Raw genomic sequence first — 142,195 nt, 5'->3', positions numbered from 1 at the left:
ATATTAGATATTTTGAGCATGGACAGAGACCCATGGAGTACAATAGATTCCTTCTGCTGGGGCTGGAAACCTCCACTGTAGACTCGGGCTCTGTCACTTGTTGATTGTGTTCAGAAGACACTGTATTTATTTTAGAGGTCAATTCTTATTCTAAAGCACTAACACTGATAAACATGAATTTGGGATCAGTCACTTTTAAAAATCACTCGTGATAAATTTTAATGTATCTTCTTGAGCAGCTTCCACCACTTTTGCTGATGAGAATTCCTTCCAGTTAGTACCCTGAGGCACTTGACACTAAGGTAGAGTTAATATTATTTTGGAAGCAAGGTGATTTGCTTGGATGGGTTAATGAACACTTAGCTGTTACAAATTTGCAATTAACTCTGTATATCTCTGGAAAAAAGGTGAATGTATCAATGAAGAAAATACTATGTAGTTCAGGAGGGAAAAATCTGTTGTCCGTTATATTATAATGTCATTTTGTGATATTGTCATGGTTTAAAGAATTATCTTGGCTAAGTATACATTGTTTAAAGACGTAAATGTTCATATGATTAGCATACTGCAGGTACCTTTAAAGCATAAATAATTTTAGACCACTCATCATACACAGTATCCAGATAGGGTTTAGAGTGGTTTATGAAGCAACTGGAGGCAGGAGGTGGCACAAGAGAGTATTGGGGGAAGATTTGGTTATATAAATAAAGAGACAAATTTTGAGAGACAAATTACATTATAGTTATAGATTTACATATTTATTGTTAGAGAGATACTACATGAATAAAGTATTTTGTGAGTTAGCCTGGATTTCTCTTTTTCAGACCTACACACCATATAATGAAGTGCTGAAATTCATTTGTCATAGGTTTTTGCTTTTTTCTCTAAAGTGGCTATTTCGTGGTATGCTATTGTTTTCACATTATCTTATTGGATCACCAAAACTACCAATCGATAGTTTTGTCCAAGAACTGCAATATTTGGACATCTGTGAACCTTTCCTTTGTGCTTTTTGTTGTTATTGTTATATTTATGCTCAATTTTGAAGGATTGTTTATGTGCAAAGGACTTTGAACAATTAGCAGTTATGGTCCCAGTTATTGTATAACACACGGTGATACTTATTGTACAACAAAGCCTGAGTTTTCACTGATTGTAATATCGGTTGTTCTTTGTCTCCCCCAGGCCCATGACTATACTATGACCTTTTGTCTTCACACTTACAGATTCATAAGGTTATTTCTCACTAACTGACCTTTATGATCTCACTTGGTTACAGTATGAGAAGGTGAGGGTTGGTAAATGGAGGGAATTTCCTACTAAAAATAAAGAAAGAACAGGAGAGCAGAACTAAAAGAAACAGCTATTCCAGTTTTTACCACCGTAAAGGCCTCACGACTCCTTGAGTGTTTTCTGTTTTGGTTCTTTGAATCCAAACTAAAAATGCTAAAAATCTGAAGGTGTGTAGGTACTGCTATACATACATAACAGTTCCTGGGGACCCAAGTAAGGTAAAGACCAAAAGGAAGGAAAAAAAAATTGAAGATAAAACAGGGAATTTGATTTATTTTTTTTATGACCCACATAGCATCACCTTTCCTAACCTTCCTGAAGTCTAGAATGTTTGATGTGCCTATGAACTAACAGCAATATGCCACGAAACCACATTCTCAATTCTGTGGATAGAAATTGGGAGTTAGAATGCCACATGAAAACAGATTGCAATTGGCAGAAGTATTCTCTGCATAGGAATAGCAGATTAAGATAAGCGTCCCTGGATGTAGGATTTGTGTGAGCCATGTTTTGTTTAAAGGGCTCTGTGTGGTCAAACAGTTTCTGTTGAGGTTTTGTCCACTTTGTAAGACTTTATTGTCATTGGATGAGCTTATGTAACAGACAAAAGGCCCAGCTACATAATCTAGTTCATTACCTACAGCTCTATGAGTCCTTGAGGACCTATATCCATATTGTAAATAAATACAAATACAAATTTTTAAATATCTATGGGATGTTGCCATTTTATAGTCTTAACTCCTCAGTGTAATTCGTAAACTGAGTGTGCTACATACATTGTTTCGTGAATCATGGATTTATGTCCCCTCAATTATCCCTTATTTCTGTTAACTTTTGAAAGACTGTGGAAAACTCTGTGGATATTGTCAAAGTTTGGGTTTGTTCTTCTCTGTGTATTTAATAAATTTGTGGTATTACATGTATATTTGTGTGTGTATGTGTGTGTGTCTTTCATTTTGGAATCTAGCTCTTGTGTTTGTATGCGTTGGGGATTTTCAATCTGAATACTCACCTCACCAAAACATTTTCGCATATTTTTTGTACACTTGCTATATTCAGAGCACTGTGCCGAAAATTATAGTGATACATAGATCCCAAGGGCATATGTGGGCCCTCCTGGGCCTGCAGACTGGCAGATGGAATTTTATGGCAGAGCAGAATATGAGAGATGCCAGGTGGATAGAAGTCCTGCCCTTTAGCAAATAGGGAAGACTACATGAAGGAATTTAAATTTTATCTGTATGTTTAAGTACAGAATTGCAAAACAGGTCATGGGTTAGTAGGCAAGATTTCCTAAGTAAAATAACAAACTAAAAAAGAATAATTGTTTCAACCCTAACTGAAGCAATGGATCTAAGTAATGATCATCAATGTTTGCTAAAACAATTAAGTGAAAGGTTGAAGAGGGAATTTATAATGGGTGACTTAATGCTGATATGACCTGAACCCACTGATCATTCTCAATGTCATTGAAAGTGTGACAATCAAACAAACATTATGTGTCTCTCAATATGCTATACTATGAAGTATTCTTACCAAAAAGAAATATTTTTTGAACTTGAATCTCATCAATCCTCTCTACCTAAACTACCAGTTGTAAGAAATAAAGTGGATAGAAGAAAATGTTAAAAGGCTTCCAGGGAGTACACTCAACCAATTCCAAAATACAGAAAATTCTATAGGACCTAACTTCTTTAACAAAAACTGGTATCTAAAAGACTGACAGAGAGGGCCAGTGGTGGAGCAGCTGCTTAGCAAGTGCAAGGCCCTGGGTTTGATTCCCAGTACCACTAAAAAAATAAACAAAAATCTTAAAAAGCCAGAAGAAGGAAATTTTCATAGATTTTTTTTTTTAAAAAGCTACAATTAGATAGCAGAACAATCAGTAGAGTAGAGGGAATGGAGCAGGGAAGGAAGCAGGAGGAGAAAGGAGGGAAAGTACTGGGGACAGAATTAGAACAAATTATATTCCATGCATTTATTATTATGTCAAAATAAATTCTATTGTCATGTATAACTAAAAAGAATCAATAACTTTTTTTTAAAAAAAGATTTAAAACCCTGTGTTGATGGTGCATGCCTGTAATCCCAACAACTTGGGAGAACTAAGGTGAGAGAATTGTGAGTTTGAGGCCAACCTAGACAACATAAAAATACCCTCTCTCAAGACAGGGAGTCAAGAAGGGAAGACATGCCCAACAAAAGAATTTTAATTTTTATTTGAATAAATCAATCGTAAAAATGCATTTTTTTGAGTGTGTAATAGATCTAGCCAAACATGACCTAGGTATTAGAAGATATTAAGAAATTATTAATATTGGGTATGATAGTATTACAAATATTTTTTAAAAGTCCTCATCCATGAGAGAGATACACTGAAGTATGTATGTATGAATTTGCATGATAGATTGTCCAATTTTACTTTAAAATGTTCTGGTAAGAAGAAAGGAAGGTATTGATAAATATTGAAGTTGAGTCGTGAATTTAAAGGAGTTTATTATACTCTTTACTTTTGTATATATTTGAAATTTTCCAGTTTTTAGAAATTTTGTATATTATAACATTCTATACAGATGCAATTTTCAATTCTAAGCTAGGAATCAAAGTGACAGAATTAACATAATCATTTTCCAGTGACCAGCCACCACTTAGACTATGTGCTGCATCTAAGTGTTATGAGAAACTTTAAAATGTCCCTCATGTGTCTCTACCCTTAAGAAGTTTACAGAAAGAGTTGGTGCACACCCATAATCCCAGCCACTCAGGAGGTGAAGCAGGAGAAATGCAAGTTCAAGGCCAGCAGGGACAACTTTGTGAGATCCTGTCTCAAAAAGGGCTAGGGATGTAACTCAATGATAAAGAGCCCCTGGGTTCCATACCCTAGTATGCAAAAAAAGAAAAGAAGAAATAGTTTACTTCTAGAAAAAGGCCTACATAGAAATTTAATAAAAACTAGAATGGTGGGCCGGGGTTGTTTCTCAGTGGTTCAGCTCTTGCCTAGCATACGTGAGACACTGGGTTTGATCCCGGGAACCACATTAAAATAAATAAATAAAATAAAGGTCTAAACCACAACAACAACAACAACAAAAACTAGAATGACATACATACTGCCAAGTGAAAAGCTTATTACAGATTTGCAGTTATCTATTTTCCTAAAGTAAAATAATTTGTTTTGCTACAACAATAAGAATGTTCGTTAGGAGTCTCTGAAAGTTTTTTTTTTTTTTAATATTTTGTAGTTGTAGATAAATACAATATTTTATTTTATTTATTTATTTTTATGTGGTGCTGAGAATTGAGCCCGGTTCCTCACAGGTCTGAGACAAGTGCCCTACCACTGAGCTACAACCCCAGCTATCCCTGAAAGTTTTTATTGGAAGAGTAACATAATCAGTTTTGCTATGAAAGGCTCTGGAGAAGAATCCCTCATATGGAACTTCAGGTTACCTGTTACCATTTAATTATGTGTCTTTGTGGGAAACCATTGGTTGTTGTTCTAAACCATCATGCTATATAGCAAAGTCTCTGAGAAGGGGCAGCAGTGCAAAGAAAGTCTGCATATATGCCACAGGGAAAGAATGTGCCTTCAGATGCCTAGTTCTAGGGTACTAAATCAGAATCTAGGTCTATTTCCTTCTTTAAGACTTTCCTGAAGTGGGGATGTAGCTCAGTGTTAGAGTGCTTGCCTAGCATGCATAAGGCCCTGGATTCAATCCCCAGCACCAAAACCAAAACACAAAAACCTGTTTCCTGAAAGACTTTCCCAGGTGCCCATATAGCAATTTCCATTTAGGTCTTTATGGTCAAAGTTGCCTCATGGTCATCCCTGGCAACAAGGGAAGCTGAGAAATGTAATTTAGATGGGCACACTGACAACTCTGATAAAATCAGAGTCTGTTAATAGGGATGAAGGTAAGAAATGAAGTTTGAGTAGGCAACTGATGTAACTTTACTAATTGAGGTTCCACCATTACAGTGAGCCATTATTTTGGAAAGAAATACATATAGTTGTTCAATATTGAAAAGGAAAAGTGATCAAACACATCCTTTAGGGCTGGCACTGTGCCTGGCATTAGCAAATGATCAATCATTATTTTTGAATGAAAAAAATGTGTATACGCACATGCATATAATTGACATGTTATATGTAATATATGTAACATAATTTATTATATATTTAATATACTTTATATCCAATTATCTTTATTTCTAATTATATAATCATAACTATAGTTTTTAAAATTAATGATATATTCAGCACATAATTTTCCATTCAGTTAGTATACTATTTGTGTAGCCTTTATCTTTCTATAACTAGTATTGTTTTGTTTATTAAGCTATCGTAGTTTATCTATGCTTACCTAACAAATCATTCCAAAATTTAGTGATTTAAAGTTGTCAACAACTTTGGAGAGATGAATACTCCTTTTGGCTGTGATACCTTCACAGACTGTTTGGTTTTTGTTTTGTTTTCTTGCAGTGCTGGTGATTGAACCCAGGGACTCACACATGCTAGGCCAGATTCTTTGTTTTTGATGACCCCGAGAGTTATGAGGAAGACTCATCAGGTATTTTATAAAATGTCTCTGAACTGAAATTAGTCTGATGTTTTCCTCATGGTTAGATTGGAGTTATCAGGCTTTAGGAGGAAGACAGTAGAGGTAAAATGTCATTCTTTTCCTTCCACATCATACCAATGGTACATGTATACAGTCAATATGACTTTTCACTGGTGATTTTGACTTGGATATCCTGGCTGAGTCAATATCTCACTTTTTCCTCTGTTTTTTATTATACTCTCTGGAAAGAAGGCACTCTTGCTCATTAAACTTAAGGATATCTTTTAAGGTCACAAGTATCTACATAAATTATTTGGAATTCTTCTGCATGAGGGAATTGCCTGTTCTCTCCCATTTATTTATTTGTTTATTTATTCATCCACCCATTCATTTACTCATCCAATATTTTCGTTGTATTTGTATGGACTCATGAAAATCTGTTTTGTACTTTGGATTATAATCCAATACTACTTTATTCTGTTGCTCAAATTCTTCCAGCTTTAGCCATTAGGAACTTTTTATGATGGCTTGTATGTTACTTTGACATACCCACACTTCCTTACTTTTTAACACACAAGATGTTTTGGGCATATCTTTATATATTATATCCTAGCCTTAAAATCAGTTAATTCTTCAGGGAGTCTTGGTTCCTTTATTGGAGAAAGGTATTAGAAAGCAATTCCTGGTAGTAGATGTGTTCATTGCCATGGTAGTGTCTGCTTCTAGGCCCTCTCAGCTGACGGAACAAGTAAATATATGTCGGTGCAGTAACCAGTATATATACATTTATCCATAAATATTTCTATGTGTGACCATCTCTATCTGTATTAATATAAACATGAGTTTATCTTGATGTCTTCAACTCTAATTCATTACCACACTGACCCCCTTAGCCTTTGCTTTGTTCCTGTCTGTAACTCCAGCACCGAGAAATCTAGTTCCCAAAATCTGCCTTCTTGTCACTTAATTGTTCAGATAGTAGTTCAGAATTGTTGATCCATACCTCACTTTATCAACTAGAATTAATATTGTTTTCCATCTTGAGGCTCAATGCTTTCAGAGATAAGCACCTTCCTCCCATCCTCCTCAATGCTGTTATTGCATATATTTGTAATCGTTCAATTCTTTGATCATATTTTGCATTCTATTCTCTCCCCTCTTATATTAAAAAATTGCATATATTAATGTTGACTGTGTTTAAAAGCTCTTTGAGTTTGGACAAATGTTTGGTATCATAAATCCAATATTATAGTATCATACCAAATAGCTTCACTGCCCTGAAGAGCCTGTACTTCACTGGTTCAACCCTTCCTCACCCCGAAGCTCTGGCATCCACTGACCTGATTATATGATCTTGTAGTTTTACCTTTTCCAAAATTTCATATAAATGGAATCATACCATATGTAGCCATTTCAGATTAGGTACTTTAACTTAGAATTATACATTTAAGATTCATCCGTGTCTTTGTTTGGCTTGATAGCACATTCTTTTTTTATTGCTCAGTAGGGTTCCATTGTATGACTGAAACACACTTGTTTATCCACTCTCATATTAAAGGATACCTTGTTTTTTTCAGTTTGGGAGGAATTATGAATAAAGCTAATATAAATATTTACATGCTTGATTTTGTATGGCTATAGTTTTAAAATCAGTTTCTAGGAACACAGTTATAAAATTGTAGGACTGTTATATTTGTAAGAAACTGCCAAAATATCTTCCAAAGTGCTTCTGCAATTATACATTGCCATTGTCAACATATGAGGGTTCCTGGTGCTCCTGTTCTTGCCAAAATTTGATACAGTATGCTCCTCCACCCCATCCACAGTTTTGATTTCCTTGGTTTCAATTACTCTGGGCCAACACCAGTGGTTAGAAAATATTACATCGAAAATTCCATACAAAAACAATTCATATCATATTTCACTGCATAATTGTTGCAGACTTTATGCCAAATTTTGTTAAAGTAGCGTGTGACTCTTACCACTCTTATGCAACATATTCCTTGTAACTCTTGCCAGAGCAACCAGATACAAGAAGGAAATGAAAAGGATACAAATAGGAAAAAGAAGAAGTCAAATTATCTGTTTGCTGATAATATGATCCTATATTTAGAATATTCAAAACACTTTACCAGAAGACTTCTAGATCTGCTAAACAAATTTAGCAAAGTAGCAGGATCAATATAGGTAAATCAATTGCTTTCCTACACTCCAATAATGAGTCTGTTGAAAAAGTATTAGGAAAACTATCTTCTTCACAGTAGCTTCAAAAAATACTTAGGAATAAATCTAACCAAGGAGATGAAAGATCTCCATAGTGAAAACACTGAAGAAACTGAAGAAGACCTTCAAAGATGGAAAGACTCCCATGTTCTTGGACAGGGAGAATTAATTAATATTATCAAAATGACATACTAACAAAAGTGTTATACAAATTCTATGTGACCGCCCCCCTTCAAAATACCAATGAATCCAGGCATGGTGGTGCTTGTTGAGAGCCTGAGGCAGGAGGATGTCAGGTTCAAGGCCAGCCTCAGCAAATTAGCAAGACCCTGTTTCAAAAAATAAAAAGGACTGGGGGTGTGGGTCAGTGATTAAGTACCCTTGGGTTCAATACCTCTTACTAAAAACAAACCAAAAAAAATAAGTTCTTCTGGAGAATAAGAGACCCAGAATATACAAAGCAATCCTGAGTAAGAATTGATGCTAGAATATCACAATACCAGACCTCAAATTATACTACAGAGGTATAGTAACAAAAATAGCATGGTGTTGGCACCAAATCTGACATGAAGACCATTGGAATGGAGTAGAAGATGGAGACAAATGCACATAGATACAGTTATCTAATACTTGACCCCCCAAAAAAGTGCCAAAAACTTACATTGGAGAAAATATCGCCTTTTTAAACAAATGGTTCTGGGAAAACTAGATAGCTATATGTAGATTAAAGAAAATTGATGCCTATCTCTCACCCTACCCAAAAGTCAACTCAAAGTCAAAGACCTAGAAATAAGACCAGAAACTCTGCAACTACTAGAAAACATAGGCTCAGCACCCCAACATATTGTCACAGACACTGACTGCCTTAACAAGATGCCTAATGTGTAAGAAATAAAACCAGAATCAATATGTGGCATGGCTTCACATTAAAAAGCTTCTACGCAGCAAAGGTAATGAGCTTGAAGAGAGAGCCTACAGAATGGGAGATAATCTTTTCTACCTGCTTTTCAGGTAGGGATTCATATCTAGAATATATTTTAAAAAAACTCAAAAAACTTAGCATCAAAAAAAAAGCCCAAACCAAACAAAATACCAAAATACAAATAACCCAGTTAATAAATGGGCAAAAGAACTAAAGAGATTCTTCTTGAAAGAAGAAATGCAATCAATCAATCAATCAATAAAAAAGAAGAAACATAAATGGCCAATAAATATATGAAAAAATGTTCCGTATGTCTAATAATTAGGGAAAAGCAAATCAAAACTACACTGAGATTTCACCTCACTCCAGTCAGAATAGCAATTGTCAAGAATATAAATAATAATAAATGTTGGCAAGGATGTATGTGGGGGAAAGTACACTCATACACTTTTGGAGGGACTGAAAATTGGTATAACTGCTCTGGAGCAGTATAGAGATTCCTCAAAAAACTAGGAATGGAATCACATGATCCAACTATCCCATTCCTTGGGTTAATATACAAAAGATGTAAAGTCAGCATACTATGGGGATGCAGTCACATCAATATTTATAACTGCACAGTTCACACTAGCTGAAATAAGGATCCAGCCTAGGTGCCCATAAACAGATGAATAGATAAAGAAAATGTGGCATATATACACAATGGAATATTTCTCAACCATAAAGATGAATGACATTATGGCATTTGCTGCTAAATGGATAGAACTGGAGACTATCATGCCAAGTGAAATTAGCCAGATCCAGAAAGTCAAGGATCAAGTGTTTTCTCTCTTATGTGGAAATGAGACCAACATTAGGAAAATAAAGAAAGGAAGGAAGGAAGAAAGATGTGTGGGGATATTTTCATGAAAATAGAAGAGAGATGGGTGGATTAGAGGAAGGAGATTGAGGGGGAGGGAAGAGGGATGGGAAAAGGGAGAAACAGTAAAATGAATCTCACCTAAGTTTCTGATGCACATATATGAATATACCATAGTGAATTTCATCTTTATGTATATCCATAATGCACTAAAAAACCTATGAACAAATAGGAAAAAATTCAGTAGACTAGAGAAAGGAGAATGAGTGGAGGCAGGAGAGGGGAGGGAATGAGGAAGTACTAGGGACTGAATTGAGGCAAATTATATTCCATGCTTGTACAGTTTTGTAAAAATGAACCCCAATATTATGTATAACTGTAATGAATTAGTAAAGAGGTGTAGTACAACCATTATTTGAATTTTTTAAAAATTGTGCTAATATTACTTAAAATAATTTATTACTGAACTATCTTTGGTGCAAAGACAGATGATTAGGATACACAGAATACTTGTGGATTTACATTAATGTGGTAGTGCTGATTATGCCATGAAATATGGCGAGTTTTCAATTGCATGCCATATTTTTTAGCATGCAGAATTCTCATGCCATCCTGCTTGGGATGTGAATCATCCTTTTGACCAGCATATCCACACTGCATATGCTAACCACCTGTCAGTCACATAGGAACCTTCGGTTACAACATTGACTCACAATACTAAAGTGCTGCTGTGTTCAAATGACCCTTATTTCACTTAATGTCTCCAAAGCACAAGAATGGTGATGCAAATGAAATACCAGGCATAAAACATGGAAGGACAGATTCACTCTGGGACTCGACTAACAGTGGTGAATAAAGGAAATAACAGTGTATGTAGGGTTTGATAGCATTTGCAGTTTCAGGCATCTACTAGGGATGGAACGTGCCATCCCTATATAAGAGAGAGGACTACTGTATCTTCGGATTTTTCAATTTTGATTTTCTAGTGGGTAAATAGTGTTATCTCATTATTTAAGTTTTCACCTTTTTATGACAAATGATGTTGAGTGTAATCAAGTTTTTATTCCTCATACAGGATGCCTCTTTTCTTCATTTTTTTTATCATTGCAGATTTCACACATTCTCTAGTCATTGTTTCAGGCTTTCTCTTCTGTAAAATCTTTTCAGACCTTCTTAGCAGCACCTTTTTTTGTTTGTTTCTATTGTAGTGTAGTGGGGTTATATCATATCTATGTCTAACTTACTCAGTTTCAATTACTGATCCACAATCTCTTCCTGTGCTTATGAAATCCAAAAAACCCTGAAACCAAAAGTTTATAAGACTGCAGCAAGTTTATTTGTTGGTCAAACCTGACTTGGGCATTGCAAGGCAATTTATCTCTTTATTCATTCATGTAGGGTGAATATTCATATATTTCACTGCAGAAATATGTTTGATTATGCAGAATGTGTTTGATTATGGTGTGCTTCCCAAACCACTACTGTGAACTTAAATGTTACATATATGATAGATAGTTACATATATGATTGATATATAACTTATTCCCCTCAGAAACATCCTACCTCATATTTAGTAATTCTCAAGGCAATGAAAGTATTTAAATTCCTAGAGGCAAGTGGGGAGTGACATCTAAAGATATCGAGAGATACCTGTGGCTCCTGAGAACAGAGGAATCCTACACCTGCCCTCTGATATTATCCCTGGGAAGAAGACATTACTCTCTAGTCAGTTGGGGAAAAAAGAGCTTGATTGATAAGGAAGCTTCACATTACTATAACAAAAAATCTGAGGAAATTAACTTATATAGAGAAAAGGGTTGTTTTAACTCATAGTTCTCAAGGTTCCAGACCAAGATTGGGTGGCCCCTGCTTTGGGGCACTGGCAAGAAGGGCACATCATGGCAGGAATATGTGGCAGAGTTACCCTTAAACCTTGAGCCAGGAAGTATATCCCCAATGACTTAAGAAACTAAAACCTCCTAAAAGATCCAGAGAACCTCTCAATACCACCACCCCAGGGACGAAATTTTAATACATGGACCTTTGGAAATACTCACCAAACCATAGCACCTGGTAAAGACTTTTAGGCCTTGAAGTTGGTTTCAACGTAGGAAGGAAACCAGGAGAAACAGCACTAGATCCCTGGGTGGTGAGTGGGTGGTTGTAGTCATTGGATGTCTCAAGGGTATTTCCAAAGTTAAATTACAAAAGGCCTGCCCTCCCTCCCTTCCCATGCCTTGTTTTAAGGAATGATGTGTTACTTCATTCTAAACTAGAAAATAAATCCAATGAAGACCTTTAAATTGTTGCGATCTTGTCCTTTGATAGATCCATACCTGTTGTATACATGTAAAATTACATTTAATCCTCTCAGGGAGGTTGTTCTGACTCTCTCACTTTACTAAACTAAACTGCTCAGAATTCCACATCTTGGAGGTCTTTGGGTCAGGATTCAAGCAGAAAGTGATTGAGTCAGAGCCTGATACAGTTTGAGTTGTCACTCCTGTGCTATTAGTGGATTGATTGCTTGCCCTATGGTACTTACCCATATATCGTCCCCACTGTGTGCTGTATCACGCTCGTTCTTTCTTCTTTACACCATTTGAAAGGTGAATCAAGATAAATGCTTTCCATAACTCCCCTACCTGTTATAAGAGTAATAACAGCTACCAAGAAAGAAGCTTTAAGACTGATTTGGGAATGTGAATCATTTCATAGCTATGGAAATGTTAGCCTCACATGGCAATTCCTCACCTAAAGCGCATTCCCTTGTCATTATTTACTTCTTTCACTGGAGAGCACTTTTGCATAAAACTGAACATATTTTGTCTGAGAACATTTTGTCCATTCAAAAAAGTATTAAGTTAAAGGTGCAGCAATCAATTTCTTGTGTTTGGTCAGAGGAGAGAAGGTCAGTGGGGCTACACTCAGGATCAGTGATGGTGGTAGTGATGCTGGTGATGGCAATGGTTGTTGTGGTGGTGGTGATGGCAGCATTGATAGTGGTGATAGTGATGTTGTTGATGGTGATGGTAGTGGTGGTGATGGTGATGGTGGTAATGGTAGTAGTTATAGTGATGGTGGTGATGATGGTGGTAGTGGTGAAGGTGATGGCCACATTGATGGTGGTGATAGTGATGGTAATGGTGGTGGTGATCATGGTGGTGGTTATGGTGATGGTGGTGGTGGTGATGGTGATGGCTACGTTGTTGTTGGTGGTGATGGTGACAGTGGTGGTACCACTGTGTATTTGTTTTGTACTTCCAGTGGCCTCCTTACCCCCATCAATAACTGTGCCCACCTCTTCCTTCTGGGCTACTAGTGGCTAGAGGGATTTGATTATGCAGGCTCTTCTTGATCTTCTATCCTACTGGAGAGCACAAAAAATCTCCAAACTGAATCTCAATACTTTTAGAATATATTGTCATCTGTGATGCACAATAACATTGACAGTTTTGCATAGAAATCTTTGTTGTTATTTCCTACTAGGCTCTCACACTTCATTGTTGGGAAACCTGCACTTTGATTAACTCTATCTTGGCCTTTTTTGTTGTTGGATGCTTGTATGATTTTTGTTTTCTCATTTTAAAATGAAAAAAATAATAAAGGTAATATATTGTTAGTAAAATACAGCATTTCGCCCCTTTTAACAGTCTGTACCTCAAGAAACAAGGATTGTCAAATTGCAAGAATAATCTTCACTGTTAAGCATTTTGTTGTCTAAACAATTGGTATGTTTAATTCATACTGCAAAGTTCTAATTCTTTAATCTATATTTTAAAATTTTTTTTGTTTAACATCATGTAGTAGTAATCTACCTTTGTGATTTTTTCCTCCTTCCTTTGTCAAGGCAAAATAAACAAACTACATCTATATTTCCTCAATCAAAAAGAAAAGGAAACATTAGATATTACGTAACAAAATAAATAATGTAAATATATTTAAGTACTCCTAGACACTATGGTCTAAGTTTTTAATAGTCATGTGTAACACACAAGAGGATTGTAAGATTGAAAAATAAAAGCTGCCAATCTGGGAGCTGGGTTTGCGGCTCAGTGGTAGAGCATTTGCCTTGCATGTGTGAGGCACTGGGTTTGGTTCTCAGCACCAAATATAAATAAATCAATAAAATAAAGGTCCATAAACAACTAAAAAAATTTTTTTTAAAAAGCTGCCAATCTGAAACTGAGTAGCAGATTACTCAGAATGTTCTTTGATAACATTAATTTTATCCCATGTCTTGTTGACAATATATTTCTTTATGGCCGTACAGACCTAGGTGGCAAATATGGACACTTTTTTTTATAATCAAGGACAATATGAGCTAATATGGAAAAAGACGTAGACTGTATAGATAAATAATTTTGATATATGAAGTAAGACAACAGAACAGCTCTCTTACCTTTCTAATTTCCCCCATCTGAGGATACAATGTTCCTTCCTGTACCCAACTCAGGTCATGCAACAGAAGCCATTGTAGAAGTAGAGAGCAGCCCTCACCAGACACTGAAATGTCTAGTGCTTTGATCTGGGACTTCCTGACCTCCAGAACTGTAAGAAATGAATTTATGTTCTTTATGAATTACCCAGCCTATGGTATTTTGTTACAGCAGCACAAATTGACTAAGATAATTCCTTTATGTGTTCAAAATTTTATACAATAATAAGTTAAATTTTGATCCAGAATGCTTTTACTATAAAAATTTCTTTAATACCTGTCCTCTAATAACTGTATTAAATGCTGTATTATTTTCATGTTATGATTATTAATTTGGTAGCAAATATTGTGCATATTCAAAGCAATTTTATGGTTGGTTTGTTCAAAGGCCATCTACCACCCTAATGTAATTACTACAGAGATTCATCAGCAGTATAACTAGCCACTTCATTTTTATGTTAAATCCCATAAGCATTTCTCTTGCGAGGACTGTAACAGGGCTGTCTACCTTGGGCCCTGTCCTGTACCACCTATCCCAAAAGTCCACAGAGAGGAAATATATCATTACACTCTCTTCTAAAGTGAGGTTAAGGGAGCTCATAGCCACTAGTAATAACCTTCTCTTCCCCAATGGGGAATCCTATAGAACATCCTCCATGATCATCAAACATTAATATGAAACCCCATGACAAAGAACACTTCTACTGGTGGGACACTAAGTCATAAGATCAGGATAATTTGTTTCTACAGCTCTATCTGAATTTTCATGTAAGAATAGCTCTATTGACAAAATGAGAACAACATTCCTAGAAATGTTTAACAGCTACGTGAATATTCCAAGTTCGTTGACTTTTAAGCCCCTATAATGCTATTCATCTTACCAGTAAAGGCAATCAATATTCTTAACCAGTGGTTAAAGTCAATTTCTCTATAGTGCTAGTCATTTAACAATTTTGTTCTGCGTAAACTTTGTGGCATTCAAAAACAACACTTTTGCTGGGCATGGTGGTACATGCCTGTAGACCCAGCTACTTGAGAGGCTGAGACAGGAGAATATTTTGAGCCCCAGAAGTTTGAGACCAGCCTGGGTAAAATAGTGAGACCTTGTCTTAAACAAACCAAATACTTTCATCATGCTCTCAGATTCTGTAGATCAGGAATTCTGACAGGACTCAGCATGTACATTCATCTCTATGATGTCTGGGGCCTCAGTTGGGAAGACTCAAAAGGTTGAGATGTCTTGAAGGCTGTGTGCTGGAATCATATGCAGGCTTTTTTATTTTTTGTGCCTGGAATCTGGCCTGAGAGGATTTTAAGGCTGGGCTCAGTGGGGACACAACAGTGAATTGAGACTTGTCCTTTTCATAGCCTGTCTTTTTACAGCATAATGTCTGTGTTCCAGCGGGACAGCGTGAGTATGCTCTGTAGGGTAAGCCATACAAGAAAATTAGCAGAAGATGTGTGGTCTTGTAAAATATAGTTCTTTGAAACCACACAGGATCACATCTTCTGTATTCCATTGGCCACTTCATAAGCCCACCTAAGTTTACAGGAGAAGACAGATCACACAAACCCACCTCAATGGGAGGTGTTTTACAGTGTTCTAGAGGGATGCTTTCTTCTTTCTTTCTCTCTCTTTCTTGTGTGTGTGTGTGTGTGTGTGAGAGAGAGAGAGAGAGAGAGAGAGAGAGAGAGAGAGAGAAAGAGAGAATATGAGAGATACTGGGGATTGAACCCAGGGGCATTTTATCACTGAGCTATACCCCCAACTTCCCCTTATCACCTGTATCTGGCTTTAATTTTTTAGTCAGAGTTTTGCTAAGTTGCTTAGGGTGGCCTAGAACTTGCAATCCTCCTATCTCAGTCTCCCAAGTCACTGGGATTATAGGGATGCAACAACATGCCCAGCTGGGGCCATGTTTTCAAACCGCTACAGTTTTAGGGGGAGCTGCTACATCTTCAGGGCTTCCTGGTTGAGTTGTTGAGCTACTAGTCCAATAATCAACATTTACACAAGTAACTTGTATCTGGCATTGCAGTCTGAAAAGAATGCTTTAATATTCTTGCTTTTTCTTCAAAATGGCCCCAGCACTCTCTCTGAAACAAAATGTTTTTAGAGCTTTTAACCCATATTGTTAGAGCTTCTTAAGAATTTAGTTTTTTCTCATAACTTCCATGGAGCACTATATCATTGGTTTTGTTCTTAGGGAAGGAAATGTTTTATCTGGCTATCCAGGCTTCATTTTCTTGTGTTATACCATTAACCATTAGGATCCTTGCAGAGTAGAGGAGAACCCTACTGTAGAAGAACATGAGGATTTTATTATTATGACCACCTCAGAAGGAGGAGGAGAGCTAGCCAGCTGCCATCCCTGTCTTCCCAGCCCATGTATATGTCTTTTTCATCCCTTGCAACCTTCCTGTGCCTGTCCTTTGCTCATTTTTCTATTAAAATTTTATTAAGTTTGTGCATTTATATACTAACCCTTTGCATTTGCATTTTAAAATGTAACATACAAAATGTTCAAAACCATTTTTGGTTTTACTTTCTTCATTTTTAAGTATGTCTGATTTCTAAACACACACACACAAAAAAACATATTTCTAGTTAAAAAATTAATACATGCCCATTAAGAAAGCTAGTACTGGGGTTGGGGTTGTGGCTTATTGATAGAGCACTTGCCTAGCATGTGTGAGGCTCTGGATTCTATTCTCAGCACCACATATAAAAAAAAATTAAATAAAGGTCTATTGACAACTAAAAAATATTTTTAAAAAAGAAAAGAAAAAGAATCGTTAAAAAAGCTACCACTTAAAAAAAAAGAAAAGAAAATGACAAAGAGTTGGGAAGGATATAAAAATTGGAACCCATGTACACTGTTGGGGTTGTAAAATGGTGTGGCCACTTGGAAAACAGTATGTTGGCCCACCAAAAAATTAAAAGTTGAACTACCTTAGGGCTTAGCCTTTCTCTTTTGAATATATGCTCCAAAGAATTGAAATCAGGGTCTTAATAAGATATGTGTAGGGCTGGGGATGTGGCTCAAGTTGTAACGCGCTCGCCTGGCATGCGTGAGGCACTGGGTTCAATTCTCAGCACCACATAAAAATAAAATAAAGATATTGTGTCCACCTAAAACTAAAAAATAAATATATTTTTTAAAAAAGATATGTGTATATGATATTCATAGTAGCATTATCTACAATAGCTAAAAGGTGGAAGCAGTTTTTAAATCCCATTAATTGATAAATGAACAAATATACAAAGTAGAGTATATGCATATAAGGGACTCCTGTTCAGCCTTCAAAAGGAACAAAATTCTGACATAGGCTGCTACATAAATGAACTGAGGTCTTGCTAAGGACACTATGCCAAATGAAATAAGACAGTCACAGAAAAGCAAACTGTGTGATTCTGCTTCTAAGGTGTCTAGAGTCGTCAAATTCATAGAGAAAATAGAATGTGACTGTCAGGGGCTAGTGAGGGTGGAGCAGGGTGTTATTGTTCAACGGTGTTGTACTCGGCCCCAACAGACCAGGCTAAAAATCAAAATGGGACTTCTTGTGCTAAAGTTCCTCCTCACCAACCTAAAACTGACCTGTTTATCTGACCTGAGAAATCAGGATTAGAGTGATTAACAGCCAAACTTCTCAAACAGGCCAGTTTCAACTGCCAAGATAATGAAGTTCCTCTGCCTTAATCTTTTCATTAAAAAAAGGTGACCTGAAATAATCTGGTGTTAGCCAACCAGTTATTTTTCTATTGTTCTTTCTCCCTGTACCCACCTTACAAAGAAAGTAACTTTGAAACTACCAATTTGCTATTTGTTCTTTTGTTTCTGCTTTCTTCAGACTTCTCTGTCTATAAAACTAACCTCCTCTGCTTGGCTCATTGGAACACTAGTTCTGTTTTATGGAATGATGTGTTATTTGATTCTAGACTAGAAAATAAAGCCAAATAAGATCTCCAAGATATAGTATATATGAGGCCATGGATTTAGTTCCCTGCACCAAAATAAATAAAAATAAACATTAAAAAACTTTAAAAAGAAATTGTAATCTTATCCTTTGAGTATGTGTACCAACAAGATGGAAAAAGAGTTCCAAAGAACTTCTTACATCATGAAGAGTTAAGATGCAAGATCTGGAGACTGATTGCACAACATCAGTGCACGTGACACTATTGAACTGTACACTTAAATCTGATCAAGGTGGTTATTTTGATGTTACCATTTTCCCTTTGTATTTACTAGGTCTATCAGATTTGAGGTCGGTTATGATAGGATTGTAAAAAGAGTTGGAAAGCATTTGAGTTTTTAAAATCTTTTTGGATGCTTTCATGCTGCTGAAGAATTGTTTGCATTTTTGTTCGTTTGTTTTTCTGAGATGCATTCTCACTGTGTTACCCATGATGATGTTGAACTTCTGAGTTCAAGTGATCCTCTTGCCTCAACCTCCTGTGTAACTGGAACTTCAGGCCTGCAGCTTTGTGTATACTGGCAAAGAAACAGTCAGGTTATTCTCTGGACTCCCTACCAGCTGTCATTGCCAAAATTCTTTCATCACAGCTCATCTGTATGACCTCACTACAGCCCACACTCTTTCCTGCTATATCCTAACCATTACCACTGCCCCCATGTTAAACCCTTTCCAATGTTGGGACAAACCAACTTGTGTATCACATCTTGTGGTGGCAAAGGAGCAAGTTCTTTGCTTAGGAAGAGTGAGGGTGAGCCCTGGGCTCAGACACCTCCCTCTCCTCCCCTCAAACCTCCCCTCTCCTTCTCCCTTTCAAAGATTCAAATAAATTTCCATCTCCTACACTTTCTTTCCCTTTACCCAGAGATCTCTACCCTACTTTTGAAGGCATTTGAAGATGTATGTTTACTGGTTTTGTGTTCCTAAACTCTCGTTGTCAACTCCAGTCTCACTAGTGTATTTCTCTCTGAGGTTATAAAAGGAAAAAAGGGGCAACCCAGAGAGTGGGGGCTGGGAAGGAGAGCTTAGGAAAGAGTTTATTAATTAGATTCCCATTATCTTTAGAAATCTTTAGAGGGCCACAAAATGGGTGTGTGCTTGTTCAGTGACAGGAAGTGACAGTGACATTTTGCAGCCACCAACCTAGAATGTGCTACTTGCCAGCTCTCTGCACTACTACAGACAGCATTGCAGCTGAAATGCTAGGTAGCAGGCACCCTTGCCCCTGCCAATCTCTTCTCTGTTAGCCAATATTCATTTTTAAATACAGATCTAATTATGTCTCTCTTCTGCTTAAGCCCTTAAATGACTTCTCATTGCACTGAGAAATGAGACTGAAATACTTCCCCTTGTCCTCCAGGGCCTATGGAGTCAGCATCTGCCCTGTCCTCAGTCACAGTTTGCTGTTCAATTTAGTCATTTGGCTTCTCAAGTGTACAGGTCCCTTTTTTTTTTTTTTCTGGCCTCTGTAGGGCTCCTACTCACTAGACTCCCCACTCCCACCCCACCCCTCAGGCTATCCCCAGCATATACAAAGACCCCTTCCCTTGGCCTGAGAAGGATAGGACCCATTTTTCAGATATTAGATATGAGTTCCTATTTTTAGGGACCCCTCTTCCCATCTACCCAGAGAGATTTCCTGTGGTATGCCTAGAACTCAGTGTGCCTGCTTTTTGGAGCACTGACACATTCAGTGAAATCTTTATGTGATCACCTGATTGATATGCCTTCCCCATTAAGAAGGTAAGCATCATGAAGGCAGGATTGTGTGTACATTCCTTAAAGTTCTATGCCCCAAGCTTAACATCATCTTTAACAGAGAAAAAAATTCAAAAAAGTATTTATTGAATCAGTATAAGGAAAGCGTAAATCTGTTAGGTAGTCATAATGAGCAGTGAAATGTGAACCAACAAAGTAGTGGGATCATCACCTTTAATAAACAATCAAGTAACTTGTGGAACAACAACAGGTGTACTAACAGTAAGAACAAAAACATGGAAACGAAGGGAGACAATTAAGAAATGCATCAAGATGGAAAGATCAATGGGTCTGACAGGGTCTACTGAAGTCATAGTAAAGATTTATGGCCACAGATTTCTCAGTGTGTTTCACAAAGGAGATTACAGTAATGATGCAGGTACCCTGAGATGAAGTCTATCCAGTCACTGACCCCAGCACCCACGAATGGTGGATTTGACTTGTAGACAAAGCACCTTCAGTATAGGTTGGTTATCATGGCAGTTCTGGAGAGGACCAACCAGGGTCAAGGATTCCTCTGCCTGACAGGAAGGAGTTAAACATCTAATTGGTAAAGACTGCAGAAGGTGGAATCCAGTTTTCCTGATGAACACCAAACAGCAATAAATTTGGAAGCAGCATTGCTTTCTTTGTCCTTCTGTGCTTGAAGACAGCCCACTCTCTCTTGTGAGTGTTCTTTGCTTGAGCCTTACTTTAGTTTCACTCACAATAAATTTCTCCTCTTTGGATTTTTGTGTATGACTTTAAATTTCCTTTCACTGAACTACAAGAACTGAGGTTTAGAGCTTCAACTCTCCACCCACCTGTGACAAATCTATTCCTTATCACAGTAGGTCAGGCGTCAGTCGAGGTGTAGGCAGATCAATAACAAAACACCTTATTTTTCCCCTGACGACTCTGTAAGGAACTTAGAGGATAATGCAGGAGCAAGGCAGATAGAAACTTCATTAAGACTACTTCAGAAAAATTCTATGAGAAAAGAGCCATTTCCTGTTAAAAAAAAAATGGGGTACCTTAGGATATTGTTTGATTCCTGGCCTTAAGCCGGCAATATACAAGATGCGCTTGAAACATCTCACTATAGCAGGAATAAAAACTACTCAAAGACTAATGGGGATATAGCAAAGGGATGTAAGAGTCAGTTTCAAAAAGAAAAATAATATGACGGATTATAATTCATTAATGAACAAAGAATTCATGAGTATATAGTGATATTAAAAAAATGCAGTGGAAGGGAGGGGAAGAAAGCTTTTCATACCCAAAGAATGTCTGCTAAACATGTAGAAAGAATGGTGGAATTGGAAAGTCAGTATTTGCAATCACTAATTGATATTTGTAAGGTATTTTAGTCAGCTTTTTCGCTTCTGTGACTAAAGGATCTGACCAGAACAACTATAGAGTAGGAAGAGTTTATTTGAGGGTTAACGGTTTTAGTCCATGGAAGGCCAGCTCCATTCCACAGAGCTTGAGATGAAGCTGAACATCATGGCAAAGAGTGTGGCAGAGGGAAGCAGCTCACATGGTGATCAAGAGGCAAAGAGAGAGATTCCACTGGACAGATACAAATATATACCCAAAGCCACACCCCAATTCCCACCTCCTCCAGTCACACCCTACTACTTCAGTTACCACTAAATTAATCCTTACCAGACGATTAAATCACTGATCGGATTAAGATTTTTACAACCCAATCATTTCTCCTCGGGACTTTCTTGCATTGTGTCTCACATGTGAGCTTTTGAGGGACACTTCACATACAAACCATAACATAAAGATTATTAAAAAACACTGGGTGAAAGTTTATGGAGAACAGGATGTTCTTGTGATTTCACAGCATTACTCCATAGACTGCTTATTCAGTACAGTATAAAGCGGGGAAAAAGTGTCTTTACCAGGGAGAGATCTGGTGGGCACCACTCTAACCAAGCGAGCAAACTTAGCATCAGAGATAAAGAGACAAACTGACTTTACGTTCTCCTAATTTAATGCAGTTGGAAGTACATTTAATCATCAACATAACATTCTTGCTAAATATTTTTCATGAATCCAATCATAAGGAGCAGTCATAATGGAACATTCCATACAGATAGCTTAGAGTTTTAAAATTGGTCAATGTTTAGTAAAAATAAGATTATTTTCTAAACTAGAGAAGGTAAAGAAAACCGCCACATGTAATAATATGTTCCTAAAAATAGCTATAAGGGAAAATTTGAGGTAAATTGGAAAAATTTAAATATGGATCACATATTAGATAACGTTATTGTTTTTTAAAAAATTGTTGTTGTTCCTAGTGCTGAGCCTTGAACCCAGGACCTGGAACATCCCAGGCAAGTGCTCTATCACTAAGCTACACCCCAGCCCCAGGTAATATAATTGTATCAATGTTAAACTATACATGTAAAAATGGTTTGTGATTAAGTAGAAAGATGTTCTTGTTCTTAGGAGAAACCTGTTGAGACATATAGCTTCAACCAAAACAAAAACTAGAAGAGAGAAGTATGAAGGTGGGGGATGGAGGATAGGGATAGGGAAAGAAAGAGAATGGAGCAAAAGTGTTAACAATTGATAAATGTAAGTGGAGAATATATAGGTCTCCTTGGATTATACTTTGAAGTCTCCTGGAGGTTCAAAATTTTTCCAAATAAAAAATGCAGTAAGTAGTTAAGAGAAGATGGCTTTAGGCCTGCGACTAGTGGGCTCCCTGCTATTTCCTTTTACCTAAATTAGACAGTTAACTTTGTCATAATCAGTCCTAGACAACAGTGGACTTCTCCCACTTCCTGCTTCCTCTGCACAGGCTTGTTTTTATAAAATTTATGGCTTGGAGCTGTAGAACAGAATAGCAGACTTTGCAGGCAGGCAGATCCTACAGAAAATCCAGAGAATCTGAAACCTGCTAATTTAGTTTTACCTCCTAAACTCCACATTAGGAGAGTTACAAGGTCAGAAATATTTCTCTAGGGTACCAATTCTCAAACTAAATTGTATATTAGAATCATTTGGAAATCCTATGTCTAGGTCACATCCCAGAATAATTAAAATCACAATCTGTGAAGGTGGAAGGCAGGATCAGTAGGTTTGAAGCTTCCCCAGGTAATTCTAGTATGCTAACTTGAGAACCACTGCTTTAATGAAGTCTCCACATATGGAAACATGAATAAGAGAGGAATACCCTTCTTTCCCAACATAGGCTAGGAGGAAAAGAATCCCATCTGGGTATCCCAAGTTCAGAGGGAAAAATGCCTTTGGGGGCTCATACAATATAAAGCCCTTGTCCCTCCAGCCACACAGCCCCTACCTTGCTGGAGTCTCTGTTCTTGGCCACAGGGCTAGCCCTCAGTCTGATACAATGAGGAGAATTTTTTCTCCCATTTTCTAGCAAGTGGGAGAAAAGAGATACAGAATTCTCTAACTAGCTGTAGGCCTGAGAGAATGCATAACACAGTCCACATGGTGGAGAAATTCAATGGTAACTCCAGCAGAACCATAAATTTGGATATTTTAGCTCAATAGAATTTTGATGGGGGTGTTGGGACTCTTTCCATAATGTCTAATATTCCAGTTTATAAGGAAATCATTTATTTGAGTTTCAAAATTTATTTACAAATGCATGTTGGGAATGTGATTCATTGATATTTGGACTTTCTTCTGTTCTGTGGCTCTGTTTGTCTATGTTTACACCAATATAGCACTCTCTTGTTTTGTAATAAACCTTGAGATCAGATAGTGTGAGTCCTCCAACATTTTCCTAGTTGTTTTGATATTCTAGGTTTTGCAAATTTCCTTATGAATTTTAGTATTAGCTTGTCATTTTCTACAAAAGGTTTGATGGAATTTTTGCACAAAATCTTCAGATCAATTTTTGAAGAAATGACATTTTTGTTAGATGAGTCTTTTGACCTATGAACTTTATGTATCTCCACACTTATTTGTACCTTTAATTTTTCTCAGCAGTGTTTTATATTTTCAGTGTATAGGTCTTATACATCCCTCATAAGGTTTATCCCTAGCTCTTTTGGTGTCTTGATGTTATTTCAAATGGCATTTTGAAGATATAGTTTCTGATTGTTCATTGACAGTATTCAGAAGTACAACTGATTTCCTTCTTTTCTTTTTAAACAAAAAATGCATCCATATTTCTTTATTGAGGTGGGAGGGTAGAAAAGGAAGCAGCTCCTGTAATGCACCCTATTTAGCAGTAGCTTCTTTTTTCATAGGATTAAGGAAGATGTTGAGGAAATAAAAGTTTGGAAAAATCCAGATGGAAGTTACTCTGCATGTTGAAGGGATGAAGTAGGTGTGAAGGCTCCTCACTCCTCCGTCTTACCTCAGACTAAGACACCAATTTTGTTCCTGTTTCTTGGGATTGTTGTTGGCCACTTAGTGATAGACAAGGATAAGCAAGAAGAGGGGCTTACTCAGAGTGTTGGAGAAAGTCTGACCATGCTGACAAGCTCCACTAGCTCCAGTCCAATGCTGCCTGTGCACCAGCTGGAGGCAGGAACAGTGTAGTTGATTTCTGTTTCTTGATCTTATATTCTGCAGTTTTGCAAAATGTTCTTATTAGGTCTAGTAGCTGTTATATAGACATCATAGGACTTTTGAAACAGACAATCATGTAAGATTTTCTACATAGAAAATTGTGTTGTCTACAAAAAAAGACAGTTTTATTTCTGATCTGGAAAACTTTTCTTTCTTGCCTCATTGTACTGTCTAGATCTTCTACTAAAATGCTGAATAAAATTGGTGAGAGCAGATATCCTTGCCTTATTGCTGATCCTAAGAAGAAAGCATTCCATCTTTTGCTATTAATTATGTTAACTATAGGATTCTAATTATTAGGTTTAGGAGCTTCCTGTCTCTTCCCCAGTTTGTTGAGAGTTTTTGTTTGCTTTTTGTTCAAGTCAAAATGAATGTTGAGCCGGGTACAGTGGTACACGCCTGTAATCCCAGTGGCTTGGGAGGATGAGGCAGGAAGATCACAAGTTCAAAGCCAGCCTCAACAATTTAGCAAGGCCTAAGCAACTTGGTGAGAACCTATCTCAAAATAAAAAAATAAAAAAGGGCTGGGAATGTGGTTCATTGATTCAATCCCTGGTACCAAAAAAAAAAAAAAAAAAATGTTGAGCTTTGTCAAATGCTTTGTCTGGTTTTTCTATAGCTTTATTTTAAAAAATTTAAATAGAAGCTTCAAACATAAAAAAATTAGGCAGAATAGTAGTAATAATTCCTCATGTGTCCATCATCGAGCTTCAACTGCTATCAATTCACCAATGATCTTGTTTTATCTCTGTCCTGATCCACATCCATATCTCTATATACTTTTAAATATATCTTAGACATTATGTCGTTTTATTGTATGTATTCTCAAAATATATACATCTTTGAATGTATTGTATGTATTCTCAAAATATGTATATATGGTGGCTCACACCTATAATCCAGTTACTCAGGAGGCTGAGCAGGAAGATTGCAAGTTTGAACCCATCCTATCAGGGCAATCTAGTGACATCCTGTCTGAAAATAAAAAGAGCTGGATGTAGCTTGGTGGTAGAGTGCCTCTAGGGTTCAATCCCCAGTACAATAACAACAACAACAATAAGAGTAATTTAAAATAAAGAACATATAAAAATGGACGTGTGTGTGTGTGTTTGTGTGTGTGTGCGTGCACGTGCGTATATATGTATACACATGCAGTCCCCAGAATTTTAGCATCACAGTCATCCAGAAACTTGTTGAAAACAGGAATTCTCAGGTCCTAACTAAGTCCTTCTGAGTCAGAAACTCTGGGAGTTGGGCCCAATAAACCATGTTCTAACAAGTCTTCTACGTGATTCAGATGCATGCCAAAGATCTAGAACCATTGCCCTAAAAGACTGAGTCTTTAAAAAGATAATTATAATACAATTAACCTATGTATAAATGAAACTATAACTTTTGATTATTCTCAATATATATTCAGTAGTCCAACTTCTAATGGCCTCATAAACACTTTTAATTTTTTAAAGTTTTTAAAAATTATTTTTATGATTCATTGAATCCTGATCTAAATAATTTCTACACACAAGACTAGTTGATTCATCTCTTTAAGTATTCTCCCTCCATCATCCACGCTTCCTCATCTCCTACATTTCAGATTTTTCTGGGTACAACATCTCTCCTCTCCTCTCTAACTTCTGCATTTTCCTTAAATTGATAGTTGTATCGCAATGAGATATGGCCAGGTTGAGGCTCTTTTTTTTTTTTTTTTTGCAAGAATTCTTAGTAGATGGAGTTGTAATTCTTGTCTCTTTAAAACTGGGTTCTGGCACTTGTACTGCACTGTATAGTTGCTCCAGATTCTGCCTGAAACCTCCTCTCTCCTGGCACCTCCTCTGTTTCTAGCTCCATGGCTCTGTACTGTTCTGGGCCTAGTGTGAATCCTTATGGCCTTCACCTAACATTCCTTTATGATGCAGCCTCTGGTACCTTCAGCTTAGCACATTAGAACAGATGAGAGCTCTTCTCTTCTAGGGTCCTGCCCAGGTTCCCAGGACTTTCTGGCAGAGTCTGTAGAACCCCACTTCTAGCAGTTACCTTGCCTGTGGGCATATCACTTTGGCATGGGACATTAATAATGGGGAAGGCTGTGCATGTGTGGGAACAGGTGGTATGAAAAATCTCTGCACCTTCCTCTCAATTTTGCTATGAACCTAAAACTTCTCTAAAAAATAGTCTTTTAAAAAAATGTGTATTGTTTCTACCACAGAGAATTTATCACTTCAGAGAGTTCATATGATTAATAAAAAATTAACAAAAAGACGGGAAGGAAGAGTAAGAGAGGGAAAGAGAACAGAAGGAAGGAAGGAAGGAAATCTGTTAGCAACAAACAAAAGGAAAAAATATCATCAGCAGCAAGTACAAAAGCTCTTAATGATTTTTTTTTAATATCCAAGCAAGTTTCAGTTACTTGGTAACTGAAAGGAAATAAGAGCAGCAGTGTTCTGGCTGGACACAATGACCACTGGGGCCTTTGTTAGCCTTTCCTGAGAGCCCAGCACACACAGACACCCTACCCCAGCCCCAGCTCACAGACCTTCCTTGTTTCTCAGCTGCATTTGCCTCACAATCTCAATTTCATCCTGTTTCTGGCTTGGTGATGCTGACCACTATTCTGCTTCTGACTCTGGGCTCCTGTATATGTCCATGGCTCCTAGAATGCTCTGTTGCTGCTTCAGGAGTAAGAAATTCCCTGTTAAATATCTTGCCCTGCAGTAAGCTACCCCTGACCTGTCCTTACTACTTATAAGCAATAGCTGGGTGACCCTACGTTTGTATTTTCCAAAGGTTTCTGTGTTTTTCCCACTTCTCTAACCAGACTTTTTTGGTTATCAATTGAATTTTTCCAGCTACAGCAAGTATATTTGCTATTTCAAGGACCATTTTTTCCCATTTTAAATAGTTTATTGAAATACCAAATAGATACAGAAATGTATGCAATTCATAAAAGAATTTTCATGAAGTTCAATGAATTTTCAAAAAATGAATACATCTATGTAAATAGCACTCACATCAGGAAACAGAATATTACCAATAACCTAGCAGCTTCCTCATGCTCCTTCCCAATTGTAATACTCCCTCAGACCTCTCATACCTCACAAAGAACAGCTCCCATTCTGGCCTCTAGTACTATGAATGAATTGCCAGAACACTTGGTTTGGGTCATCATTTCTTCTGGTCAATCATGTAGCAACATCAGAATATCCTAATGATAAATCCAGAGTCAGCAAACTATGGAGCATGGGCTGTGTGCAGCCTGCTTCCTGGTTTTTTTTCCCCCCCACTGAATAAAAAATTTGCATTTTATTAAGATTCTAGTGATTTCTACATACAATGAAATGTAAAACATCATTGCATTAGAACTTTAAATAAATTAAAAATTTGTTTTTCAGGTTTTTACATTATTGTGATGAGAATACTGAGATGAGATCAATCCTAACAAATTAATGGGGAATATATTATTGTTGACTATACATACAGTGTTATATAGTAGATCCCTGGAGCTATTTATCTTGAAAAATTTTTTTTAAAAATATATGTATTATCAGAAGCACTTATTATTTATTAGTAACTCTCCAAAAAATTGATTATTCCTCTTTAGCAGCTATACTTTGCTTCTTTATAAAATAGACAGTAATACAGCATATTTACATTAGGGATTAGTGAGGAGGTCAGACAAATTATATAGATATAGTTATAAGAGAACACAATGTCTTTATTTTACTATATGTGGTGCTGAGGATCCAACCTAGTACCTCACGCATGCTAGGCGAGCACTTTACCTCTGAGCCACAACCCCAGCCTGAGAAAAATTATTGTCATTAAACAGTAATCATTTTTATTGAGTGCTTGCATTAAGTACTATACTACCCTAAAGTCAAAGTGCCTGGGTTCATTCTGGCACTGCCAGTTATCACCTATGTGACCATGGGAAAGATACTTAGGCTTTTCTATGCCTCAGTTTCTTCCCCTGTAAAATGGAGATAAGAGTCGCTCCCCACTGTAGGGTTGTTTCAGGGACCATTTTTGATGAATCTTTTAAAATCGCAGATATTAACCAACTTTAAAAATTTGTTTAAAACTGGGCCTGATCTACTATATTAGACTTTATTGTTTGACTATTTGTCAACAACCCAAAATTTCAATAATATGTAATCATTTGTAATTTGCTGAGGATAAACAGAGGAGAAAGTTTTGATAGCTGTCTGAAACTTAAGCCTCTAGGGATGGACCCCAAAATGGAACAGTTCCCTAACAGAACCATCACACACCCAGGGCAACCTTAGGGACTGTAGTAAGTGGAGAGCAGGGGTGGGCAGGCAAGTCTAGACACAGTGCTGAAGCAGCAGGACTGAGGGCCAGAAACAGGTCAGTCTGGATAGTAAATGAAAGGGTCTGAAATGGGACACTGACAAGTTCCTCTGTTTTCTGTTTTCCCTTCCTCAAAGACCTCATTTATCTGTAGGGCTTCAACTTCCCCAGGCATGCATATCCTGATCTCTTAACCTAATATTTTCAACCATGAGTTGTTTCTATTTGAATGTTTCACTGTCCATCAAATGCTTATGTCAAAATCCAATTTATTTTAGCCTTTGGCAATTATGAGGGAGAGATGTCATGCCTTTGGTTAACTTTTAAATACCAGCATAGCATAGTATTGTCCCTATAAAATGTACCAGTATTGCCAGGCGCAGTTGCCCACACCTGTAGTCCCACTGGCTCAGGAGGCTGAAGCGGGAGGATCATGAGTTCAAAGTCAGCCTCATAAAATTAGCAAAGTCCTAAATAACTCTGTGGGACCCTGTCTCTAAATAGGGCAGGGGATGTGGCTCAGTGGTTGAGTGTCCCTGAGTTCAATCCCCAGCCCTTCCATATATATATACTTTTAATTAAAAAAAATATATATTTTTTTTATTAAAAGTAGAGAACACCAAAGTCATATTGTACTGGGGATCCTATGTGGAGGCCTTAAATCACTTACAAGTTAGATAATATCCTCTTACACATCAGCTGCCAAGGTGGGAGTTTCATGTTTTTGTTTCTTCAAGATTAGAAATCCCTATTTGTCATGGATCTTTGAAACTGCTAACAAATAGTCAAAACCACAAGTCAGCTATCTAGATACCTGTGTGTGCGGAATTCATGAAACTGAATTTTAAACAAGATACCTTAGTGATTTCTGCGCAGAGTAAAGTCTGAGACCCCCTTCTTCATTTTCCTTCTTGCTTTATGCAGATATCCCTGTTTCATTGAGGTTTATGCTACAATCTTTCAGCCAGTCTCCCAGATGGTATTTGGAGCCAGCTCTGATTTTTTCCTCCCCCTCATACCCTATAGCAAATCACTTATTAAATATTGACATTCCTTTTATTCGTGGTATTGCCTTGCAGTAGTCATAACAAACATTTAAGAGTTTTGTATAAAAGATGTGAATCATGGGCTGGGGTTGTGACTCAGCGGTAGAGCGCTTGCCTAGCACGTGCCGGGCCCTGGGTTCTATCCTCAGCACCTCATAAAAAAATAAAATAAAGATATTGTGTCCATCTACAACTAAAAAATAAAATATTTTTAAAAATTAAAGAAAAGTAAAGATGTGAATCAGATTTTTATTGTTCCATAAGAAATCAGCATGAGCTATGTAAATTTTAAACAACATTCGTTAATAGCTCATAGTTCATTTGGTCAGAAATCTGGTGTGGGGTGGCTGCCTCTCTGCTCAGTGTCAGCTATCAGAAGGCTAAAGTCAGTGCATCACCCAGGCTGGGGGAGAGTGGAAATCTTCCAAGTTCATTCAGGTCAGTATAATTCAGTTCTGCTTCAAGATTCTGGCTTCTCCTCTGTACCCAGCTACAGAGAACTCTCTCAAAAAAAAAAAAGGTTCATAGGATTGATTAGGTCAGGCCCACCTGGATATTTGTCCGCCTTAAGACAAGTGATTTAGAACTTTAACTACATGTGCAGAATGCCTTCACAGCAGTACCTAGATTAGTGTTTGGATGAATTACTAGAAGAAGGTATGTGTACATTCAGGGGCAGAGAATCTTGGGAATTTAATGGTTAATTTTATGTGGCAACTTCATTGGGCCACAGAATACTCAGATATTTGGTCAAACATTTTTCTGTAAGGGTATTTATTTTTGTTTTTAAAATTCTTATGTTTTAATTGAAGTAACATTTGTACTTACTTATAGGGTATAATTTAATTCAATACATATATATAAAATGTGTATTGATCAAATCAAGATAATTAGCATTTCCATCTATTCAAATATTATCATTTCTATGTATCTCAAACCTTTGAACTCTTCTCTAGTTATTTTCAAATATAGAATTAATTGTTGTAGGCTGTTGTTACAGTTTGGAAATGAAGGGCCCCTCAATGACTCATGTGTTAAAGGCTTGTCCCCAGTGCAGCATGTTCAGAGATGGGACTTTGGGGAAGTGATTGGATCAAGAGGGCCCTGACCTCACTACTAGGTAATCCATTGATAGCTGAATAGACCACTGGAAGGTAGAATCTAGTTGGAGGACGTAGGTCACTTGGGGCATGCCCTGGAAGGTATTTCTTGTCCACAACCCCTTTCTCTCTGTGTGTCTCAGTTGCCATGAGATGAGTACTTTTCCTCTGCCACACCTTTCAATTGATGATGTTCTACCTGGTGAGGCCAGGCAGAGGCCTGAGGGCCCAATGTAATGGAGCCAGCTGACCATGGACTGAAACCGTGAGCCAAAATAAATCTTTCTCCTCTAAGTTTGATTTTCTCAGGTATTTGTCACAGCAACAAAAAGCAGGCTAACACAACTATAGGTAGTCTACTGTGCAATAGAACTTTAGAACTACCTTTCTCACCTTGAACTGTATTTTTATACCCATTGTACATCCTCTATCATCTCACCCTGCCACCTAGCCTCTAATGACCTATAGTCTGCTCTTTATTTTTGTGTGATCAACTTTTTAAGCATTCAAAAATGAGTGAAAAATGTGGCATTTGTCTTTCTGTGCTTGATTATTTCACTTAATATCCTTTAGTTCCATCCATGTTGCTGCAAATGACAGGATTTCATTTTTGTGGCAGAATAATAGGCTGTTGTCAACGTACACCATATTTCCTGTTTCTTTCCTTCTTGTTCTTTTTGTGCCGGGGATTGAACTCAGGACTTCATGCAGGCTAAGCCCACTGAGCTATGTTTTTAGTCTAAACCACATTTTCTTAATCCATTAATCACTGATGGAAACTTAGATTGATTCCATATCTTGTCTATTGTGCATAGTGCTGCAATAAGCACGAGAGACCAGATATCTCTTTGATATCTTGCTTTCAATTTCTTTCAGTATGTACTCAGGAGTGAGACTGCAGGATCATATGACTATTTCTAGTTTTTTTAGGAGCCTCTATACTGTTTTCCATGATGGCTCTATCTTTCTACCACCAGTATAGGAGAGTTTCTTTTTCTCTGCATTCTTGTCAGCAGTTGGGTTTTGTGTGTGTGTGTGTGGGGGGGGGTAGTCTTTTTTTGTGATTGCCATTTTAACTAGAGTGCAATGATCTCTCATTGTAATTTTCATTTGCCTTTCCCCGATGATAGTGATTTTTAAAATTTTTTTTAGCTGTAGTTAGACACAATACCTTTATTTTATTTGTTTATTTTTATGTGCTGTTAGGATCGAACCCAGTGTCTCACACGTGCTAGACGAGCACTCTACCACTGAGCCACAACTCCAGCAGCCTCTGATGATAGTAATTTTGAGCATTTTTTCATATGCTTGTTGGCTATTTGTATATTTTCTTTTTGAGAAATGTCTGTTAGGCTAGTTTGCTCATTTTTAATTGCTTTCTTTTTGCTGTTAAGTTTCTTATATATTCTGTTTGTTAACCCTTTGTCACAGCAACAAAACGAATAGTTTGCAAATATATTTCCTATTCTGTAGGGTATCTCTTAACTCTGTTGATTGTTTCTTGCAAGAGTGGTGGTTAACAATAGTTATAATATAAATTTATTGTATATAATTTAAATATTTATATATTATAAAGCATAAAATATATAATTTATGTTATAAATATATAACTAATATATAATAATATATAAATATAAATGTATTTATGTCCAATTACATTATTTTTCTTTCCACCTGCAAGGGTGTTTTTTGATAACTATAACATTTAAATTGATATACAGAATAAAGCATACTGGCATCTGGAACATAGGTTGGCTTTATTCAATCAATCACTTGAAGTCTTGAATTAAAAACAAAGCTGACTATCCCTAAATAAAAAGGAAAGCCTCTTGCCTGACTGCTGGAACATTTTTTTTCTTCTGTCTGTGAATTCAAACTGAAACATTGGCTATTCCTGGAAGAGCCTTCAGATTTCAGACTGGAACCATACCACCAGCCCTGGTTCTCAGGCCTTTAGATTTGGACTGTAGCTTAGGTGAGCCAACTACAGATCTTGGGATTTGTCTGCTTCCATAATCATGTGAACCAGTTCTTTATAATAAATTTCTCTGTCTCAATTGATTCTCTTTCCCTGGAGAACCCTGACTGATATAGAGGGCATCTTAGAATTATTTTCTACCATACAAGAGACAGAATTCTAAGAGCTTTGTATGTATTTACTTAAGTTAGTCTATCAACAACCCTATGAAGGCAGTCATAATTATTTTCATTTTATTGATAAGGAAAATGATACTCAGAGAAGTTGAGTCTTCCCAAATTTACATAGCTATTTTCACATGACACTTTATTGCTCTAGGAATTTCATACTTATATTCCTCCAACTACCTCCTAAATGGCTTGACCAAAACCAATGGTAGTTAGATTTCTTTTTCTTTCTCATCTTTTTGAATCCATGGGCATTTTAACTCTGAACTTCAGCTCCTGTTCTTTTTTTTTTTTTTTTTACTTTGAGACATGGTCTCACTAAGTTGCTTAGGGTCTCCTATGCAACTTACCATCCTCCTGCCTCAACCTCCTGAGCTTTTGGGATTATAGGTGTGCACCATTTTACTCAGATTTTTTTTCATCATGTCACTTTCTTAGGTCTAGAAAAAATATTTTTCACTATAATATGCTATGTGACATGGCTATGGTGTGCCAGAAATTGAGCTTGTATCCAAATATGAAAATCCATTTAGGTATATTCCTTAGCAAAGTTTTAATTATGATAACTTTCACCTGCAATGATGTTGAGTGTGAGGCAGCTAGTAGTGGAGGAGGGGCAACAATGAAACAAGACATAGGGTGTGTGTGGATTGTATTTTTTTCAAATGAAAAGGGAAAATAAAGTACAGAGAACTTGAATGATAAAAATTAACAGAGGAATAGCTTCAGAAACAAAAAGTATTTGATTAAAATGAAAATATAAAAGCTATTTTGTAGAGTACATTCATGTAAGAAATGGCAGTTAGAGAGAGAATGAATCAAAGTATTATTTTGAAGCTTAGTTTCATCCACTAATCCTTCCTTCAAAAAGTATTTGTTGACTGCAACTATGTGCCAAGCACCGTTCGAAGCAAATTGATTTCCTACAGGAGTATTGCAATAGCTTCCTAACTAGTGTACCTAGCAGCCAGACTGATGCTTAAGGCAACCTTTTTTAGATTTGAACACTCTGTTTCTAATATATTTTCAACTCATTAATTAATTAAACCAGGATCCTATGGACTTAAAGTTCCTTTCTACTCTGGGTACAACCATGCCTGCTCCACGCCCCTTTCATTCACTCCAGCCAGCACCAGCTTCCTCTTCATGTTCCCTAGACATGGCAGGCAAGTGTCCATCTCAGGCTTTGACATGAGCTGCTGAATCGCTCAGCCCCAAAGGCTGTTCCCTAGACACCTACCCCTGACTTCATTCAGGTCATCTACTCAAAATGTCCCTTCATCAGCAGTGGGTTTCCTCATCACTTGAATCAAAATAGTGTCTCCTCTCCATCACCCTCTCCCTCACTTTTCCACTTTTCTTCAGGTACTCCATCATAGTATACACAAAAATATATACCTTGTATATATTGTTATATACTAGTTGGCTTATTGTCCCTTCTACTTAGTATGTCAGCTCCTAGAAAGGGGCCTTTGCATCTACTGCATTATTCCAGTGCTTGCCACAGCAGCTGGCACACATTGGGTACTCACACACACTTGCTGAATCAGCAGGTGAACAAACATGAATCCCCTATTTCTTTGTGGTATTACTTTTTTAAAATGCTGAAATAAAATATTATTTAACAGTTTCAACAGTTGTTATGAAGTTATATGGTTTTATATTTTCCATACATCTTTATCTTTTTATCTTCACTCAGAACTCCAAAGAAGGTGATGTTCCTGTTGGTGAATAATATTAATACAAGTTCTGAGGGAACATTTCCCAATGGGGTGGTAAACGTACAGACCAGTAACAATGGAAATCAAGTCGCTTCGCCATTTTAAAAACTTTGAAGAACCTCAGCAAATGGATCTTCTCAATGTCTTCAATAATAATAGACACAAATGAATGACATTGCAATACAATCTGAAGAGCTAAAGTGTAATGTAAGCAGTGAGTAACGTGGGTTTCAGCAGAGGAGTTCTTTCAAAATGACCCATCGAACCAGCTGGGAGGCCTCGGGTGCAGCAGGCCTGAGTGTGGTACTTGGGAACCCTCTGGGGAGTGAAGGCACAGCTCTCAGCCACTCCCTGCTCAGTGTGATTGAGAAACACAACTCCTAACACAACAGTGTACTTGAGGTCAATTGCTTTGCTCCGCAACTTGAAATTTCCTAATGTCAGTGACAAGTGAGCTGTGATGGTGAAACAGCCAGTTCTCATCCTGTGAAGATCTTTGGAGACTGAGTCAAAGTTTCTGTAGCATTTTGATGACCTCCAGCTGAAATACTCCAGAGAAGAGTATGCACAGCAATAAATTGCTGTACTCAGAGTGGAGAAGGGAATTCCATGATCTATTTGAGACATAACTGGGAGTTAAACTTTTTTGGGGGCAATAATCAGTTAAACATATATTTCATATGCAACTGATCCCAAATAGTGCAAAAATAATAACAATATCAAATCAAACCATCAGGGGGCTGAAAAATAACTCAAATGTATGATTGTTATAAATTTCATTCTTAGGAATAGAGATAGCAAGCACTTGGATAGAATTAAGACAGTTTTCCAAATTCTTCTTTCTCCCTCCTGAAATGTCTTTGCATAAGTATGTTTGAAATTGTATTTTATATTTGAATATTATCAATTTTGATTCTCAAAGGTATTAGTATCAAAACAACCAAGCCAAGCAAACAAATCAACTGTTTTTGGTGACAGAAGTTCTAGATTCAGGTCCAAATTCTATTAATTATTGGTTGTGGGACCCTAAGCAAGTTGTTCAACCTCTCTGAAGGTTAGCTTCCTTAACAGTGAAGTTACTCATATTTATGCATTCAATCAATTGTGACTCCCAAATGTGCTACTTTAAAAAAAACTTTGGAAGCTGCTTTATAAATGTAAGATTATTCATTTCTCATAAGAAGTAGATGCTTTTATTTATTTATTTAAATAAATGCTTTTATTTATTTATTTAAATAAATGCTTTTATTTAGATAAATTAAAAAGCTTTTATTTATTTAATTAAATAACAAATGCCTTTATTTATTTAAACAAATGCTTTTCCTTATATAAATTAATAAATGCTCTTGTTTATTTATTTAAATAAATAATAAATGCTTTTATTATTTATTTAAATAAATAAATAAAGAAGTAGATGCCTCTGAGGCAGCTTATAATATATTTACATAGTACCATAGAATAAAGAAGAAAATAGAGAAAATAAAGGTAGAAAAACAAAATAACTTACCATAATATTTTTTATATTTTTAAGGAATAGGACACAATTTTGGTCAATTCTAAGTTCCTAGAGATAAATCATACAGATAGATGTTCAGTGAAACATGAATCTATCAAACAAACAAACAAACAAGCTTGTTTTTGTGCTTCTTCAACTAGGGTACCTTTGGAGAGGGAGAGAAAAGATTGTGTATTCTGGAAAGCCACAGGACAAACTAGACTCTTCCTCCCACTTACATTTTACTCAGAGCAAATTAGAACATTTTAACATTAAAATAAATATGTATCATTTATTAGAAAATATATTTTTTATTAGAAAATATTTACAGACTATCTTTTGTCCATCAGATCTTGTTCTAGAAACGAGGTATGTGGGAAGCAAGAGGTCCTTGTAGGAGTTTGTTTTCTGGGTTGGTGCTATAGCTCTGCCATCTGAATCAGAACTGAAATAAAATTTGCTGATAAACAGACTACACCTAATTAATTCTTTTATACAAGGAGAAAAGAAAAATCATTTATAATAAAGCAACATTCATTTCAAAACATAAATAAATGTCTAAGCAATATTATGCCACAAAGATACCATGAAATAGACAAGTATTTTGCATCAACATATAAAAATCAACTGAAGGGGCTGGGGTTGTGGCTCAGTGGTGGAGGGCTGGCCTAGCATGTGTGAGGCACTGGGTTTGATTCTCAGCACCACATAAAAATAAAATAAAGGTATTGTGTCCATCTACACTAAAGAAAAATTAACAACAAAAAAATAAACTGAACATTGTTGTCCTTTTTAAATCTATATCTAATATTTTCAAACAAGAGCTAAATAAGTACATTGTATCTATATGCACTTTTCACAGAATTCTACAGCTATAGAAAGAGGCTGAAAAAAAAAAAAAAGAAACAGGCTGCCGTTTGCACATGTTTCAAACACCACAGAGTGCATTGCCATTCTCATATAGTAACTTTTGGTATGGTCTTGAACAAAACAGAATAATATTCTTGTACACTTAAGTGTGTACTAAAACTGCCCCAAATATATTTTTATTTCTCATTTTTTATTATTTTTCTAGTTAGTTATACATTACAGTAGAATACATTTTGACACATCATACATAAATGGAATAACTTCTCATTTTTCTAGTTGTACGTGATTTAAATTACACCGGCTGTGTAATCATATATGCACATAGGGTAATATGTCTGATTCATTCTACTATCCTTCACACCGCACACTCCTCCCCTCCTTACACTCCCCTCCACCTAATCCAAAGTACCTCTATTCTTCCCTAGCCCCCTCGCCCTTCTTGTGAATTAGCATCCAAACATCAGAGAAAACATTCAGCCTTTGGTTCTTTGGGATTGACTTATTTTGCTTAGCATAATATTCTCTACCTCCAACCATTTACCAGCAAATGCCATAATTTCATTCTTGTTTAAGGTTGAATAATATTACACTGTGTATATATACCACAATTTCTTTATCCATTCATCTGTTGAAGGGCACCTACGTTGATTGCATAGTTTAGCTATTGTGAATTGAGCTATTATAAACATTGATCTGGCTGCATCATGTAGTATGCTGATTTTTAAGTCCTTTGGATATAAACCAAGGAGGGGGATAACTAGGTCAAAGAGTGGTTCCATCCCAAGTTTTCTGAGGAATCTCCATACTGTTTTCCATAGTGGTTGAATCCATTTTCAGTCCTACCATTAATGTATGAGTGTACCTTTTCCCCGACATTCTCGCCAACATTTATTGTTACTCGTCTTCTTGATAATTGCCATTCTGACTAGAGTAAGATGGAATCTCAGTGTAGTTTTAATTTGCATTTCTGTAATTGCTAGAGATGTTGAACTTTTTTCATATATTTGCTGATTGATTGTATTTCTTTTGTGAAACGTCTGTTCATTTTCTTAGCTTATTTATTGGGTTATTTATTTTTTTGAGTTCTTTATATATCTTATAGTTCTATTTAAGGTGCATGTGGTAAAGATTTTCTCCCATTCTATAGGATCTCTCTTCACATTATTGTTTCCTTTGCTGTGAAGAAACTTTTTAGTTTGAGTCCATTCCATTTATTGATTCTTGATTTTTGTTCTTGTGCTTTAGGAGTCTTGTTAAGGAAGTCAGTTCCCAAGCCAATATGGTGGAGATTTGGGCCTACTTTTTCTTCTGATAGGTGTAGGGTCTCTGTTCTAAGTCTTTGATCCACTTTGAGTTTTGTGCAGGGTGAAAGGGGTTTAATTTCATTGCCCCAAATATCTTTTATTTACATGCAAAATGAAGTAAGGTTCTAGGCTCAGCTAATTATGAACAGATTTTTCACTTACCTGAACATCCAGTGGGTCATCAAAAAGTTATGTAGAACAAGGATTGCTGGTTGTATGGCCTGAGTTAGGTATCAAAGAACATCTAGCTCTTCTGGCCTCTGTCCAGTGGGGGCCCTCTCATAGTATGAAAACCAGAAAACATCTCTACAAATGTCCAATATGCTACTGGGAATTGGAACCCCTTTATTAGATAACCATTATTATAGAGATAGAAGATAAAAATTAATGTTAGGTACAGCTAAATGCTATGAAGCAAAGAAAACAGTATAAGTGTGGGGTGGGGTGTGAGACCTCTACACAGCAAGGTTAAGGCAAGACTTGCAGGTAGGTTGTAGGTTAGAACTGAGACTTGAATGGTGAGATGGAGAAGACTGTGCCAAGAACTGGGGCAAGAACATCCATCCCTGGTAGGGAAATAGTACAAGGTTGTGAGGTAGGAACATGTTTAAGGACAGAAAGAGGGCTACTGTGTTTGGAGCACAGGTTGATAAGGTAGAAAGCATTGACTTTTGGGGGCAAAGAGAAAATAAGAGTTTCTGAATTGTTTTTATGTGATGCTGATATGTGATATGTCTCCACTGATAGGTAGATTCTTGGAAGATATGCTTTTCTGTTATCAAGAATTAGCTTATTCACGGCTCATAATGGATTCTTGGGAAAATGCTTAAGAAGCTGACATGATTTTTTAAATTTTCAATTTTTCCTTTCCTTCTCTAACCTACCTCCCCATCCTCCTCCTTCTTCTGTACTAGGATTGAACACAGGCTGCTTTACCACTAGCTTCATCTCAAGCCCTTTTTATTTTTTGAGACAGGGTTTTACTAAATTGCCAAGACTGGCCTTGAAGTTGCTGATATTGGCCTCAAATCTGTGATCCTCCTGCCTCAGCCTGAGTCGCTGGGATTACAGGAGTGCATTACCATTCTGAGCTTGGCATGATTTTTGTTTTTAAAGATATTTCTATTACTGCTACTATACACTGGGCACTATATTTAGCACTTTAATGCATCATCTCAAGTCCTTACAACAACTCTGCCAGGTAATCATCAATATTTCTATTTTAGCAGGGAATTAAATAATTAGCTTGAAGTTACTTAACTAGTAAGTAATAGCAATAATTATTGAAACCCAGACCTATCAAACTTCCATATCTGTGATTTCCACAGAAGTGGAAAGCTACATAATTTCATGGTAGGCATGTTTTGTTACCATATTGCAGTTCTACCACCATGGTAGGTGGTGGCAGGTTCCAGATGTACAAGACTCTAAAATTTCTACATCTTTCTCTTGTGCTAAGGACAGAGTGTCCCTTGGTAGCCTTTGCCAAGTACAACTATATCTCTTTCATGGAGTTGGAGGTTTTAAAAAAAAGTTGTGATAGCATTCACTTACTGGAAGTAATAAAAAGAAAACCCTATCTTTATTTCCTTTTCTGGTTACAAAAGTAATATATATGCATCTCATGACTTTTTTTTTGCCTTTTAAAATGTGGTTAAATACATATTTAAAGCACAAATAGGAGGAGAGGGATTATGAGGGTGCCATTAAGATGGGAGTCCCACCCTTTACAGCTCTTATGGGTGCTCACTGAGGTGATTAGACTTGAACTCTGAACTGGAGTCACAGATATCTAGAGTCAGGGCCTCTGTTGTGCCTTTGAATAGTTGCAAATAGGACCAACAATTCTTGGGGTGGGGGCAAAGAGTGGGTAAGTTAACTCTGAGCAGCAAAAAAGTACTCAGACCTATAACAAAGTACTAAAAGTTTCAATTCGATGTAACAGAAAACTCAAGGGGGCAGGCAAGGTGGGGGTGGATGGGGCAGACTATCCTCTATCAAGACAGCACAACTGGAGCTATCTGGGATCTTTTCCAATTATTTTTGCTAGTACACTCTAGCTACATTCCTCGTGGCTCTCTGCCTTTATCTAGTTTTTAAATGCCCCTCAACTTGTACAGGCTGTCAAGTCGCTTTATTTCATCGCCCACTTCTCCCAATCTTAACAACACCTGCAGGTTCACGGTGCACTCGGTGTGGCTAACTGGGATTTATCTATGCACAGGGTTTCACACCTCCATAAGCCTTTTTTCCAGAGAGCGTGTGGAGTGGGCTGGCCACAGGAGCGTCCGAGAAGGGTGCCAGGCAGCTCCGCCCAGCGCGGACGGAGACACCCTAGCACAGTCAGTCACACCGAAGGTTGGCCCTCTCTTCACGCTAGGCGGCTAGGTGATTGCAGCTGCCTGTGTAGCAGGAGGTCTCCGTGGAGACGCTGGGCTCCGCCCACCTGGCCCAATTCCGGCCACGTGCCGCCACGTGCCGACCAATCAGGACCCGGAGCCCGCAGGCTTGAGATTCAAACTGCTGCGCGGCCGGCTCGGGATCGGCGCGGTCTCTGCCGCAGCCTTAGCTGCGTGCGGGCCATGGAGCACCGCATCGTGGGGCCCGGGCCTTACCGGGCCACCAAGCTGGTGAGTGAGGGTGCGGGGGCCTGAGCGGAGCTGCGAGCGCCGCCGTTCCGTGGCTCGTGCTGGGACAGCCAGCGAATAATCAGCTGTAGCTTCTTCCGGGCAGGCTGGACAGATTTGTGAAGACTTTCCTCTGGGTCTGCGATTTCTTCCTGAACGAACCTTTAAAAAGGGGCTAAGGGGTCGGCAACTCAGCCGTGGGGAGTGGGTACAGCATCGTTCCTGAGATGTTGCCTGGGTTCTCCGCAATATACTGGGCCTCCAGATTGAAAGCGCTGCGAAAACCAGGCTGATCCCCTTCTGCCTTTGTCCCCTAGCTCCTAACGCCTGCAGCTGGGAGGAGAAAGACCCAACCTGAAACCCTAGGGCCACCCCACCCACTGTAAATCTCATCCTTTGCGGCAATTTAGGCAAGGCGTGTCTTCTTCCTGTGTGTTGACACTCCCCGAAGTATCCTTTCTAACGGTGCTCAGAACAGAGGTGGATCGCTCTAGCACGTTTCTGGCCCGTGGCGTTTCCATCAGCATTGACCTGAGGGATGGACCTTGGTGGATAATCAGCCTTTGCAGACTCTACTGAACCAGGGTGCTGCCTTTTCATTTGGAAGGCAAGTTTAGTGTTAAGAAGTGTACCTGATTTATTTTATGACCTTGAGCATATACTTTGTGATTTCTGCCTCAGAAGATTACCATAATGGAATAAAGGGTGACACCTTGGTAATGTTCATGGCAAGTTTTTAGAGGACTTTCTATGGAAACTGATGGTAAATTGGGAGGAAGGAAACTGACTCCTTGGTCTGTCAACCATTGCTGTCCACATCTGACTTGGAATTGAGTCTCATTGCCCTTTGTGCCCTTAAGGAATATCCAGGAAAATGTGCTGGAGTGGCAAAGTTACACAGCCAGTATGTGGCAAGTACAACTGGATCTGGAATTTTGTTTTCTCTAAACTCCCAGGCCAGTTGTCTTTATAGTACTGCTTTTATATTTTTATACTAAACAGGAAGGGGGTGGAATAAATATCCTGGAGAAAAGAACAGGAAGCATATTTCAATACTAGGAGTTGAATCTTATAGTTTGGCTTGTGATGTTATAAACAGTTATGTTGTGTGATTTCTTTAGACTAAGAGTCTGAAATAAGAGACAAAAATATTTTTAAATCACAAAACAAATCTGTTTTGTTTTTCCTTATTCTTCCATTTGTCTCTTTAAATATAGCATGCTATGGGAAAAGTCACATTCTCAAGTTCTCTCATATTCTTTGTTGACATAGGATATTTTCTTTCTACTGTGTTGGGGACTGAACACAAGTGTCTACACTGATATACACCTTCAGCCAGAATATTTTCTTTCTAAAGGTGACTGAGAATAGTGTATTGCTGGATTGCTTAAAGATGACTTAATTCAGAGCCAGGTGTGGTGGTGCAAGTCATAGTTCCAGCTATTCTTGTGGCTGAGGCAGGAGACTTGAGAGTTGGAGGACTGCTTGGGCAACATAGCGACATCCCATCTCAAAACAACAAAAATCTAATTATTTATTTTTTCTGAGCACAGTAGCCAAATAATCACCTAATTATATTAGAAATAAGTGAGAGTAGTGTTTGTAAGCAGTAGCAATAGCTTTTTATTTTATTTTTTTTTTGTAGCATTGAAGCTTGGACCCAGTGGTGTCCTACTGCTGAGCTACTTAACCAGCCCTTTTTGTTTTATTTTGAGATGGGGACTTGCTAAATTGCCCAGATTGGCTTTGAACTTGTGATCATCCTGCCTCAGCCTCCTGAGTTGCTATTGTGCCTGGATGATCTGGACTTTTTGGTGCAAAAATTCTAATGAGATATGAAAGCTAGGTATCAGCAGAGCATTAAAAAATCATATATAGGCTGAGGCAGGAGAGTTGCAAGTATGAGGCCAGCTTCACCAACTTAATGAGCAAAACCCTGGGGAAAAGCAAAAAAAAAAACCCCAACAAAAACCACAAACAAAAATCCAAGAACAGGGTATAGCACTACCAGATTCAATCCCTTATACCAAAAACAAAAACAAAACAAAAAAACTAAAAAATCAATGATTAAAAATATGTGAAAATTGTTTAAAGGTGTGGCTGTGGTTTGAATATATACCCCAAAAGTTCATAATGGGAAATGTAATCCCAAAGGCATTTTTGAAGTAAGGCCTTTGAGAGATTATAAGAATTTGAGAAGATATGAGGGTAAGGTCTCCATAGTAGCATTAGTGGCATTGTAAGAAGAGACACCTTAAGTATACTTATTCTGTCTTGCCATGTGATGCTCTCTGCCATGTTATGTTGCAACAAGAAGGCCCCCTCACCAGATATTGGAGCTATGTTCTAGACTTCTCAGCTTTCAGAGCTATAGGCCAATAAACAAACTTTCTCTCTCTTTTAATTCTTTTTAGTCATGCATGACAGTAGAGTACATTTTGACATAGTTATACAAACATGGAGTACATCTTATTCTTATTAGGATCACAGTCTTGTGGTTCTACATGATGTGGAGATTCACTGTGGTGTTTTCATATAAATACATAGGAAAGTTAAGTCAGATTCATTCATTCTTTATAAATTATCCAGTCTCAGATATTTTGTTGTAGCAACAGGAAATGGTATGTGGAAAGGCCTTGATGTTCATGGGTGCTTGATATAGGAAGTTGATCACCGTAAAACTGGATTCCAGATCTTATTATCAGATTAAGTACCTGAAAGATATTTGCCAAGTTGTATATCCTGCTAGGGTTTTTGCTTTGACCCTAGAGATTCTTTCTGACTATAGCATAGATTGAACCCCAAAATTTGTTTTGGGAGATTATCCTGAAATTGTACATATTTTCCATATATTTAAGAAACACTCTATCATTTGCAAAGGAATTTCATAGCCATAATCTCATTTAACCTGACAACAAACTAGCAAGGTAGGTGAGTAGATAGATAAATTAGTTGATGGACTCTTTATGGGCAGGGATTTTCTTCTATTTGTATACATTCCTTTCTTTATCTACTTGGCTCTTTGGGATTTAACTCAATCACAGGATAAGAAGTACCTGTATGAATTGGTTGTCCTCATTAGCTGTGTAGTTTGGAGTAAATTCTTCACATTCTGAAAGATGGTTATTTTGAAGATTATGAAAGTAGAAGATAATGGGGAGAAAAGTTTGAAACCTATTTCTAGTTTACAGGGACAAATAGGAAAGTTATTTACTCACACTTATGTTTTAGAAGCAAAGACTAGGCAAGAGTTTAATGATGGGTGGAATAATTCTGAGGGATGCCAAGAACATTGCTGGTGGTGCCATTGGAGTCTTCTGGCATAGGGCTGTGGAAGGGCTATGGCTATTTTTATATAGAGCGCACTTGGGCACTTGGACACCTCCAATGTCCACTCTGCCAGCTGACTAGTGGGATGCTGACTGAGTTTTTGAGTTTATATTTATTATGGATATTGGTCTATGGTTTTCTTTTTTTTGTTGTGTCCTTGAGTTTAGAAGGGTTCCTTCCCTTCCAACTCTAGGGAATATGTTTGAGGAGCATTGGTGTTAGTTCTTTAAAAGTTTGGTAAAATTTGGCAGTGAAACCATTCTGAACTTATTTATTGCTGGGAGACATTTTATTACTAATTCAGTCTCGTTACCTTTTTCTTTTTAATTTATTGAGGCTTTAAAACATATATTCAGTTTTTTTGGGGGGGTGGGTGGGTGGGTACTGAGGATTGAACACAGTAGAACTTTTCTGCTGAGCTACATTCCCAGTCCTTTTTATATTTTATTTTGAGAAAGGGTATTGCTAAGTTGTGAAACTTACTAAATTGCTAAGACTGGGCTCAAACATGCAATTCTCCTCCTGAGTTTCTGGGATTAAAAGTAAGGGCAACTATGACTATTGGTTCAATTTTGATAGGTCATATGTGTCCAGAAATTTATCTATTTCTTCTATTTTTTCCAATTTATTAACATATAGTTTTTCAAAATAATCTCTAAAGGTCCTTTTAATTTCTCTGGTATCAGTTGTAATGTTTCCTTTTTCACCTCTAATTTTATTTATTTGGGACTTCCTTTTTTTTCCCTGATTTATCTAAGCCAAACATTTGTTAATTTTGTCTTTTCAAAGAACCAACTCTTTGTTTCTTTGATCCTTTGTATTTCTTTTAATCTCTATTGTAAATTTATATGCACCAAGTCAGAGCATTCGATTTTATGAAACAGCCACTACTGGACCTAAAGAGAGAAATAGACCTCAGTACAATAATCATGTGGGACTCTAATACCTCACTTACTCTCACCAACAGATAAACCAAGACCAAAAACTCAACCAAAAAAAAATCAAAATTGCTATACTAGATATCAAATAAACTTAACAGGCATTTATACAATATCCCAACTTCATGAAGCTTCATGAAGAAGGGTGAGGCCAGAACACAGCTTCCCTCTCTATGGCACTCACATCCAGTCTTCACTGCAATGCATGATCTGACAGGGTTCAGGTATGGCCAATTTAAAGGACCTGCATATGTGTGGTATCTGCTGCTGTTGTGGGGATGTCTGTGCAGGAGTGGGACCTCAGATTCCTCCTAGCTCTGTCTGCTTGGGGACAGACAGGTTGACAGCTGGGCACTTATTCCCCCCCCCCTCTTCTTTAAGTAGAGGTGTTTACCAGGGTTCAAATGGGACTGGGTTATGGCTGGAGCTGGGTGTAGTTCCTCTCAACTGAGCTTTGGGTGTAGTTTCTCTCAATGAGCTTTGAGTAGCTCATTGGTAGAGTACCTGCCCATTGTAAAAAGGTCCTGTGCCTGATCTCTCGCACTGGGAAGAAAAACAACACAAAACAAAACCATTAAAAAAAAAAAAAAATGGAGGGGAGCACAAAAAAAAAATAAAAAAAGAGAAAAAAAATCAAATAAACAAAAGAAAAAACAACAGAAAAATATTCCGCCTAGCCAATGTGCTTGGAAGAGTAAGCAAGGGTAGATGATGTGGCCTATGCCTTACAAAACTTCCCTCTGGGACCTTTTAGGCTGTGAATCCCAGGGGCAATGTGTTGCCCAGGGCTCTATTCTTTCAGTTGTAGTACCTGCCAGGTATTGAGTAAGGAGTTCAGTCTTGGCTGAACCTAGTTAAAATCCCTCTCAGCTGAGTTGATTGCCTGCAAGCTTGTGCAGAAGGCAGGCAGTGCCAGGTATAGGCTCTCTCTGAAGCTTCAGGTGGAGGTGGGGGACAGGCAGAGCAAAATCAAGTGTTGCCTTGATGACTCAGAGGGGAGGGGAGCAATGGAATCCCATAGTTCAGTGCTGGGGGTGGGTGGCAGGAACCATGTGATCTGCTGCTGCTCTTGATCCTGGTATCCTTGGTCCTTGCAATTGTTTAGAACCACAGTGACTGTCCTGTCCCTGGTCTCAGAGGATAGATTCCCCATTCCTCAAATTCTACCATTCCCCCCACCCCATCATACAACTCCAAGTAGATTTATTTTAATTGCTCTCCTGAACCAAGACCCTCTCATGAGGCATCTCCCTGCTAAAGTAGTATAATGGGATGACTGCAGGGTCCCAGAGATGGGAATATGTAGGCCTGTCTGACCTTCAGAACATTACAAACTCAGACAATAGGCCCTTTCTCAAGATGGTTCCTGGCTACAGCTCCTTGGGAGTTCACTGTGGGGTGCAGTGAACTTCTCTAAAGCTAGCCTGCTGTGAAGACCTGTTTATGCTCTATGTTTACAAGGTGCTGGCTTCTGTGCCAATAGCACTTGCTAGGACTCTTTCACTTTTACTGTGTCAGAGGGGAGACTTCCCCTCTCCTGGCCATGGTGCTGGGCCGCAGGCATTGGAGCACTCTTCTTGCTATTGCTTTTGTTCCGGATCTCCAGACCTCACCAGGTCTCCATCTTTCTGCAATTGAATTGCAGTTCTCTTTCATGGCCACTCACTTCAACACACCACCACACACTTTGGTTCTATCCAGAGGGAGAACAGATGAGTGTGCTGGGTGCCTCATTGGTCATTCCTTCCTCAATATATATTTTTTTGGTGGGGTGAATGGATGGTGAATTACCCTTGAAAAGTTGCTTTTTTTTTTTTTTTATGGTTCTGGGGATTGAACCCAGGGCTTTGTGCATGCTAGGCAAGAGCTTTACCATTGTGTGGTATCCTCAGCCCTTAACCATTTTTAAGTGTATACTTCAGTAACATTAAGTACATTCACACTGTTTTGCAGCTTTTACCACCATCCATTCTAGAACATTCTTCATAGAAGGCTGTAAATAAAAATCTTTCAAGTTGCCATCTGTTATCTAAACAGTTTTTTAAATGAAAAATCACATCAATTGATTTAAGTATTTAGAATATAATAACTTAAAAAAAATCAGTTAATGACTAAATGTCTTTCTCTTCTTTTACCCTAGTGGAATGAAACAGTGGAGCTTTTTCGTGCCAGGATGCCATTACGGAAACATCGTTGTCGTTTTAAGAGTTATGAACATTGCTTCACAGCCACAGAAGCTGTGGATTGGCTGCATGAGTTGCTTAGGTGCAGTCAAAACTTTGGTCCTGAAGTGACTCGCAAACAAACAGTCCAGCTGCTAAAAAAGTTCCTGAAGAATCACGTTATTGAAGACATTAAGGGAAAATGGGGTCAGGAAGATTTTGAAGACAATCGTCACTTATACAGGTAATAGCGACATATAAACCCTGAAGGAAGAATACAGAGTGGATCTGGTTCAGTCTGTTGAAACTTCTTGACTGGAGAGAATTTATCTTGTTCATTAAAGCAATTATATGTGGTGTAACAAGTGGATTAAATGTATCCCTGCAATAAAACTTATTTCATTTTTTCTTGGCCCCTGTGGGCACCCTGGAACAATCTTTTGTCATAATGAGTTTTCAGTAAGCAAAATTTTTTCTTGCTTTCTGTTCACCCAGTTGCAATAATTTAGTACTTCTAGAGAATTTGAAAGGGTGAAAATAGCTCTGGGTTCAATGAAGCTTTGCTGAGCCTTGGGGATTCCTGTATTCTAGTTGGCAGAATGTTTCTGATCCTTACACATCTCAGCCATATGAAGAATTATGCTAGAATTCTTAAATTAAATCTGGCCATGCAAAACTGCTATTATCCAAACATTTTTTGTTCACATTTTAGTGCTATTTTATTTACCACCAGGTAATCCAAGAGAAAATGTAGGTCTCTTTCCTTGTACTTCTTTCTTTTATTTTCTTTTTTAAAAAATTTTTATTTATTTTAAAATTTTGATTTATTATTTATGACAACAGAATGCATTACAATTCATATTACATATACAACACAATTTTTCACATCTCTGGTTGTACACAAAGTAGGGTCACTTCCTTCATGTCTTCTTACAAATACTTAGGTTAATGAAGACGATCACATTCCACCATCTTTCCTACCCCTATGTCCCCTCCCTTCCCCTCCCTCTCCTTTTCCCCTTTGTCCTATCTAGAGTTCATTTAATCCTCCTCCCCACCCACCCCCAGCATATTATGGAGCAGCATTCTTAAATCGGAGAAATCATTTGGCATTTGGTTTTGGGATTGGCTAATTTCACTTAGCATTATATTTTCCAGCTTTATCCATTTACCTGCAAATGCCATGATTTTATTTTCTTTTAATGCTGAATAATATTCCATTGTGTATATATACCATGTTTTCTTTATCCATTCATCAACTGAAGGGCATCTAGATTGGTTTAGCTATTGTGAATTGTGCTGCTATAAACATTTATGTGGCTGTGTCCCTGTAGTATGCTGTTTTTAAGTCCTTTGAGTATAGACCGAGGAGTGGGATAGCTGGGTCAAATGGTGGTTTCATTCCCACCAGCAATGTATGAGTGTGCCTTTTTCCCCACATCCTTGTTTATATTGTTAACAGCTGCCATTCTGACTGGAGTGAGATGAAATCTTAGAGTAGTTTTGATTTGCATTTCTCTAATTGCTAGAGATGTTGAACATTTTTTCATATATTTGTTGATTGATTGTATATCCTCTTCTGAGAAGTATCTGTTTAGTTCCTTGGCCCACTTAATGACTGGGTTATTTGTTTTTTTGGTGTTAAGATTTTTGAGTTCTTTATATACCCTAGAGATTAGTGCTGTATTTGACACATATGTGGTAAGAATTTGTTCCCAATTAGTAGGCTCTCTATTCACCTCACAGATTGTTTCTTTTGCTGAGAGAAGCTTTTCAGTTTGAATCCATCCCATTTATTGATTCTTAATATTAATTCTTGTGCCAAAGGAGTATTACTAAGGAAGTTGGGGCCTAATCCCACATGATGGAGATTTGGGCCTACTTTTTCTTCTAATGGACACAGTGTCTCTGGTTTAATTCCTAGGTCATTGATCCACTTTGAGTTTTGTGCATTGTGGGAGAAAGGAGTGTAATTTCATTTTGTTGCATATGGATTTCTAATTTTCCCAGCATCATTTGTTGAAGAGGCTATCTTTTCTCCAATGTATGTTTTTGGTGTGTTTGTCAAATATAAGATAACTGTAATTTTGTGGGTTTGTATCTGTGTCCTCTATTCTGTACCATTGTTCTACAAGTCTATTTTGCTGCCAATACCATGATGGTTTTGTTACTATTGCTCTGTAGTATAGTTTAAGGTCTGGTATAGTGATGCCACCTGCTTCACTCTTCTTGCTAAGGATTGCTGTAGCTATTCTGGGTCTCTTATTTTTTCAGATGAATTTCATGATTGCCTTTTATATTTCTGTGTGGAGTTTCATTGGGATTTTGATCAGAATTGCATTAAATCTGTATAGTGCTTTTGGTAGTATGGTCATTTTGACAATATTAATTCTGCCTATCTAAGAACAAGGTAGATATTTCCATCTTCTAAGATCTTCTTTAATTTCTTTCTTTAGTGTTCTGTAGTTTTCATTGTAGAGGTCTTTCACCTCTTTCGTTGATTCCTGAGTATTTTATTTTTTTGAGGCTATTGTAAATGGAGTTTTCCTCATTTTCCTTTCAGAGGATTTGTCACTGATATACAGAAATGCCTTTGATTTATGGGTATTGATATTGTATCCTGGTACTTTGCTGAATTAATTTACTAGTTCTAGAAGTTTTCTGGTGGAATTTTTTTGGGTCTTCTAGATATAGAATCATATCGTCGGCAAATAGTGCTAATTTGAGTTCTTCTTTACCTATCCATATCCCTTTAATTTCTTTTATCTGTCTAATTGCTCTGGCCGGTGTTTCAAGAACTCGGTTAAATAGAAGTAGTGAAAGAGGGCATCCCTGTTTTGTTCCAGCTTTTAGAGGGAATGCTTTCAATTTTTCGCCAATTAGAATGATGTTGGCTTGGGGCTTAGCATAGATAGCTTTTACAATGTTGAGATATGTTCCTATTATCCCTAGTTTTTCTAGTGTTTTGAACATGAAGTGGTGCTGTATTTTGTCAAATGCTTTTTCTGCATCTATTAAGATGATCATATAGTTCTTTAAGTCTATTGATGTGATGAATTACATTTATTGATTTCCGTATATTGAACCAACCTTGCATCCCTGGAATGAACCCCACTTAATTGTGGTATACTATCTTTTTGATATGTTTTTGTATTCGATTTGCCATAATTTTATTGAGAAGTTTTGCATCTATGTTCATTAGAGATATTGGTCCAATTTTTTATTTATTTTTTTATTTTGATGTGTCTTTGCCTGGTTTAGGAATCAGGATGATATTGGCCTCATAGAATGAGTTTATAAGTGCTCCCTATTTTTCTATTTCCTGAAATAATTTGAAGAGTATTGGTATTAGTTCTTCTTTAAAGGTCTTGTAGAACTCGCCTGTGCATCCATCTGGTCCTGGGCTTTTCTTGGTTGGTAGATTTCTGATGGCATCTTCTATTTCGTCGCTTGAAATAGATCTGTTTAAATTGTGTATATCGGGCTGGAGATGTGGCTCAGCGGTAGCGCGCTCGCCTGGCATGCGTGCGGCCCGGGTTCGATCCTCAGCACCACATACCAACAAAGATGTTGTGTCTGCCGAGAACTAAAAAATAAATATTAAAAAAAAAATTCTCTCTCATTCTCTCTCTCTCTCTCTCCTTTCTCACTCTCTCTTTAAAAAAAAAAAAAAAAAAAAAAAAAAAACAATAAATTGTGTATATCATCCTGATTCATTGTGGGCAAATCATATGACTCTAGAAATTTTTCAATGCCTTTGATATTTTCTATTTTATTGGAGTACAAGTTTTCAAAATAATTTCTAGTTCTCTTCTGTATTTCCATAATGTCTGCTGTGATATTTCCTTTTTCATCATGTATGTTAGTAATTTGAGATTTCTTTTTCCTTGTCTTTGTTAGCATGGCTAAGGGTCTGTCAATTTTATTTTTTCAAAGAACCAACTTATTGTTCTGTCAGTTTTTTCAATTGCTTCTTTTGTTTCAATTTCATTGATGTCAGCTCTGATTTTAATCATTTTCTGGTTTTTACTGCTTTTGGTATAGATTTGTTCTTCTTTTTCTAGGGCTTTGAGATGTAATGTTAAGTCATTTATTTGTTGAGTTTTTCTTCTTTTAAGGAATGAACTCCATGCATTGAACTTTCCTCTTAGAACTGCTTTCATAGTGTCCCAGAGATTTCAATATGTTGTATCTGTGTTCTCATTTACCTCTAATAAATTTTAATCTCCTCTTTGATGTCTTCTGCAACCCATTGATCATTCAGTAGCATATTATTTAGTCTCCAGATGTTGGAGTAGCTTTTATTTCTTGTTTTATCATTGATTTCTTATTTCATTCCATTATGATCTGATAGAATGCAGGGTAGTATCTCTACTTTTTTATATTTGCTAAGAGTTTGTTTGTGGCATAGTATATGGTCTATTTTAGAGAAGGATCCATGTGCTGCTGAGAAGAAAAGTATTCTCTTGTTGAAGGATGATATCTATGTCAGTTAAGTCTAAGTTATTGATTGTATTATTGAGTTCTATAGTTTCTTTGTTCGGCTTTTGTTTGAAAGATCTATCCAGTGGTGAAAGAGGTTTGTTAAAGTCACCCAAAATTATTGTGTTGTAGTCTATTCGACTCTTGAACTTGAGCAGTGTTTGTTTGATGAATGTAGATGCTCTGTTGCTTGAGGCATATATATTTATAATTGTTATATCTTGTTGGTGTATATTTCCCTTGAGTTGTATGTAGTGTCCTTCTTTATCCCTTTTGATTAACTTTAGCTTGAAATCTACTTTATTTGATATGAAGATGGAGACTCCTGCTTGCTTCCACAGTCCATGAGAGTGATATGTTTTTTCCCAACCCTTCACCTTCAGTCTGTGGATGTCTTTTCCTATTGTTCTTTTTTTTAATCCAATCTGCTAGTCTGTGTCTTTTGATTGATGAGTTTAGGCCATTAACATGCAGGGTTATTATTGAGACATGATTTGATACAATTTGATACAAATTAACATGACTTGGTTTCTCCTTTGATTATCTTTCCTTTAGTGTAATCCCCCCTCTGCTGTTTTTCATCATTGTTTTTCATTTCCTCTTCATGGAATATTTTGCCAAGCATGTTCTGTAGTGCAGGCTTTCTAGTTGTAAATTCTTTTGTTTATCATGGAAGGTTTTTATTTCATCATTAAATCTAAAGCATAATTTTGCTAGATATAAGATTCTTGGTTGGCATCCATTTTCTTTCAGAGCTTGGTATGTGTTGTTCCACGATCTCCTGACTTTGAGGGTCTGGGTTGAAAAATCTGCTGAGATACAAATTGGTCTCCCCCCATATGTGATCTGATTGCTCTCTCTTGCAGCTTTTAAGATTCTATCCTTATTCTGTATGCTAGACATTTTCATTATAATGTGCCTTTGTGTAGATCTGTTGTAATTTTGTACATTTGGTGTCCTGTAAGCCTCCTGTATTTGGTTTTCCAATTTGTTCTTCATGCTTGGAAAATTTTCTGATATTATCTCATTGAAGAGATTGTGCATTCCTTTGGTTTGAATTTCTATGTCTTCCTCTATCCCAGTAACTCTTAGATTTGGTCTTTTGATGCTGTCCCATAATTTTTGGATGTTCTATTCATGGTATCTTAGTGTTTTCACTCTGTGGCCAACCTTATTTTCCAGATTGTATACTTTGTCTTCATTATCCGATGTTCTTTTTTCCAAGTGATCTAGTCTGTTGGTTATGCTTTCTATTGAGTTTTTATTTGGTTTATTGTTTCCTTCATTTCAAGGATTTCTGGGTTTTTTTCAGAGTTTCTACCTCTTTCTTGAAGTAATCTTTTGCTACCTGTATTTGCTCTCTTATCTTCTTGTTGGAATGATCAATTTTTGCCTGTAATTTGCTCATTTATGTCATTCTTTAACTCACAGTTCATTTTAATTATGAACCTTCCGAACACCTTCTCTGACATTTCTTCAACTTCACTATCCATGGGTTCTATTATTATAGTTTTCTGGTTTGTTTGGGGTACTTTCCTACCCCCCTTTTTAAAAAAATATTTAGGGGTTGTAGAGGGACACAATACCTTCATCTTATTTATTTATTTTTATATAGTGCTGAGGATCAAACCCAGTGCCTCTCATGTGCTAGGCTCTACCACTGAGCCACAACCCCAGCCCCCTCCACCCGCCCCGCTTTAATATTTATTTTCTTTAGTTGTAGTTGAACACAGTATCTTTATTCTATTTATTTATTCATATGTGGTGCTGAGGATCAAACCCAGGGCCTTGTATGTGCTAGCAAGCACTCTACCTCTGAGCCACAACCCCAGCCCGCTCCTCCCTTGTTTTTTTTTGTGTTGTCTATGTGTCTTCCTTTCTTGCAGTATGGATCTGAGATATTACAGTTTCTACCCTATATTTTGTAGAACCTGTGCAGATTGTCTGTACCTCACCTTGATGTTGGGCTTCCAGTCCCTGCTGGTGTCCCTCATTGTATGCTACTGTAACTAAAGGTAATGGCAGTTATAGCCAAGGTAGCTTGAGATAATAGTGGAGGTGACCCTCTGCAATGTCTTACAGAGATGGGGTTGAAAGAGTGGGCCTTATACTGTCTTTGGGATGCCTACTCTGAGATGTAGTTGCTTCTAGGCCCTGTCTGTTGTTGGGGAAGGCTGTGGTGATGTCTACAGTGTCCCAAGATGGAAGTGAGTTAGGTTTGGGCTCCCAGGTTTGGGAGTGGTGGCGAATTTGGACCTACCCTGGGCCTGGGTCCCTTGTATGTCGGTGTAGGTGGATCTGGATCTGGCCCAGGCCTAAGCTCTTGTGGTGGTCTGTTGGCCTGAACAGGCAGAGCTGTGCCTGAGCTCCGGCGATGATGGGATGGACCAGGGCCTAGTGTGAGCCTGGGTCCCACTCAGGTTGGTGTGGGAGGATCTGGGCTGGGCCTGGGCTCCTGCAGTGGTCTGCTGGTTTGAAGAGGCGGTCCTGTGCTGGAGCTGGAGCTCTGGTGGGTGTCTGCTGGTGGTGGGACCGGGGCCTCCTTATACTTCTTTCTGACTAACACACTAGACTGTTATATTATTGAAAGGGTAGACTTCCATTATGAGAGAAGACTAATGGGGAATGAAGTCACACAAGACCAGAAGAGAACTGTTGAATTATCTGCAGAGAAGCTTGCCAAAGGACTAAGAACTTTAGAGGAAATGAAAGGATGAAATGGAGGGGGCAGACTCTTATTTGCTTTCTTTTATTCCAACAGAGAAAAGGGATGTCATTACAACACATGTAATGAGCATGTTTCACTGGGCCATGTAGCTTTCAGCTGAAAAAAACTTGGCTTTTTTTTTTTTTTTTTTTTTTAAATACCTGAACCATTTCTTTTTCTCCCTCTTGGGTTAGCCTCTGAACAAGGCAGAGAAGGATGAGGGTGGGCCAAGAACAGACATTGCTATACATTTTGAGTCAAACTTTATTTTAAAGTTTCATCACGTACCAGGGTTGTCCTTTGGGTATTTATTTGTCTTTCCATTTGGTGGCTATTTCATTTCTGGTTTTGCTGATCCAACTTTTAATTAGAATTCTGAATGATAATAGCTTATTCTGGAATCTTAGTGCTTATTAGCATCAGGCAGTGGAAATTCTTGCCCTGGTTCCATATGGTATACTTCATTGGGGATTCTTAAGTAATTATTCTCTTGAGAAACTCTTAATTGCTTATACCCCATCAAGATTTAGCTAGAACACTTCTAAAAGATTCTCTGGATAAGTGACTCCCAATTTGTCCCATTGTGACCTTAAATTGGATATCTCCTATTGAGACTTGTGAATCCTCAGGAGAGAGTAAAGTAGGAATATTAGGAACTGACCACCAACACTGACTGCCAGAATGTTTCATTTTAGTATGGACACTTAATCAGGTACCTCCTTTTAAATAAATAGAGTACCCCAAACAGATTACTTTCCTTCATTAAATACAGTCCTCTCTATGTATCCCTGGGGCATTGGTTCCAGGCCTCTCTGCAGATCCCTAAAAATCTATGGATACAAATGTAATTCTCTTGCCTCAGCCTCCTGAGTTGCTGGGATTAAAGGTTTGCACTACAGTGCCTGGCTTCTTACATATTTTGATGCATGGTTTATTGAATCTGAGGATGCAGAACCAATGGATGCTCAGAGCCAACTGTAATGAATTTTCCCCCAGTTTCTCTAATAGAATACTTGTGAGTCATAAAAGGATCAGTATTTTCTTTCATTATTTGCCACCTGAAGTTCATTGTGGCTTTTTATTTTCCCAAGTGAACATTCTATAACTTAGCTACTACTTTTCCCAGTTTTTTAGGTTAATCTAGAATGAAGTCTATTTAGATGTGGAAATCATTTATGAAGGTGCCTGCCTTGAATAGATAGTGAGCCAACGAGTGTGCAGTCAGCTGTCGCACGCATGCAGGCTCCCTGACTGGGGCACAGGACCATTTCAGTTGTGTACCAGTGTTCCAGGAAGAGCTGTGTTGTATTGCCTTACCTTCTGTGTGTCTGTCTACTTTCCATAGGTGAAGAGTATTGGTGCCAATTTATCATGAAAGCAGAGCAGGAGATTATAAGCTAGAGGCCCGTTAGATTTGATGATAGATGGAGAGTCAATGAGGTGGCCAAATTCAGGAACATACTTCTAAAGGTCAAGTTCTGTGGAAGAGGAGCCCAGTATTGGGAATGCTGGGCAGGACAGTGGAGAGGAATTCTTGCTGGGAAGAAAGAAACTAGCATTCCAGAGGATCTCTGTTCTAGACTTGTTGCATAATTTGTCAGTTACCTCAACACCTATATGTAGGTGATAACTTCCTAATTTTAAAGGAAATTAATAAGGTCAAAGTTATTAACTTGACTAAAGTCATCTAGTTGATAGTGGAAGAGTCACAATTTACATTGGAGTTAATCTGTGAAGTCTGTGTTTTTGTCTTATTCAGGCTATCTCCACTTCCACAAGTTGAGGTTGGCTCAATTAATTAATTAGTTCATGATGAGTCAACACAAAGGATAACAAATGAGATAGTTGGCATAGCCAGCATGTGTTTATATTCAGAGTTTCTGTAATACATTGAGTACTGTGTAATACATATTAAATGTTGAGCTGTCTTCTTCAAGAAGTTCTTATTAAATAAAGAAGGTAAGGGAAATATAATCAACCCAAATACATATATGAATAAAGCAAGGGCAAGGAGGTATTCTGTGTCTGTGGACTCCGAAAATGCTACATGAAATTTTAATGCTCTGATTGCAACCCCCTGCCCTGCACCCTCCACCCAGTGCTAGGGAACTCCAGAACCTTTTCAGTGCTAGGCAAGTACTCTATCACTAAGCTCTACTCCTAACCCTTGATTATTGTATCTTTAAAGAGAGAAATTACATATATATGTGTTGGATAATTTTATAAAAAACTTGATGAGTAAAACCTTTATTTTGGGCTGAGTCAAAAATTATTTATAGGGTTGGGGATGTGGCTCAAGCGGTAGCGCGCTCGCCTGGCATGCGTGCGACCCGGGTTCGATCCTCAGCACCACATACAAACAAAGATGTTGTGTCTGCCAATAACTAAAAAATAAATATTAAAAAAATTAAAAAAAAAATTATTTATAGACTTAAAATGTGTGTCATCTTTGTCTTGTGAGTGCATTTAAGTTTGTTATTCATGATTTTTTTTTTTTTTTGGTCAAAGAGTTATGTAAAAATAGAAGGGAAGAATGAATTTTGAAAGAAAGGAAAGGAAGCTCCTGCTATCCGACTGTCCATAATAAGAGATGTTGCAGAGAGGTGCCCAGCACTGTTTACTCACTTCTCTCCTCCTACCAACACCAATGACTAGAAAGAGTTCTGGTTTTGTTGCTGGTAAGACTACTTTAGATTTCACTAACAGGAGCTCAGAAGTGAGTGAGACGGCTGTCGTCTGTCTTTACAAAGCTTTAAGACCCTTGACTTCTGATGGAAGAGAACCAGTCATATTATCTTGTACTTTTATAAGACATTTCATAGGTCTGGGGACGTAGCTCAGTGGTTGAGTGCTTGTCCAGTGTTTTGGTCAGTTTATTCTGCTGCTGTGAATAAAGGACCTGATCAGCACAATTATAGAGGAGGAAAAGTTTATTTGAGGGCTCACGTTTTTTTGTTTTTTTTTTGTCTTAGTCTACCGAAGGCTGGCCCCATTCCTTGGAGCTGAACATCATGGCGGTAGGGGGTGGAGGAGGAATGCAGCTCATATCATGGTGACCTAACCAGGAGGCAGAAAGTCCACTCTCCAGATACAAAAGATATACACCAAAGCCACACTTCAATTCCCAACTCTTCCAGCTGTACCCTACCACTTCAGTTAATCTCATCAGGATTAAGTCACTTATTAGGCTGAGGCTGTAACTCAATCATTTCTCCAAACCTTCCTGTATTGTCTCACACGTGAGCTGATGGGGATACCACATTTACACCATAACATCTAGCATGCATGAAGCCCTGTGTTTGATTCCAAACATGTGGGTACTACTTTACGAGGCAGTTTCATCTCCATGGTCTCACTTGATCTTCATGACAATCCTAGAAGGTAGACAGGGTGGGTATTTTATCCTTAGAGAATCACTTTTCCCTTTAAAATGTTTAAATAAAATAGCAGGAATGTTCTGGTAAAAGAAGCTTCACACTTAATCAATGTGTCTGTCTATCTGTGTATGTGAATAAATAATTGCATGGTGTTATTTAAACATAATTTTATGGGTTCTAGAATTAACAAAAGTGCACTATGATAATTGTTTTGGACTATTTAATGAAAAAGTAAACAGTTGTGGATTTTTTTTTTTTTTTTTGCCCTAGGGATTGAACCCAGGGCCTTATGCATGCAAGGAAAGCACTCTAAAAGCACAACTTTTGCAGGATGGTTTTGGTTGTCAGGACCCTGTGCCAGCCCCTGACTTGCTCTCAGAACTGATCCCAGTCAGTGGTGGATAGCTGTGACTGAGAAGGTGTCCTACTGTTAGACACGAATTTACTGACTTGGTTGTGATGTTTGAGGTCTATTGTGCAGGACCGTTTTTCTTTTATTCTGCTGCCTCTGTATCTGAGTCCTATCCCATCCCCCCTTTTTTTGTTCCTTCTGTTCTTTATGGATTTTATTTTCACTTTCCTATTTCTTTTTCTTTTACTTTAGTTTTCCCTCTTTTTCTCTATTACCTTTTCCTTAGGTGTCCTTTTTTGGTGGACTATTTTTAAAATATTAATTTAAATTTTGAACTAAAGTTTGCTATTGTCAGGTTTTTGGAATAATGTTATAGTCACAGGTCTTAATTTCAAAAGCAGAGGAATCATATTATCTAGTTAAAGAAGTAAGGACTATATAGTATGTTAGTATGTATTGATTATCCCTAATCTGAAAATCTAAAATCCAAAGTGCTTGCTCCCAAATCCCCAATTTTTTTGAGCATCACATTGAAAAATTTTGAGCACTGATATGATGATCAAAAACTTTCATAACTCCAGTGCAGTGGTACATGCCTGTAGTCACAACTATTTGGGAGGCTGAGGAAGGAGGATTGGTTGAGCCCAGATTTTGGAGGCCCAACTGGGCAACATAGAAAGACCCTGTCTCAAAAAAGAAAAGTTTTAGATTAATGGGGCAGATTAGAGAGTCTGAAAATAGACATATACAAATATGACTTTTTTTAAAAAAATATTCTTGTTGCTGAGGATTGAATCAGGGCCTTGCAAGTGTTCTGCCACTGAGCTAAATCCCCATTCCAAGATCAGTTGATGTTTGACAGGTGAAAAGCAATGTAATGGAAAAATCTTACTTTTTTCAGCAAGTTATTTTGGAACAGTTGTATGTTCATTCATCTATATGCAAAAAAATTAATTATGAATCAGAACTTCATAATTCAGAGGGGACCATATATGTAAATGTAAAACTAACACTTATAGAAAAACAGAAGAAAATCTTTATGTCCTGAAGTTAGACAAAGGATTCTTAAGACATAACACCAAAAACACCAATCAGAAAAGAAAAGATAAATTGGGCTTCATCAAAATGAAAAACTTTTGCTGTGAGACACTATTAAGAGGTTGAGAAGACAAACTGCAGCCAGGAAAGAACATTTGCAAACCACACATATGACTGGTACTGAGAACATATAGAGAATGCATAAATTTAGCAGTAGTAAAGCAACCACCCAATTAAAAAATGAGCAAAAGCCAGGTGTGGTGTGCACATGCCTGTAATCCTAGGGGTTAGGGAGGTTGAGGCAGGAGAATCTAGAGTTCAAAGCCAGCTTCAGCAAGGGTGAGGCCCTAAGTTACTCAGAGATCCTGTTTCTAAATAAAATATAAAATAGGGTTGGATATGTGGCTCAGTGGCCAGGGTACCCCTGAGTTCAATCCTGGTACCAAAAAGAAAGAGAGAGAGAGAGAGAGAGAGAGAGAGAGAGAGAGAGAGAGAGAGAGCGCGCGCGCACGCGAGTGCACAAGCAAAAGGCTTGAATAGACACTTGAAAGTATTCAGATAGCAGATAAGCACTCAAAAAGATGTTTAATATAGTAAACCTTTGGGAAGTGCAAATTAAATCCATGATGAGATACCATTACATATACATTTAGAATAGCTAAAATGAAAGTACTACAATGTTGAGTGCAAATCCCATACATTGCTGGGGAGAACTCTAGATTGGGTCACTTTGGAAAACAGTTTGAGAGGTTCTTATTAAAGTTAATAAATACATAGATTATATGACTCAGTACTCCTACTCCTGGATATTTACCTTAGATCAATGAAAACTTACTGTCCACAGGGAAACTTGTAAGTGAATATTTTATGGCAGTTTTATTAATAATTGCCAACAATTGGAAACAACCTAAATGTCCTTCAGTGGTTGAATGGATAATTATTGTACTTCTATAAAATGGAGTACTAGGGGTGGGGAAGGATGTGATGCTGTAAAGTGAGAGCAGGGAGGAGTAGTGGAGCCATTCTGTTTCCTGATTGTGGTGGTGGTTACACAAATGTGTAAATGTGTTAAATTATCATGAGGACTCCCACACCCCCCCAAAAAGGGCAAAAGACCAATTTCTGTAGGATAAGTTAAAGATTTGAGGTCTCTGTACCTATAGTGAAAGAAACCTGAATACAAGTAGTTTGAGGTATGTGACCCCTCAGTCATTTTTCTGTGGCCCTGGGGAAATTCTTTCATCACTGTGCTGTAGGTCTTAGTGGACCACTTACTCCCTCTAGTGGACATCTTTTTTAAGTAGGAAAGTATAAAATGTATGTGTGATTTATATTTTATTTGCTCTTTCTCATTCCATTAAGTCCTGAATTCTTGTTTTTCAACATGTAACATTGTTTTAATACATACAAAGGCACCATAGGCACATTTTACTGAAAAACGTGTTGACACCAAGTCATCTTGGTTCAGTTGATATTATAGTTGGCTCTAAAGTAATACCAAACACACCTTGGCTATATGATCAGTTCTTCAGGAAACAGATTTCAATGTCTGAAATTCTAAGACAAAATACGGGAAGGCAGGGCAGGTAGAGACACAGTGAGTTATTTTCATGTCTTAAGAGAGCAGGAAGGAAAATTTTTCAATCTTGAGTTGGTCAGTTGAATTTGGTGGTGGTTGGGGAGAGGAGGGGACATGGAGTTGTGGTTGGTGGGTTCTGTCTTTTTCTTCAGAAAATGGTAAAAACTGACACCAGTTGATTTTTTGCTAGATATTTCTTTACTTTAACATCTGGTTTGTTTCTAGTTTTAGAAATATTCATTTTATAGAGAGCACAAATAAACTTGCCCAAAACAATTTTGTGTCTATGCTATCCTTTTTTTTTTTTTTTTTTTGAGAGAGAGGGAGAGAGAGAGGGAGGGAGGGAGGGAGGGAGGGAGAGAGAGAGAGAGAGAGAGAGAGAGAATTTTTTTCAATATTTATTTTTCAGTTTTCGGCGGACACAACATTTTTGTTTGTGTGTGGTGCTGAGGATTGAACCCGGGCCGCACGCATGCCAGGCGAGTGTGCTACCGCTTGAGCCACATCCCCAGTCCATATCCTTTTTTTAAAAAAATTAAGTATATTTTTGTTTGTTTTATTTTGCTTTTGGAGTGCTGGAGATTGAATCCAGGGATGCTAAGCAAGACTCTACCACTGGGACACATCCCCAGCCCTTTTTAGTTATATTTTTATTTTAAATGGGCACAGAATAATTGTACTCATCCATTGGGTACAGTGTGACATTTCAACACATCCATAAATGTATCATGATCAGATCAGAATGACTGGCACATTTGTAATCTCAGATATATATCATTTCTTTCTCTTGGGAACATTTAAAATCCTTCCAGCTAGCTATTTTGAAATATTGTTATCACCCATTATTATCTTACTGTGCTATAGAACATCCTATTCAATTATACCTGGACACCCTTTATCTGTCCTTCTCCATCCTGTTGTTAGCTGGACAAGTTCTTACCTTCCTGGGCATCAGTTTGCCCAAATATAAAATGACAGAGATGACAGAGTTGAGCTAGATCTTTCCTTCCTTCCTTCCTTCCTTCCTTCCTTCCTTCCTTCCTTCCTTCCTTCCTTCCTTCCTTCCTTCCCCCCTCCCTCCTTCCCTCCCTCCCTCCCTCCTCCTTCCTTTCAGTGCTGGGGATTGAGCTTGGAGCCTGATGTGATCATTTCTACAATGAGCTATATCCCCAGCTGATGTCCTAGATCTTTAAGACACACATTAGTTCTAAAGTTTTTTTTTTTTTTTTTTTTTTTGGTAACAGAGATTAGACCCAGAGGTGCTTAACCACTGAGCCTTTTTAAAATTACTTTTGTTATTAACCCTCTTTAAAATTATTATTAAAATTTGAGACTGGGTCTTGCTAAGTTACTCAGGGGCTCTCTAAATTGCTGAGGCTGGCTTTGTGATCCTCCTGGCTCAGCTTCCCTAACCACTGGGATTTCATGCATGTCTCATGGGGCTCGGCTTAGTGTTAAATGTTTGTGATGGCAAATATTAAGTACCTTTTGTGTGTTTCTGACCCAAGGCAGTGAAGGAACTACAAAGGAAATACAGAATGATTTGTTCTTTCTCTAACTTTGTAATCTCTACTGAGAGAAGATAAATAGAAGAATCAAGGCAGTATTTAATTAATTACCTAAAAGAATCCTTAACAAACAATAAATTAGATTTGCTGTCCTGGCAACCCATGGATTGACACATCTGTTTTGTTTGGCCAGCATAGTATTTCCAGTCATTAACTTTTTCTATCTCATTCTTAGTTTTAAGTTTTGTATCTTTTGTAAGGGTACTATTTTCTCGTGGTTCAAAATTTACAAAGTACAAAAGAATATATACAATGAAAAGGCTTCTTCCCCTCTCTCTCCCCCAGCCACCCAGTTCCTTTCCCTACAGGTACCCAATATTATTAGTGTCTAACATAGTTTCCTAAAAAATCATGACACTGACTGCCAGGTATGGTGGCATACCTGTAGTCCCAGCTGCTTCAGAGGCCACAGCAGGAAGATCACTTGAACCCATGAGTTTGACATTAGCTTGGGCAACACAACAATACCCTGTCTCAAAACAAAACCCCCCAGAGAATTAGGAGCCTGAAAAGTTCTGGAAGGGGCATATTCCCCACCAATTCCCTATAATATTAGACCGCCTGGCCAGTTCAGGAACTGCGCCTGGTGATCCAGTGTGGATGGAGTGTTTGGGGGAGGAAGAAACGTCAGTCTGGCCTGTAGAGTGGGGTAGGATCTGGATAATAACAAGGGATTGGAAGGGAAAGAATGTTTGAGGTGACAAGGATGTCAAGGCCAAGGCTCTCAGTTAGAAACACATCAGAAATCTTTGCTGGGAGAAGAGGGTGGAGATGGACCTGCTTAGAACAGAAATCTCAAGTCAGGAAGGCATAGGGATAAATTTTGTTCAGTTTCTTAAATTTTGGCTATGGAGTAAATTTTGATTTTAAAAGAAAGCAGCTAAGGCTAGTGTTTTGAGCAGGGATGTAGTCTGTGTCATAGAATAGTAATAGTTCCTCTCGTAAGGTAGAGAGGGACTGGTGAGGTTTCAGCGTGACTGGTGAGGGTGGTGTGGGCGGACAAGAATGCCTGTGCAGAAGGAAGGACCCGCATCTTCTAGCCGGATTGCAGACTAGACTGTAACTGCTCTGTGTGTAGTCTTTGACCTTTGTTTGACTTTTTAAAAACAATTTTTAATGTGGTGTTCATTAACATGGAATTGCTATGTTCGTTTAGAATCGTTATTAATGTTTAGGATTTCTTTACTGAGCCTGACATGTCTCTCTAGTCTTTTTTCAAGCTAACTAATGACCCATAATAACTTTCAGTTCTTCAAACACATCTCTAGTGTTTAGTGGGTGTTCTTGTAAAAACTTTGCTCCTGTTCAGTGTCTCTGGAGCTGCTCTGTACCTACACTTCCTTCAAGGATCAAACATTAGTGCCCAGTTTGCACCTGTGGAATGCTGAGGAAAAACAATATATAGGGATCATTTAACACTTAACATTTTTTTTTCTTGTATGGAATATCAATTCCTTTTCTATTTTGTGGGAATCCCTATGTGTGTGGGCTTTGTGGGGAGGCAGGTCCCCCATGCCCCACAGTGGGTCCCAGGTGACTGAACACTCCCTCTTCCTACCCTTAGCAATGAGGGTGCAAGCACATGCCCTGCCCTTGGCTATGTGTATGCTCCTATCTAGGACTTGGATTCTTGAATGAGGTACAACAGAGAAGGCACAGTTTAGAATTTTTTTGTGGCAGAAGTGATACCTGCAGAGGCAAAGACAGAAATGGACAGAGGCAGAGGTCTCCAAAGTCCATGGTGCCAACACTGGCTTTAGGAGGGACCAGAACTCACTTGTGGCTTCTGCTTGGTGGCCTCCTCATCCCCCATTTTCTCAGCTGTTTTTTTCTTCTCTCATCTAGGGTTCTCCAGCTCTCCTATTGATTTCAGGCCTACTTGATGTCTTCAAATTCCTTCCTCGTTAAATTAGCCAGTACTGGTTTCTGTTGCTTACAACTGCAACTAAGAATTCAGATTGATATAAGTGATGCCTGTAGAATGAGCAAAACTGGGGCAACTTTTTGGGTCTAGGAAGTAGCGCAGCCATTATGATATGTATGTGGACTATCTGAAAGCAAAGCAATGAATCAGACTGGCCTGTTTCAGTCAGAGAAACAGAGAATCCTTGTAGGCCCAGAGGCTCAGGGGCCAAGAATGGGTAGGCCATTTATACTTGGACCCTGTACTGAAAGTTATTTATTAAGCTGTTAAACTGACTCCACTGCCATCAGATGCAAAAGATGCCAGTGTGTAAGTAGGTGTGTCTACAGGATATTGAAACGTACTGTCTTGAATCAAAAAAAGTAACCCCCGATTATTAGAATACTTTTGTAGTGTCCATTTTAAGGTGTTTTAGCAATTAGCTCATGCTAATTTAACCCCTCATTTGTTGTTCTATCTTGGCCCTTCATTTGTGGTTATAGATCCTGCATTGCATGTTCTCTCTCAGGTTTCTTTATCCCTTTCCTTCCTATTTATTTGTTTTATCCATTTGGTCATCCAACTTGCCCCTGAAAGTCTCTTTTTTCTTTGATCCTTACCCAGTTTTCTTTTTCAGGAATTCATCATACTTTATTATTATCTATGAGCTTCAGTAAAATAGAGAATGAAGCTGGAATCTAGAAATATCAAAGGAGCATGGTTCACAGAATGCTCTCGTTTAAACAGCAGAGAAAGCTCTTTTGGCTGGAGAAGGTAGAATGAATAAGAGTAATTCTGAGATATTTTTGCCTTAGAAACAAATTAATAAAGACACAAAAGTATTAATCAGTTTTTCTCAGCTAATTAAAAAGAATATTTTTTAGTTGTAATTGGACACAATACCTCTATTTTATTTATTTATTTTTATGTGGTGCTGAGGATGGAACCCAGGGCCTCACACATGCTAGGCAAGCACTCTACCATCAAGGCACAGCCCCAGCCCCTCTCAGTTAATTTTAATCTAACACTTGCTGAAAAGTGTGGGAACTTAAGTTACAGGTTGTAAGACAAGGTTTATAAAAGTTGCTTAAAAGTGAGGCATGTCATTCTCTCTGAATATGTGGAGTTGACAAGCTAAGAGACTGGGAATGGGAGAGGCCAATGTTCATGTGGGCCTCTGGAAGCACCCTCTTTAGCATTTTATGGGGTTAATGTCTGGTCAGCATTTCACCAATTGCTAGATTAGCACTTAATGTTCTGAGCTATTTTGTTAGAGGTATTTTGTGGTTTTGGGTTTCTGTTAATATCCTCACATGTGCTGCATTTCCCCCATCCTCTGCTTCCTTCTCTTCCATTCTCAAGCATTATGGAGTACACACTCTAGGCCAGACAGTGCTAAACACTTCAGATTTATGATCCCATCTTCTGTTTTGTCTGAAAAATCGATAAATTATCATCCAAACCCTGTACTAGGATGTGTGTCAGGCTGACTCAGACCCTGAAAACAGATTCTGGATCCTGGCAGATGGAAGATGCAAGGGACAAGTTGGGATAGTCGACATGCTTTATTTGGAGGTGGCAGCCAACACCTGGCCCCCTAATTCCTTTCATAGGCCTTTTTTATGTGCAGGCCAGACAAAGAAGGCACATTGCCAAAAGTTACATAAGTGAGCGCATGCTCACAGGAAAATGTTTATGACTTGGAGTACACATGCTGAATCAGGTTGTTCATGACCTTGGCTAATACTAACAAAATGCCTGCCAGAATCCTTGGCGAGGGAGCCTAGTGTCACCATCTTGGGCCTGTCCTTTAGAATTATTCACCGTACAATCTATGTGTTTTGAGGTCTTCTTCAATGATTCCTTAGTGGGGAAGGCAGAGTCCTGCATCCACAGGCCATAATACCCATAGAAGCTGCAACAACATACAAGCAGAAAATAAGCTTTACCATATAGGATTACTAAAAGTCATTTCTAGGTGGTGCCTAGACTAGCCCACCATTCCTGAAAAGGATTACCAGTTGACTTTTGTATGGCTGCAACTTCAGAAGTAATGTGCTAAAGCCATACTAATATTCTTTTGGTGGTCTGGAATATATATATATATATATATATAACTTTCAGTACCAAGCATGGCATATGCCATTCCCTGAGCTGCTGTTAACAAACCAAGTGCCATGTGATTCTGCAATACAACCGTACATATCTGACATACTTCTTCAGTTATTAGGGATAGAGCCTACTTTGTGTGATTTGGTGCTTGGCTATATGCTCAGATGAGGTAACTATCTATATCTCAGTCACCAAGGATGCCCCCTGTGAGAAAAACAAAGCCAAAGGATAATACCACCAGGGTGTCTGGAGATGGCAGCAGCTTAAGTCCTTGCTTAAGTACGCCTTTATATCTTTATCATGTTTGCTTGATAGTAGGTTTGTCCAGTGTCCTAATTAGCAGCCTCTGGGACAAGTTTTGATATACAGTTGCCAAAAAGTATGGGCAATCCCAGGTGTAACATCCTGTCCAATTCCATGGGAGGTATGGTCACCTGGGAGTACCAGGGGGCACTGGAAAAACAATCATACTTATTCTACTGATATCCAGTTGGATGTTCTGACAAGTGAATCTGGGGATCCAACCCACAGGTCTCTACCTTCCATTTTCTCCAAACCCTGGGGGCACTGGACCTCCTAGGTCTATAGATTCAGCTAGGAGTCAGGCCATTCTGTCTCTTGCAACCATGAGCAAGAGATATTGAGTTGTGCCCAGCTTCCCTCACAATGGCTGCCTTAGTTTCATCCCATGTTGAAGTAGTAGCAAAAGTTTTTTCCAGCCATGTCTAATTGTCCAAGGATGTGGTCTGAACTTTTCAGGGCTGTCCAGAAGCAGAACTCAGAGGCTCTAAAGTGCATATCCAGCAGGCAGATGTATGTGCTACTCTGGCATAGGTGTGCATTCAGTCCACAATGGTGTTGGCAAGGACACACGTTTGGATGAAAGGACAAAGCAGTTATAGTCATTAACACAGGTAAATCATGTCCATCTGAGAGAATGCATGCCAGCTTTGAGTCCCAGGAAAACACAGTGGCTGCCTGTGGCTGTTTCTCTGGGCTGTGATACCACACTTAGTCCTGGACATCAGCAGACTCTATGTGCACCCGCACCAGGAAACTCATAATTGGCCAAAGGAAAAGAACAAAAGTGCCCTTTAAAATCTGTGTCCTATCTGCAGGATCTGGCCAAGTAACATATACTGTGGGGACCACTCACTAGTTACCCATGTTGTCACAAGGAGATCACACTCCAGATATTTCCCCCAAGGGGCTAGCAGGACTACACAATGGAGGTAGGGGGCCTTTATTCTCCAAGACTATGTCCAATCCACAGTTTGTCTCTGATTCGATCTAGTGGGAACAGGCAAAAGGACATTCCCTTGTTGCCCAAACCCAGGCTTAAGTACAACTTCCTTTGTTGTTACCTGAGGCTGCTGTGTAGTTTAGCAAAGCCTCTATAGAGTTGGTCCCCCTCATAGGGGACATTCATTCAGAATCTGCACAATTACCCACAGATGCTGTGCCCACTCCTTCATGGAAGGTGGGTTGCTTAAGTAGGCCTTTATATCTCTCTATCATGTTTGCAGCCTGTGGGTGGTATTGGATGTGTAGCTTCCATTAAATCTGTAACTGAGTTGCCCATGGCTGCACATCCTGACCTGTGAAATGGGTGCCTGATCACTCTCTATGAGCTGATCGTACAAGGCCATTAACACTGTGAGGGTATGAATTGTAATATGCTGATTAGCTTGGCCACTAGGCCAGGCAAACCAGCCTGTGGCTGGATCATCTGCTATGGAGGCAAGCCTGGCCTGCTCCTACTTCTGTATAGGGCCAATGTAGTCAACCTGCCATCCTGTCTAGGCCACATGTCCGTGCATTACCTGAGCATCCATGGTTCCAAGGCATTGAGGGTGTGGATACTCCTGAGTACTTACCACACATACCTGGCAGGCATCCACCAAAGCATTCCGGGTTAAAGGCAGACTCCATTGTTTGACTACATTCCAAATGTTTTTCACATCTGCATGCTGTAGGCAGCTGTGCAACTAAGCTACCAGGTCCCTATTCTAACCACCGCACCCTAGCCAAAGCATCTGCTTCATTATTCCCTGAGCTAGTCAGCAGGGAATGGCCAGTAACATGCCATATAGTCACCTGTTCCTGGTGGCCTAGCTCCCAGAGCTCTTCCATAGAACTTGCCCTTGACACACAGCATAGCTAGCTGTAAGTATCGCTTTGGGGAATATTTCATTTACTATCATCATCCAGACAATGTGTACCTCAGCTCATTGGCTATTTTGTCCTGTACTAGTATCAAACAAAACAGTGCCTCTCTGGCTTATCAGCCACCACCATCCATACAGGCAGTAGTCTGTGGCTAGATCCATCAGTATACCAAACATTGGACCATGTAGTTGCTTTTTTTCCAAGGTATGGGCTTGTTACATAAGTAGTAGGCTCTAGCATCTCCTGAAGTCTCTTGTCCCTGCTGGCTCCTGGCACACCTGGTCTCTTTTGGTTCCTTTAAATGTCTCCATGGCAGTGACTGTTTTATCACCTCTGCTGTAAGGAGGGGTGCTAACCTCTCCATTTTTAGGGCACTACACATAATATCATCTACTCCTAAATCTCATGGGCAGAAGAGCAGAGTGGCCATGGCTTCCCCGGCTTCTGTCTAAATTATTTACCCAAGTCCACTAACTTGGCTGGGTAGGTGGGACTTGGTGAACTTTGTTACCAGGGCTGGCACGGCTGCCCACTGGACGATTGACTGCTGTGGTTTCAGTTTCTGCGTTACCACTAGCTGGGCTACTAATCCCCTTCCTCCTCAACTTCTGATTCCCTTAGCACCACAGGGAAGCTGAGGGGTAATTTTGTTCCACATTTTAAAAATCGATACATTGATACATAATGAAGGGATTTGTTGTCTATGTCCACAATATAACAATAAAATTTGGCCAATATCACTCCCCAGGTGATATGGAGATCCTCCTACAGGGACTGTAGTTGGGTTTCCAAGGCCTCTTTCTTATCTTGCAACTCCCTCATCTTGGCAGTTTCTTGTAAAAGCTGCATCAGTTTCTACTCTTAGAACTGTAAGCAGCACCCATCCCATGGCCCCAGAAGCCACATATGTGTCTCCTCAGGCCTTTTCTCTTTCTTGTCAGTACTACCACTGCCTTTCTCCTTAGCTATGGGCCTGTGCCTGGCTCCACCACTCCATTCATAGTCCTCCCTGCTGGATCCTTGTTCACCACAGGGCAATCAGAAAAATACAGCCCACTTCCCATTGTCTTCTGAGTGGCATTATCTCATAGGTGGAGCTAACTACTTAATAAGGACTTCTGAATACTCCCAGGGAACCCATCTACCATATTCCAACTCTCCGCAGCTGTCCATGTTATAGGACCATGGCAACTGAGTACTCCATGCTGCTCGGTGATCATAGGTACCCCCAGCTGCCAGGGTTGAGGCATCTCACACTTGTGTAGAATCCTGCTGACCATCTCACTTGTCAGGCTGAGGCTCAGACTCTGGGAAACAGATGCAGGATCCTGGCAGGTGGAAGAAGATGTGAGGCACAGTTGGGATAGTAGACGTGCCTTATTTGGAGGTGGCAGCATCCTCCAGCCATTATGTCCCCAGAATCTTTCTATATGCCTTTTTTTATGTGTAGGCCAGATAAGAACACATGCTCACCAGCAAATATTTATGACCTGGATGGAGTACATATACTGAATCAGTATATACACTGAAACTTTAGTACATAACCGAAACTTCAGTGAGGGATCCTAAATACAGCCATCATGGTCCTGCCCTACATGTGACTTCAGTGCTGTGGAAGGGTGAGAGATGAGCTCTGCCATCAGTCAGACAGTAGTTTGATGCCTGAGTTATGGGTGTTGATCACCTGTTTGCCTGGTGAGGAAGGGAGCAAGTGGAACCACTAATCACTGTGTTCACAGTGGAAGGAATCTAATAAGTTGGAAGTCATTACATGGGGAGTGTTGAGATAAAGCTATGGAAGAATTTGCTTTTTATTTCTGTCCAATACTCACCACAATGCCTGTTATTCATTGAGAAGGAAGTTAAAGGTTAATCAGTGAGACTCTTTCCCTTTCTTAACTTATGTAAGAAGTAAACAGTAATCACCCCATCTCCATTCTTCAGTTTAGGTAGCTCATTCCTTCTTACATCACATGAGCTGTAGTTCAGTATGTGAGCTCAGTAATGGAAGTACTGTAACCAACAGTGTTTGGAATGAGGCAGACCTGGGTTCTAATTCCAGTTTTCAGCTATCTACTACTACCCAAGTGATCTTAAGCAAATTTCTTACACTCTCAGAACCCTGTGACCTCATCTACAAAGAAGAATGCTGAAACATCTGTATTTAGACGATACTGAATGAGACATAGATATTTACAAATCCTTTTGCAAGGGAAAATTGTAAAGTTCAAATTGAACATGACAGTTGTTGGAGATACAGTGAGAATAAACTAGATGTGCTCCTTGCCTGGTGGAGCCTGTACAGCATGCAAGTAAGTATTGTCATATGTCCTTCCACTAGACCAGGGTCAGTGAAAAGAGTGCGGATGGTATCCATGGGACACACATCCTGTATTGGAACTACCTACCTGTACAGTTGTACCGTGAGAGCAGTCATGGGCAATATGTAATGAATGGGCATGGCTGTGTTCTAGTAAACTTTATTTAATAAAGCAGGCGATGGGATTTGGCCTGTAGGCTATAGCTGCTGTACTTTAAGTTCTTGAGGGAAAAGACTGTTATTAATTTTGATCTCTCTGTTACCTAGTGGTGTCTGATACATAGGAGGCACTTACATTACTTGCATTGATCTGAAGTCATTGCACATGGATGAGTGAAAATTAATAGACAATTCTGATATTTTAAGTCTTATGAGTAGAGAAGGAGATGCCAAGATGGGACTAGATGTGCAAGGGGTTTAATGCCAGGTGTATGGGAGCACTTGGAAGGATACATGAAAAAGGAACAATCCGATGGAATGAGACTTTGGACTGTGATTCAAATCTGACCTCAGTGAAAGCAGAGGGAGGAAAGACAAATTGGGTAGGAGGAACCCAGGACCACAGTGTGCAGTTCTAAGAAACGGTTGACCAGGATGATCTGGAGTCCCCAAGCACAGGTTCCTGCTGGAGGAGTCCTGTGTCTTCTGGTAGGAATGGCCTAACTCCATTAGTTCTCCTTCAAGGGCTGGAAGCAATCTGGGGGAATGGAAGAGGGACAACAGTTGGGAGCTTTTGACCTCTTAAGGGAAAGATGAGTCTTCAGCTCTGTGGCCAGCACAGCCTGTTTTTTGTGCTGCACACACTTCTCCATATGTTTGTGGGTCTTTCTAAGGGAAAATTGCTAGGAAGATGACTATAGTCCCTGTCACTGAGCTGGTCTCCTGGCTGCAGCTGGTGTTCATCCCCTCCCTCCTCTCTCCTTTGGGAGTTCCTGAAGTCTCAACCATAACCTTAATGGGTTTGGGTTCTTTTCATGGTACAGTGACCCAGAAGTACATTGCTAGGGTCTGGACCCTTGATAACCATGGACCTCTCAGACTAATATTGCTGCACTGGCCTACTTGCAGTTACAGTGGGACAAAGAAGTGCCAAGAGAAGCCCTGTAGACATCCTTGCCCCCATTATGTAATCTCAGCCCTCAGTTGTGCTGATCAGTTATCCCTGCCATGATGGTTAATACTCTTCTTACTTGCAGTTTCCTTGCCATAAGGATTCCAGAGTGTCCTCACCATATACCCCTTTAGGGGACAGGAAAACTAACAGCAGAGCAACTCTGATTGTGTAGAGGGGATGCTCCAGTCCCCTAGGGAGTCATTGGGAGGAAAGGTAAATAGGGCCAGTTCTGCTTTTACCCTTTGGTTTTCAGGACATTGTATTCTTCCTAGGGGAACACAGCACCACAGATAGTCCCCTGCCTTAATCATGTACTATTCCATTGTTCTCTATCTCTAGCTTGTCTTCCATACAATGCTGTCTTGATTTTTATAGGACTATGATGTTTCTTGAAATCAGGTAGTGTGAGTTTTCCAACTTTGCTCTTCTTCAAAAGTATTTTGGTTATTCTCATTCTTTTGATTTTTCATATTAACTTTTGAATTAACATATTTATGTCTATAAAAATTCCCACTGGAATTTTGAATAAAATTTGCTAGGATCATTTTTTGGGGAAATTTAATTTCTTAACATCTTTCATTTGTTTTAGCATTAACATCTTTGACATTTTTGTTGGGCAGATTTAACATCTTTATAATTCAAGTCTTCCAAATCATGAACATGATATATCTTTCTATTTATTGAGATGCTTAATCTCTCAGCAGTATTTTGTAGTTTTAAGTATATAGATCCTGAACATGTTTTATTAGATTTAGGTGTAAGTAATTTGTTTTTTGTTACTATTGATATAACTATGAATGGTTATAGTTTTCCCTGTAAATTGTCTGCATTTTTGAAGTTCTAGATGTTTTATATATTTTTCTTCTGTTGCAAGTAGAATTTATTTTCTAAATATTATTTAAAATGTATAGTAAGAGTGTTTCAGATCAGCTCACATCTCCTTGTCTTTAAAATCCTCATTTGATCTTTATTCATCGTGGAATTGTTATTCAGGGTAGATTTCTGAGTTTGGTGCTCAAAGTCTTCCTTACTTTGGCAATTGTTTTTCTAACTTCACGTCCCATTTTCCTTTCCTCCAATACTTTATCTTCCTAATACACCTTCAAGCAGTATTGTGAAATGTAGCCATTTCCCAGTATTTAGGTGATATGATCCTGTATATCACACTGGGTTTGAAAAGTATGTTAAGTGGGTTTATACAGCACAGGGAAGCCCATCACACTGTTGTTGATGCCTAACGCCTGGGTTTCCAGAAAATTACAGCCCAGAGGCAAAGAGACAGGTTGGCAAAAGCTGTTGATGCTTTAAATTTCTGCTGATAGCAAAGGAATAGTTTTAGCATATATCATAGATTTTAAGTCATTATGAGATCTGTCATTTATTAGTCAAGTTCATTAATGTTTATAAACTGTTTTTTTGTTGTTGTTGTTGCTTAGATGCTCTAGAGTATTTTTATTGATTGGTTAAGTAATAAATTCTATTTTTTCAAGTAAATTCAACAAAGGGTAGTAGTTGGTTTGGATTATTTTTTAATTTCTTTTCTTTTCTTTCTTTTTTTTTTTTAGTACTGAGGATTGAACCCAGGAGTGCTTTACCACTGAGCTACATCTCTAGCCCTTTTAATTTTATTTTGATCCAGGCAGGATCTAAGTTGCTGAGGCTGGCCTTGAACTGGGAATGCTCTCCCTCAGCTCCTGAGTCACTGGGATTATAGGAGTTTACTACCTTACCCAGCTGTTAGTTGCTTTTCTTCACAATATTTGGCAAAGGAGGTGGTGCTAGGAGACCAGAGTTGCTTTGTTGGATGATTAGCTGCAGCTGATTACTTTTGTGATCTTAATTTCCTAAGTGTACAAATGTGGAGTTACATATGAATTCTAAAGGACTTTATGATTCTGAAATCCATGATCCTAAATTTATGGTTAAATTTATAATATTTTTAAGCCAAAAAAAAGGTTGCCCAGTAGAGGGAGCTCTGCTCTTTTTCATGTTCTCAATTTATTGAAAAATAGCTTTCATAAGGAATGTATAATTTGTCTGAATAGTATATGTATTAAAGATAAGGCAGATGCCTGTTTACCCACAGTTTGCATCATCTTTTGAGAAGTCATCAGTGTCCCAGCTTCAGTGTTCATTATTCCATTCTTTCGACTGATTATAACTCATTCTTGCATCCTTAAACAATTTATTGTTCTTGTTCTTAAGTATTTTCTGTTTTGAACTTTTATGTAAAATATATCAGAGCATGCATTCTTCTGATTTGTCCTTTTGTTTCTCATGTTTTTTGAGATTTATCCATGTTGATGTGTGTGGTTATAGTTCATTGAATTTGCACACTTATGCTATATTCCATTCTATCAATATACCACAGTCTATTTATTTGTTCTCCTGTTGGAGATTTAAGTTGCTTTAGGTTTTTCTGTTATAAACAATGCACAATGAACATTTATGGACACGTTTGCTTTTGAACATTCAAGTGTTGCTTAAGTATATCCGGAGTTACCTAGGAGTGGTAACTCTTTAGAGGAGATATATATATATATTAAACTTTACTAGATAAAGACAAACCATTTTCCACAGTGGATATACTAAATTTTATTCTAGTAGTAGAAATATTTGATATTGACTGACTTAAATTTTTGCCAGCCTCCAGATCTGGAAATGTGTGGTTCAGATTTTTGCCTCTCTCTCTCTCTCTCTCTCTCTCTCTCTCTCTCTCTCTCTCTCTCTCTCTCTCTCTCTCTCTCTCTCTTTCTCTGGTATTGGGGATTGAACCCAGGACCTTGTGTATGCTAGGCAAACACTCTACCACTGCCCCACACTGCCAGCCCTCATTTCTTTCTTTATGGCATTTTGATGAACAGAGAATTTATTAATTTGTTTTAATAACAAATTATTAACCGAATGGATCATTTTTTAAAAAAAATTCTGCATGGTTTTAGTATTTTTAAAAGTCTCTTCATTATCCAAGGTCGATCAGAGAGATATTTCCATATGTTGTACCCTAAATTTAATGGTTTTATGCATTATTTTTTTTGAGAAACTAATAAGAATTTTTATTGTCAGAACAAGTGGTCATAATGGGAGACACAGGTAAATCATGATTTTTATATGTGGTATGAATTAGGGATTGCTCTTGTTTTCTATTGCTGAGAAACAGTATACCCCAAACTTTAGTGACTTAAAGTAGCCATTTTATTTTGCACATAGTTTTTGTGTCAAGAAGTTAGAAAGAGCTCAACAATTGGGGCTGGGGATGTGGCTCAAGCGGTAGCACGCTCGCCTGGCATGCGTGCGGCCCGGGTTCGATCCTCAGTACCACATACAAACAAAGATGTTGTGTCCACCAATAACTAAAAATAAATTATAAAATTCTCTCTCTCTCTCTCTCTCTCTCTCTCTCTCTCTCTCTCTCTCTTAAAAAAAAAAAGAGAGCTCAACAAGCATTTTCTCTCATACACAAAATGCTGGAGCTGAGGTAGAAAATTTACTTGTAAAATGGCTTTTTCTAATAGATTTGGTGCCTTTGTGCTGCTGGCCTCTTTCTACATGTGGTTTCATTCTGTAGGGTATCTCCCTATGTGTTATGCTTCTTGCTGCATGACAATCTTTGGGTAGTCTATGCTCACATGGTGGCTGGCTTCCTAGAGGTTGTGTCTCAAGCACGAGTATCTTAAGAGCAAGTATTTCCAACAGGTGAGAAGAGAAAACTGCCATGCAGTTAAGGTCTATGCCTGGAATCTGCACAGCATCACTTCCGTTGTATTCTATCGGTCAGAGCAATCGCAGGGCCCACTCACATGGGTGGTGGGGATGGTATACAGAAATAATCCCTTTCTGTTGATGGGGAGTATTGCATATTGATGGGGAATATGGTTGTGGCCATCCTTGGAAAATAAAATCTTGTTGTTGCCTCTGCCCACAGCATTCCTTTCATTTCCAAACTACATTCATCCCCTCTGACAAGACTCCTAAGTTTCATACCATTGTGATATCACCTATAGTGATCACTGGCCCATAGCACTTCTGAAATGCAGCTGGATACATGTCTGCTCTTCCTTGATTAGGGCAAAATTCTATTCCCTGGGACTCTGTAGCATTCCTGGCTCTATCTTCTGGACTTTTAGAATTGTTTTCTCAGATACTTTCCGCTTATAGAAGTTTAAGTGTTTTGGCTACTCATTTCATTTTGAAATATCCAAGTGGCTGTGATTTTCAGTTTCTGTTTGAACATTGGAAGTGGATAGTGATTCTGCTAGGCTTAAGAATGTTGAAATATTGGGACTGTGGCTGTAGTTCAGTGGTAGAGCTCTTGCCTAGCATGTGTGAGGCACTGGGTTTGATCCTCAGCACCACATAAAAATAAATAAATAAAATAAAGTGTACATCTACAAACTAAAAATATTTTTAAAAAAAGAATGTTGAAATGTTGAGCACAGGGGATGTAGTTCTGTGGTAGAGTTGTTGCTGAGCAGGCACAAGGCTCAGGGTTCAATTCCCAGCAAGCACACACATGCAAAAAGATTTTGTGTGTGTGTGTGTGTGTGTGTGTTTTGGCACCAGGGATTGAACTCAGGGGCATTGGACCACTGAGCCACATCCCCAGCCTATTTTGTATTTTATTTAGAGACAGGGTCTCACTGAGTTGCTTAGCACCTCACTTTTGCTGAGGCTGGGGCTTTGAAATTGAGATCCTGTTGCCTCAGCCTCCCAAGCTGCTGGGATTACAGGTGTATACCACCACGCCTGGCCCCCAAAAGATTTTTATAAAGAAAGAATTTTGTCCTAAACCAGACAAAGACACTTCAAAGAAAGAAAACTACAGACCAATATCTCTAATGAACAAAGGTGCAAAAATCCTCAATAAAATTCTGGCAAATCGGATCAAAAATATATCAAAAAGATTGTGCACCATGATCAAGTAGGATTCATCCCTGGGATGCAAGGCTGGTTCAATATACGGAAATCAATAAATGTTGTTCACCACATCAGTAGACTTAAAGATAAGAACCATATGATCATCTCGATAGATGCAGAAAGAGCATTCGACAAAGTACAGCATCCCTTTAAGTTCAAAACACTAGAAAAACTAGGGATAACAGGAACATACCTCAACATTGTAAAAGTTATCTATGATAAACCTCAGATTAGCATCATTCTGAACAGAGAAAAATTGAAGGCATTCCCTCTAAAATCTGGAACAAGACAGGGATGCCCTCTCTCACCGCTTCTGTTCAACATAGTTCTCGAAACACTGGCCAGAGCAATTAGACAGACGAAAGAAATTAAAGGCATAAAGATAGGAAAAGAAGAACTTAAATTATCACTATTTGCAGCTGACATGATCCTATACCTAGAAGACCCAAAAGGTTCTACCAAGAAACTTCTAGAGCTAGTAAATGAATTCAGCAAAGTGGCAGGATATAAAATCAACACACATAAATCAAAGGCATTCCTGTATATCAGTGACAAATCCTCTGAAATGGTAATGAGAACAACCACCCCATTCACAATATCCTCAAAAAAAAAAAATACTAGGGAATCAACCTAACAAAAGAGGTGAAAGAACTATACAATGAAAACTACAGAACCCTAAAGAGAGAAATAGAAGAAGACCTTAGAAGGTGGAAAGATATACCTTGTTCATGGATAGGCAGAACTAATATCATTAAAATGGCCATATTACCAAAAGCACTCTATAGGTTTAATGCAATGCAAATCAAAATCCCAACGGCACTCCTTGCAGAAGTAGAAAAAGCAATCATGAAATTCATCTGGAAAAATAAAAGACCCAGAATAGCAAAAGCAATTCTAAACAGGAAGAGTGAAAATGGTGGTATAGCGATACCAGATTTTAAACTATACTACAGAGCAATAGTAACAAAAACAGCATGGTACTGGTACCAAAACAGGCAGGTAGACCAATGGTACAGAATAGAGGACACAGAGACCAATCCACAAAATTTCAACTACCTTATATTAGACAAAGGTGCCAAAAGCATGCAATGGAGAAATGATAGCATCTTCAACAAATGGTGCTGGGAGAACTGGAAATCCATATGCAACAAAATGAAATTGAATCCCTTTCTCTCACCTTGCACCAAAGTTAACTCAAAATGGATCAAGGAGCTAGGAATCAAACCAGAAACTCTAATAGAAGACAAAATTGGCCCTAATCTCCATCTCGTGGGGTCGGGCTCCAAATTCCTTAATAGGACACCTATAGCACAAGAGTTAAAATCAAGAATCAACAAATGGGACATATTCAAACTAAAAAGTTTTTTCTCAGCAAGAGAAACAATAAGAGAGGTAAATAGGGAGCCTATATCCTGGGAACAAATATTTACCCCTCACACTTCAGATAGAGCTCTAATCTCCAGAGTATACCAAGAACTCAAAAAATTAAACAACAAGACAACAAATAACCCAATCTACAAATGGGCCAAGGATCTGAACAGACACTTCTCAGAGGAGGACATACAATCAATCAACAAATACATGAAAAAATGCTCACCGTCTCTAGCAATCAGAGAAATGCAAATTAAAACCACTCTAAGATACCATCTCACTCTAGTAAGAATGGCAGCCATTATTAAGACAAACAATAATAAGTGCTGGCGAGGATGTGGGGAAAAGGGTACACTTGTACATTGCTGGTGGGACTGTAAATTGGTTCAGCCAATTTGGAAAGCAGTATGGAGATTCCTCAGAAAGCTGGGAATGGAACCACCATTTGACCCAGCTATTCTACTTCTTGGACTATACCCAAAAGACCTAAAAAGAGCATACAACAGGGACACAGCTACATCAATGTTCATAGCAGCACAATTCACAATAGTTAGACTGTGGAACCAAGCTAGATGCCCTTCAATAGATGAATGGATAAAAAAAAATTGGCATTTATACACAATGGAATATTACTCAGCAGTAAAAAATAACAAAATCATGGCATTTGCACGGAAATGGATGGCATTAGAGCAGATTATGCTAAGTGAAGCTAGCCAATCCCTAAAAAACAAATGCAGATTGTCTTCTTTGATATAAGGGGGGCGACTCAAACAGAGCAGGGAGGAAGAGCATGAGAAGAAGATTACCATTAAATAGGGATGAGAGGTGCATGGGAATGGGAGAGAGAAGGGGAATTGCATGGAAGATGGTAGGAGACCCTCATTGTTATGCAAAATTACATATAAGATGGTTCGAGGGGGAAGAAAAAAGAGAAATGTGTCACAGTAGATTGGGTAGAAAGAGGTGATGGCAGGGGAGGGGAGGGGAAGGAGGGATAGGAAGGGTAGCACAATACAATAGACACTAGTATGGCCCTATGTATAAATGTGGCTGTATAACCAATGTGATCCTGCAATCTGTACACGTGGAAAAATAAGATCACATTTGAATCAAATGTATGATATGTCAAGATCATTGTAATGTTTTGAGCAACTAATAAAAAAATTTAAAAAAAAGAATTTTGAATTTTATTGTGGTTTGCTCTACTCGATAAAATCACACAGATCTCTTCTGTTTTCGGCTACTAGAAAGTCAACTATGGTATAATACCCTTAAGATTCTTAGAAACCCGTGGTATGAAATATATTTGATCTTTCTCTTCATTTCCTGTCTTAGATGTCCTAGAATCCCTGGAATTTCCTGTGTGATAGGATTATACTGTTACTCATAATGAGCATCCAGAGTTAAGTCAGTGAGGTCACTTAGGGTAATGTCCCTAGATAGCTTTAGGATGGGGCTAGTCTTAAGAAAAACCCTGTGATTAGAGGATTAGAGTTGGAACTTTCAGCCCCACCCATCAATCCCTTGTGGAATAGGGTAAAGGGTTTGGAGAGCAAGCTCCATAAAAATGATTGAACAGTGAGATTGAGCTTCTGAGTTGCTAAAGCTGCGGTAGCACCAGGCGGTCCTGGGGGAGGGGTGCACCTGGAGAGGGTCTGGAAGCTTTTCACCCCTGAGACCTCATCCTAACCAACTCTGCTCTGACTTTTCATCTGAGTTCTTTATAATATATCGGTAAACATATGTAAAGTGTTCCCCTGAGTCCTTTGAGCTGTCATAGCCAATTATTGATCCCGGTGTGGGGGGTGATAGTTGGTGGTAGTAGAGGTCCTAATTTATGGCTGGTTGGTCAGAGGTATAGCTGATAGCCTGGGACTTTCAACTGACATCTGAAGTAGGGGGCAGTCTTGTGTGATTGAGTCTTTAATCTATGGGATATGACACAGTCTTCAAGGAGATAGTGTCAGAATTGGATTGAATTATAGGAGACTCTGTTGGTAACCACTGGAGAATTTTACACACCTCTGGTCACAGAAGTATTCTGTGTTAGATGAGAGAGGTGTAGGGAAATAAACCAGAGTAGAGTAGAAAAATAAAGTTTTCCTTTTATGAAGCAATATTATTTTAAGTGAAATAGCCTGTGAGGTACTGCCTTCAGTCTTTCTGAGGTGAGGTTTTAACAAAAGTCTTAGGCCCCCATGCTTGTGACTACCCTGAGACCATGTTTTACTAAGAACACCTTGGATTTGATCTTTGCATAAAGCCATTTTACTTTGAGAACCTTTACTGATAGGGACTGGGAATGAGAAATGGTTTTGTTTTTGAGTCATCCAGTCATGACTTTTGTGTCTTTCCTCTATATCTGCTAAAAAAAAAAAAAAATGAACAGTTCCTTCATTAGCTTATCTCTATCCATATTTTGTCACCATGCTAAAATAAATCAGTTTGTGCTTTAATCATTCATCCTGGAAGATTCCTTAGCCAGTCCACCTTTTGTGTTTTTCATGTTCCTGCAGGTGACAGTTGTGCTGAGATTTGTGCCACTGGGCCCACATGGATCTTTTCTCCAACTTCTGGTAACAGTGTCCTTACTGTTCTTGCCTCTACATAGAAGTCCCTTTGGGCCTTCATTCACTGCCTCCTCCTGATGCAAATGCCATGGCTTTCTGTTCTAGTTATCTTTTGTCATGCAGTAAAACTATACCAAATGTAGTGGCTCAAGACAATCCTTGTAATTTTTCATAATTAGGTGGTTCAGGAATCATGGCGAGGCTGAGGTTGGCATCAGCTGGGGCTGCTGAGGCTGGAGACTCCACCCTCAGGATGAACTTCTTTATTCACAGATCTGGAGCTTTGGAACTTCTTGACTCAGCTTCTTTCTTGTAGTATTTCATCTTCTAGGACCTCTTCTGGTCACTTAGGTGTCTCACAACATGGGGGTCTCAGAATAGTTACACTTTTTACGTAACTACTGGTTTCTAAGAGAAAGCTTTGCATGAATTTGTGATATGAGAGGCTGGTCTGTAGCTCAGTGGCAGAGCACTTGCCTAGCATGTGTGAGGCAGTGGGATTGATCCTTAGTACCACATTAAAAAATAATAAATGAATAAAATAAGGCATTCTGTCCATCTACAACTACAAAAAAAAAAAAAAAGAATTTGTGATATGAGTGGGAGCATTCAAGAGGCAATTCTGGCCAGCTAGTACTTTTGCCATATTCTACTTATCAAAGCAGTGGGTAGAGAAGTACACTCTGACTACTGTGGTGGTAAGATCACAGTGCAGAGGAGCCTATGGATGGGCTGTATGGTTTTAAGCATCTAGTAAACATCTTTGGAAATGTGGCAGTCTGCCTTAGAGATACAATTTCTTTTTTCTCAATGGATAACCAGGGGGCTCAGCACCATTTAGTGAAAAGTCCATGCTTTCCTATTGACCTGAAGGGTCTACCCTGTCATAAACTATGATTCTAAATAGGAGTGTGTGTTTATTTTGGATTATTTTTGTTTAGGCCTATGGTTTTCAACTTGGGGCTCTTCTGCCGGGACATTAGGCATCATTAGAGAAAATTCCTGTTGTCACAACCGGTATCTCAGCATGCTACTAGCATTTGGTGATAGATAGAGGCCAGGGATGCTGCTAAATATTCCACAATGCACAGGGCAGCCCCACAACAAAGAACTATGTGGCCTAAAATGTCAGTGATGTTACAATTGAGAAACCATGGTCTGTGTCATCAGTTATGCCTTACCATGTGATCTTCATTAGCCTTAGAATCTGGTAGGGTAAGTCACCTCACATTGCTTTCCTTCTTTGAGAATGTATTGGTGATTTTTGGTTCTTTGCATTTCCATATAAGTTTTAGAATCTGTTAATCATGTTTCATTAAAAACTCTTTGTATTTCAATGGAATTTTATTGTAAATTGTAGATCTTTGTGGTGGAAACTGACATTTTTTGATATTGAATCTTCTTATTCACCAACATGATATATATCTGTTGATTAATTTCTTTAATGTCTTTTAATAAAATTCTATAATTTCCTTAGTAAAGGGCTTGCAAATATTTTGTGCAAGATGGTTGGCTCTCTTGGCCAGCTGTGAGGCTTTTTAAAAAAAAATATATATTTTTTTTTAGTTGTTGATAGACTTTTTTTCCTCTCCCCTCCCCTCCCCTCCCCTCCCCTCCCCTCCCTTTTCTTTTCTTTTCTTTTCTTTTCTTTTCTTTTCTTTTCTTTTCTTTTCTTTTCTTTTCTTTTCTTTTCTTTTCTTTCTTTTCTTTTCTTTTCTTTTCTTTTCTTTTCTTTTCTTTTCTTTTCTTTTCTTTTCTTTTCTTTTCTTTTCTTTTCTTTTCTTTTCTTTTCTTTTCTTTTCAGTGCTGAGAATCCAACCCAGTGCCCCTACATGCCAGGCTAGTGCACTCTACTGCTGAGCCCCAGCCCCAGTCCTAGCTGTGAGACTTTAATAAGTTACTTTTGTTGCTTGGATCTTTGTTTCTCTATGTGAAAAATGTGGTATTTGAATGAGGTCATCTCTAACAGGCTTTCCAGCAAAGACTACATGATTAAAATGTTAGGATTAAATTAATAATTTTCAATGCACAAAATAAAAGTAGTCCACTGGAGGGAGCTCCTTGGCATTTTTGTCTCTGGCAAGATTGCCAGCCTGCTGTGAAAACAGTGTGCCTGCTGTTGATAGCTGCAGATGCTACTCATGGCAAAGATCCCATCTTCTCATGGTGGGTGGAAAAGTGACTTGACATATATTCAATCATTGTTCTGCACATAAGAAATTCTGCTTTGATCTTTGGAAGACATTATTTGTTTCTTGGTATGGAAATGAAAGAAGCATATTTTTGAACCTAAAAGAATTAATAACTCATCCAATTTAATTTTTTATTTGACAAATGAAATAAATTGTTATTTAGAAACTTTCCCTTTTCTTTTTTTCATTTTTTAATACATAGCAGTAGAATATATTTTGACCTATTATACATATATGGGGTACAACTTCCCTTTCTTCTGGTTGTGCATGATGTGGAGTTACATTGGTTATGTATTCATATATGAACATAGGAAAGTAATCTCTGATTCATTCTACTGTCTTTCCTCCTCCCATTCCCCCTCCCTTCCTTTCATTCCCCTTTGTCTAATCCAAAGTACTTCTATTTTTCCTACCCCTGACCCTCGATTGTGAGTTAGCATTTACATATCAGAGAGATCATTTGGCTTTTGCTTTTTTTTGAGATTGGCTTATTTCACTTAGTATGATAGTCTTTAGTTCCATCCATTTACTGGCAAATGCCATAATTTCATTCTCTTCGTGGCTGAGTAATATTCCATGGTGTGTGTGTGTGTGTGTGTGTGTGTGTGTGTGTGTGTGTGTGTATCTATTCATTTGTTGAAGGGCACCTAGGTTGGTTCCACAGTTTAGCTATTGTGAATTGAGCTGCCATAAATATTGATGGGGCTGTGTCACTGTAGTGTGCTGATTTGAAGTCCTTTGGATACACACTGAGGATTGGAATAACTGAGTCAAATGGTGGTTGTATTCTAAGTTTTTTGAGGAATCTCCATACTGCTTTCCATAGTGGCTGAACCAATTTTCAGTCCCACCAGCAGTATATGAGTGTGGCTTTTCCCCACATCCTTGCCAGCACTTATTGTAACTTGTCTTCTTGATAATTGCCATTCTGACTGGAATGAGATGAAATCTCAGTGTAGTTTTAATATGCATTCCTCTAATTGCTAGAGATGTTGAACATTTCTTTTTTTTTTCCTTTTTTTTATTGTTGGTAGTTCAAAACATTACACAGTTCTTAATATATCATATTTCACAGTTTGATTCAAGTGGGTTATGAACTCCCATTTTTACCCCGTATACAGATTGCTGTATCACATCAGTTACACTTCCATTGATTTACATATTGCCATTCTAGTGTCTGATGTATTCAGCTGTCTATCCTATTCTCTACTATCCCCCTCCCCTCCCCTCCCCTCCCCTCCCCTCCCCTCTTCTCTCTCTACCCCTTCTACTGTAAATCATTTCTTCCACTTGTATTATTCTTCTCTTACCCCTCCTTTCCTCTTATATGTAATTTTGTATAACCCTGAGGATCAACTTCCATTTTCATGCAATTTCCCTTCTCTCTCCCTTTCCCTCCCACCTCTCATCCCTGTTTAATGTTAATCTTCTTCCCTAGCTCTTCGTCCCTACCCTGTCCTTAGTTATTCCCCTTATATCAATGAAGTCATTTGGCATTTGTGTTTTAAGGATTGGCTAGCTTCACTTAGCATAATCTGCTCCAATGCCATCCATTTCCCTCCAAATTCTATGATTTTGTCGTTTCTTAATGCAGAGTAATACTCCATTGTGTATAAATGCCACATTTTTTTAATCCATTCATCTATTGAAGGGCATCGAGGCTGGTTCCACAGTCTTGCTATCGTGAATTGAGCTGCTATGAACATCGATGTAGCAGTGTCCCTGTAGCATGCTCTTATTAGGTCTTTGGGGAATAGACCGAGAAGGGGAATAGCTGGGTCAAATGGTGGTTCCATTCCCAACTTTCCAAGAAATCTCCATACTGCTTTCCAAATTGGCTGCACCAATTTGCAGTCCCACCAACAAAGAACAAGTGTACCCTTTTCCCCACATCCTCTCCAGCACTTGTTGTTGTTGGACTTCCTAATGGCTGCCAATCTTACTGGAGTGAGATGGTATCTTAGGGTGGTTTTGATTTGCATTTCTCTGACTGCTAGTGATGGTGAGCATTTTTTCATGTACTTATTGATTGATTGTATGTCCTCCTCTGAGAAGTGTCTGTTCAGATCCTTGGCCCATTTGTTGATTGGATTATTTGTTATCTTATTGTCTAATTTTTTGAGTTCTTTGTATACCCTGGATATTAGGGCTCTATCTGAAGTGTGAGGAGTAAAGATTTGTTCCCAGGATGTAGGCTCCCTGTTTACCTCTCTTATTGTTTCTTTTGCTGAGAAAAAACTTTTTAGTTTGAGTAAGTCCCATTTGTTGATTCTTGTTTTTAACTCTTGCGCTATGGGTGTCCTATTGAGGAATTTGGAGCCCGACCCTACAGTATGTAGATCATAGCCAACTTTTTCTTCTATCAGATGCCATGTCTCTGATTTAATATCAAGCTCCTTGATCCATTTTGAGTTAACTTTTGTGCATGGTGAGAGAAAGGGATTCAATTTCATTTTGTTGCATATGGATTTCCAGTTTTCCCAGCACCATTTGTTGAAGATGCTATCCTTCCTCCATTGCATGCTTTTAGCCCCTTTATCAAATATAAGGTAGTTGTAATTTTGTGGATTGGTTTCTGTGTCCTCTATTCTGTACCATTGGTCTACCTGCCTGTTTTGATACCAGTACCATGAACATTTCTTTATATATTTGTTGACAATCGTATTCTGTGAAGTGCTTGTTCAGTTCCTTTGCCCATTTATTGATTGGGTTATTTGAGACTTTTCTCTTTCAAAGGCAATATGGATAATTCACGAGAAAGCTAAGCCTGGAACTCAGGTCTAAAAATTTTACACCATATTTGAGGGAATGAAGTGGGAGAATAAGCCATGGGTCTTGGTGGTGGGGTAGGTATTGTGTTTAACTTTTAAAGGACTGAGAGGCGGGTAGTCTGTGAATTCCTGAAATTATATATAATATTGTATGTGTATGTGAATGTGTGTTTGCTTTGTATATTTGAGTGCTATAGTTTGGCTGGAAATAGAACTTTTGTCATTATTGTTGGCTTCCAAGAAATTGGACTTGAGTTCTGTAAGTCAGCCTTTACTTACACAGTGCTGTGCTTTTGACTGGCTTTAGAATTTCCTGTGGTTTGGACTCTTGGGAAAACTTCTTTGGTAACTTGATTTTAAACTATCTTTCGGTTTATTTATCTTTCACTTGTTTTAATGATTTTCAGACTTCATTTTTTTTCCTCACTGTGAAAGTAGTTATTGGATATTTTTTTTAGAGAAGATGAAACTCAACTTTTCTCTATTAGTTATCACTTTTCAAGTCTCTTGAGACTGTTTTTTGAAAATATCTCCAGAGTGCTCTTATTATTTATGATTCTCTAGATTTACCTTGATATAAACATTCCTTGAAAAGTATAGACATTTTAAAATTCTTTGTTTCTACATTCTTCTTCTCCTTCTTCTTCGCTGGGGATGGAACCCAGAGCCTTGTGCATGCTAGGCAAGTGCTGTTCCACTGAGCTACACCCGCAGCCATGCAATGCATTTGCAATGTGTTCTTTTCTAACAAGTTTATTAAAAAAAGATCCTCTGAGGAATAAATATTTAGTTTCAGTTCCTTATCAGTTATGGTATAGACCATTTTAGAGAGTTGGAATTTATGCAGGCTTGTGTGTGCTTGTTCGGAAAGTGATGTTACTGATATGCAGGAAGGCTAGGAACAGGGAAGCTGTGTAGAAAGGCAGAAGAAAGATACTGGGCAGCTTTCTAGCTCCTTCTGGACAGATTTCTAGACTGAAGCTTAAATCTCAGTGTGAATTGTTAGATATTCAAAAGAAGGAGGGTTAATTTTTATTAGAAGCAGTTATAAAAGTGATTACTAGGCCAAATGACTTCCATATTAATGTATTATTCAGTAAGTATTATTGAGGATTTTGCTATCAGTAATTTCTATTTCTACAAGTTTTGGCTTGAGTTATGAGCATTAAGAATTTCAAGCTGAGTAAAACAAAGGGCTAAGCCTCCCATTAACAGCATTTTTAATCATGAAAATCCTATGACAAGGGAACAAGTTTTATTTATTTTTAACAATATCACATATTTGATGGCTGTTTTTCTCCATAAATTTTGAGGGGCATAATGAATATTTTTTCCATTTTTTAATTTGTTTTAAAATTTATTTGAATCAGATGGGATATAATTTCTCATTTTTCTGAGTGTACAGGTTGAAGAATTACATTGGTCATGCAGTCACATATATACCCACAGCAATAATAATGTCTATTTTATTCTGCTGTCCTTCCTATCCCCCCTTCCCTTCCCCTCCCCTCCCATCACTTCTCTCTACCCAATCTAATGTGACCCACTTCTTTTTTTTTTCCTCACATCGTCATACCTGTATTCTGTATAACGAAGGGGGTCTCCTTCCCTCTTCCATGCAATTCCCATTCTCCCTCCCTTTCTCCCCCACCTCTCTTCCCTATCTAGAGGTAATGAATATTTTTAAAAAATATTTTTTTAGTTGTAGATGGATATAATATCTTTATTTATTTATTTTTGTGTGATGCTGAGGATTGAACTCAGTACCTCACGTGCGAGGCATGTGTTCTACCAGTGAGCCACAACCCCAGCCCATAATGAATATTTTGTAAAAATTTGTTATTATTGGATACAATTAGCCATGTAATAATTTGATGAAGTATAAGATCATTTATTATCTAAAGTGTGGAATTCTTATGCAAAATGTGGGAACTACTATTAAAATAATCTGGTTTTCCCACTTATCCTAATAATAGAACATTTCTTCTGGATTTTTAGATTTCCTCCTTCTTCACCCCTGAAGCCATATCCAAAGAAGCCCCTATACCAAAAGAATATTATTAAATTTCCAGAATGGAATGATCCCCCACCGGGCACCTCGCAGGAGAACATCCCAGTGAGGCCAGTTGTGCTGGTAAGTGCTGCGACTAAAAGACATTATCTGATAATGCCCAGGTCTGGGCCAGTTGCTTCTGTTAGTGCCTTATGAACAATGGCCTTGAAGTACTATAAGACAATATCATACCTGTCAACAGCTGAGAGATAGTTAACCAAGAAAGATCGGCTCTTACATTTTTTCACTCTTACCCATCGACAGTTTGACAGAATATGTGGTAGCTGTTTTCTTGTGTTCAGTCAGAGCAAATATCTGTTAAAACTCCCATTGCAATCCTTTTTTTTCTTGTCTGCTCCATGACTTACACCTCTTCTGCTTTTTTCTCCTGAAGTTTGTTATTATTAATAGTCGAAAGTAAGAAGGGTAGGGCATGATATATTGTAGAATGATCCTTGACACAATATATGAACAAAGACAGATTCTTCTAGTGTAGGAAAACCTCAGCTCACTGTGGTTTAGACTCACTCTTCTTTTACATATCTTCTCCTTAAAATATCCCTAGTTGATGACTACCAAGATTGAGATAACGCTAAAAAATAAAATACAGAGAAAAACTTTGATAAGGTGATTTTAAAGAATTTTGCTAACCTATGGTTTTAAGTTAATCTAGTCTTATGCAACTAGACAGCCAAAATAATTTTATTTGTAAAGATATGATGAAACTATTTTTAGGCCAAGTAATTAAAAGAAACTATATATATATATATATAAAAATATATATATTTATATATTTATATATATATATAAATATATATATTTATATATATATATAAATATATATATTTATATATATATATTTTTTTTCCCTGAAGAAATTGTATAATGTCTCATTTTGGAGAAAACAGTTAAAAAGCTTAGATTTTTTTCTAAATGATTACAAGGAAAAGAGTGATACCAGTGACCAAAATGGGGACTCTGTAGGGAACTTGTGGATGTGTCAGGAATGGTGATAAATTTGGTGATAAAGATGGATGGTAGTAAATGTAGGTGTCTCACAGGCAGATAGGGACAATGGCCCTGGAACTTAGAGGGGACGCTGTATTTGATGTCTCCCTTTGCTTAAACTTATTTATGCAAAAGATTTTTCAAGTGTCTCTACATGCTAGGCATCATGAAAGGCTCTACAAAGACAGTAATGTGTGACAGTTTTTATTCTGAAAGGACTTGTTGTCCAATAAAGCACACAATAAAAAGTACACGGAAGAGTGAGTGCTATTAGAGGACTATTTATGTCCAATTAGGAGTACTTAGTCAAGGTGCAGTCAATAGTTCTTGTCCTATAGAAAATTAAAATATAAATTTTAAGAGATCAGGTATGTTTTTAGAACATTTGAATTTAAACACCGGGGAATATGATTGTAGAGTTGTTATTCAACAATCATGATTTCATTTAAAACTCATCCAGTATTGTTTACATAAGATAGAATCTCATATCAATGTGCTTTTATGCCACTGATATGATTCCCTCTTCTGTTCTACCTGGTTCTGTGAAGTTATAATGTTCCTGGTGCTCCCACTAAGAATACCCAAGTGTTCAATAGAACATCTCAACCCATTGTTCAGGGCTTTGCACTAAAAACAGCGACTTCTATTTTCAGTTTTAATTCTGGGGAGATCTGAATTAATATGCCAGAGTCCCAGATTTACCAGCCTCCTCCCTGCTTAAGCCTATGTTTATCCCTGGCCATTTGTATCCATATCTCTTTTTATTTATTTGTGACTTTGTCCTGCCTTTGCTTGTATTCCACACCCCCCCTCCCAACCCCTTATTTGTAGGGAAGGGGCTGCACTCCCTGTTTGTTTTACACATAAAACTGTTTTCTCACACATTACTGTCTTTGTAGAGCCTTGCATGATGCCTGGCACGCAGGGACACTCGATAAATCTTTTGCATAAAACAAAAACTCCTAAGGTGTAGGGAAGGGGTTGCATGCCTACAATCATTCCACCAAAGCTTGGGCTCCTGCTTCTTAGGATAATTCAAAGGGAAATGGCAGAGCAGGAAGTGTCCTCAGTGGGGCCCTTGATGAAGTTTTAGAATGATGAAGTTGTCAACTAATAAACAGTTCATCCTTTATGAAACTTGAGCTTGTTCTTTTCTGTTGTTTAACTTTTTCTTTCTGTCTCTGTCTTCGGTTTGCTTGTTTGTTTGTTTGTTTTTGGTTTATGTTTTGGCTATCTTACATAGCCATTATTTCAAACCAAACCCAAACAAACAAAATAAAATAAAGCAAATATGGTTATTTGCTGTGTGGGCTCTGGTGTCAAACTGCTGGGTACAAATTGTGGCTTCTCCAGGTTGAGGCTGTTTGAGCGTGTGTCTCTATCATCCATGTGCTTGTGTCTGAGTTCTCTGATCAGTATACTCATCCCTCCAAGGTAGGGTTGCTGTGGAAATGGAGTTGAGTTCGTACCTACAAAGTGCTTGGAATGTCTCCATTGTGTATTTTAAGGGATACCTACTATATTTTTATGTATTTTTTTTTATTTATATAGGGAGTGGGAACATGGGAGGAATAGACAAACTCTATCTAGAGGGGTTGGAGGGGAAGGGGAGACATGGGGTAATTAATAATGGTGGAATGTGATGATCATTACCTACTATATTTTTTATTTTTTAAAAATTTACTTTGAGTAGGTAGAATTCATTTAATATTGCACATTTGAAATTTGTATTGACTCAGTAAGGAATGTATAATACATGGTATAGTATAGATATTTCTGTAACAGTATGAAAGTGAGGCTAAGTTTGTATTAATTTGCTAAGAAAAAGAACTCTTAAATTTTTGTCATTTTCTTGATATATTATTATATAACTTGGGAACATGTAAGAAGTTACATTTAGTGCTAAATTATAAAAAGCTTAGTTATAGATTATACATTTTTTAAAAAATATTTTTTACTTATATATGGACACAATGTCTTTATTTTGTTTATGCATTTTTAAGTGGTGCTGAGGATCAAACCCAGAACCTCACTTGTGCAAGGCAAGCACTCTGCCACTGAGCCACAACCCCAGCCCAGTATTATACATTTTTACACTGCCATCTATATTATGAAATTTTATGGTAGTAATACATTTCAAGGAATAGATGGTGTTTATCCCAAGGAAAAGAAGAACCCTTATATTTAATGACCCCAAACACCTGTTACAAATTTCACAACTTCCTTTGGTTGTGTTTTTTTAGTTATAATAAGGAATAGCAATTCAGATTACTTTTTAGCACTACTTAAGGTAGTAAAAGTAATACCTAAAACATGTTATCCTTTCTTAATTAAAATATTTTTCAAAGGAGAAAAAAAAAGGTGCTTAGAATAGCACCTGATACACAGTTTCTCAGCATTAAGAACTATTGCCATAATAAATTATTTCATAGAATTGTTTATAGGAAGAGAAAGAAGAAAATGAATTACTCATAATATTACCTAGGGAGAATTTCTATTATTAATATTTTTATTGTATATCCTTTTTTTCTATGCATGTTTTTAACTCAGAAATGAGGTCATGCTGGGCTGTTTTGGAGCCTGAGTTCTTCACTTACAACAGCGTACTATGCTCATTGTTTTCATGCTTTTCAACATCCAACATTATTTTTAATGCCTGCCTCATGTCCAATATAAAATTGATATTTTACTTCTCTACTCCTTTATTGTTAGGCGTTTACAGTATTTCCAGTTTTTCAACATATAAACAATGTGCTAAGCAATACCTTTACAGACAATTATTTGAATATATTCATGAGTTTTTTTTTAGGAAAGATTTGTAAGTAGACTTGCTAGACAAATGTTGTTACCTCCAACTTTTCCTTCTAAAACACCTGTTTTGGATGCTTAGAAATTCACGCATGCATGTGGCCTTTGAATTTCTTTTGTAGTTCAGTAATTCTTTAAAAGCAAAACCAAAATCCAATTAAAAAAAAATCCCAGGGCTGGAGATATAGCTCAATTATTAGAGTGCTTGCCTTGCATGCACATGGCCCTGAGTTCAATCCCCAGCAATACACACACATAAAAAAAAAAAAAAAAAGGAGAAAGAAAAAAGAAAAAAAAAGAAATCCCAGAAAATTCCTTCCCCTTTTTTTTTTTACAAGTAAGATTTTTCTGGTTTTTTTTTTTGTAAAAAAAAAAAAAAATCATAGAAATTCTTTGTGATTTCTTATATATATTGCCTTTTTTAAAAAAACTTTATTTATTTTTATGTGGTGCTGAGAATCAAACCCAGTGCCTCACACATGCTAGGCAAGCGCTCTACACTGAGCCACAACCCCAGCCCGTGTATTGCCTTTTAAATGTCCAAATTCTTCTCTGTGATTATGAAAAGAAAGTTTTGTAACTTATGTCTAGTAGTCTAAATGTGAGCTCCTAAGAATAATGTGGCAGAGCTGAGTGACTTGGGGAAAATTATTTAACCCCTCTAAGCTTTAGATTTTTCCTCTGTGGAAAGGGGTTCATTCCTTCTCTTCTCTTCTGGTGTCCTCAGCTGTCCTTGAGTTCTTGGTTCTCCCTTGGCAGATGCCACTTTTGAGCTGCTTTCCAATAGTGTATTTATTTGACATTTGCTTTAGAAAATTTGCCAAAGTAATCTACTTTAGTTTTATTTTAATTAATCACTCAATTTGGACAGTGTGTGGATTTGAATAGGTATTCCTCAATTTAATTGTAAATTAATAAAAAATTATTTTATGAGCTGGGCACAGTGGCATTCTTCTATAATCCCAGATGTTCCAGAGCCTGACACAGTAGGATCTCAAGTTCAAGACCAGCCTCAGCAATCAGCAAGACCACATCTCAAAAAATAAAAAGTTATTTTACTGTGCTAAGTGTGGTGGACCATGCCTGTGCTTCTGCAGGGGGAATCCCTTGAGCCCAGGAGTTTCAGACAAGCTTGTGCAACCTAGCAAAACCCCATTTCAAAAAAAATTGTTTTTATATTAATGACACTTCGGCTTCACTGAGTAGTTGAAATTACCATAGTAAATGAAGGTAGGTACTGTTTACTGTCATGCTTATTGATGTTGTTCTTTTGTAATTTATAAACATTCATCTATAATATGACCTAATCTTAAGAGTCCTTTACTCATTTCTCATTGGTCCACACAAAGAAAGTTAGTTTGTAATTGTAATTATTTATCTTAAATCAAATTATTCTTATCAAATCATACCCTATATATTGAAAGATTTATTCTCTCTTACTATTCCTTCTCCTTCCTTTCCTCCTTCTTCCCCACCTCCCAAATTAGAATTCTGAGATGTGGTTCAAGCGTCACAGTATTGCTATTGGAGAGGTGCCTGCTTGCCGTCTTGTCCACCGCAGACAGCTGACAGAGGCCAATGTAGAAGAAATATGGAAGTCTATGACATTATCATAGTATGTACATTTGATATCTATGAGAAATTTTAGTGATTTTGTTTTCTGTTTTGTATCTTCATTATTCTCTGCATATTTAATTTCTGAAATTATGGAAAAAATCTCAACTTTTGCATAATCTGTAGCTATGTTGTTTAGCAAACAATTTAAATTCTGAAAATTTTCTATTGCTATTTAAATAGGAATTTAAGAGTTTAACTTTTGAGTAACATTGAAATCTTAAACAATAAACACGAGGGAAAATTTGGTCTCATGTATGAAGAATTATAGGTATAATTGAAGTTAAGAGTATTGCAGCAATTATTTTTTCTCACAAAGATATACTAGTAGCAATTTGTCATCATTGGATAAATTAGTTTTTGATTGTATAATATTTTTTCTTATAAAATTATTTTCTTGGAATTCAAAGCATTGTATTACTGAATCATTAAAGTAGTATGTTAATGGCAAAAGGATATATTTTAAGGTTTTTATTTTTAAATTGTATTCCATTTCTGCTAAGTTTGCCTTCAATGGTTGGGTGAAGTGCATGACAATAATGCCCTTTAAAGAATAAGGTTTTGCAGCACCAGGTTTCAAGGTTAATAATGATTATTATTTATCTTCTAGTTTACAGAAAATCCTTGGCTTAGACTCCTTAGAAGAAGTTTTAGATGTCAAATTTGTCAACTCCAAGTTCATCGTCCATAATGTATATAGTGTTAGCAAGCAGGGAGTGGTTATCCTTGATGACAAGTCAAGTAAGTGCATGAAAACCATTTGTTCTTGGTTGACCTGGCACATTGGCTCTGCAGATCCATCAGCTCCTCTTTGACCCTTCCCTAAACCTAAGCAACTTTATCCTTTCCTTTCATATATCTTTCTCTCATTGCACAATACTTAAACAAACAAACAAAAAACTAAAAAATAAAAAAAAAACCTTTTGTCTAATTTTTTGGATAAAGAAAATGTCATGGAGAGATGAGTGTCCAGAAGTGAAAACCTTAGCAGAATCCATCTAGAGACTAGTTCATTGTAACCCCCCTGCCCCCACCTACCACTAAGTGGTTCTGTGTTATCCCTAGGTAAAACCCTCTGGAAAGTAAGGATGTTTAAGACCTAACCAAGTGAGTCAGTTTTAACATGGGGGCTCGGATCCACTGCCTTTAGCTTCTGGCTCACTTTTTCATGATATGTCTTTGTATCAGATTACCTGGTATAGTCTTCTTGATTTATGTCATTTTTTTTAAACAAGGTACTTCTTTAAATGTTGAGGGTATTTCATACCTTTTCCTCCAGACCCATTTATAAATTGGAGGGAAGAAAAAGACATTTCATTACCTACCTAACCCAGTTTTTGATTTGGAAATATATAGTCATATCACTATAGTATAGTGATGCCTATAGTGCCCAACAATTCCTAGGTTTGTTTTAATTGGACATAACTTTCCTATGTTAATATGAATATATGACCAGGGTAACTCCATATCATGTTCAACCACAAGAATGGGATACTTATTAGAATGTTATACTCCATGTATGCATATATGCCAAAATACACTTTACTGTCATGTACATTTAAAAATAAAAATAAAAAACAAACAAAACAACTTTCTTCCTATGGGTGAGGGTTGAACCAGAATTGGTTGTGTGCTTTTATTTTATTCTTTGGTTTCTTTTTTTTTTTTTTTAGATTTTTTTTTATTGTAGTGAAAAAATTTAATGTATTATCCACCCACTTAACATACTTTTAAGTGCACAATATAGTATTGTTAATTCTATAGAACATCTCTAGAACTTATCCATCTTGCTAACTGAAACTTTATATTCATTGAATAGCAAAATACCCAATTCTTTTTTTTTGTCTTATTTCCCTTTCTTTTTTTTTATTGTTGGTTGTTCAAAACATTACATAGTTCTTGATATATCATATTTCACACTTTGATTCAAGTGGGTTATGAACTCCCATTTTTATTATTCTTTGGTTTTATCTTTTAATTCAATTCTTGATGCTGAGGATTGGCTGGAACTAAATGACCTTTGGATGTGAGAATATAGTAAGTATAATACGTCTTGGGATTTTATAAAACATTAAATTCAGGGCTTGAGGCTCCTAAGCAGCAGACAGAGGGTACCAGAAGGAGCCTGAGCAGCTGTAAGAGGACAGAAGGCATTTCTAGTCCATGTCACCTAGCAGGAGCAGAGTCTGTCTTTAAAAATGGAAACACTTTCTCTTTCATACCCCTTCTATCAGGAATGGAGGACAATGGGAGGCAGAAATAGATTTGTGGTGACTTTGTGAGTTTTTGAATTAATATCACCATATAACATTAAGTTTTGTAGAAGTGCATCTAAATCCTTCCCCATTTTCTGAGTGTAGCACACACTTGCAGTTACAGTTGATGACCAGTCATCTTTTGTTTAAGTTCTTTAGGGAAGAGAGGATATTATAAACTCCTGTTCAGGAGACTCAGGTTTACTCAATTCAAAATTGTCTTCCCATTTTTACCCAAGAAGATGAAGTGGAAGCCTGAGTGTTGGTCCTTCTCATCAGTGTCTGTGGCAGGACAGAGACTGAAAAGGCTCAGCTGGGACTTTTTGAAGCAGTGTTTTTCTTCTATTATTTTAAGGCTATCCTAATACTTAATAGCCTAATACTAACTTGTCTGTAAAACTTTCTTTGCCAAAAGCATTTTTTAAATGTTAATAGCTAAAATGAAACTTACATTGGATCTACAAAAGGTACCTTTTTGGGTTTGATCTTAGCATTGCATAAACAAATAAACAAATAAAATAAAGGCAAATTTTCCATCTACATTAAAACAAAAACAACAAAAGAAAAAAGAACGTATCTTTTTGTTGTTGTTGTTGGGTATTGTTCCCAGGGCCCTGTGCATGATAAGCCTGTGCTCTACCACTGAGCTATACCCCCAGCCCATAATTTACTTTTTGCTATTTATTTTGTTTCATAAATGCGTTTAATGGGTATTATTTTTGCTACTTCTGAATTTTCATGGCCTTTCATAATTTTTAGGGTTAATTGATTTGTCTGTTGATGTATTTCTCTGGGCCAAACTACCCAATTTTTTTTTTTTCTAATGGTGCATATTGCCCTAAGAGAAATTTGTAGGTGTCATTTATCAAAGTACAGGTTATAACACTTCTGCTTAGAAAGAATTCTATCTTTGAAATGTTCTGATGCAAAAATTGGTCATATGTTCATATTACCTGGGCAAGTAATACATTCTTTATATATATATATATATATATATTTTTTTTTTTTTTTTTTCCCTTGAGTTACATAGAATTGAAAAAAAAATCTTTTTATTTTTTATTTCTCCTGCAGAAGAACTGCCTCATTGGGTACTGTCAGCTATGAAGTGTTTGGCAAATTGTAAGTACTAATTATCTGCCAGTTTTATGGAATTGAGAGAAATTAGTGCCCTGAATTAGAAAATATTTCGGCTCAATGGACCAAATACTGATTTGACACCTGTGAGACTGGCAGCTAATTGTTTTGGGACTACTGTGCTTTTAGTGATAAATTTGTGACTTAGTGAAAGGGCTATTATAAAATAATTTTAAAGGCATTTGGTGCTTCCATTTTCATATGGATATAATCACACTGTAGATAAAGTCTCACTACTTCTGACTGCTTCATCACAGGAGAGAAATAAGTTAGTAATAGTGCATGTAACGTAGTGACAACTGCCTATTAATAGTCTACAGGTTTTATTCCTGAAGCCTGTATTTTTATTCCTAGAAGACATGCTATAAAGTATCTACTATAGTTATATCATCAGTTTGCTCAGCAGATCTTTCTCATGTTGGCTTTTCATAGGGCAGTATTTTCAGTGGGAAATATTTTAGTGTGTACTGATTCAACTGATATGCAGGATGGCTTGGAAGGAGAAGGACCTGCATGCAGAGAAATAAGAAAGGCCTGTTTTAGGAATTTGGATGTAAGACAAGGGGGACTGCACCAGGTTGGTCCCTATGAGGACTTTTGTAGGCATTTGAAATCCATTGTGTAGGCATGTGGCATCCATTTCATTGGCTGTCATGGGTACTGAAAAGAAATTAGTATAGCATATTATTAACAATCATTTTTAGGAGGTTTAATGCACAGAAATTATTCTAAAAGTTAAAGGCTGACCCTCCAGACAAATGATTGATTGATTGATTGGTTTCTGGTGCTAATAATTGAACCCAAGGCCTTGCATGCATGCTAGACAAGTTCTCTACCACTGAACTACATCCTCAGCCCTCTTTATTTTTCATTTTGAAACAGGGTCTCTCTAAATTGGCCAGCCTGGCCTTGAACTTGTGATCTTCTTGCTTGAGTCTCCCACATTTCTGGGCTAAAAGGCATGTACTATGCTAGGTTCCAAATAAGTGATCTTACTGGGAAGAGTTCTAGTTATTTTGGTTGACTGATAATGGTAATATTCAATCTAGAGGGCCTTCTGATTTACCTTAGAAAGATAGTTTCCTTCTTTCTTTTTGGGTAGGACTAGCATGTACAGAGAGATATCTAAATTCTTGAATTAGTAGACTCTAAATTACTTATTTCATTGAGTTAGTTTTGTTTGGTTATAAGGTGAAACTAACCACTTAGCTTAATGTGAATAATCTTAGTGGTCCTATGTGGAGAATGACTATATACCATCATTCTGAATATGCATAGCAACATTAATTTGTGTAAAGCCCAAATTTCTCTGAGTTTAATTATTAAAATTTTCTTTGTTTTTTTGGTTAATATTTTTGAAACTCTGAGATGTAGAGTACTTTGGTTTTAGTTTGGGGGAGTGCTTTTTATTCTTCCTGCTCAACCATTTGAGGTAAATTAAATTTAAATTGTATCTTTGACCAGAGTTGGCAATGATGAGATAGATTTAAATGGGAAGTTAAATGACCCATTTCAGAACTCCTGGCAAACCAGAGATTTGGAAATCAGTCAGTGGGAAAGAACATCAGAGGCCAGTATCTAAGCTATAATATATTATAATATGTTTTAAGGGGTATTTATAAAGTTTAATTTTCAGTGACAACCGAAATGTAGTGTAATTTCCCTGAAGATAAACATGTAAAAGAACCAAACTTCTGAAGGAAGATTAGATTAACTGAATTCTTTGTTTATAGAGGGGAAAGATATGAGGCTTGATTATAAATGATCTTCACACTTATGAGGTGATATTATATGAGGTGGACAATGTTGGCAGTTGGGAACATGCTGACATAAACCAAGTGGGATGCTTTACCAATAGTTGGCATGTCCATAAAGATGTTCATTGATGTATCAAAGAATAAATGGTGGCCAAAGGGCAAGGTTGACCTTTTGAATAGCTTCATAAAATCTCTTAAGTTTTATAGAATGCTCCTTGACCCTTGACATTTACTTTGAATCCATCAAACTCATGAGGTGTTCTTGGTCCTTTCCTTTTCTAAATTCAGATTCTTATTACAGTTAACTAAAACGAAGCAGAAAGGATAGGCTGAGTAATGATATTCGAAGGCCACTTGCCTCCTTTTCTGTAAGTCAGCTACTCATCTCTTTCTCTTTAAGTCCTATCCACAATTATTGTAGACCGTATGCATATGGGTCTCCATGCTTTGGTTGTTGGCCAGGCACAATCATGGCTGTCTACACAATGAGGGATTAATGCTAAATAAATACAAAACCAGGTTAACTGGAGTTTTCTTTCTTGTACGTTAGATTGCAAAAATTTGATCAAAACAAATTTAAACAAACAAACAAACAAACAAACAAAAAAAAAAGCCAAAGCATTTATTTCCCAGAATTTGTCAGAAAACTAGATTAAAGAAAAATATTCTTAAAGTTCAAATTTTGTTAAGAAAGAAAAGATCTTAAAAATATTATCTCCTCTCATATAGCTCAACGAGCACTGTCTTGTCTTTTCTTTCTTTTTGGAAAACCTGTTTTGTTTTTCTTTCTGCATATTTTCAAAAAGGATGATGAAATCTTCACAAAGGGATATAACTGCTTAGAATGAACCATATACTTATCCTGGTAGTGACTAGTTCTAAGCAATGTGTCTTGCTGAGTTATAAAACTAATTATTTCAGTTGGCTAAGCTTGGGCTGTATCCGTAGGAAGCAACAAAAATGATGGCTAGCCAGGAGTTGTGGTGCACATCTGTTATCCTAGCGGCTAAAAAGGCTGAGGCAGGAGGATTGCAAGTTCAAAGCCAGCCTCAGCAACCGTGAGGTACAAAGCAACTCAGGAGACACTGTATCCAAATAAAATACAAAATAGGGCTGGGGACATGGCTCGGTGGTCAAGTGCCCCTGGGTACAATCCCCAGTACACCCCGATCCCGCCCCCCCCCCAAAAAAAAAGAAGTGGTAGCTACATTTGCTCTGGTTTTACATGATCCCACATGTATAGATATTTCATTATTTTAGCTAATAAATTATTTTATAAGAAGAGAACAGAATGTTGAAAGGTAAGCAGGTTCCTAGGGAGACCAGAAAAAGACATTTCATGATGTTCCATTGGATTGAAATGTGAAGGCCCAGAGTGGTTTGCACCCCTTTCTAGTTTGCTCTTCCTTCCTTACTTCAGTGATTCTGTAGAAAGAATTTCCTTTCAACTTATCTTGTCTGCTTCCTTCATTCCCCCAGGGATAGAGCTCTATTTGGGTGTGGTTGTTTAGTCTTTTGCAGGCGTAGGTGTGGCCAGTGGAGGTAAGTCATCTTTTGATGGTTGGCCTGGAATCAACTAGAGAGTTTAAAATCAGAATGAATAATAAGCAAAATGTAAAATCTCCTTTTCAGGTTATCTTTTTTTTTTAAAAGAATTTGAATTTTCATTAGTCTGTAATAGTTTAATTAGAGGCAGAAATTTGATTATTTTATTCAGCTCTATGACTGTAGGGTTTAATAATATACCAGTGATGAAATAATGAAAAGCTATGAAAATCACTTTATAACTTGTCTATTGTATATATCAGCTAATTGTTATATAGGTTAATTTATCAAGAGTAAGAAAATTTTGAATATTTCCAAGAAAATTATCATTGTTTACATTTCATAAGTGTGCTCTTTAGAAGAATAGAAAGAGTAAATTTCTTTTAAAATGGAAGTAGGTCAGTGCTTTGCCTCATTGTTTTATAATAGATTTCAACTTAGAAAACATATTTGTGTAAGTGAAATGTATATCAATGTACATAATGTTAGTTTTCCACGATCTTTTTCTGTTCTGTATGTATCTTGAATATCTTTACCTAACACACTTGTGTACAGATTATAATCTTTAGAGGTAATTGATCCATTAGTGTTTCTTTTTCTGTTTTTTAAAAATAGGGCCCAACTGTTCAGATTTGAAGCAGCCTATGTACTTGGGATTTGAAAAAGATGTATTTAAAACTATAGCAGATTATTATGGTCACTTGAAAGAGCCACTGCTTACATTTCATCTTTTTGATGCTTTTGTCAGTGTATTAGGTAAGTTGAATATAATGAACATATATCTGCATTATTGATATTGAATCATTTTGTTTTACTACCTTGAGAAGTCCATTAGCCACAGCTCATGACATTTTTAAAATAAAAATTGATAAAGAGCTTGACATGGCTGGATTGATTACAGTTGTATGAAGGAGTAAAAGAAAACATTCATGCTGTATGTATTATGAGACTCAAAACAAGGACCAATAGTTTTTACTTCTTAAGAAAGAATAGTATATTGTATGTCATTTTTATACAAAAGAGCATATCTTTATTGGAGAGAAGAATATAAATTTGCTGTTCATGACTCAGTCTCTTATTCTGGGTATGACTTCATGAATGATCAAATGTGAGAGGTATATTTTCATTTAAAAATCTAATTTGTGTTAATAAATTAGGTTTTTGTAAAACTATTTGTTGTTTAAGACAATATTTTAAAATAAATACAGTAACTTTATCATTGTCTAAAACTTGTTGGTGTTCCTCCTATAGCTATGGGCTTTAGAATTTACACTGAATGAAATATGATACAAAGGGAAAAATCAATATCATCACTATAGGTATTCTGATATTGTTTCTTTCTTCTTGGAAATCAGATAATTCTATTGCATGTTGTGACTTTTCAAGGAATATTATTTTTTTTTTCTCATTAGAAGGTTTGCTTTGAAGAGGAATGATTGTGTGGGTATCATCCTGTCTATGTAGGTTTATGGGAATTAGCATGCTCTTGGTTTTGAACATCCTGGGGTTGAACAGTCTTCCTCTTTCCCTTGCTTTTCCTTCCCTAACTTCCTATGGCATTTCTTTTCTTTCTCCTTTCTATCTTTTTGCAAAGCATGGATGTTGCTGTAATATCCTAACAAAACATCACAGTATGTGTATACCTTATCTGCTGTCTTAGTATAGTACTTTATACTTTTTTATTGGTTCTTTTTTTAAAAAATTAATGACAATGGAATGCATTTATTAAAAAATAAATGACAGTGGAATGTAATAAGAATGTACAGTTCTTGGGGCTGGGGTTGTGGCTCAGTGGCAGAGTGCCCGCCCAGCATGCAAGAGGCACTGGGTTCGATCCTCAGCACCACATAAATGTAAAATAAAGATATTGTGTCCATCTAAAACTTAATAATAAATATTTTTAAAAAAGAATGTACAATTCTTATTACACATATACAGCACAATTTTTCAGATTTTTTATTGGTTCTTTCTAGTTATATGTTACGTTAGGATTCATTTTGACATAATTATAAAAGCATTGGAATATCGTTTGTTCTAATTCAACCTCCAGTACTTCTTCTTTCTCTTCTTCTTTTCTTTTTCCACTATTCTACTGAAATCTTTTTGCTATTTACTTATGGTTTTTGTTTTTTTTAAATCAGTGTCTTGTGGATGTACATGATTGTGAGATTCACTGTGGTATATTCATATGTGTACATAGGAAAGTTAGGTCGGAGTCAGATTCATTCTGCTGTTCTTTACTATCCCATCTCTCCTACCTCCCCTTCAATCCTTTTCTCTATTCTACTGATACTTCGTCCTCTGAGCTCCCCCCACCCCCTGCCCCATTTTGGATTAGCTTCTGCATTTCAGAAAACATTCAACATTTGACTTTTTGGGACTGGCTTATTTCACTTAACATGAAAGTCTTCAGTTCCACCCATTAACTGGCAAATGCCATAATATCATTCTTCTTTATGGCTGAGTAAAACTCCATTGAGTGTATATGTTTACTTTATTTACTTTACCCATTCATCTGTTGAAGGGCACCTAGGTTGGCTATTGTGAATTGTGCTGGCATAAACATTGATGGGGTTGTGTAACTGCAGTATGCTCATTTTAAATCTTTTGCATATATACTGAGGAGTAGGATAGCTTAGTTATATGGTGGTTCCATTCCTAGTTCTGAGAAATCTCCAATGTGCTTTCCAGAGGGGTTGCACTAATTTGCTATTCCATCGATAAGGTGAGTGTACCTTTTCCCCCTACATCCTAGCCAACATTTATTGTTACTTGTCTTCTTGATAATTGCCATTCTGACTGGAGTGAGATGAAATCTCAGTGTAGTTTTCATTTGCACTTATCTAATTGCTAGAAATGTTAATGTTTTCATATATTTATTAAACATTTGCATTTCTTATTTTGAGAAGTGTTTGTTTAGTTTTCTTGTCCATTTATTTATTGTTTTCTTAAGGTTTTTTGAGTTTTTTGCATATTCTAGATACTAATATCCTATCTGAGGAACATGTGGCAAAGATTTGCTCCCAATCTGTATGGTTTCTTGTCAGGGTCTTGTTTCCTTTGCTGTGAAGAAGCCTTTTGATTTGATGCCATCCTACTTATTAATTTTAAATTTTATTTCTTGTGCTTTAGGAGTCTTGTTAAGGAAGTCAGTTCCTGAGCCAACATGATGGAGTGTTGGGCCTACAATTTCTTTTAGTAGGTGCAGGGTTCTAGTCTAATTCTTAGGTCTTTGATCCACTTTGAATTGAGTTTTGTGCAGGGTGAAAGACAGGGGTCAAATTTTATTCTTCTATATATGGATTTCCAGTTTTTCTAACACCATTTGTTCAAAAGGCTATCTTTTCTTCAGTGCATGATTTTGTTACCTTGTCTAGTATCATATAACTGTATGTGGATTTGTCTCTTTGTCTTCGGTTCTAGTCCATGGGTCTTCATGTCTTTTTGGTACCAATATCATGCTGTTTTTGTTACTGTAGCTCTGTAGTATAATTTGAAGTCTGGTATTGTGATGCCTCCTGCTTTGCTTTTCTCGCTAAGGATTGCTTTGGCTATTCTGGACATCTTACTTTTACAAATGAATTTCCTAACTGCTTTTTCTAGTTCTGTGAAGAATATCATTTGAATTTTGATGGAATTGCATTGAATCTGTATAGTGCTTTTGGTAGTATAGCCATTTTAATTCTGCCTATTTAAGAACACGGGAGATCTTTCCATCTTCTAAGGTCTTCTTCAACTTCTTTCTTTAGTGTTCTGTAGTTTTCATTGTAGAGGTTTTCCATCTCTTATTAGATTGATTCCCAAGTATTTATTTATTTATTTATTTAGGGCTATTGTGAATAGGATAGTTTTCCTACTTTCTTTTTCAGCAGATTCATCATGATTATTTTATGAGTGTTGATCTTGAATCCTGTTACTTTTCTGAATTCATTTATGGTTTCTAGAAGTCTTCTGGTGGAGTTTTCTGGGTCTTCTAAATATAGTATTATGTCATCAGCAAACAGATCATTTAAGCTCTTTTCCTCTTTGTATCCCTTTAATTTCCTTCTCTTGCCTGATTGTTGTGCCTAGATTTTCAAAGACTGTGTTGAATAGAGTGGTAAAAGTGGTCATCCTTGTCTTATTCCTGTTTTTTCAGGAAATGCTTTCTGTTTTTCTCCATTCAGTATCATGTTAACCATGGGTTATCAAATATAGCCTTTAAATATTGAGGTAAATTGCTTTTATCCCTGTTTTTTCTAGTGTTTTAAACAAGAATGAGAGCTGTACTTTATCAAGTGCTTTTTCTGCATCTGGTGAGATAATCATGTGATTCCCGTCCTTAAGTCTATTGATGTGGTGAATTATATTTATTGATTTATATGTGTTGAAGCAATCTTGCATCCCTGGGATGAAATCCCCTCAGTCATGACACACTATCTTTTTAAGCTTGCCAATATTTTAGTAAGAATTTTTGCATCTATTCTCATTAAGGATATTGGTTTGAAGTAATTCCCTCCTTTTCAATTTCATGGAATAATGTAAGGAGAATTGGTATTAGTTCTTCTTTAAAAGTCTGGTAGAACCCAGCTGAAAATCCATCCAGTCCTTGACTTTTCTTTGTTGGAAGACTTTTGATAGCTGCTTCAAATTCATTATTTGATTTTTGATCTGTTTAAGTTTTCTGTATCCTCATGGTTCAATTTGAGTAGGTCATATGTCCCTAGAAATTTGTATCTTCAAGATTTTCCAGATTATTGGAATATAAACATTCAAAATAGTTTCTGATGACCCTCTGGATTTCAGTACTGTCTGTGGTGATATTTCCCTTTTCATCTCAAATTTTGTTAATTTGAGTTTTTTCCATTTTTCTTTTGATTAGTTTGGCTAAGGTTTTATCAATCTTGTTTATCCTTTCAAAAAACCCAAACCATCTCTTTGTTTTGTCAGTCTTTTGTATTTGTTTCTTAATTTCATTGATTTTAGTTCTGATTTAAATTATTTCCTGTCCTTTTTTTTTTTTTATATATCTGATTTGGGTGTTGGTTTGTCCTTCTTTTTCTAGTGTCTTGATATGTAATGTTGTAATGTTAGATTATTTATTTGGTATTTTTATATTTTTTTTTAAGAAATTTATATGTGATTTTATTTTTATTTATGTTTTTATTATTATTATTAGTTGTTCAAAACATTACAAAGCTCTTGACATATTTCATACATTAGATTCAAGTGGATTATGAACTCCCATTTTTACCCCGTATACAGATTGCAGAATCACATCGGTTACACATCCACGTTTTTACATACTGCCATACTAGTGTCTGTTGTATTCTGCTGCCTTTCCTATCCTCTACTATCCCCCCTCCCCTCCCCTCCCCTCCCCTCTCCTCCCATCTCCTCCCCTCCCCTCCCCTCTCCTCCCATCTTCTCTCTCTACACCATCTACTGTAATTCATTTCTCTCTGTTGTTTTTTTTCCCCTTTCCCCTCACTTCCTCTTATATGTAATTTTGTATAACAATGAGGGTCTCCTTCCTTTACCATGCAATTTCCCTTCTCTCTCTCTTTCCCTCCCCCTTCTCAACCCTGTTTAATAGTGATCTTCTTCTCATGCTCTTCCTCCCTATTCTGTTCTTAGTTGCTCTCCTTATATCAAAGATGACATTTGGCATTTGTTTTTTAGGGATTGGCTAGCTTCACTTAGCATAATCTGCTGTAGTGCCATCCATTTCCCTGCAAAGTCCACGATTTTGTCATTTTTTAGTGCAGAGTAATACTCCATGGTGTATAAATGCCACATTTTTTCTATCCATTCATCTATTGAAGGGCATCTAGCTTGGTTCCACAGTCTACCTATTGTGAATTGTGCTGCTATGAACATCGATGTAGCTGTATCCCTATAATATGCTCTTTTAAGGTCTTTGGGGAATAGTCTGAGAAGGGGAAAAGCAGGGTCAAATGGCGGTTCCATTCCCAGCTTTCCGAGGAATCTTCATACTGCTTTCCAAATTGGCCGCACCAATTTGCAGTCCCACCAGCAATGTACAAGTGTACCCTTTTCCCCACATCCTCGCCAGCACTTGTTGTTTGACTTCATAATGGCTACCATTCTTACTGGAGTGAGATGGTATCTTAGGGTGGTTTTGATTTGCATTTCTCTGACTGCTAGCGATGGTGAGCATTTTTTCGTGTACTTGTTGATTGATTGTATGTCTCCTCTGAGAAGTGTCTGTTCAGGTCATTGGCCCATTTGTTGATTGGGTTATTTGTTTCCTTATTGTTTAATTTTTTGAGTTCTTTGTATACTCTGGATATTAGGGCTCTATCTGAAGTGTGATGAGTAAAAATTTGTTCCCAGGATATAGGCTCCCTATTTACTTCTCTTATTGTTTCTCTTGCTGAGAAAAAACTTTTTAGTTTGAGTAAGTCCCATTTGTTGATTCTAGTTGTTAACTCTTGCGCTATGGGTGTCTTATTAAGGAATTTGGAGCCCGACCCCACAATATGTAGATTAGAGCCAACTTTTTCTTCTATCAGATGCAGAGTCTTTGTTTTGATTCCTAGCTCCTTGATCCATTTTGAGTTAACTTTTGTGCATGGAGAGAGAAAGGGATTCAATTTCATTTTGTTGCTTATGGATTTCCAGTTTTCCCAGCACCATTTGTTGAAGATGCTATCCTTTCTCCATTGCATGCTTTTAGCACCTTTGTCAAATATAAGATAGTTGTAATTTTGTGAATTGGTCTCTGTGTCCTCTATTCTGTATCATTGGTCCACCCACCTGTTTTGGTACCAGTACCATGCTGTTTTTGTTATTATTTCTCTGTAGTATAGTTTGAAGTCTGGTATCGCTATACTGCCTGTTTCACTCTTCCTTTAGAATTGCTTTTGCTATTCTGGGTCTTTTATTTTTCTAGATGAATTTCATGATTGCTTTATGTATTTCTACAAGAAGTCCCTTTGGGATTTTGATTGGCATTGCATTAAACCTATAGAGTGCTTTTGGTAATATTGCCATTTTGATGATGTTAGTTCTGCTTGACCATGAACAGGGTATATTTTTCCATCTTCTAAGGTCTTCTTCTATTTCTCTCATTAGGGTTCTGTAGTTTTCATTGTATAAATCTTTCACCTCTTTTGTTAGGTTGATTCCCAAGTTTTTTTTTTTTTTTTTTTAGGATAGTGTGAATGGGGTGGTTGTCCTCATTTCCATTTCAGAGGATTTGTCGCCGATGTACAGGAATGCCTTTGATTTATGTGTGTTGATTTTATATCCTGCCACTTTGCTGAATTCATTTATTAGCTCTAATAGTTTCTTTGTAGAACCTTTTGGGTCTGCTAGGGATAGGATCATGTCAACTGCAAATAGTGATGATTTAAGTTCTTCTTTTCCTATCTTTATGCCTTTAATTTCTTTTGTCTGTCTAATTGCTCTGGCAAGTATTTCGAGAACTATGTTGAATAGAAGTGGTGAGAGAGGACATCCCTGTCTTGTTCCAGATTTGAGAGGGAATGCCTTCAGTTTTTCTCCATTCAGAATGATGCTAGCCTGAGGCGTATCATAGATAGCTTTTACAATGTTGAGGTAAGTTCCTGTTATCCCTAGTTTTTCTAGTGTTTTGAACATAAAGGGATGCTGTACTTTGTCGAATGCTCTTTCTGCATCTATCGAGATGATCATATTGTTCTTATCTTTAAGTCTATTGATGTGGTGAATAACATTTATTCATTTCCATATGTTGAACCATCCTTGCATCCCAGGGATGAATCCTACTTGATCATGGTGACAATTTTTTTGACATGTTTTTGTATCCTATTTGCCAGAATTTTATTGAGGATTGTTACATCTAGGTTCATTTAGAGATATTGGTCTGTTGTTTCTTTCTTTGAAGTGTCTTTGTCTGGTTTCGGAATCAGGGTGATGTTGGACTCATAGAATGAATTTGGAAGAGCTCCCTCTTTTTCTATTTCCTGAAATAACTTGAGAAGTATTGGTATTAATTCTTCTTTAAAGGTTGTTCTAAAACTCTGCTGTAAACCCATCCGGTCTTGGGCTTTTCTTGGTTGGTAGTCTTTTGATGGCTTCTTCTATTTCCTCCATTGATGTTGGTCTGTTTAAATTGTGTGTATCCTCCTGACTCAATCTGGGCAAATCATATGACTTAAGAAATTTATTGATGTCTTCACTATCTTTTATTTTATTGGAATATAGGGTTTCAAAATAATTTTTTATTATCTTCTTTATTTCTGTAGCATCTGTTTTGATATTGCCTTTTTCATCCCATATGTTAGTAATTTGAGTTCTCTCTCTTCTTCTCATCGTTAGCATTGCGAAGTGTCTATTGATCTTATTTACTTTTTTGAAGAAACAACTTTTATTTTTGTCAATTTTTCAATAGTTTCTTTTTAAAAAATATTTATTTATTTATTTATTTAGTTATTGGTGGACACAACATCTTTGTTTGTATGTGGTGCTGAGGATCGAACCCGGGCTGCACACATGCCTGGCAAGCGTGCTACTGCTTGAGCCACATCCCCAGCCCCTTGAATAGTTTCTTTTGTTTCAATTTTTTTGATTTCCACTCTGATTTTAATTATTTCTTTCCTTCTGCTACATTTGCTGTTGTTTTGCTCTTCCTTTTCTAGGGTTTTGAAATGAAGTGTGAGCTCATTTATTTGTTGGTTTTTTTCTTTTTTTGAGGAATGAACTACAGGCAATGAATTCCCCTCTTAAAACTGCGTTCATTGTGTCCCATAGGTTCTGATATGTTGTGTCTGTATTTTCATTTATCTCGAAGAATTTTTTGATTTCCTCATTGATGTCTTCTGTAACCCATTGATCATTCAGTAACATATTGTTCATTTTCCAAGTGATGTAGGATTTTTCCTTCCTTCTTTTGTCATTGATTTCCAGTTTCATTCTATTATGATCAGATAAGATGCATGGTATTATCTCCATACCTTTATATTTACTAAGGGTTTCCCTATGGCATAATATATGGTCTGGTCTATTTTTGAGAAAGATCCATGTGCTGCTGAGAAAAAAGTATATCCACTAGATGATTGTTGATATATTCTATATATGTTGGTTAAGTCTAGGTTATTGACTGTGTTATTGAGTTCTATAGTTTGTTTATTCAACTTTTGTTTGGAAGATCTGTCCAATGGTGAGAGAGGTGTGTTGAAGTCACCCATAATTATTGTGTTGTGGTCTATTTGATTCTTGAACTTGAGGAGAGTTTGTTTTATGAACGTCGCAGCACCATTATTTGGTGCATAAATCTTGACAATTTTTATGTCTTGTTGGTGAATGGTTCCTTTTAACAGTATATAATGTCCTTCTTTATCCCTTTTGATTAACTTAGTCTTGAAGTCGATTTTATTCGATATGAGGATGGCCACCCCTGCTTGCTTCCAAGGACTGTATGCGTGGTGTGATTTTTCCCAACCTTTCACCTTCAGCCTGTGTATGTCTTTTCCAGTCAGATGTGTCTCCTGAAGGCAGCATATTGTTGGATCTGTGTTTTTAATCCAGGTTACCAGCCTATGTCTCTTTATTGGTGAGTTTAAGCGATTAACGTTTAGGGTTACTATTGTAATATGGTTTGTACTTCCAGTCATGTTTGATTATATATCTTTTTTTTTTAATTTGTTTTTTTTCTCCATGATTAGCTTTCCCCCTGCCCTCCGTCATTACCAAGGCATTTCCCACTGTTGGTTTTGGTTGTTGTTTTTCATTTCTTCCTTGTGTAGTGCTTTGCTCAAGATGCTTTGCAATGCTTGTTTTCTGGCTGCAAATTCTTTTAACTTTTGTTTATCGTGAAAGATTTTTATTTTGTTGTCGTACCTGAAGCTTAATTTTGCTGGATACAAAATTCTTGGTTGGCATCCATTGTCTTTCAGTGTTTGAAATACGTTGTTCCAGGATCTTCTTGCTTTCAGCATCTGTGATGAAAAATCAGCCGTTAACTTTATTGGTTTACCCCTGAATGTAATCTGCCTCCTTTCTCTTGTAGCTTTTAATATTTTCTCTTTGTTCTGTATATTGGATATCTTCGTAACAATGTGTCTTGGTGTTGGTCTACTGTGATTTTGTATGCTTGGTGTCCTGTATGCATCTAGAATTTGTACATCCGTTTCCTTATTTATATCTAGAAAGTTTTCTAAATTTATTTCATTCAACAGATTGCTCATTCCCTTGGTTTGGACCTCTATACCTTCCTCTATCCTGATGACTCTTAAGTTTGTTTTTTTATGTTATCCCATATCTCTTGGATGTTTTTCTCGTGGTTTCTTACCAGCCTTTCTGAGTTGGCTAGACTCTTTTCAAGATGATATATTCTGTCTTCATTGTCTGACGTTCTGACTTCTACTTGCTCCACTCTGTTAATGATACTCTCGTTTGAGTTTTTAATTTGGTTTATAGTTTCCTTCATTTCTAGGATTATTGTTTGATTTTTTTTATAATCTCTATCTCCTGTTAAAGTTGCTTATTTGCTTCTTGAATCTGTTTATGTAATTCATTTCAATGTGTTCTTTCACTGTTTGAATTTGCTGTCTCATGTCCTCTTTAAGATTCCATTCCATCTGTAAAAGGTATTCCTTGAGTTCTCTATTTGACCATTTTTCTGATGCCTCTAGGTTCTCCTGTAGATTTAGGCTCTCCTGCATTGTTTGTACTCCTTTTCTTCCTTGCTTTTTCATGCTGCTTATGTTACTTCCGGTTCTGTTTGACTGCTGAGTTACTGTTTACTCCTATAAATTTATGTTGGTTTTGTGTATCTCCAGAGTCTCTCCTTTGTGATGGGAGACTATGACTAGTGATGATGACTTTTATTGCACTTTAAAGCAGATTCATTTGTTTCATAAAATGAGTATGGATTCTGATGGCATATAGCGATCTGCAGTTTGGTCTTGATGTGATGGTATAGAGGTTGGTATATCTTGGCAACCTTGGACGATTGCTTACTGACGAGTGATATTAACAGGAGAATGGTCCGGAGTATTTGGAGGTAGCTAGGGAATTGGTAGCACTATATAACGCCTTGGAACATTTATCTATACACATTTAGTAAATTACACATAAACAGCGTCATAATGCTTGGGAAGAAAGTATTAGAAGGGGAGGGGAGAAGTTGTTAAAGAGAATGAGAGTAAACAGGTAGAATTCAAGAAAAGGGGAATAAGGAAATTAAAAAGAAATGAAAAGACAAAAAAATAAATAAAATAAAAATTAAAATAAAAAATAAAACAAAATAAAATATAAAAATAAAAATAAAAAAATTTTTTTTTAATTTTAAAAATGCAGTCTTAGAGTTTGATTAACTTCTCTTCCAGTAGGTGGAGCTGTGCCCACCGGGCCAAGCTTCTCCTCTCAATACGCAGGAACCAATCCCTGTGAGGCGTCTCCTCCTCCCACACTGGGCGGCTCTCTAAACCTGGGCTCCCAGGGCCTTTCCTGGTCTCCAGTCACTTCCCTGCTTTTCCTCCAGCCAGGCCCCGCTCACCAGTGACATTCACCACAATCCTGGCTACATGCCAGGTCAGCCGCTCCTGGGATCCCTGTTTTCTTGAAGGACTGGGCACCCTCTCTGTGTTTGCCATTTCCCCAGACCCTAAGGTTGTGGAGCGCGGGGCTGGGAACCGTCAGCTTATTCTGCCTGCTCTCTGGCAACCATGCCCCCGGGAGCTGGCGCTAGAGACCTGGGTTGTCAGCGCCAGTGGGAGCTGTAGCCGGGGGTCATTCGCCGCTCCTGACTCCCTTGGTCTGATAATCGTGCTCATGGGAGAGTTGCGGGGGACCCTTGAGATTTCCCCGCTATGTGGAGAGGAGGGGCCAGGGGTCACACACCTGCAGACGCCGGTTTCAGTGAAGCTGTCTCCTCTGCCAAATTCTGGTGACGTCAGTTCTCTGCCTTGCTGGTGTCCAATGCGAAGGGCGGTTGTTTGTTCTCGTTGCTGGGTGTCCGATGCCAAGGGTGGGTCTGGTCTGACTCTCCCAGGTCCCCTCTCAATCCTGGGCCCGTTGCCTATGAAGGCTCTGTTGGTATCACCTCAAAAGGTTCACGGAGGTACCGAAGAGTTGTTTCTCTATTCCTAGGGAGCCTCCATAGCGCTGAGGCGCTGAGTCATGGCCGTTTGGCTGTCAGACGCAGACAATCAGCAAGAAGCTGCATACGGGGAGCCTGAATTCACCCGCTCCGGGATCAGTGTGGGTTCTGAGGGGCGCAAACTGCTCGCTCCAGGACCACTTCAGCCCAGCATTGCCAAGTGATCCTGAGCAAACAGCATTCAGTTGCTTCAAGACTCCCTTTGCTAGCGCAGCTGAAGAGGTCACAGAATTGATCTCTCAGCACCCACCGCTATGTTGGATCTTGAGCTTCTTCTTCATTTCCTGGCTTTCAGGATGCTTATTTTTCCCCCAATAGTTTCTTGCTGCTCCTCTGTGGTGCGGAAACCTGGAGCTCCTGACCTAGGTCTGGAAGCATAGAAATAAATAGGTCAAAAATTAGTTTTTAAATTTAATAAACTTACTGTGAGTTTAAATGAGTGCTAAAAAAGTGGGGAGGAAGAGAGATTGGGTAAAAAGGAGAGGAAGGAAGGAAGGAAGGAAGGAAGGAAGGAAGGAAGGAAGGAAGGAAGAAAGGAAGGCGAAGGGATAATTCACAAAAGGTATAGTGCGATGAAAGCCTTTTTAAAACATTATTATGTAATGAAAGAAGAGAGCCTTCTCCATTACAGAAGACCATAACTTGTTTATATGACTAACAAAATTATCTAAGATAGCAGACTTTTAGAGTCTGTAGGAAAAGGTAAATATCTAGATAATTAAGGTTGAATTCCAGTAGGATTGATTCATCCCTTAAACCCTTGGACTTTGGTTGGAGCAGGATGTCATTAGGTACAGACTTTTAAAGTAAGTAGTACCTTTTTTTGTGTAGGAGCTAAAAATTCCATATCATTTTTAATAAAAGTGATTTTCAGTTTAGTTAATGATCTTCTTTTGAGGTTTATTTCTTTGCTTCTAGTATAGTAGAGCTTGATGCCATAGCTGTGAACTTTAGTTAGTCATTATTGGTACATGAAACAGGACATCTAAAGCTCTTTTAAAACGAAAACAAACAAACAAAAAAAACCCCTAAACACTTGGTGGGCATGGTGGTGCACATCTGAAGTTCCAGGGACTCAGGAGGCTGAGGCAGGAGGATCGGATCTCATGTTCAAAGGCAACTCGGCAACTTAGTAAGATCCTCTCTCAAAATAAAAAATTCAGAAGGACTGGAGACTTAGCTCAGTGGTAAAGTGCTCTGGATTCAATCCCTAGTACCAAACCAAACCAAACCAAACGAAAAAACCACCCTTGACATTTTTGGAGACGTAAGAGATACTCATTAATTATAGTTCAAAAAAAATTATTTAATTGGTTAAGTCAGCAGCCTGACCTACCAACATGAGTGGCCATGGACAACTGGCCATTTCCAAAACTGCAGTTCCTTATAGTAAGAAGAGTATGGCTGACACTTGAATGTGAATGAGTAGCACCTTTCACCCTCTGTTCCACACCCACCCTGCAGTCACCCTATGTAGCTTTTGTTAATCTGGCATATTGAGGATAAAAGAGCCACAGTAGGAGGCAAAGTGGCATGAGGGCCAGGTAGGGTGTCTTAGAAATGAGTGGCCACACTGTTGGTCTGTTTATATGAATAAACTATAAATTCATCTGGTTTGACCTGTATGTTTTCAATAGGAAATATAATTAAGTGCCAAACTTTACAGCAAGTTCACATATGAACTCATCTTTATGGCTAATTTTTAGGAAAAAAATTCGAAGATCTGGCATCTCTGGGCTTAAATTTTTGGTGGCACAAACTGCTACAGCTGTGCAAAGAATGCCTCCACAGAAGGAGCAAGTGTTTCAGGACATGAACTCCAGTTTGTCAGTCTCCAGTTTTTCCCACTGCTTCTAGGCCAGGTTCACGTAGCTCCTTTCTCTTATTTATTCCACTTGTTTGCTCCTGTAGGCAGCTGAGCTTGTGATCCCAGGGTTATTTGCTAGTGGATTGGAAAGCTATTGGAATATCTGCTATTCCCTTTCTCCTAAATGTTAAATCTAGAGATCTAGAAAATGCCATTCACATTCACTAAACTGATTATGCACTGGATCAGCTCACTCAATAGATCAAGATCTCTTCCTCTGTTTTTTTAATCTTGAAATATACATAAGGTTAGGTTTTCCATTCTTTGGTTCTTTTGTCCAGTGACTTAGGAGACCTTCTAGAACTGTGTACTATCTTTACCTCTCTGTCCTTATGTTCTTCTTGTTATATCGGGGTCCTCATTCCATGGTTTTCTTAAGAGAAAACAAATATTTTCTCTAGAGGGGGCCTAGTTGGTGTGCTTGATCAGATAGTATGCTCTTGCTCATGTTATTCCAAAGTTCTTGCTGGTGGTGCTGTCTGCTGTCAGGGTCAAGGGCTTGTGACCAGAGCTTTTGAAGATGCAGATGGGGCAAGGTAAGGATGTTGAATCACCCCTAAATGTAATGATTAATGTTCTACCATGATTGTTGGAATAAAGTGGAGGTAGGTACTCCTAAAGGTGGAGTAACTCCTAAATGCCTAGTTACTTACTGGGCTCTAACTAAATATGTAAACTATAATAGTAATCACTAAGATAATTGACAAAACTTTTTGGAATAAAGTTTGAGACCTTTCCCACACTGTTTCAGCAGGATAAAGGATTAAATTTATATAAAAAAATGCAAATATAAAATATGGTTGATCTTTGTCTGATATTTGATCTTTGTCTGATATTTTTGTGGGTAAAGAACTTTCCTAGGATAAAAACAAAAGAGTTATGAAACTGCTGTAGCAGGTGAGATTCCTTATTTAGGAAAAAGTATCTTTTGAGCATAGATGAGTTTTCGTCTATTTTTAAACACTTCCCAAAGGTGACTGTTTGCCTTTCCTTAAAAATCTCCAGAGAAATAGTCCCACTTGCTGTATCTTTCTTTAGGTAGGAAGTTCTTGCCAATTGATGTATAGTCTGAATCTTTTTCACCTAGTGTAAACCTTTTCTTTTTAATACCTGTTCTCAGCAAAAATGAAATTTGGACTTAAATTCTTTTGGTTGCAAAACCTACAGTTAACCCTTCTTGAGTCTCTCCTCTGGTTGAACAGTCAGGGTCCCATTGCCTTTTTGGGAACTTCTGAACCTTCTCCTAAGTTTTCCTTTTTTTTTTTTTAACTACTTTGTTTGAGTTCCTGATAGCTTGTTTTTGTGAAGATCAAGCCCACTTGCAAAAATAAACTATTTGTGTTCCTGGGGTTCAAAATAGAAATGTGGTTAAATCACTGGGAATGGAAAAAAGAAGAGAGAGAGAGAGAGAGAGAAAGAGAGAGAGAGAGAGAGAGAGAGAGAGAGAGAGAGAGAGAGAGAAATAGGAGTAGATATCACCCAGAGTACTTAATTCTGAACCTGTCATATACGTTATCATGGCCAACATGGCTTCTTGACCTTTAGTAATGTCACACATTACACATTTCCATTATTTATTTATTTATTTATTTCAATCAGAAAGACTGTTGGGTTTCCTTGAATATTACTTATTAACCTGTCCCACTTAATGTTCAGTGAAATGATGAAGTGTTTTCCTGATAGAAAAAAAATTCAAGGATGGATTTATCTAAGTTATTTGGCTGGATTATTTATTACATTTTCATTTTATCAACAGAAATATCATCAAGCTCCTTAACTGTTGACCTGGTTTTATCCATCAATGAATCACTCTGTCTCTTTGATCCCAGTTTTTTCCTTGTAAATGACAGTGATGTCTGTCATATTACAGATTTGAAAACATTAAAGTACAGAAAGAAAACACAAATGAGCACAGCTTTAATGACCAGTAGGATAGTATCAAGCCGTCTAATATACATGTAATTAAAATCTCTGAAGAAGGAGGGGCATAGAATGTATTTCCTCCTCTGTGGCTTCTTTAACATTTTATTATTAATTTCTATGAATTTGATTATGATGTATCTTGGTGTGGTTGTTTAAACTAAGATAGGTATAGCTAATAAAGCAGTCGTGGAGATGAAATGCAGTATTTAAGAGTATTTGGGGATGCATAGACTCAAGATAACCCCTAATTTCCCTGCTTCCTGGTACCTATAATTCATACCCTTTGAGTAGAATTGGAACCTGTGTCTTGCTTCTAGCCAAGAGCTCATGTTGAGAGTGATGTATAATAAAAGCAATTTAATAATTATAAAAGGATTGAAATGGTACTAAGTTCTCTGATGCCAATGGAATTAAATTAGCACTCCAGGTCCAGATGGCTTCACTGGTGAATTAGACCAAGCATTTAGGATGAAATAATGCCAATTATACAAAATAATCCTTACATAAAATAGATGAAGAAATAATCCTGAATCATTTCCTGAGGCCAGTATTATCCTGAGGACAAAACCAAACCAAGAAATTACAATGCTATATTGGATAAAACCCATTACAAAAATACATTACAAAGTTGCAAATTGAACATAACAATATATATAATGTGTAATATCATATCATAACCAAGTACCATTTATCCCAGGAAGGTGAGATTGGTTTAATATAAAATTAATCAATATAATTTACATTGGTAATAGGACAAAGGAGAAACCATGATCATATCAATAATTGCAGAAAATGCATGTGAAATAGTCAACACCTATTAATGATAAAAATGCTAATAAGTAAATTAGGAATTGAAGGAGACTTCTTTGGCCTTATCAGGGTACATATGAGAAATTTAATTTTAAACTAAGAGAGGTATGTATAACTAACTTTTTTTGTAATGGTGATATACTGAATGTTTTTCCCTAAGATCAGAAAAAGGTAAAACTCTTCACTGTTAAGTATCATTTTTCTAAAGGTCAGTATTAAGTATGAAGATGAAATAAAGGGTTCAAGTTGGAAGGAAGAATTAAAACTGTATTTTTCATTAAGTTTCTATGTAGAAAACCGTTGAGAATCTGCTTCCCCCAAACAGCCACTTGAACTAATAACTAAAGTTTTTCTTCTGGTGAATGCAGGGTCTCAGGTCTAACTCCTAGGTCCTTGATCCACTTTGAGTTGAGTTTTGTACAAGGTAAAAGATGGGGTCTAATTTCATATTGTTAATATGGATTTCCAGTTTTTCGAATACCACTTCTTGAAGAGGCTATCTTTTCTCCAATGTATGTTTATGGTGCCTTTGTCTAGTTTGAGATAACTATATTTATGTGGGTTTGTCTCTGTGTCTTCTATTCCATAACATTAGGCTTCATGTCTGTTTTAGTGCCAATACCATCCTGTTTTTGTTTTTATAGCTCTGTAGTGTAATTTAAGATCTGGTATTGTGATGCTTCCTGCTTCACTTTCATCACTGAGCATTACTTTGGCTATTTTGGGCCTCTTGTTTTTCCAAATGAATTTTATTACTGCTTTTTCTATTTCTATGAAGTATGTCATTGGAATTTTAATAGGAATTGCATTAAATGTGTATAGTTCTTTTGGTAGTATGGCCATTTTGACAATATTAATTCTGCCTATCCAAGAACATGGAAGATGTTTCCATTTTCTGTGGTCTTTTTCAATTTCTCTTCTTAGTGTTCTGTAGTTTTCATTATAGAGGTCTTTCACCTCTTTTGTTAGATTGATTCCCAAGTATTTTATTTTATTTTATTTTGTTCAGGCTATTATAAATGGGATAGTTTTCTGGATTTCTCTTTCAGCTGAGTGGTCATTGGTGTATAGGAATGCAATTGATTTATGGGTATTGATTTTATACCCCGCTACTTTTCTGAATTTGTTTATGAGTTTTAGAAGCTTTCTGGTGGAGTTTTTTGAGTCTTCTAAATATAGAATCATGACTTTAGCAAATAGGGATAGTTTGAGCTTTTCTTTTCCTATTTGTTTCCCTTTAACTTCTTTCTTTTGTCTAATTGTTCTGGCTAGGGTTTTAAGTACTATGCCAAATAGGAGTGGTGAGAGGGCATCCCTGTCTTGTTCCAGATTTTACTGGTCAAGAATTAATAAATGGAATGGTATCAAACTACAAAGCTCCTTATAGCAAAGGAAATAATCAAGAACATGAACAGAGAGCCTACAGGATAGGAGAAAATCTTTACCACCTGCACCTCAAATAGAGCATTAATCTCCAAGGTATACAAAAAACTTAAAAAGCTTAGCACCAAAAACCAAATAACCCAGTCAATAAATGGGCAAAGGAACTGAACAGGCAGTTCACAGAAGAAATATGAATGGAGGAGTTAGAGAATATCATGCTAAGTGGAGTAAGCCAATGCCAAAAAACCAAAGGCCGAATGTTTTATCTGATAAGTGGATGTTAATCCATAATGGAGTAAGTGGAGGAACTTTGGATGGGTGAAGAAAAGTGGGGGAGGGGCGAGGGGGTAGGAAAGAGTGTGAAATGAGACCTAGGTACATGTATGATTGCACAAATGGTGTCCCTACTTTGGGTACAATCAGATAAGTAAAAAATAGTGCTCCATTTATGTATAATGAATTCAAGAATATTCTGCTGTCATGTATAACTGATTAGAACAAATAAATAAATTAAAATTAAAAAAGAATATGTGAAAAATGCTTAACATGTCTAGCAATTAGAGAAATGCATATTAAAACTATACTGAAATTCCATCTCACTCCAGTCAGAATGGCAATTATCAAGAAAACAAGTAACAATAAATATTAGTGAGGATGTAGAGGAAAAGGTACACCCATACATTGCTGGTGGGACTACAGATTGGTGCAACCTCCTTGGAAGGCATTGTGGAGATTCCTCAGAAAACTTGGAATGAAACCACCATTTGACCCAGTTATCCCACTCCTCAGTATATACCCAAAGGACTAAAATCAGCATACTAAGATGACATAGCCACATCAATGTTTTGAGCAGCTGAATTCACAATAGCCAAGGTATGGAACCATCCTAGTTGCCTTTCAACAGATGAATAGATAAATAAAATGTGGTGTGTGTACACACACACACACACACAGAACACACATGCACACATTCACACATACACAATGGAATATTACTCAGCTATAAAGAAGAATGAAATTATAGTATTTGCTGATACATGGATGGAACTGTAGAATATCATGCTAAGTGGAAGAAGTTAGTCCCAAGAAACCAAGAGCTGAATATTCTCTCTGATGTGTGGATGCTAACCCACAACAAGCAATGGTGGGGAGGGGAATAATAGGAGTCCATTGTATTAGGCAAAGGGGAATGAAGGGAAGGGAGGTGGAAGTGGAAGGGGATTAGGAAGATAAAAGAATTAATCAGACATAGCTCTCATATTCTTGTATATGAATATATGATCAGGGTAACTACATATCATGTACAACCACAAGAATAGGATCTTAATTAGAAGTTATACTCAATGTATGTATAATATGCCCAAACACACTCTACTGTCATGTGTATCTAATAAGAATAAATAATTTTTAAAAAGTGAACTTAGCAAGGAAGCAGGATATAAGACCAATATACCAAAATCAATTTCAAATAAAAATTATTTCTAATAGCATTGAAAACCATGGAATATTTAGGAATGTATTATAAATACTTTGTGATAAATAAAGTGTGTGCATGACCTGATAATGACAACTCTTAAACATTCCTGAAAGAAACTATTCAAGTAACTAGAGAGATATACCATACTAATGGACTGAAAACTGCAATATTGATATGATGTCAGTTCTCTAAAAATTGATCTATAGATTTATCACAATTGATAAAAATTCAAGATGTTATTTTGAAAGATTTTATATAAAAAATTTATATGACAATGCTAAGGCTCTGGAATAGCTAAAATAATCTGAAAACAAAACAAAAAAATCAGAACTTATATTCCTTGTTTTCAAAACTTACGGAATCTTATCATTAGGTGAGCCATTGGTGTTTTCAAATAATATTTGAAGTTTTGCTATTAAGTGTATTGGCATTTAGTGTGGCATTGGCATAAAGATAGGATAGAATAGAGTTCAGAAATAGATTCATATACATATAATCAAGTGATTTTCAGCTAAGAAATTAAGAGAAAGGATAATCTTTTCAATAAGTGATTGTTGGTACAACTGGATATCCATATGGAAACAAAAGGAACCCTTATACTCATTTCATGCTATGCTCAAACTTTACATTGGAATGAGTCATAGACTGAAATACAACATATAAAACTACAAACCATGTAGAAGAAAACATAGAAGAAAAAAATCTTGAAATCTTGATAAAGCTATCTTAGTACACTGAAATCATAATCCTTACAATAAAAATTTAATCGAATTGACAATTACAAGTAGAAATTTCTGCTGTTTGAAATATATCATTAATGAATAGAGAAGCAAGACCATGTGAGAATATATTTCTATTGTATGTGTATGACAAAATATTTACAGCCAGAATATGTCAAGAACTCATCATAAAGAGTTTATAAAGAACTCATTATAAGATCAACAATACAATAAAAAGGGTAAAAATTTTGAGTAGACATTCTATAGGGGAGATAAGTGATTTGCTAATCATTAATCAATGTCATTCGTCATCTGAGAAATGCAAGTTGGAACCACAGTGAGATACCGCTGTGAACACACTAGAATGGCTCAAATCAAAGCAACAGCAATACAAGTGTTGATGAGGAGATGAAGCTCCTGGAGCCCTTAGGCATTGCTGGTGGGGCTATTAAATGATACCATTTCTTTGGAAAACAGTTTCATAACTTCTAATAAGTGAAACATACATATAATTCCATTTCTATATATTTATACAAGAGAAAAAGATTATATATGTTTACAGAAAGACTTGCAGCTGTATTCGTATTATTCCCAAATTGGAAACTACGTATCTATCAATAGGTAAATGTATAAATATTTTTTGCTGTATTGATGGAATATAATATTGTCTAGCAATAAAAATAGCAAACCGTGAATACACACAAATAAACCTCACACAAAAATAAATCTTAGGAATATGTTGAGTGGTAAAGCCAAACTCAAAAGAGCACAGGGGAGCAAATTATATTCCAGTCATGTACGAATATGTCAAAACAAACCCCAACATTATGTATAACTCTAATACTTTAATAAAAACATTAAAATGCATATTGCCGAGTGAAAGAAGTTGGCATGAAAGGCTTTATAATGTTTGATTTCACCATATGACATTATGAAAACAAGACAATAGAGACCATGCAAAGATCAATAGATGCCAGGGATTTAGGGGAGTTGGGGGAAAACGGTGTTGAATAGGTAAAGAAAGAGAATTTAAAATAAAAAAGAACACATACAATCTGGTTCCATTAATATGAAACCAGGAAAGGGAAATCTTATGAAACTCTAGGAAAGGGAAATCTAGTCTACAGAGAGAAAGCAGGCCAGAGGTTGCCTGGGTCTGGGAAATGGAGAGACCGGACTGCAAGAGAGCACCAGTAGACAGACTCTTTGGTCTTGTGTTAGTCAGCTTTTCAATGCTGTGACCAAAATAACTGACAAGAACAACTCAGAAGAGGAGAAATTTATTTGGGGTTCATGGTTTCAGAGGTCTCAATCCATGTCCCATTAATCTTCTAATGAACTAGAGATGACATCCATTTGTTATGGTTCTTGTGATTGCATCATTACTACTCAATTTCTAAAACTTTATAGACATTTTTCATATTATTTATAATCTTTGCTGTTTGTGAACATTGCATAACTCCTTTTGTGTTTTTCCTAGTGATTTTTAAAATTTTATTCATTCAAACTAATCATATTAGAGCAATCGTGTTTTGTCCTTAAAATCTCATTTTCTGCCGAGAGGTTATTTTATCAGTTAGCAAGTGAAAAGTTTTTAAATATCACATATGTGTCTTTAATGGAAGCTGCCAAAGCAGTAGTTTTTGTTAGTATAACTTTTAGAATAATGATAACAGCTAATTAATTTAATACTTCAGTGTGTGACTCTGCTATAAGCATAGTAATACACAATCTCTTTTAAAAGTTCACTTGTCTTCCTCCTTTCCTTCCTCCCTCCCTTCCTTTCTTCCTTTTGGCACTGAGGATTGAATTCAGGAGCACTTGACCACTGAGCCACATCCCCAGCCAATCATCAAATGGCTGTCCACTGCTTTGATAGTTCTCTCACTGATGCTGATGAAGGTATCCACATTCTTTCACTAAAAAGGCAAGGACATTTGAGTTGTTATAGGACCTTCTAATACCAGGGAGTCAGGAATATCTTTTGTTACATAATAATAATGCAATAATAAAAATCATCCAGACACACAGTGACCCATAGAGTACTAACTGTTGACAGAGACTGAGTTATACATGGTGAATTTTATAAAAGTATTTTATGGGGTGATGTTTGCATAGGTTTATATTTTCTTTCATACTACTTAATATGGTTATGCAACTGTTTAAGCAATTAGGGTTCAGTAGGGCAGACATAAATGATTTATTATTCAATGATATAGCTATGTTGGGATATTTCAGAATTTTACTTGCTTTCTCATTACAGAGGATCAGAGTGAAATTTGTTCCTGAATATCAGTGCACAGTACATTTCTTAACCAGATTTAAAAGTTGTATCTGATTAATGTCATATTTCCCTCTGAGGTTAATTTTAATATAAACTTTAATGTAGTAATGGCTATGATCAAATTTATTGAAGTTTTTAATTTACCTGGGCTCCTCTTTATAGCCCATGGACTGCAGTGCAGTAAATTTATTTTTTTATGACTGTTCTCAACATTTTACTGATTCCTGGAGGTTAAGTGACTTGTTCAAGGATTCATAATGAGGCTTACTCAACCCACTATTCTTATTCAAATCTCAACAAGGGTGAGTAATTTTTATGCCTTCATTCATATGCTCATTCATTCATTCATTCACAAAAATTTATTTATTGGTTTCTATGACATATCAGGCATTCTTCTAGCTGCTGGAGGTATGTCAATAGAAATAAAACTGACAATGATATCCTTCTCATTGTGAGCTTTCATTCCAATGCAGCAGGGGGGAAGAGAATGGTAATAATAATAGTAAATTCTGTAGAGTATTAAGAGGTTAAAAAAAATCAACCAGGGAAGAGGTGCTGAAAGTATAAGTTTTATACCTTTTAGAATGAAGAAATGAATTGACTTTTAAATTTCATAAGTTATATTGAAATAATAGGTTTTGTCTTAAACCTTTTCCTTAAACCTTTCCAAGTAGGTAGCTCTGAACACACATTCTATTTTTCCCCTCTGTCAGCACTACTCCATCAAGCAAAGCTATAAATGATGGTTAAATTGTAAGACCAACTCATGAGACCTACTTAATTCATCATGTAGCTTAACTATGGTTCAAATCTAATAGTGTTATAGACCTAACTAGTATTCACAGTGAGTTTTTCTCTGGTAAAAGTGTATGCCACATTCCAGCGGAAGGTGTTGGGAATCTCATGCTTTTAATTGGGGGGATAAGCACTTCTTCCTCCTCCCATATAATCATCCAGTATTGGGCAGCTGGGGCTTTTCCATTCAAGTTACTGATGGTGGCTCCTCTACTGCCAGAGGTAGGGGCCTGGCCTTGGGAGGATGAGGGTTTTAGTGGAGCAGGGAATTAGGAGTCCTCTCCTCGCACTCCTCTGTCACTCTTCCTCGTTCTGCTCCTTGAACACTCTATGGCCGTACTCCCATGCCACATCTTTGTAATTGCTCTTTCTTTGCCCTTGAAGTTTGTTTCTCCAGTGTTTCCATGGCTTGCTCTCATTTCCTTCAGGTATCTGCTCATATGTCACTTCCTTAGAGAGAAGTCTTCCCTGAAATGTTGGAAGTGTTTTTCTGAGCTCATCCCTTATTCCCCAGCTCCTTTCCTGCTTTATTTTATTTTTTCTCCATAGCATCTTTCTACCTGACATCACCTTTCCAGATCTGTTCTACTCTCTGTTGGAAAGCAAGCTCCAGGGATCCACACAGGGATTTTGTTTTATTCCTCACTGCTTGTCTCTTAAAATAGTTTCTGGAATATAAACTGGCTTAATAAATATTTATTAGATAAATGAGTCTATTAAAATAAAAAGGCAGAAGCCTTTTTCCTTCCATGGACTTGATTAGGTAGAATCGAGAGCAGTTCTACATGTGTACATCTAGAATCAGAACCTGTGTATAAAGGTCTGGGACTGGGGATGTAGCTCAGTAGAGTTCTTGCCTAGCATGAGCCATGGCCTCGGGTTTGATCCCCAGCACCACAGAGGGGTGGGGACAAGCTTGCTCTTCTGTTTTCCCTTTCTCTCCATACACATCCATTGCCTTTGGGTTGGAACCCAAGCTCCTTGGTCTGGTATTTAAGGTCTTCTAAGACTTCATTTCTGCCAACCTTTCTAGCTTAACTTCTACCAAACCCTCCACCCCCCACCCCCAGCCTATGCTGCAGTCATGCGAGTGACTTAAAATCTCCTAGTATGTCACTAGCAACGGTTCATGCAGCACCTCTCACATTTTTGTTACTTGCTTACAGGTCTCTCCTCAGCTCTTTAAAGGAAAGGACCAGGGATATCTTTGTATTTCCAGGACTGTCACAGTTCCTGGTGTATCACAGATGACTAGTAAATATTTATTCAGTGTTAAAGATGGTTTTGCCTCCAATTCAAAGATTAGTTAGAAGTTGAAAAGGATGCATATATAATAAATAACTTGGTGGAAGCAGTTTCACTTCATTAGAGGGCTTGGATTTGAGTGTTCAGGGACAAATATGGTTGAAAAAAGCCCAATATTAGAATACGTTAATTTTTAACAAAATCATTCCTGAAACAAGGATGGATGGCATATAACATGATTTAATCAGCATATTTAAGTCTAGAGTGAGCCTAAGTGGAAGGATTATTTGACAGATTCTATTAAGAAGAAGCAGAGTCATTTGACAACCGACCGGCAGTGAGAGCTTTGGTCCTATTAATTAGTATGTGAGTCATGCAAGATGGTGACCTTGCTGATTGTGTGGAAACAACTCGTGGGGAGAATTCGGGTCAGCAATGGTGCATTCATGTTCTTACTGGTGCAATCCTGGACGTATTAACAGTGTGAGTGTCTAGGGTTAGGTGAGTGTAATTTGAACTGCTTGTGTTTCAGTGGGAAAGAGAGCTGTGAACTTTGATATCTGTCTGGTGGGAGGAAGAAATAGCTGTGTTTGTTCTACATTTTATCTCTGGTTGATGGATCATATTTTTTGTGCTGATTTGTGAGTAACGATGGATCTATATTCATTTGGCCAGGTACAGTTGAATATGTGAAAAGACTTGATACACTTTTTAGTAATATAATTTTTTTTTTTAATGTGAAAGTACAGAGTCAAGGAGGCTATAGATTTTGAAAGATAAAACTTTTTTGAATCAGGTTTGTTACAGAAAGAGAAAATGGCAGTTGAAGCCTTTCAGATTTGTTGCCTCCTCCTGCCTCCTGAAAACAGGAGAAAGCTGCAGCTGTTGATGAGGATGATGGTGAGAATCTGCTTAAACAAAGAGATGCCGCCGCTGTGTGAAGGCCTTGGGACCCGGACACTGGTAGGTTGATTATTAGTATCTAAGGTCCTTGAGGTTTTGGAATGAAATTCAACTGAGTCCAGTTTACTAGTCAAATCCATCAGCGGAAGGTGTGAGGCAGCCTGCTTAAGAGTCATGCCATGGGGTTGGGGTTATAGCTCAGCTGTAAAGCGCTTGCCTCGAACATGTGAGGCCCTGGGTTCGATCCTCAGCACCACATTAAAAAAATAAATAAAATAAAGATATATGTTCCATCTTTAAAAAAATCTTAAAAAAAAAAAAAGTCATGCCAGCCATCCACTCAGACTGGTGGTGTGCTTCTGGTCTAAGGGTCTTAAAGAACCTTGCGGAAAGCAAAGGGTGAGTATTGAACAGATGCTGAGTGCGGAGATATCTGCTGCATCCTGTTGGACCCTTGTTTAAGTTGGTATCTACTGTCAACACAAAAAGAACAAAGGGTGGATAAAAAGAGTAAGTGATTTATCAGGCAAACAACATTTTTTCTAACTCCATGGAAGTAAGCATTGCAACGCCTTTGTTATTATAACCAGTAAGAGAGATGCACTATATACAATAAATCAAAAAGCGAGGAAATAAATTCTACAGTTTGACTAGACAACCTGGGAGGAGAGAGATCATGTATCTCTTGGTTTGGTCTAACGGTCTATGAGTGGTAATATTTTTCAGTTTTGCTTAAAAACACCTACTAATTTTGAATCCTACTATGTAATATCAACACTAATTTATTTTTTACACTAATTTATTTTTATTTGACAAATAATTGTATATACTTACGAGATATGATGTGATGTTTATATATATACGTATACACACACACACACACATAGTAGAAAGATTAATTCAAGCTAATTAACATGTCCATCACCCCACCAACTTATTTTTTTTTGTAGTGAGATGTTTAAAAATTATTCTTCTAGCAATTTTGAAATACATAGCACGTTATTATTGTTATCATTAACTGTGATCATCATACTGTGGAATAGATATCTAAAACTTACAATTTCTGGAAGAACTTCATATTCTCTAATGAGCATCTCCCCTTTCCCCTTCCTCTCTTGCAACCTCTAGTAACCCCCTTTTATACTCTCCTATCAGCATGTTTTTAGTTTACGTTTAGAATTTACTAATAAAAACCGCTTTATTTTCCTCAAAAATATTCCTGGAGCACAAGTGGTGCTTCAGTGGATTGAATGTCCTTTCCGTATCCCAGTAACCACTACCCTTCTTGGGGATCCCTGGCCTAGCTTCAGAGAAGTATGGATGGGATAAGATCAGAAGAACACTCAATGCTCTGTGCAGTGATTTTTTTTTTTTTAAATCCTGGGGATTAAATCCAGGGTCACTTTACCACTGAGCTATATTCCCCAGTCCTTTTCTTTTTCTTTTTTTTTTTTTTTTAATTTCAAGATAGGGTTTTGGGCTGGGGATGTGGCTCAAGCGGTAGTGCGCTCGCCTGGCATGCGTGCGGCCCTGGTTCGATCCTCAGCACCACATACAAACAATGATGTTGTGTCTGCCGAAAACTAAAAAATAAATATTAAAAATTCTCTCTCTCTCTCTCCCTCTCTCACTCTCTCTTTAAAAAAAAAAAAAGATAGGGTTTTGCTAAGTTGCTAAGGCTGGCCTCAAACTTGTGAATAACCTGCCTCAACCTCCTAAGTGGCTGGGATTATTGGCATGCTCCACCATGTCTGATTTATGGAATGATTCTTGACCTCTTTTTTTTTTTTGGTGGGGAGGGGCTGATGGGCCTTTGTGAAAAGTTGAAGAAAACTTTGCATCTATTCACTATAAGAATGTATGTGTAAAAATTTCCATATAGTTTGAGGGCATTCACAAATCCCCTGTGATCCATGGTTTCCATGTTAAAAAAAAAATCTCCATCTATGTGTCTCTTTGTATCCATAAATATAAGTGAAGATAAGGTATCATTTGCAGTATGTTGAGGAAATCAAGTCTTATTCAACAGAATTATGATTTTGAAATAAAATTGTTAGCAATACATTTATTATCCTCTCTAGTGAAGGATGATATTGAGAATTGAGTCATTAGTATAAATTCTGTGAAAGTATATATTTTATATTTCTGGTTACTATAAAGAGAATTTCATCACTTAATGTACTTCTTTTAAAGTCCCATAAGTTTGTTCAAAGGCGATTATCAAATGTACAAACAAAATCCTAGAGGAAATAAGTTAACTAGGAGAAGATGTAATGATTGAGGCACACTGTTACCAAGTTTTAAAACAAAATCAATAATGAAATAATAAACATTTATAAAATTTTTGCTTTAAAAAAATCAGGAGTGCGCTGGGGAGGTGGCTCAAGTGGTAACACACTCGCCTGGCATGCGCGGGGCGCTGGGTTCGATCCTCAGCACCACATAAAAATAAATAAAGACGTTGTGTCACCGAAAACTAAAAAATAAATATTAAAAAATTCTCTCTCTTGTCTCTCTGTCTCTTAAAAAAATCAAGAGTTATATTAGGATATTAAGTGACTAAATGACTATAAAGTACTTTGAAATTCAAAGTGTTTTTATTTATATACGAATATGTCACAATATTCACAATAAAACCCCATTCTACATAGCTAGTATGCACCAATAAAAATAAGTGCTATATGATCCAAGTCATGGTGATAGTAATTTTCAGAAATTACTTGGACATACATTCCTCTACCATGTCTTTTAAACAGGAGATATAGACTTGTTTTTACTGCTTTTGAGACAGTCAGCACCTATGGCCAGCTACCTGGTGAGAGGTCACTCTTCTTTTTGCAAACTAGATGCACTTAGTTCAGAGGACAAAAGAACCAGCTCATCTGTGTTTTCTTACCCCTCCCCCACCTTTAGATGGTTCAGACATTTTCCCGTTGCATCTTGTGTTCCAAGGATGAAGTAGACTTGGATGAGTTATTGGCTGCTAGGTTGGTGACGTTTCTGATGGACAATTACCAAGAGATTCTCAAAGTCCCTTTGGCCTTGCAGACTTCTATAGAGGAGCGTGTGGCTCATCTACGAAGAGTCCAGGTAAAATAGGGGATATTGTCTGTCCTGTGAAATTTGCAGTGGAAAGTCATGTTATGTTGCTAGGCTTCTGGGTACATTGTGTTATAAGATTAAGTGAATTTAAAATAAGTCTTGGTATATAGTAAGGAGTAAATGTGCTTGCTATTGAAAAATTTATGAAATGACTGCTTAGATTTGTTGTATAAATCAGTGCTGTGTGGTTATCAACATACTATATTGAATAAATTTGGGAAATATAGATCAATACACCAGAAAATAGCAGTTATACCAAAATGTTCATAGTTAGTATTATGGTCTTTCAGGTATTTTGTGTCTTTTTTTCCTTCCTCTTTCCCTTCCTCCTTCTCTCCCTACTTTCCTGCCTTTATCCCTCCCTTCTTTTCTGTTTTGTGACTTACTTTCTTTTACTTAACAATACAATAAAAAAATTCCTCACATCATTAAATATTCTTGACTGACACCAGAGTGTCCAAGAGCACAGACTTTGGAGCTAAATGTGTTTGATTCAGGACATGCCTTTTATTAGCTTTGAGGCCTGAGGCAAATTACATAATGCCACTCTGGTTCAACATCTACCCCAACCTCTGTTTTTTTTTTTAATCTATAAATGAGAATCATAATAGTTAATTCTTGTCTCATAGAATTGTGTTGGAGATCAAATAGCTCAATACATGTACAGTCCTTACAGTAATGTTGTCACAAAGTAAACCCTCCATTAGTAGCTGCCGTTGTTGTTGTGTTGTTGTCATTGCTGCGTCATTATTGTCATTACTGTAGCACAGTATTCCATAATGGGAACATATCATAGCCCGTTTAAACGATGCCCTCTGGTTGATGTTTAGATTGTCTTTATTATTTTTCCCTGTTTTGCATGCAATATAATAATAAATATTTTCATAGCTAGATTATTTTTGCCTGATCCATGATTATTTTCTAAGGCACAGCAGTACTTGGTCAAAGATCATAAACCATTTTATAAGAATTGATAGGATATTGCCAGATTCCCCTTTTGCTTGTTTTAATTTACATTTGTGTCAGTGGCATAAGAAAGTGTTCATTTCTTTGCACCTTTGCCTTCTTTGTATATTATCAACATACATACATACAACATTGACCATTTTTTTGTGGATAAAAAGTACACTCTTACTAATGTTTTAATCTTTTTTGCCAATATTTTTATGAACCAAACTTAAAAAAAGTAAAAATTAAAAAAAAATGGTTTGCTGAATATCTGCAAGGAATTGTTATGGAGAACTATGTTGCTTTGTATACTGCATCGACATACATAGCCCAGGCATATATTGCAGCAGGTTGGCCTTATGAACCCTGTCCTGTCACCTGAAGATTGGAAAGCTGAGCCATGATGATTAATTTAGCTGTGAGTAAACATGATCTTGTCAAGAGCCACTGTGATGTGCACTGAATAAAATCAGTATCCACTCAATTGTCCAATTACCTTTTCTCTCTTGGAAGACCTCAATAGAACTGTCAAGCATGAGAGCCTATAGATCACAAGAGGCCTTGAAGAGGCCACTAAACCTCTGCGTCACATCACCTTTGAGTAGGACTTCTCGGAAAATGCACAGGGTAGACTGGACTATTCCAGTGAATTGTTTGGAGGCAGTTTCTGGGCTGACTCTGGGACAAACTGTGAGGTGGGCAATGTTTTTGACATCAGCCTCCTGCTGACCTGGTCTACAACCCTGTCCTTGAGCCCTTCAATCCCAGGTGTCTCAGTTTTTCTCATGCCCTAGGTTTATGGCTGTTGCAGTCTACCTAGACCTCACCCTTTATCCTGGCTCTTTTCTGGTTTTCCTGTAATTCAAATGAAAAAATAAAAATAAAAGGCATGTCCTGTAAGCCCTTTGCTCTATGGTTTCAATCTGTCTGCCTTAGGTTGATCTAATTGACCTTATAAACTATCTTTAGGCATGAGATGTGCTTAATGTAATTGGCAACAGACTTATTTTTAGTTGTGGCTTCTGGTGGGGGAAATTTTTTTTAAGCCAAATGAAAAAAATGAAAGAATGAATAAAATAGTGGGAATACAGAATAACAATAGGGTGCTCTGAAATTAGTGTTTTTAATGAATGTTCATTTATGCACAGACCTTGGTTTTCTTTTTCTTATTCTCCCCCCCCCACTCCCTTTTGACTCTCAATAGTAATGCAGGAGGGGATGGTCATGGTACCTTTCTCTGCCTAATTGCTTGTCTAAGGGCCAATTTCTATCCTTTCCTGAGGGAGGGATAATTAGACCCTCCAGATATGGGAGGAGCCTGTGTGGTTCAGTGTGTTCAACATTATACCTTTTGGGGGGGAGGTTGTTGTTGTTGTTCTTTTTAGACCTACATGACAGTAAAGTATATTTTGGCATATCATACATACATGGAGTATAACTTCCCATTCTTGTGGTTGTACATGGTGTGGAGTTACACTAGTTGTGTATTCATATATGAACATAGGAAAGTTATATCCGACTCATTCTACTGTTTTTCCTATTTCCATCTCATTGCCTTCATTCTCCTTTGTCTAAACCAATGAGCTTCTATTCTTCCCTTCCCCACTCCTATTATGTGTTAGCATCCATATATCAGAGAGGACATTCAGCCTTTGGTTTTTTGGGATTGGCTTATTTCACTTAGCATGATACTCTCCAGTTCTGTCCATTTACTGAAGAATATAATAATTTCATTGTTTACAGGTGATGAATATTCCATTCTGTATTTATACAACATTTTCTTTTTTTTTTTTAAAGAGAGAGTGAGAGAGGAGAGAGAGAGAGAGAGAGAGAGAGAGAGAGAGAGAGAGAGAGAGAGAGAGAGAATTTTTTTTAATATTTATTTTCTAGTTCTCGGCGGACACAACATCTTTGTTGGTATGTGGTGCTAAGGATCCAACCGGGCCGCACGCATGCCAGACGAGCGCGCTACCGCTTGAGCCACATCCCCAGCCCCACAACATTTTCTTTATCCATTCATATTTAAGGGCTTCTAAGTTGGTTCCATAGTGTGGGTATTGTGAGTTGAAGTGCTAGGGTGTTACGTCACTGTAGTTAGAATGCTGATTTAAATTCCTTTGGGTGTATACCAAGGAATGGGATAACTGGCTCAAATGATGGTTTCATTCCAAGTTGTCTGAGGAATCTCCATACTGCTTTCCAGAGTGGTTGCACCAATTTGCAGTCCCATAAGCAATGCATGAGGGTACATTTTCCCCCACATCCTCACCAACATTTATTATTACTTGTATTCTTGATAATTGCCAATCTGACTGGAATCTCATTAGATGCATTTCTCTAATTGCTAGAGTTTTGAACATTTTGTTTTTAAATTTCATTTTGTGTCATTTACCTTTTTTTTTTTAAACTTTTATTTTATTTTTTGTGGTGTTGGGAACTGAACCCAGGGCCTTGTGCATGCAAGGCAAACACTTTACCAACTGAGCTCTCTTCCCAGCCCCTGAACATTTTTTATATATTTATTGACTGATTGTATTTCTTCTTCTGTGAAGTGCCTATTTATTGATTGGGTTATTTGTTTTTTTTTTGGTGTTAAGTTTTTGAGTTCTTTGTATATCCTGGAGATTAATGCTCTATCTGAGGTGCAGGTGGCAAAAATTTTATCCCATTCTATTTGCCTCCTCTTCATGTTCTTGATTGTTTCCTTTGCTGTGAAAAATCTTTTTAGTTTAAAACCATCCCATTTGTTGATTCTTGATCTTACTTCTTGCTCTTTAGGAGTCTTGTTAAGGAATTCTGGTCCTTAGCTGACATGATGAAGATTTGGCTACGTCACTGTACTATGCTGACTTTAAGTCCTTTGGGTATATACCAAAGAGTGGGATACTTTTTCTTTTGTTAGGCACAGGGCCTCTTTTCTAGTGCCTAAGTTTTTGATCACTTTGAGTTGATTTTTGTGCAGGGTGACTGGAGTTTAATTTCATCTTGCTACAAATGGACTTCTAGTTTTCCCAGTGCCATTTGTTGACTAGGCTATCTTTTCTCCAATGTATGCTTTTGTCTAGTATGAGGTAACTATTTATGTGGGTTTGTCTCTGTTTCTTCTGTTCTGTACCATTGGTCTACATGTCTATTTTGGCACCAATACCATGCCATTTTTATTACTATAGCTCTGTAGTATTACTGTAGCTCTGTTTAAGGGTCTCGTATTGTGAGGCCTCCTACTTCACTCTTCTTGCTAAGGATTGCTCTGGCTATTCTGGGTCTCTCATTTTTCCAAATGAATTACATGATTGCTTTTTCTGTTTCCATAATGAATGACGATGGGATTTTAATTTGAATCGCATTGAATCTGTAAGTGCTTTGGGTAGTATGACCATTATGACAATATTAATTCTTCCTATCCAAGAGCATGGGAGATCTTTCCATCTTCTAAAGTCTTCTTCAATTTCTTTGTTTAATTTTCTGTAGTTTTCATTGTAGAGATCTTTCACCTCTTTTGTTAGATTGATTCCCAAATATACATTTTTTGAGGCTATTGTGAGTAGAATAGTTTTCCTAATTTCTCTTTCGGTTGATGTATAGGAACACAGTTTGTTTATAGGTGTTAATTTTGTATCCTGCTACTTTGCTGAATTCATTTATGAGTTCTAGAAATTTTCTGGTGAAGCTTTTTTAGGTCGTCATGTCATAGGCAAGTAGGAATAGTTTGAGCTCTTCTTTTCCTACTCATATCCTTTAATTTCTTTCTTTCATCTAATTGCTCTAGCTAGAGTTTCAAGGACTATGTTGAATAGAAGTGGTGAAAGAGGGCTTATGCCTGTTTGAATTGTTTAGTCATTATGTTTAATTTATCCTTAAATATTAGATCTTATTAAAGAGAGCATAGATTTTTTTTTGTTTATGCCGAGTGCAGTGGCACATGCCTATAATCACAGCAGCTTGTGGGGCTGGACAGGAAGATCACTATTTCAAAGCCAGCCTCAACAATTTTAAGGAGGCCCTTAACAACCGACTAAGACCCTGTCTCAAAAAAAAAAAAAAAAAAAAAAAAAGCTGGGGGTGTAGCTCAGTATTTACGCATCCCTGGGTTTAATTTCCAGTTAACCTCCTCCAACCTCCATCCCCACAAAAAAAAATAAATAAATAAAAAATAAATAAGAAGGATCTTGGCTGGGCATGGTGGCAGGTGTCTGTAATCCCAGGGACTTGGAATGCTGAGGAAGGAGGATTGCAACTTTAAGGACAGACTCTCAGAATAAAGAAAGCTGGGAATTTGACTCAGTGGTTAAGCCCACTGAGTTCAATCCTTGATTTAAAAAAAAAAAATAGGTAAATCTATGATTTTAAAAATGATATTACTCTGAAATTTTGGAAATATTTTTATTTCTCAATATACTTTTTCCAAATCAAATTGATAAATGACATACTATTCCTACTAGGATATGCACCATAATTGACCTAAACTACGTTTTGTTCCTTTGCCTCAGATAAAATACCCAGGTGCTGATATGGATATCACTTTACCTGCTCCTGCATTTTGTCGTCAAATTAGTCCTGAGGAATTCGAATACCAAAGAGCTTACGGCTCTCAGGAGCCCCTGGCAGCTTTACTGGAGGAAGTCATAAGTGATGCCAAACTCTCCAGCAAAGAGAAGAAGAAGAAACTGAAGCAGGTAATGGGGACATTCTTTGTAAGTCATGTTTCCTCCTTCCTCTTCTTAGGTTGTTTCTTCTTTTTATCTCTATTTTGGTAAGTGTTGTGTGACTCTCATCTGAGACACAGCAGGTTCGATAGCTTGTTATTCAGTTCATATATTTCAGAAGTTCTGTTGCTTCTACAACTGTGGCCAGTTTCCCAGATCTGCATTCTCGGATGTAATTTTTTTCCCATTATTGAACTCTTCATCTATAGAACTGTTCTCTTATGCTTGTCCTTTGTTTTGATGAGTGGCATGATGTGACCAACAGAATGATGACTAAAAGAAGCTAACTGTGAGGGCAGATTTCTATTTTTTTTTTTTTAATGTTAACTCAGATTGAAACCATAATGTCTAGAGTTTAAAAGCCATTGGTTTTAGGTAGCCACTATCAAATTGTTCCTCAGGCATTGTTGTTTCTCTCCGTGACTGTGGAGAAGAGTTCAGTGGTAAGAACCAAAGGAAGAATATATTGCCTCCCTTTAAGGTTTTCATAAAACAGTGTATATCAGAATGGTTGCTTTTTCATTTGGACAAAAGTTAGATTGATTCCAAATATATATATTTTTGAGGCTATTGTGAGTAGAATAGTTTTCCTAATTTCTCTTTCGGTGGGACTGAGTTGGAGAAGCAGGAAGAAAGGAAAATACAGTTGAGCCCAAATTTTCCTTAACTGCTTAGGACGTAAGTTATTTTCAAGTCAGAGTTACTTGTGAATATTTTTTAAGTGAGGTCTATTTATTGTTGGCAGTGGGAAAAATTTTAAGAAATATGATTAAAAGGAGAACTTCGTTCAAAGATTGGATCAAAGGAAAGATGAATTTGATCTATAGACATCAAAATGGAATGATTTAACAAAAATAAAAACAGGGAAGTATGGGGTCAGAAACTCTTCATTAAAACTTGCCCAATTTTCTTGGCTCTTCTATAAATTTTTGACTCTTGTTTAGTTTCAGAAATCCTATCCTGAAGTCTATCAAGAACGATTTCCTACGCCAGAAAGTGAAGCGCTTCTCTTTCCTGAAAAACACAAACCGAAACCACAGCTGCTCATGTGGGCACTGAGAAAGCCTTTCCAGCCATTTCAAAGAACGAGAAGTTTTCGAATGTGATGCTTCTGCAGGGACACTGCTTAGAGACTCTGTGGCGGTGGCTGTTTTGAATGCGAGCAGAAGAAAGAAAAGCACGACATACAGACTACTGAAGTGTACATACAGATTGTCTGACTTTTAAAATGTTGAGCCATTGTCAGTATTTTTATAAAATTCATGCTATTTTTAAAGTTGTACAAATCAATAAAAGATTACGAATCGAATATACAGGTTTGAAGTTGTTACAAAATCTAAGGTAAAATATTTTTATCTTTTGGGCTGGGATTGTGGCTCAGCGGTGGAGTGCTCGCCCCTCATGGGCGGGACCCAGGTTCGATCCTCAGCACCATATAAAAATAAAGGAATTGTGTTGTATCCATCTACACCTAAAAAGTAAATATTTTTTTAAAAATATTTTTATCTTTTTATTGTTATCATGATGTTTGTAAAATACTTGTGTGTGTACACGCTAGTTACTGATATCTTTGTGACAACCAGGTCTTAAGAAAGGTGTATATACTTGAACAAGAGACCCTGGATACTGTTACTGTGATGCTGTTGACCCATGTGATTTCTCCTGTGTAAATCCCACTTTTCATTGTTGCAAAGAAAAATTCTTAATGTCCTATATTTTGATAGCTGTGTCTTTTATTGCAGGTTTGTTGGATGCTCTGACAGATTTTACAAAAAATGGGTCTTTTATAACATGTAATTAGGGGGCTTTACATAAAAGTGGAGGAGGTTTTCATTTGCCAGCAATGATATGATTTCAAAATTATCTAGAGTCATAAGATTGAATTGGACAAATTCTTTGGGCATCCTTAGACCTATAATTCTAAATTAAGTCTTTGTTATACATTTTTTTTCATAAATGTTTTTGTGAAAAACATAAATGGATTAAGCAAAATTAGACTATTTCCTTTATAAATATATTTTTTCTCAGTTTCTTTGTCCTTTGGAATGTAAATAAATGCTGTTTTTTTAAATACCATACATAGTGTTTTCCTTTTTTTTTTCACATGTTTAGATTGGTTAGAGAGCATCCTTAAATGCCTTTGCTAATATTCTTACATCAGTCATTTATTTCTGTAGGAAAATAAGTGAGATTTGGGCTTCTGTATTAGCCTTTAAAAGGCACCCCCCCACACACACACCCTCAGCCCCATTTGTTTGTTTTTTGCTTTGCTTCGCTTTGCCCTTTTGCAAAATAGTGGAGCACTTGGACCACGGACATGTGGAAGGCTTCCTCTGAGAGCCATTACCCAGAAAGCTAAGGACAACACCTAGTAATTGGCTTGTGGTACAGTCTGGGCTGATTTTTCGTCGCACTTGAGATCTATTGCTGTTCTCTTGTAGCAGACCACCTTCAGCCGTTGAAAGAGATTTTTCCTCATTTAAAAAAAAAACGGATAAAAGTATTCCTATTAGTTTGAGTGCCACCTTCCATTCCAAATATGTAATGCAATTGGTTATTTTTAGTGTTTCAGGATTCACTTTCAGACATTGCAAAGAATGATTCTACTTTCTGCTCTATTTGCCCTTTATGGCAGAGTTTATTTTCCAAAATATTCTCTCTATTGCTCATCTTTGGAAGTATATGTGATTATTATCTTTCTTTTCTTTTTTATGATTCCTTTTTTAAAAAGTTTGACATACTTGTGGAAAGACCAAAAACATCTCCACCACCTAAGTATGAAACTTATAATAGGTAACAGTAATTTCCCAAAGCAGTTGTACTAATGCACACTTCCATTATCAAAGAGCTTCTTTTGCAGAACATCCTCACCAAAACATACCATTGTCAGACTTTGAATTGTCAGTGTGAGGTGTATAGCAGTGTCCATATACTTTTGGACTTTTTCACTTTTATACAAATTTTAACAGCATTTCAGTTACAACACACACACCTTGTTGAGATTTTGATTGGAATTCATTGAATCTATAAATCAATTTGGAGAGCATTGCTGTCTTTACAACGTTAAGCCTTCCGGTTCATGGTATGGCCTATCCCTCTATTTATTTAATGAGAAAATATTAAATTTTTCTGTAAAGGTTTGTAAAGTTTTTGTGAGATTTGCTCCTAAGAACTCAAAATTTTCAATTATATAAAGAATAAAGAAAATAGTACCTATTCCCTAGCTTCAGTTGTTACTGTTCAACTGATAACTGATGTTTAATCCTATTATTGATGTTGTTTTACAGTTTTCTTTTTCTGTTCATTGCTTGTATGTGGCATAAAACTGGCATTTTTTAATTTTTTATTTCTTCTGTTTAGATATACGTGACAGTATATTTTGACATATTATACGCACATAGAGTATAACTTATTCTAATTATGATCCTATTCTTGTGGTTGAACATGATGTGGAGTTACAGTGGTCACGTATTCATATACAAGGATAGAAAAGTTGTGTCTGGTTTATTCTACTGTCTTTCCTATTCCTGTCCCCCTTTCCCTTCTTTCCCTTTGTCTAATCTAATACCAAGTTCCCCCTCAACTCCCACTTATTGTGTTAGCATCTGCATATCAGAACATTTGGCCTTTTCACTTATCATGATAGTCTCCAGTTCCATCCATGTACTGGCAAATACCATATTTTGTTCTTCTTTATGACGAGTAATATACCATTGTGTATATATACCACATTTTCTTTATCCGTTCATCTATTGAAGGGCACCTAGGTTGGTTCCATAGCTTGGCTATTGTGAATTGAGCTGCTATAAACATTGATGTGGCTGCGTCAGTGTAATATGCTAATATGAACTCCTTTGGGTATAAGCTGAGAGTGGGATAACAGGTTAAATGGTGGTTCCATTCCAAGTTTTCTGAGGAATCTCCATAGTGCTTTGCAGAGTGGTTGCACCAATTTGCAGTCCCATAAGCAACGTATGAGGGTAAGTTTTTCTTCCACATCTCTTGTCAACATTTATTGTTGCTTGTATGCTGGATAATTGTTATTGGAGATGGAATCTCAGTGTAGTTTTACTTTGCATTTCTCCAATTACTAGAAATATTCAACATTTTTCTCATATATTTGTTGACTGTATTTCTTCTGTGAAGTGGCTGTTCAGAATTTTTGCCTGTTTATTGATTGGGTTATTTGGGTTTTTTGCTCTTAAGTTTTTTGCTCTTAGTATTTGTTTACTGATATTTTTTGTGTGTGTCAAGTAACTTTGCCAGACTTTCTTATTAATTATAAGCATGTAGTGTGGCTTTTTTGTTTGATTTTCTACATTTGTTACACATCAGCACTGATAGTTTTTGTTCTTCCTTTTTGTGGTAGACAGAATCTGAATGTTCCCAGTGATCCCTGCTTCCTGATATTTAGTGCCCTGGATAATCCCCTTTCCTTAAGTGTAGATTGGCCCAAGTGATACTTTCAACTGATAGAAAGTGGTGGGATATCAATTCTGAGACTAGGTTCCATAAGACCCTGGCTTCCATCTTGTGAGAAAAGCCAGCTGTCATGTTATGGGCCATGTACCAAGGCCATCTGGCAAAGAATTAATGCCTCTAATCAGTGAAGACGTGGGTCTGTCAACAGTTCTGTGAGTGATTCTGGCAGTGGGTCCTCCCTTACTTGAACCTTGAGGTGACTCTAACCCTAGCTGACAGCTTGACTGCAGTGTTTTGAAACACTCCCAGCCAGAGGACTCAGCTAAGCTGTCCCTAGATTCCTGAAGTACAGAAAAGGTGAGGTATAAAGGGTTTGTTGTTTTAAACCACTTAATATGACTTATAATGTAATGAAGTGATAAATATGATACACTTTCTTTCTTAGGCCATTTATTTCTCTCTCTTAATGCTGAATAAAAGTAGTAACAGCCATCATTATCTTATTGCTGATTTCAAAGAGAAAGTTTTGACCATATTTTAAGATATTTGTAGATAACTTAATTTTTTTTTGTAGTTGTAGATGAACAGCATGCCTTTATTTTGTTTATTTGTATGTGGCACTAAGGATCAAACCTAGTGCCTCACAGGGGCTGGGCAAGTGCTCTGAGTGCTACAGCCCCAGTACCTATAGGAACTTTTGATCATGTTACGTGATTTTCTATTTCTAGATTGCCAAAACAGTTTTTTTTGTTTATTTGTTTTGGTCATAAGTTGATAGTGGCTTTTTTACATTTCTGGAGGATTTTTGTAGGTTTCATCTTTTAATCTGTTAATTAATTGATTTCTAATATTATATTAATATAGTAATTGATTTCTAATATTAAGCCAATATTGCATTTGGGTGTGAAGGTTGTAGTGGGAATCTAAATCATGATCACTATAATTTTAATATATATCTAAATTTTGTTGTTAATATTTAGTATGTATTTCTTAAATCTATGTTCATAAGTAGAATTGGTTTGAAGCTTTATTATCCTTGTTGGGTTTCAGATTATTATAGTTTAGATCTTAAATGCACAAATACAAATATTCTAAAGGCTTCATTGCCAGCCTGTGGCACTTTTGGGACATTGTACAGGTGGGACCTAGCAGAAGGAAGATCTGTCATTGGGTGCATGTCCTTAAAGGGGATGCTGGAACCCCAGCTCATTCCTCTCTGTCTTTGCTTCCTAGCCACCATGTAGTGAAAAGATCTTTGAAATGCACCCCTGCCATGTGGTTCTGATCCACCAAAGGCCCAAATCGACACTACCAAATGACCATGAAGTGGAATCTCCAAAACCATGAATTAAAATAAACCTTTTCTTCTTTAAGTTGATTTTCTTAGGTATTTTGTTACAGCAACAGAAAGATGACTAACATACTGATTAGATTATAAATTGAGCTGGAGATTGTTTCCTTCTTCTGAAAGGGGAAAATTATTAGAATCATTTCTTCCTTGGATCTTGGTTACAACTCACTGGTGAAGTCATAGAGAAACATTCTAGTTAACATTTTGTCACTGGTATTTAATATAATTACAAAAATGGTTTGTTTAATTTCAGACTTGGAAATTTGTTGAGATTTGTTGCATTTTTTAGCATATGGTCAATTTTTCTTAATATTTGATGTGCACTTGAAATTATGAATTTTATAGTTGTATATTTTTCTATATATAAACTCTTGTTCAAATTGTTTTAATTCGTACTGATTTTATGTTGTCTACATTTATATGTATTCCTTAAAGAATGACATATTTCTGTTGATATTCATTATGAATTTTTATATCCTTATGGTGCACTGATCTTCTAATCATCAATGTCACTCTTTATATTTGTTTGTGATTTTTTGTTTTGATGTACACCTGAAACAGCATCATTTAGATTTTTTTTAATTTGATGTTTTTAGATATGCATGACAGTAGGGTGTATTTTGCTCATTATACATACAGGGGGTGCAACTCATTACAATTTTGATCCCATTCTTATTAAATATGATGTGGAGTTACACTGGTTATGTATTCATATATGAATCTAGTAAACTTGTGTCCAATTCATTCTACTGTCTTCTTTGTACCCATCCCCCCTCCCTTCACTTCATTCCCATTTGCCAATCCAATGTACTTCTATAATTCCCCACCCTATCTTCCTTTGTTATGGGTTAGCATCCCCATATCAGAAAGAACATTTTGCCTTTGGTTTTGGAATTGGCTTATTTCACTTAGCATGATATTCTCCAATTCCATCTGTTTACCAGGAAATGCCATAATTTCATCCTTCTTTATGTCTGAGTAATATTCCATTGTGTATATATACTACATTTTCTTTATCCATTCATCTGTTGAAGGGCACCTAGGTTGCTTCCATAGCTTGGCTATTGTGAATTGAGCTGCTATAAATATTGATGTGGCTGTGTCAGTGTAGTATGCTAATTTGAAATCCTTTGGGTATAAGCCAAGGAGTAGGATAACAAGTTAAATGGTGGTTCTATTCCAAATTTTCTGAGGAATCTCCTTACTACTTTCTGGAGTAGTCGAACCAATTTGCTGTCACATAAGCAATGTATGATGGTACCTTTGTCCCCACATCCTCGCCAACATTTATGTTACTTGTATTCTTGATAATTGGCATTCTGGTTGGAGTGGGATGGAATCTCAGTGTAGTTTTAATTTGCATTTTTCTAATTGCTAGAGATGAACAAATTTTATACACACACATATAGATATATATAACTAGAGAGAAATACATAGATGTATATGCTAAACCTAAGGCCAACATCATTCTAAATAGAGAAAAATTTGAAGAATTCCCTCTAAAAACTGGAACAAGAAAGGGATGCCCTCTTTCACCACTTCTATTCAACATAATTCTTGAAACCCTTGCCAGAGCAATTAGACAAAAGAAAGACAAAAATGAAGAGGTATAAATAGGAAAAGAACTAAACTATCAATATTTGCTGATGATATTTAGAAGACCCACAAAAAACTTCAACAAAAAGCTTCTTGGACTCATAAAGGAATTCAGAAAAATAGTAGGATATAAAATCAACACCCACAAATCAATTGTGTTCCTATACACCAATGACGAATCAGCTAAAAGAGAAATCAGGAAAACTATCCTATTCACAACAGCCTTGAAAAACAAAACA

The 142,195-nt window shown here is 37.2% G+C and overlaps 1 protein-coding gene across 3 annotated transcripts; it reads left to right on the top strand.

Moving 5' to 3' along the window:
• Positions 1–41,122: 41,122 nt before the first annotated feature.
• On the top strand, positions 41,123–135,693 carry Depdc1b (DEP domain containing 1B). Of its 3 annotated transcripts, XM_077795777.1 has the most exons (11): positions 41,123–41,194; positions 47,600–47,865; positions 88,162–88,297; positions 93,520–93,647; positions 94,257–94,387; positions 96,973–97,020; positions 100,953–101,093; positions 125,725–125,891; positions 128,745–128,921; positions 134,372–134,557; positions 135,532–135,693. In XM_077795777.1, exons 1-11 carry the CDS (start codon positions 41,147–41,149, stop codon positions 135,691–135,693), a joined length of 1,590 nt encoding a protein of 529 aa, XP_077651903.1. In that variant the 5' UTR covers positions 41,123–41,146. The 3 variants fall into 3 exon arrangements, with proteins under 3 accessions (XP_077651903.1, XP_026258341.1, XP_077651913.1); XM_026402556.2 differs by lacking the exon at positions 134,372–134,557; XM_077795787.1 differs by lacking the exons at positions 88,162–88,297; positions 93,520–93,647.
• Positions 135,694–142,195: the final 6,502 nt, after the last annotated feature.

The sequence above is a fragment of the Urocitellus parryii genome, chromosome 1 (genome assembly GCF_045843805.1).
Source record: "Urocitellus parryii isolate mUroPar1 chromosome 1, mUroPar1.hap1, whole genome shotgun sequence".
In the NCBI taxonomy this organism is placed as follows: Eukaryota; Metazoa; Chordata; class Mammalia; order Rodentia; family Sciuridae; genus Urocitellus; species Urocitellus parryii.
Note: the sequence above shows the minus strand (reverse complement) of the source record. Positions and strands in the feature narration are given on the sequence as shown.

Excerpts from the sequence above, each read along its gene's own strand:
- Depdc1b (XM_077795777.1), top strand. The coding sequence starts at position 41,147 with ATGGAGCACCGCATCGTGGGGCCCGGGCCTTACCGGGCCACCAAGCTG. Across the intron at positions 97,021-100,952 it reads TATGAAGTGTTTGGCAAATT|GGCCCAACTGTTCAGATTTG; the intron begins GTAAGTACTAAT and ends TTTTAAAAATAG. Across the intron at positions 134,558-135,531 it reads AGAAGAAGAAACTGAAGCAG|TTTCAGAAATCCTATCCTGA; the intron begins GTAATGGGGACA and ends ACTCTTGTTTAG.